This window comes from Copadichromis virginalis, linkage group LG13 (genome assembly GCF_057382275.1).
Source record: "Copadichromis virginalis isolate Kocher_CV1m ecotype Utaka linkage group LG13, C_Virginalis_male_GT1.1, whole genome shotgun sequence".
Lineage (NCBI taxonomy): Eukaryota > Metazoa > Chordata > Actinopteri > Cichliformes > Cichlidae > Copadichromis > Copadichromis virginalis.
Genome location: NC_140630.1, coordinates 6,055,890 through 6,200,068, shown reverse-complemented (window position 1 = coordinate 6,200,068; position 144,179 = coordinate 6,055,890). Strand labels below are relative to the sequence as shown.

At 40.2% G+C, this 144,179-nt stretch overlaps 1 protein-coding gene across 1 annotated transcript; it reads right to left on the bottom strand.

Annotated features, from left to right (window-relative positions):
• Positions 1-50,396: 50,396 nt before the first annotated feature.
• LOC146695131 (uncharacterized) lies at positions 50,397-137,526 on the bottom strand. Its single transcript, XM_085477041.1, has 5 exons — positions 136,449-137,526; positions 76,472-76,576; positions 69,057-69,193; positions 62,400-62,524; positions 50,397-59,907 (listed from the first exon to the last, which is right to left on the bottom strand). Exons 1-5 carry the CDS (start codon positions 136,557-136,559, stop codon positions 55,619-55,621), a joined length of 4,767 nt encoding a protein of 1,588 aa, XP_085333167.1. The 5' UTR covers positions 136,560-137,526; the 3' UTR covers positions 50,397-55,618.
• Positions 137,527-144,179: the final 6,653 nt, after the last annotated feature.

Genomic DNA, 144,179 nt, shown 5'->3' with positions numbered 1-144,179 from the left:
ATCATTCCCAACTGATTCCAATTTGTTATAGTACCACTAACAGCTGGTTGTGGAATATTTGAGAGCATGGAAATTTCACGATTGGACTTGTTGCACTTGTTGTGGCATCCTATCATTGCACCATGATGGAATTCATTGATCTCCTGACTTGTTCTTTCACAAATGTATGCATGTCTAGGTGCTTGGTTTTATATTCTACTGAGAACCAGCATATTCATTTATGTCCTTCATAAATGTGCCTTCCTATGTGTTTTTGGCCTATATATTTTGACTTATTTGAGCTACCCTATTAAGTCCCAGGCTTTCCATTGATCTCTCATGTGTTTGGGTGCCATCTTTTCGCTCCAAAGAAGAAGGAAATCACACAAAAAAAAACATTCAATGGGAAGATTCCTTTTTCCTCGGTTCTCAGGAGCATATACCTGTGGCCATCAAAGTGATTGGAACATCTAAATTCAATGATTTTGATGGGTGATGGGTAAGTAACTTTGAGACAATCACAATCAGTGATTATAATCAGTGCAAATACTCATTTTTCCTGGTTTTTGTGACTAAATCTATCAACAAAATGTAGAGAAACATCTATGTGTTTATGTCCAAAATATTTTTGCACTATGTTGAGCAGATTATAACTGAAGTTGAACTAAGGATATGCTGTATAATATTAACCTGTACCACAAGATCAATGTAACCTTTATTTAACCAAGCCCGTCATTAAGAGCACATTTTCATTCACATGGCAGCCTGACAAAAGGTAAAGCCTACTTGGAAAAAAGCAGGTAGCTAAAAAGAAATATCAGAAGTTAAAAGAACAGCAGCATATTAGTTGGTGAAATTCTGCCCCTGGCGATGAAAGTTTCAGTTATGTTTTGTAATTAGTCTCCACAAAATTTATCTTTAATGTAGCAAAATCTCCATGCAACCTTGAAAACAGAGTGAAAGAAGGTGTAGGCAGAGGGTTTAGGATTGGTTTGGTTTGGATTGGATGCTGGTAGAAAAACTGAGTTTCCTTAAAAGGTTCCTGTTCTCAAGGGAAAGTTTCTGCAGCGTTCTACTGTTCAGTCTACAGAGGTCAGTACAGCAAAGCTTTAACTCCATAGAAGACATGGTGCTCTTTAATCTGAGAGAGGAGTGGGTGTTTTTGGTCTTGCCCTTGACTCCCTTGTCATTGCAGGGCTGTCAAACTGATCAGTCGTGTAACTGGAATTAAGTCAGTCACGGCTTAAGTCCAGAGTCTCAGTCCTGCTCCTGCGTCACTTATAGAGAGGCCTGGGCATTGATCCGTGATCAGGTTCTGCTCATCAGCTGTTTTGTTGCTGGCAGGGCAGGCAGCAGCAGAGCGGCAGCTCATTTAATTAATGCGGATTTGATTGGTCACGCTGCTGCCGCTGCAGACTCACAGCTACCTGCTGCCCCGCTGCAACCGAAAAAACCTTCAGCCGTGTCACAACACTGCAACAAAGAGATTTAAGGATTTCTTATGTAATTAACTTGGACCTCTCTCAGCGAGGCCATCACAGAGCTCGTCGTGCGGCTGGCAGCAGAGTTTTGTCATCTTCCCTGTGGTCTAAAAAGAAAAAATACCTTCGTCTTGTCATTTTTGACAGCTGCTTCAGTTTTAGGCAGTTGAACATTAATTGCCATCTGACACCTTTTAAAAGAGACACAGACAAGATGATGTTCAGTATGGCTGACTTTCTGCCCATCAAGCTGTCTGCTCTCATTTGGTACTGGCCTGTATAGTCATTTGCTCAGGCACCAGAGAGTTTTGACTTGCATTAATACAGCTTGATAGAAAAGTTAATAAAAAATTGAACAGGAGAATGGAAAAGAGGGAAACAGAGAAAGAACTTAATGATATCTAACAATCTGTTTAGGTTTTTTTCCACTTCTCATAAATCTGCTTAATAAACTCTTCTAAGTGTTTGGTTTGTCATCATAAGTTCTCAGCAGCTGCTCATTTCCCTCTGTGCTGACTGCTCTTTCTTTCTATAGGTCACCATGTTTTTCTAATAGTCATAAATATTTATTAGCATCTGCTGATGCAAACATTCTGTAATTTTTCCTCGTGTATAAAGTATTACGTGCGTAGATGAGTCTACAGTTTATTTCTGTGAATGTGTGTATGTGTCGGTGAGCCCACGCCATATTGCATGTTTGATTTTGCTATCTGCTGGCACCAGCTGTGAAACTATTGGGGATTTAAATATTTAACATCTCGAGATATCATTTTCACAAGCTTCCATCCACCACTTCTGTCTGTCTGTATACGTGACTGCTGTGCCTCAGTCTCATACATTCGAGTGTGCACACTTTAGCGCATTTTTTGCAACAATCTGCAGGTTTTGTTTTTGTTTACGTGTTCACGAACATAGTGTGTCGATACGTGGGAGTAATTAACATATTTGTGTGCTGTTTCACTTGCAGAGATGCTATACTATTCTAAAACAGATTGTTCTATTCTAAAAAAACAAACCCATAATTTCATTGTTGTGTACAATGACAATAAAGGCCTATTCTAGTCTGTACCAATCTCTGGCATAACCCAGACTTTTCAGCACCTGTATGTGAACATATGAAGGACATTTGTGTGTTTTACATGTGATACTGCATGAGAAAGCGCTACTCTTGAAATCACATCATTGTTCATCATCATGTGCTTTTTCTCCTGTTGATGCTTGAGCATTAAACAATAAGCAGCAACCTTTGGTGTAAAAAAACAGAACAAAAGCAGAGTTGCCAAAATTTGCAGATCCCTAAATGGCCGCTTGAGGCAGTTATACATTATTAAGGAAGAGGCTACTTTGAATGAAAGGTGCACTGATTTGAATCGCGGAACTGGACATACTGACAGTGTTCTTGGTGTTGCTGCCGTTCTGGGGATTATGTGCACACCAGTGTGTGACACCAAAGGAGGTGCGCTGTCTTCCTTAAATGAATTATTAAATGATTCTGCTTAGAAAGTCTAAATATTTGTAACACATCAATAAGACGATGCTCCTGCAGATGAACTTCATCGCAACTATCTCCTGAAGGTGGCAGTCCTCATTTGACTCTGGAGCCTGAGCTGAGTGGACATTCATCCACTGCCTTGGACTACTGCTTTGTTCAGTTGAAGTATAACATCTATGAGTATTTTTTTTTTCAAAATTTCTTTTTGCACTTGGAAAAACACAGACTGACTCCTGATATCAAACACTGACATGTGGCCCTTGGAAAGGTGCCTACACTTACCAAAAGTTGAATAATCAAACAATCCATTTGTGTAAGTCCCTGCAGGGACAGGAGAGAGTTTTGTTGTACTTTTACTTCCTAGAGTGAATTTATTAGAACTCAGAAGGCAGTCCTGGAACAGATGGGCTGCTTCTCTGAGGACTATTGCTGCTGATACCAGAGCATAAAACTCGGGGCTGCCGACTGCCCTTTTGCCAACAAGTGACGGACACAGAAGCATGGTGGCTGCAACTGGGGGAGATGGAGAACACCAGCTATTGTGGGAGGTCATCAAAGGAAAGTGTATGGAAAGATCACCACCATAGACTGGGTGAAATCACACCAGCTGGTGACTTTGAAGATGGAGGATACTGGACGACTACCGCGCCGTGCATGGGGGGAGGGGAGGGACAACTCTGCGGTGACTCAGGGAGTTAAGGGAACACAGCCGGTACCATCACCATGGAGGCGGTCCCTCTCCTGTTCTGAAGCTTGCCCTGCCCTTTCTACTGTGTCTCCTCTGGCAGTTACTAGGGCCACACCCAGCCCTCCATGGGGCTCTCTGGCATGAGGACAGGAATGTTTCTGTAAAGTACAAACCACCAGGGTACAAATAAGCAATCCATGCAAAAGGTACTGAGCCAGTCACAAGCTCTTGAATCCCTAAAGGTACAACACAGCTTTATTTTACTTGACATTTGGCAGAAGTGCTGTAGAGAGTGATGAAAACTGAACAAGTTGTCAGTTGGACACCTTGGTAAGGCCCGATGGTAATAAGTATGAACAGGAATGTGGCTCATCTGTCCACTGGTATTCAGGCCATGAACATGACCACTAGGAAACACCTAGTGGTCTAAGATGATTGTTGTTAATTAAGTGTTAATTTAAGATTTCATGTTATTCATATAAACTTAACCAACAACAATTTTAAAAAAAAAGTCAGTAAACTTGAGTCATGAAGAAAGGAAGCAAAGGCAGAGAGAGGTGAATATTACTGAGAATACATCAGACTGCCACCTGCACATGCATACATCTATAAACATATACATATTTATTGTCTTTTCTGGCCCTTCTGTTATTGCAGCAGGGATGTCTCTGTCTGTCTTTATTTCTCTCTCACTGAATATTTCTTTTCCTCCTTTCGATCTCTCTCCTCAACCATGAGATTACCTGAAGGGACAGCAAGCTATCAGTATAACACACACACACACACACACACACACAGACAGAGAAATGCTCACTTCAGTGAAAACACACACACGCACATTCACAAGGAAGAATGCACAAGAATGTCCTCCCAAATGAGCGCATGTACAAGGGTGAAGATTGGAGGCACACACATGCAGAGGCAGGCAGTTGTAACAGTCAGCAGGGACAGTTAGTTGAATAGCACTCATTTAGATGGAATGGCCATTTCACACTGTGTGTGTGTGTGTGTGTGTGTGTGTGTGTGTGTGTGTGTGTGTGTGTGTGTGTGCGTGTGTGTGTGTGTGTGCACCGTGCAGGGCTTTGGGAATAAGACACTATTACCTGAGAGAGTCTATGAGAAACTCTGTAAATATTGACAGAGAGCAAGAGAGAGAGAGAAAGAGAGAGATGAGCCAGCGATATGAACCCTGAGGGGGTTGTGGATTGATAATTTGATGGTTTCACTGGGAGAGAAGATTGGATCGAGAGGAGAGAGAGAGGGGTGAAGATTGGAGGAGGAGGAGAGGAAGAGGTGGGATTTGAACCCTCACTGTTGCCATGGCAGCATTTGGCTGTTAGACGAGTGCAAAGCTCAAAAGAATTTGTGCAGACAACACTGGAGCGAGTTGCATGTCGTTGCCGTCAGCGCCGCTGCACAAAAACAGAATCTCCGGGAGATAAAGGCCTTCAACAGAGAAAATAATTAACTTTTCTTAATTTAAAATTAGCAATTGTTATGAGTCAGCTGCTAGGAGCGGTGCTACGGCAGGACTTTAGGGCTTTCGTGTTTATGTGTCCCATTGAAAAGAAGAATTAAATGTTCCCAGAGGAAAAGGCAGAAAATTAAGTTTCAGTCCCACAAGGGAGTTTCGCCAAACGAACATAAGATCACCGGTGTTAAAAAGAGACAGTAATTATTATCAAGCCTTAACTATCTGGAAATATCAATAGAATCAACTCACTAATTAAATGCTTATGTTACAATTAAAGTTTTGGCAAATCTGTTCATAACTGATAATTCATTAAACACTGTTCACCTCAGTTACTGTATCAAACTTATCTGTGGCTAATTTATCAGTGACTTTTTAATACAGCCAATCCTTGATTTGGGTTGTTATTGTAAGCATGCTTTCTACTCACCTGCTTTAAAAATTATAAGAAAATCATACAGATTGGATTGAGACTACAATGACTAGGCAGCGCAAAAGACTAGAAAACATGACACATTAATCTGCACTGATAGCAGTGGATGGACGATATACGTGAAAGGGCTGCCAGTTAAACCTGAAGCATATTAATAATCTACACTAGATGTCACACCTAGAAAATGAAGACTACAAAATAGGACACGCATATCTCAGCCTCAGCTTCTCTATGACAGATAATGAATATAAACCACAATGTGATGTAGGTCTCCAGATATGACCTTCTGACAGCATGACGCAGAACAAGATAGCGCACCACTTGGAGGTTTCATCAAGTCACTTGTTCATTTTTTCTAGTAATGTCACACATTGAAGTTGTGTTTCTGCCCCTATAATTAAAGTCAGCATTTCAAAAGTAAAATCTGAAAGGATGTGCATAGCATATTCAATACTAGTATTGTGAGTATTTTAGGAGGTGGGAGCTTGAATCTGGAAAAGGGTGGACCTGCTGAGAGAGTTTTCATGGTCCTGGTTCTTATTTAACTCTTGTTTGTTGATGTATTTCCTTCATTTTCTTATCTCTGATTTTCTCCGTTTTGTCTGTTTGTCTTGTTATCTGCTTTTTTGTTTAGTGTGTTCGTGATTCTCTTAATCGCCCTCAACAGTTTCCCTTGTGTTTGTTTCTTCTTTTTGCATTTGGATCCTGTCTACAGCATAATGCTGTTGGCATGAGTCACATTTCAAAAGCAACCTTCCCATGAGTGCTGAAATATTTGTATTTATAATGCATATGGGAAACTATAAATATGAATGTCAGTTTCATTTCACAGTTTTCATGTTTACATTTTTGTCTTAGTACAAAATCTCACCATCAACCTACGATAAGCGATATCTTCATTCATTTTATTATGGGCTTTCTTTCATAATTTGAAAAGCCTTATATTTAGTATTTACGCTACACTCTAATGCACTTGAACTTGAGTGAATAAATAATGTTACAAGATGAAAATCTGGCCTGATCTTATGTAAAGGTTCATCGTGAGCTTGATAAATGAAGTGCACAAGGTTCGTAAAACAGGGTGGTTCTCACTGCCTTGTGATTAGATGGAGGTGGAGATGACTATTGATTTTACTGAGCACATGTGACATCAGTGTTTAGATCAGCCTTTCATTGATCCCATGTGGGATGAATAATTTCCAATAAATCTGACAGTGAAACAGTTGTTCATCTTTCTCATTCATTTTTGATTTTAGATGTGCATGTGTAATCTATCTAACGATGTTAGAAGGTTTGGCAATAAATAAGACACTTGAGTTTTACAAGCCCATGAGACCAACTAAAGCTTTTAAAAACATTTAACCCGGAGATGCTGTGTTTAACACTGATAATGACGTGCACAGTATATTTTATGGTTTCCTTAAAGAACCGTGAACTTTCACTCTCTTTGAGAAGTCAATACTTGATGAACAGCAAGTGAAACGCATCTGTTGTGTTCCGATTTTCAGTTTAAATCTCATCAGCTGTTGTTTTAACAATTTACTCCTCAGTGCTTTTTCCCACCTACCAGTCATCAGCCTGGTCTGGATCTCGTTTCACTTCGGCAGCTTCTCTACTAATGAGCTGCTGCTGTGATTGTCAGCCATAGGAGAGGCTGAAAGTTACTGGAAGTTTGAGCTGAGTGGTCAATTTCAGGCGGGTCGACACTGACACTGCAAGAAAATCTGAGATGTTTACCCGAGAACTTTCTTTTTTCTTCTTTTTAATGTCAGAAACTCTTACAGTTTTATGATGAGTCAGCTTTTCACTGACGTACTAAAATCAGCAAAATTGAGCATTAAACAATAAGCAGCAACCTTTGGTGTAAAAAAACAGAACAAAAGCAGATTGCCTGAATTTTAACACTGAAGTTTTAACAGATGGTTATTTTCTGTGACGGAATTATTTTTCCTTTTTACAGTTAATTAATGATTTAATGTTTGAATATCAAAAAACTCAGTTATTTCATATATTTCTTTGCCTGTTTGTGTGGTGCAGTTATAATCATTGAGTCAACTTAAACTGCTGTAACTTTTTTTGCTGTTATGTCGTTGATCACCTAGGCAAAGGTGGCATTTTGAACTTTGCCTTTTTTATGACAAAGATATTTCACCTATTTCATTCTCTCTTCTGCTCAACTGAAATAAATGTGTAACAAATGACAAATTTATTTCAGTTGAATTGCTTTGTGTACAGTCATAACACTTTCTATTGCTGCTGTCATACCTCCTCTGGTAGAGTGTGACTGTATATAATTAAACACTTTTCAGGTGCATAATTTGAATATTTAATCCAAAAACCCATCTTACTTACATATTATTTTCTTGACCAAACAGCAAATTGGCAGTGTTCAGGTCAGAAGTGCAATCTTACAGTTTTAGACAGAAAACCTACTGGGCACTCAAATTCAGCATTGGGTCAACAGTGAAACAGTGAAACAGTGGTAAAAACAGTGCAAGAACAGAACAGATGCAGAACAAATACTGCATGTGTATTTTACCTATATGAAACTGCTGACCATGCTTGAAATGTCACTGAAATGCGTAGCATTTTGCACCCTGTATACCTCCCAATTAGTTTGCAGATTTTGGCTAACCTCAGCAGTGCTAGCAGCCTTGGCTTCGTACATGCTAACAGCCACACTCTGGTTGAGAACTTGATGACACATTTAGTTCAGTTGCGTGATTATACTCCACTGTATTCTGACAAAGCCAAAACTTGATGTTTTTAATCAGAATCAGAATCAGAATCCTTTATTTATCCCCAAGGAACAATTAAGATACAACAGAGCAGCATGACGTAGAAGATAATGACAGGGTATAAACAGGCAATAAGAGTGAGATAATAAATACACAGAATATACAGTATATACACAGTTTTAAAATTACACAGTTTTAAAATTAAAGTGACTGAAGTACTGCAGAGTAGTGCTGGTTAGCATGGTTGTTATCAGTTCACAGTTCACATACTGTCAGTGCTTCATCGATTAGTGGCCAGTGGTGTGGTAACATATTTCAACTGCTAACTGCTATTGTAAATGAATAACAAATAATAAACATACATATGTCTGGTAATCATTAGAAATGGCCGCAGTGTTTTAATGTCTAATCGATTTGTATAGTTAACACCTTCAGTCATCTGAGAGAGAACATTTCGTAGAAATGAACTAACTGTCTTTTGGTCTCATGTACCGCCTTACGGCTCAGATTTGGCTCAGCTCAGCATTATCCTCTTCCCCACAATGAAATTCAAGTTGAAGGATCTTTGATGTGACTTAGAAGAAAAGATCCAGTGATGCACTGGCAAAACTGACAGCTGTACTGAAAGTGGTCCAGTGCTCCTTGAGGAGGAAACCTTGAAGGGGAAATTGGGTAACAAGATTAGCAATCCAAGTAGTGACAAGTACACCTCCCTCTCCTGGGGTACTGCCTATATCTATTTTGAGGGACATTGAGGCATTCCCAAGCTAACTTAGAGACAAAATCTCTCCAACACGAGTCCTCCAGCCAGTAGGACACCGCAGTTCCAAAAAACATCTTAGTTAAATGGCTCCTTTCAAAGAGTAGCAGAATCCGCTATACTTTGAGCTCCACCCGACTAACTAAACTCATCACCCTGTCTATAGGGAAGATTCCTATCCCCTTACATTAATCAATTTCCACTGATTGTTTTGATCACAGAACTTTTGTTACTGCAGAATTACAAATTCTCAAAATCCCCGAATTTCAAAAAGCTGGAATGAACCCATATATGTTTGCATTTTTTACTCAGCCAGTGCTTATCAAAACAGTCAAACCAATAATCAAAAATAATTAAAAAAGAAAGAAAGTGTACTTTATTGGTCCCCGTGGGGAAAATCCCTCTCTGCATTTAACCCATTCACTCAGTGAAGCAGTGGGCAGCCATTGGGCGCCCGGGGAGCAGTGTGTAGGGACGGTACCTTGCTCAGGGGTACCTCAGGGTAGCTGTTCAGGGGAATCGAACCCCTGACCTTCCAATCATGGGGCCACCACTCTACCTACTGAGCTATCCCTGCCCTAATTATTGCACTGTTGCATTGTTTGTTATATTTAAATAAATTATGAGCATTCTTCTTTCACCACTACAAGTACAGTATTGATGTATCTTTTGTTCCAGTCATGCTGGAGGGACCCAGATGCTTTCAGTCCGTGTGATCCTGACTGTGTCCTTCCTGTCAAAGCTGAAATAAAACCCACACTCTAATTTTTTTTCCCCCATCCCACAGGCCCACTTAGCATTCTGGTTTTAGTTGCTTGGCTCTATCTTGATTCACAGTAGGCATATCTTGGTGGACAGACACACATAAAACACACACACGCACAAAGGCAGGAATGAAAGGCATCTCAGTGGAAGTGTGATGGAATCAATGCTGTTGATTTGTCATTTGGTTGGTACACTGCAGGCGGCTGCCAAACAGCCACTGATACGGTTGCCATGGAAAGAGGACTGGTTTGGTGCATGCGAGGCAGAAATCTGATTTGCTGCTATTCTGGGTCTGGTTCATTTTTCTGTTAGATATTCACTCTGCAAATTTGAGCACATGCAAAGAACGGATAACGCCTGCTATCATTCACTTTCTCCACTTCACAGCATAACAAACTTATCATTTTCTGTGGTTTTACAGTGTAGCTGACAGGAAGAGATGGTAAGATATGTGCTCCAGCTCAAGTTTTGATAAGTGAAAAAATCAAAGCTCATTCACTGTCAGTCCATCAGCGTTAGGCTGTATTTACCTTTGAGATATCTATATTTTAGTGTATGCCGACCTTCATATCACTAAAGAAGTTAGAAAAAAAAAGTCTCATCTTTCCTTGACTTGCCTTTTCTGCTTTATTTACTTTTCATTTTTCAGAATAGTTTTTGACAGGCTTCCAAAGTGAACTTGTTGCTTTTAGCTTTCAGCTTTTGCAGCAGGACATTTTGTTTTTCTTGTCAAGAAAAGTGAGATTTGTGTGAGTCGTGTAGCTTAAAACAAAACTTGTCAAGTGGCAGCATTATACTCCGTACTATGCTGGCAACTACCACTGCAGGAATCTACACCCCAGTCCGTTTCTTTGGAGGAATTTTGTTTTCCCACCCAAATGATGTTGTGAAAAATGACAAGTTAAAATTTGACAGTTTCCATGACATCATGCTCATGCTGGCAACTTGTATTTTTCTGTGTAGATGAAAAGCATGCATCCATAGAAATGACATCTGATTTAAACTGCTAATGACACGTGCAGATTGCAGTTAGTCAGCCATGACTGCAGTGAAACATAACTGACTGTATGAATCAGTCTCCTCTGCCACACTCCTTACAGCTGTATACAGTATGCAGCAATGGTGTCAACTGCATATAGATAATATGTTTGTTTTCCACATCATATGCATATAAATAGCAGCAATATGCAAAGCTCAAAAGGCTCAAAACAGTTTAAGGGTTTCCAAAGCATAAATGTTAAACAGTGTTTAGCTTCATCTCATCTAGTATGAGGATTTTTTTAATGAGAATCTGCTAACATATAAAATGTGTTTAAATCCATTTATTCATTGTATAAGATCAAGTAATCATTATTATCATCACTGTTTAATGAACATTTATTTACAGATGCATTACAGAACATATTCCAATGACCCTCAATAACAAAAATGATCGAATAAAAAGTTTGTATGAACCACAGTGTACACGTGAAATACACGTACTGTATATGTAACGTCAGCAACATATCTTTTTTATATATTATATAATATAAAAATAATGTCACTGTTCATTTTGAGATAAACGAATAGTCATAATATACATAATTTGTAAGGAATTAAGATTCCCAAAAGGTATAGAAATGTTGATAATCCAGATAATTTGTGTAGAGGATGTCAGGGTACAGACATACATACACTGTCATCATTATAATAACAGTCTGTAGCATTTTAGAAAAGACAAATTAGATGTTAGATTCTTAAAAAAACCTATCTGCTTTGATGACAGCTTTACACACTCTTCAGTGTCTCAGCCAGCTTCAGGAGGTCGACATCCAGAGCTTTTCCAAAAGTCTTGAAGGCGTTCCCACATGCTGAGCACTTCTTGGCTGCATTTTGTGTACATGACAGTCCCACTCAGCCCAAACTATCTCAGTTGGGTTTACATAGAGGTGATTGCAGAGGCCACATTATCAGAGGCAGCACTTCATCAGCGTGATTCTTGGTCAAACCTCTCCTATAGAGCCTTGATGTGTGTTTGGGGCCATTGTTCATTCAACAAAAAGAAGAAAAAAGCCTTGATTAAGTGCAGATCAGATGATAACCTTGAATTCTGGATAAATCTCCAACAGTGTAAGAGCAAAGCCCTGCACAAACCACCACAGCTCCCCATATCCTTTTAAATTTACTTTAAAGTTAACAAAGGTGACAAAAGTACAGATACTAGCATTAAAAAAATACTCCAGTGAAAGTTGAATTACCAATTTAACATATTTTCTCAAGTAAAAGTGGAAAACGTATAATGTATGCATTAATAGATGGGAATGTAGCAATGTAACCTGTTTGTCTTGCACTAAACTCCAAGTATTTTCATACAATCTTACATAACATAGTCTAACTTAACTTGTCTTGCGGCATGTTTCACATTATGAGAAAATATTATGTCACATGTAAAAGGCTCAATATCTGATTCAAAAACATGAGCACTCATGTAAGCTTTAAATTTGCAGTTTATCAAATACCGCTGAGCAGTCCTTACCTTTAAATATAACCTCTCTTCTTCCTCTCCTCTCCTGTCTTTCTTATCTTTTTTCATCTCTGAGTAAAGTTACCTCTCTTTCTTTCTTCTGCCTGTATAACACAGCAGCTGGACGTTTAGCTAGTCACACACTGTGCGACAAACTGTAAACACAGACAGTTTGTGTGTTTGCTGAAGTTTGTTGAGTTGGTAGAAACATTGCATTTGAAACTGCCTGCCACTTAAAAAAATATTACTCCCTTTATGCTCGCTCTGCTTTTGTAGGGTTAGCTGGCTGCTGAAGTTCCGCAACTTATGGACATTTGCAGTCATTCCTGTGTTGTGTTAAAAAAAAAACCAAAACATAAACCCCTGATTGTGGCACACGGTTTTGCATCTTTAATTTATTTTCATGTGATTAATACACAAATAGGATTGGCTTTCATATTCAATGTTTTATGATTCATGCAAACTGGGAATATTTGTTGGTCCATTAGGAGCTAGGATAGCAGGAAGTAATCTAAAGCATGAGCAACCATGTTTTTGACATTGTTCCCTGGTGAAAGTAAACATCTACACGATGGTCTTCAAGGTTGCACATAGGCTCTACACTGGTCCAAGTCACAGCCATGGCAATCTCTGGATTCAAACATTTTCCTCCAGCAGTTTATATTGAGATGCTGCTGCTACTTGAACTCTACAAAGCACTGATGTGGATTCTAATCTGAGGTGCTATTAATTGTTACCTCCTGAGGCAGGTCCCTCTAATGAGCTTATTTTTGGCAACAAAGAAAACTCTTGGTCTTCCTTTGGGATCCTCACAAAGGTCAGTTTCATCTCAACGTTATGTGGTTTTTTACCTCTGCGTATGAAGAAATCTTTCAGTGTTTTTATTAAACTTAATTTCTTCAAGTAATGGCAGATTTTTTTCTATATATCTGAGTGATGCTTTGCTATTTAATCCACAAAACCGATGGTCTCAAACACCATCAAATGGTTACCTTGAAGATGGGGAAACAGGTTTCAGAGTTGGATGTCTCGAGACCGGTCGAGGTCTCAAGACCACTTTTACGTGGTCTTGGTCTTGTAAATGGTAAATGGCCTGCATTTGTATAGCGCTTTTCTAGTCCATAGGACCCCAAAGCGCTTTACACTACATTCAGTCATTCACCCATTCACACACACATTCACACACTGGCGATAGCAAGCTACATTGTAGCCACAGCTGCCCTGGGGCGCGCTGACAGAGGCGAGGCTGCCGGACACAGGCGCCACCGGGCCCTCTGACCACCACCAGTAGGCAAACACGGGGTTAGTATCTTGCCCAAGGATATTTGGCATGCAGCCAGGATGCAGCCTGGGATCGAACCACCGACCTTCTGATTAGTGGCTGACCTGCTCTGCCACCTGAGCTACAGCCACCCAGTCTTGGTCTTGTCTTGGTCTCGGATCTCTTGGTCTTGTCTTGGTCTTGCTGTCTCGGTCTTGCCATCTCAGATCGACATAGTCGTCGGGAGAATTGGAGACAACAGTATCCATGACACACAACGTAGCGTTCGATAATGTGTCATGTGCAAAAGCATCAGCTCTAAGAGCTGTGCTTACAGAGTGCTTTGTAGTGAATCAGAAGAGTCGACTCCCATTGAGCGGGAGCCGGCTCCTCACTTAATTTCCTTTCGCTGCTCAGCTCTCTCACAGTGCTTCAGCTATGCTCCAATCCTTCCATATTGTGGCCAATCACATGCAAGGATATAGGATAATATCATTATGTGAAAAACAGAGAGGGTGAGAGACGCGACAGTCAAGTGGAGCGTGCATCTCTCCTCTCAGTAAGTGAGTGAGACAGTAGACAGCGGTGAGGAGGGCTGTGCGAGTGCATCGCAAAAACACATAAATATGCCTGACACCCGTAAACGAAGCAGCATCTGGCTGCAGTTTAAAGACTTTTTTTGTCTCGGTCTCGGTCTTGGTCTTGACTCGGTCTGTCTTGGTCTTGGTCTTGTCTTGGTCTCGATACCCTCTGGTCTTGGTATTGTCTTGGTCTTGGTTTAGGCAGTCTTGACGACAAGTCTAACAGGTCTGCAACCTTGCATGCATCACAGCAATTTTGGTTCATCAAGCAAAAAATGTCACAGTCCTGGGTCGGTGATTCAGTGTTTTGTGTTATTAAGAATCTTTGATTTCATCATGGTTTATCACTACTACTCTTTTTGGTTAATGGTTCTGTATGTCTAGCTCTCTAGCTCTTCTTTGTTTTGTGATTTCTAGTTCTCGGGTTTTGTTCCTGTGCACCTCATATTTAGTGTAGGTTGAGTTCTGTCTTCATGTTTATTTTCCTGTTCCCTTGTCAGTCGCGTCTCATGTCGCAGATTGTCACTCCTGTCCCTGTGCTCCGTGTTTGCTCTGTTCAGTGTCAAGTCTGTGCCTGTCATGTGTTTCCTGATAGTTTCCTGATAGCAGACACACTGTCCTGTGTGCAGTTTGCTTCCTTGTTTCGTTAGGTGTGATTTGTCCCAGCTGTGTTACCACCTGTTCCCCATCCTCTCATTGTCCTGCTTGTATATTTTAGTCCTGTGTTTCTCTCCGTTAGTTGCATTGTACCCTCACGGTGATGTGTTTCTTCCCTCCGTGTTCCGAGTTAATTCCTAATTCTCAGTTCCTGGTTTAGTTTCTTGTGTTTTCTTGTTTCTAGTTTTGTTTTTGTATTTGTAGTAAGTTATTTTCAGAAAAACAAAGCTCTTGTATCTATGTATAGAAAAAAAATCACATTAAAGAGAAATTAACAGAACCTAATAAATTTGAAAATGAAGTGGTAGTACAGCTATTTAACTGCAAAATTAGATATTACGTCCATTTGCGACTACATGAGTTTATTTATTTATTTTATTTTGAGTTGTGCTGCAGTCAGTCAGAGTTGTTCCGCAAGAGTTTGGAGACAGGTTGTCTCCCACCCGGCCAAGCATAATGTGCCTGAAACATGCTACCCAGATGTTAAGGGTCCTGCGTGCTCAGCCTCTGACTGAATATTTGGATTCTACAGATATATTTGCAAAAATAAAATCAATCGAATCCCTAATTTTTTTTTCCTTAACATGACGTTGTTATGCTTTTTTTTTTTTTTTTTTTTTTTTTTTTACCCTTATGAAACTTAGCCATAAGATATTCGTTACAGAATAAGATTGACGAACTGTGCGCTCTGAACAACCACAGACTATACCGTGAGTGCAGCTTGTTTATCTTCACGGAGACGTGGCTAACCGAGCTAACGCCGCAGGCTAACGTAGACCTATGCGGTTTCACATCCGTGAGAGCCGATAGGGACACGCAGGCCAGCGGAAAAAGCAGAGGTGGGGGACTCATTGTCTACGTCAACAACAGATACTGTAACCCTGGACACGTCTCCGTTAAAGTTTCGGTATGCCGTCCGGACCTGGAGCTGCTAGCTGTTAGCTTGCGGCCATATTATCTACCTCGGGAGTTCAGTCATGTGATCTGTGTGTGTGTTTACATCCCTCCGAGGGCCGACGCAACAGCTGCCTGTGAGAAAATACACACAGTCACAGCAAGACTTCAGACACAAAACCCCGAGGCTTTCATTATTATATCTGGAGACTTTAATCATGCCACACTGGATTCTACTCTGGCTGCTTTTCACCAGTTTGTGAATTGTCCCACAAGGAGCAACAGGACAATTGACCTACTGTATGCTAATGTGAGAGATGCATACAGAGCCACCCCCCTCCCCCCACTAGGGAAGTCAGACCACAACCTGGTTTACCTACAGCCACAATACACACCCCTCGTCCAAAGGCAGCCTGTCACAACGCGCTCCATCCGGAGATGGACCCCAGAAAAGGAGGATGCTCTGAGAGACTGCTATGACACCACAGACTGGGATGTGCTCCTGAGCCCACATGGTGAGGACATAGAGGGGGCGACACACTGTCTTACAGACTACCTCAACTTTTGTGTGGACACAGTCGCCCCTGCTAAGACGGTACGGTGTTATCCTAATAACAAACCGTGGGTAACACAGGAAGTCAAAGCTGTCCTCAACATGAAGAAGAAGGCTTTGAGGAGCAAAGTGAAGGAGGAGATGAAAGCAGCACAGCGGGAGGTGAAACGCTGCCTGAGGGAAGCAAAGGACACCTACAGGAGGAAGGTGGAGCAGAAGTTGGAGAGGAACAATATGAGGGAGGTCTGGAATGGTGTGAAAACCATCACAGGCCACAACACCAAGAAAAGCACAGTGGGGGGGACTGTGGAGAAGGCAAACGAACTCAACAACTTCTTCAACAGGTTTGACCAGCCCACAACCCCCCCACCCTCACCCTCACCTTCACTACAGAGTCCTCCCCCCACTCTCCTGCCTCCCTCGCTTCCCCCCCTTCCTGACACCATGACACCCCCCTCCTCCAATCCCTCTCTCAGCAGCAAGACATCTCCCCCCCTCCCCTCCTCCCAAACATCTCCCAGTGTCACAGTGGATCAGGTCAGGAGGCAACTGAGGAAGCTTCGCCCCAGAAAGGCAGCAGGCCCAGACAAGGTGTGTCCTAGGATGCTAAAGGCGTGTGCTGCTGAACTTGGGGAGCCGCTACAACGAGTCTTCAACCTCAGTCTGCGACTGGGGAGAGTGCCCGCCATCCTGTACCTCCTACACAGAGCCCACTCACACCTGGATGGGGGAAAAGGCACAGTCAGGATACTGTTTCTTGACTTTTCCAGTGCCTTTAATACCATCCGGCCCTGTATGCTTCAGGAAAAACTGAACAGGATGGAGGTGGACCCCTGCCTGGTGGCTTGGATCTCCGACTACCTCACCGACAGACCACAGTACGTCAGGCTGAAGGACATCACGTCTGACACTGTGGTCAGCAGCACAGGAGCACCACAGGGAACTGTGCTGTCCCCTCTTCTCTTCACCCTGTACACCTCTGACTTCTGCTACAACTCTGAATTATGCCATATTCAGAAGTTTGCAGATGACACGGCCATCATGGGGTGTATCTGGGATGATCAGGAAGAGGAGTACAGAAGTCTGGTGAGGAACTTTGTCGCATGGAGTCACACAAACCACCTACAACTCAACACCTCAAAGACTAAGGAACTGGTTGTGGACTTCGGGAGGTCCAGAGAAGGTCCACTGCCGGTTCAGATAGAGGGGGAGGAGGTGGAGGTGGTCAACAAGTACAAGTACCTCGGGCTGTGGGTGGACAATAAACTGGACTGGTCATGCAACACAGAGCACCTGTATAAAAAAGCCCAAAGCCGACTGTACTTCCTCAGGAGGCTGAGGTCTTTTAACATCTGCAGGAAGCTCCTGAGGATGTTTTACCAGTCGGTGGTTGCTGGAGTACTTTTCTATGCTGTGGTGTGCTGGGGGAGCAGCACAGCAAAGAAGGACTCATCCAGGCTGGAGAAACTGATCAGGAGGGCTAGCTCTGTGGTCGGCATGAAGCTGGACACTCTGGTGACAGTGGCAGAGAAAAGGACATTAAAGAAACTGATGGACATTATGAACAATGCTGGGCATCCTCTGCACACGGCCATAAACAATCAGAAGAGTCTGTTCAGTGACAGGTTGCTTCTCCCCAAGACAAGAACTAACAGACTTAAAAACTCCTTTGTCCCACACGCCATCAGACTGTTTAACTCCTCTCTGGAGGGGAGAGGGAGGGGAAACAGGAGGACAAAGGAGGGGGGAACAACTAAGCTGTAGTGCCTCTTCACCTCACTGTACAATACCTTGTGCAATACTTTTTGTAAATAGTCAACAGTGCAATAGACTCAATACTTGAAATGTGCAATTCACTTGTATTTTTATTTTTTATTCCTATTTATTCTATTTATCCCCTTTGTATATTTTATTTATATTTGTCTCTGTATTTATATATGTGTGTGTGTGTGTGTGTGTGTGTGTGTGTGTGTGTGTGTGTATGTATATATATATATATATATATATATATATATATAACAATTCTGTAACTGTAACTTCGGTCGTTGCTGTGCTTTTTGGAAGTCGAATTTCCCAGAGGAACCCACCCGAGGGATTAATAAAGTTCTATCTTATCTTATCTTATCTTATATTGTCAGTAGTGAAAGTGGTAATCAAAGAGTGGGTACTCTGATGGAATCTTAAATATGCAATATTTTTTTTCTTTTTTCTTTGTTTATTCTATTCTACATAATTTCATTTGTGTGATTTCTGTGAAATAGCTTGTTTTATTTTTCACAAGATCAGTGTGTTATCTGTTTAGTCTGTGGAAAGACCTTTTTTTTTTTTTTCCACAGAAGATATCTGGAAAATGTTTAATTTACTTGTACTTGTGGAAAGATGTTTTCCCAAGAGACATCTAGAATGATGAGGTTTCATTTATCATTCTAGATGTCATCTCCTAGCATGTCATAGTGAGAGATGCCTAGAGTATCGTAATGAAATGACCTGACTAATAATACACACCATCGAAGTGGCCTGTGCTTCAGTTTTGATGTTGAAATTCTAATAATTTACTCACATCCACACTAATTAGTTAGTTGCATTGGAGTGCATCGCATCTGTACAGTTATGGGTGCAGCTTGTGTTTGCTGATACCTTTCTTCACTCTCCTACCAAAAATAATAATTTTTGCTTCCAAAAACCCAACAAAGTGGCACAGAAAACACTTAAGGTTCAAATTTTTACTCGTTACCTGAAGGTGTTAATTCATTTGTTACCTGTAGGTTAACAATTTAACACCAAACAACTTTCACCAGACCGGTGAGCATTAACCAGGCATTAACAACCACATCTCCATATGGCTAATTAGCAGGAACAACTCAAGTGTTGTTCCTGCTAATTAGCATAACATTACATACACATATTACCAAAGCTATTTTCAATCTATATGTACACCTATGCTTTACAGCAACACAAAATGTACTCTTGAATTAAAGAAAAGGCTTACATCAATGATGAAATGATCCTTTCCTTTCTCCCCATGTGGCTGGGACATAATCCGCATCTTTTGCCTGTGTTTTCATGGCTGAAAACATCGTGCCCACCATGACTCAAGACTCATACCAAAAAAAAATTTTATTAGCAGGATTCTGTTTGCAACATAACAACTTTAAACTGTCTCACTTGCAAAAATGTATATGATTATTTACAGTGTTTTGGTACTAGTCAATCAAGCAAATGGTTAATGATTTAAAAAAAAAGATCTATTTTAGAAAGTAGTGGCAGTCTTAAAACCAGTCACTGGTTTTCTGGTATCACTGCAGTATTTTCATTCCTATTGCAAACCCAGTCCAAAGGAAACCAAAACAAAAGAACAATTTTCACATCTATTACATTAGACAGTGGAATGTCTAAACAGCAAATAAAGCTAAATTCAAGAAGGCAAGCACACTAAGCGAAAATGTGGAACAAAACAGAAGAAAGCTGAGGGAGCTTAAACAACTCTGACAAAGGAAGAAAAAGAAGACTAAATACACACTCCAGAGAGGGGTAATTGGCCACAGGTGAACTCAATCAAGGCAATAATGAGGGCAGGAAAAAAGGAAAAAATGACTCAAAAAGCCACATTAGGAACTAACCTTCAAAATATAACAGGAAATAAACTAAAAAAGGGGCAATAAATGAACTCATGCTGGCAAACAGAAAGACACATGACAGGGGGAGCAAAGCATGAGACAGAAAAAACAATAATCAGAAGGAAAAAAGAATTTGTTTTTCAACACAAACACAATTTCAACACAATAAATTCACTCATCCATTAAATTCATTACACCACTACTGTGTGTGTGTGTGTGTGTGTGTGTGTGTGTGTGTGCAATACTTCTCCTGTCAAAAGGTTCTTTTGATCAGTGCATGTCCAGACCACTGAGGAGAAGTTCGCCCAGTTGTTGAAAACAATACTCTGATGGAAATTCACAAAATAGCATGTCAAACTAACTGCATGGGATTCGTGATTTTAAAAAAAAATTCTTCTTTCCTTTTTTTAAAACTAATCTCTTTTTTTAACATAAAAATTATTATATTAGGAGGAAAAGAACTAGAAGAAAAAAATACATGCATTTTATTAAGCTTCTAACTTTTAGTTAACGTGTGTGTGTGTGTGTGTGTGTGTGTGTGTGTGTGTGTGTGTGTGTGTGTGTGTGTGTGTCTACACTTTAATATCATGGAGCACAAAATCTGTCAGAACCTTTGGTAATTATCTTTTACATTACATATAAGCAGTTTGCATATTAACCAAACACATAAGGTCAAGTTGATTAAACCGTCTTACTAAATACTAAATAAGGAATAGATACTAAAGAAGGAATAAAAGAATTTCATAGCTCATTAGAGATTGATTTCTTCTGGCTTATACTCGAACCCTTTGTCATTTCTGAGCAGAAATACATTAGTATGGGTTAAAGACATGGAGGGCCTGCCACAGAGCCAGCCGATATGTGACAGCTTTAAAAATATATCTGCGCAACAATTAGCAATACTTAAACTTCTCTGTACTGTCGTCATGACAACACTGTGACAATGTCGGTCAGGGTTCAAGCAGTTACAAAACAACAGAATGCGATTGCAGAGAAAATAGACTAGAAGAGGAGGAGTTACAGAATGAGAGAGGAGGCAAAACAGATGGGGCTGAGGAAGAGAAGTCATCAGATTTGTTAAGAGTTAATTTTTCGCCTTGAGTCTTAATTCACTGCACAATTACAGGAATTTGTGTTGCGGACATTTTAAGAGCTAAATAACATGAGAAACTGGAAACAATGAGGAACAAAAAGTGTAACTGATAGTAATATGAATAAATACTTCAGAGAAATTATATATCTTTTTTTCTTTTATCACTCTGTTCTGATTTAAATCTCACTGATGACAACATACAGATCGTACAGTTACATCGTTACCTTCGTTCTCTGAGTGAGAGACTATCTCTTCACTCCGTTACATATTCCATATGTATGGGGTATAAACCCCCCCCCCCCCCCCCCCCGCCCCGGTCGTGGTGTGTGGATACTTCTTTAAGACACTCTGACTAGCCTGGCCACCAGAGATGGGCAGTAATCTGATTACTTTTTTCAAGTAACGAGTAAAGTAAGGGATTACTATTGCAAAATCGGTAATTAGATTACCGTTACTTTCCCGTAGGAACGCTGCGTTACTGCGTTACTAAAACCATGATTTTTTTGCCAGAATGTCTCATGACAGTGGCGTAAGCGAGTGCGCCGTTGGTGACAACAGCTGTGTGCAGATCAACAATGGATCATATATCGATTGTGGGAGAGAGTATGAGCGTGCAGCATTTAAAGTGTGGAAGTACTGACCTTATTTTGAGTTTGATTCCATAAAAAGTGACAAAAACATTAGCGTCCGTTGTGCGTGGGAAGAAAACTTTTTACAACGAAAAAAAACCCTAAACTTCCAAGCAAGCACCGAGTGCGCAACGACGTAATGAGAAATTCACAGAGAAACTCGCGGATTCTTCAACTGACCGCAGCACACCTGCACCAGGGTAAACCTCCGCCTACCCAGTCCTGCTTTACAGGTGAAAATAGAGCAACAGGACCGCTGAGTCTTTGACTTTATTTATTTTCTGCTGTGTTTTACTTGCATCTATTTGAAAGAATGAGTGTAAACACAAAAAATATTTTATTTTATGTGCTGGAATGTGCAGAAAATAAGTTTAAATGTTAAACTAATTTATTCAAGTCAGAGAATGTTGCATATAATTAAATTTTTGCTTGGTGCATAAAGTTAAGATTAAAACTGATAAAACAAGTTAAAAAAAAGAGACTTTTCCATTTGATTACATTTTGTATGATGGATTATGCAGAAAAAGTAGAATTGGGCTGAAAGATCTGTGCTTTATCACCTCTTCAGGTTTTAAATCGTGTTTTTTTTTTTTTTTTTTTCTTTTAAATGACATCAGAAACAGCAGTATGCGACATTACGTGATGGCAGAGCTTCAGTTCATCCTTTGTCATTTTTTTTTTTTTTTTTTTTTTTTTTTTAATAAATAGGACAGGGGGAATGAATGAGAGAAAGAGGGGGAGAGAAAAAAAGAAAACCAAAGGGGAGAAGAGACGGTGAGAAGGGGGGGGAAGAGAGAGAAAAAAAAAAAATAAAAAAAAAAAAACTCCTGGGTCACCTGTATGGAGAAAAAAAAACAAACAAACAAACAAAAAAAACAAACAGAGGAGACAGCAAACAACAAAGAGCAACATAATAATAGAGAAAACAAAGCACCATCACAATAAACTAGCTAGTCATAGATATCAATAGTTACTAAATAATAAACGATATTGTGCAGCACGCAAGATAGACAGCGCACAGTGTGCTTTGAGGCAGCAGCCAAGAAAGCTTTAGTCCGCGTCTGTGAATACCGATGTGTGCATACCTGTGTGGATCAGCATGCTTGCATTCCAAAGGTTTCTCCATGTAATGATCTGCTAGGGAGTGTGGGGGGGCCACAGCCCCGTCCTCCAGGGTGTGAAGCGGGTATGGAGGAGATCAAAACTCCAGACATCCAGAGGCCCCCAGAACATAAGAGACCATGGAAGACCAACAGAGGGGCAGCCGCGCCACTGTTCCAGTAAGAGCTGAGGAGAGTCCCAGATGAGGGCTCGCCCAGCAGCCGCGGAGCAGAAGTCAGGGGGAGTTGCAGTGACGCGCCCGTGAGCTCCGCCGGCCCCCAGCTGTGCCTGAGTGACCGAGCCCCAGGCCGAGAGGCCGGGGGCACCCCACCTCCAAAGGGGCCCGAGCGAGCCCCAGGCCCCAGGCCCCGACAAGCGGCCGCCAAGGAGTGAGCCGGTGTGTACCCGGACGCCCACCCCCAGACACAAAGAACCACCAACACACCGACACCTGAGGGAGTCCGCCACCGGCATCGTGTTTTTAAAAAGTAACTAAGTAACTAAGTAATTAATTACTTTTGAAAATAAGTAATCAGTAAAGTAATGGGATTACTTTTTTGGGGAAGTAATCAGTAATTAGTTACTGATTACTTTCCTCAAGTAACTTGACCAACACTGGCCACGCCCCACAGCTTACGTATGAAACAGCTGTGCAGACGTGAAACCGGTTATAGTTTAATCCGAACAGTCTCTCATTCAGAAAACCAAGGTTACAATGTGACTGTATGTTCTGTATTATATTGAGACTATCCCTCACCTCCACTCCATTACATATTCCATATGTATGGGGTAACTCTTTAAGACACCCCGCGAGGAGACAGTACAACCGAAATCCCAAGTGTACCAATGAACTCTTTACAAATATACATATATATACATGCCACCCCGATCAAGGCCTCGCCAGATGCAAAGGCTGAGCCGAAGGGCAGAGACATCAGTCTGCCAGATGCAAGACTGGCCTGAGCGAGTCCCACAAGATGCAAGGACCGCAACTGAGCGGCCGCTGATGGTCAGTTCACAAGTCTTTAGGCTGACCACGAAACAATGCCTACCGCTGATGGGCATCCAACATCCGCTCCCCAAAAGAAGGGCTGACTGCCACGTTCAAGCAGTAAAACCACGTAAAGGTGGTAGCTGAGGACCATGAAACAACAGCTGGTCCATCATCCAAAACGGCTGGGTACGTGTGACGTACAGCGCTACCCTGGCCTGCAAGCTCTTAGACACTGGGAGCAACCCCTGGTCGAGCCTTTTAGCCCAGGCCCTACTTCTTCAAGCTAACACCACCCAGTTTTCGCTGGCCTCGGCAATCCCTCCTCCCAACCCAACGGCCCCAATTCCTTCTCCCGTGTCCGCTAACCTTCGCCAACAAATCATTGGCGGTAAATACACAGATTTAGCCGAGCTCATTCCTCCTCTCACGCAGCCTGCTCTTCCCAAGCTGATTGATAGCCATGACGGCGTCGTCATCATTCACGGTATGGCCCCTTCTAGGGTGAAAGAGCTCACTGCACTTGAGTTTGCTTTTGCTTTCTTGTTGGACAGAGACGTTCTCTTCTCCGCGTTTCCATCCCGAAGACAAGAGTTCAACTCCTACCTGTCGATCGTACTCTATCTCGCATTACGATTCGGCGGCACTGGCTTCTATCAGTACCACATCCAGTTTGCTTCTCAGGCAGCTTCTCGCAGTTTAATCAAGATGCCTTCTGGGGCAGTCTCGATCAGGAACTCTACTGTTGCGTCTTTGCCGCTCGTTCTTCTCTCTCCTGCAAGTCATGCGGTGCTCCATCGCATCCTGCTTCCGCCTGCATCATCCCAGCCCAAAACGACTCTCAGCTCTCACGCCATCTTTCCATTCTTACCCGCTCACCCCCGGCTCCAGTACCAGAAATTCCCGATCCCACGACTTCCACTCCCTCAATGCCTTTGCCACAAGGTTCGGACAAGTGGGACAGGCCCACCATGCACCTAGGAGGCTGCTCCATCTGCAATAACTTTAACAACTGTAGCTGTTCTATGTCTCATTGTCGCTATCTCCACTCTTGCTCCTTTTGCGGTGCCGGCCATTCCCGCCCCGCATCGCGGAACCCAGCAGCATCTCCAAGTAGCGATAATAAATAGTCTTGCAGCAAGCACATCGTCCACCTACTGGACCGCTGGGAACGCGTTCCGTTCGTTCCATAGTAACTTCAATCTTTCCTTCCCGTCATTCGACATCGGAATCGTTCCAGCATCAAACCTTACACCTTCCGGTTTCCATGTATCAAATTCCCACGATAAAGACATACCTCAGCGGCATCAACTTCTTCGCCAAACTGCTCACCGAATCCGGCCACCCTGCACACATTTCTCGCATTCGTCCCAATCTCTTCTCTGGCCATTCCTTCTGCATCAGTGCCACAACTCCTGCCTCCCGCAAGGAATCCCCGACGACATAACCAAGCTCCTCGGCCGATGGTCATCACAAGCCTACCAGTTATACATTCACATAACTGGGGGATGCCTTCTTTGGGGACCTGCCTGGCCCGGGAGCCGTTGCCAGTCCCCTTCAAGGCCTTCCCCAAACCGCAGCACCAACTCGTACTTCCTCATTCCTCCCTCTCGCTCATCGTTTCCGAGGATGTGGTCCCAGCTAGTGAAATGGCATGGTAATGCCACACTCCACACAATTTTGGGATGAAGAGGCCGCCATACTCCAGCTCAAAAAAAAGGGTCAACTGTTAGCCACTCGAGCATTGGAGCTTCTTATTGCCTTATAAGTGAGAGAGGAGCTAGGGGATAGGCAGCGCGGAGGCTGTGGAGACAGGCTCCCACAAGCGGACACCACTGCCATACACACACCGTCATGCAGTACCACACATAGGTACCAGACAGTCAATCACACACACATACTCAAGTGGAGATCAAATGATCACCAGTTTCACGTCTGCACAGCTGTTTTATAGATAAGCAGTGGGGCGTGGCCGGGCAAGCCAGAGTGTTTTAAAGAAGTAGAGTTACCCCGTATATGGAATATGTAACGGAGTGGAGAGATAGTCTCGATATGATAGAGAACCATAAACTTCTCTGGTAAGTTACAGAGCATTATACACACTTCCTGAGGCCTTAAAAGGGCACAGTGAGCATATGCTGGGGTAATATAAGGTTGTGCACACAATGTAAAGCAAAGTGATATTGTGCAATTACTACCTCAATAGCAAAGAACAGCAGGGGAGCACTGCTGCAGGGGGGTGGACACAATAACACGAATATCATTCAGTCTATAATGTGCGATACAACAAAACAACAGCTGTGCAGCAAATGCTAATCCTACAGGCCTAATGGGGAGGTTTGGATGAGATAGTGTGCAGAGGTGAGAGTGACTCACATATAGTTACTCATGGAGATGGGTATGCTGTTGAAATAATGGTTTTGTAACAGAGAAAAAGAGATGTTAAAATTAGTTTGGGAGAGTCTTCTATGATAGATATATGCGAGTTGTACTGAATATCATAAACTCTAGATTGTAAAGCCCCCTTGAGACATATTTCAAACTTGCGATAATAGGCCAAAGCTTGAAATGACTCAAATGACTTTGATAAGGAGTCTTTCATCAACAGCCTTCAAAATTTCTTTTTGACTTATTCTGATTATTTATGACTTTTAAGGTTCTAAGTTAGGTTTAGATTCCCAAACTTCTTAGGTTTAGGAAAAGATGAGAGGCTGGATTAAAACAATAAACCACACAGAAGCATCTTTTACATTTCAAGTGATGAAAACCTGTCCATTTAATATGTGTAATATGTTTGGCTAACTTAAAAGGAACTAACAGTAGTAAACACTCTTTACTGACAATGAAGTTTAGTTTGATGAAAAGGCACTTTTTAAAAGGCAAGGTATATTATAGGTGCACAGGTAATCTGAGATGAATTAAGATTTTATGTTTTTAATATTAATGTCATGTAATTTAGAAATACTTGTGTGTTCATTTGTTTTTAATTGAAACTCATTTTTACAAGCCAAAGCAAAAGTTGTTTAGACACTAAAAGCAATTTGCAATGACATGGCAACAAAAGAGCATACAGAGTGATGATCCAGAACCTCCAGCAGCTATGGGCTTTTTTTAAGTCTCAAGGATGTTGCTGTCATGTTTTTACTGTGATGTGACTCATTAGACTGCTGAATAGGTGGATGAACACACAAAAAGCTGTTCTAACATTCAGTATTTGAGTCAAAAACTCAAAAGGATTCCTTTAAAAAAGGAATACAAGAAAAATGTTTCCATTTGAATGTGTTGTTGTTTTTAAAGGTGTTCAGCACATTTATTTTGTATACAAATGTAATTACTCTGTATTGCCAGATTTATAGGTTGTATAAAAAAATCTAAATGTTAAGCTGTTTCAATAAGTCTTCTTGCAGTCCAAAAATTTTTACAACTTCTCAGGCAGAACAGCCACCTCACCTGAGTCATCACTGCATCCGTTTTATTCATTTTATTCATTGAGTTGTCGTACAGTGTGTTCATGCATGAGTGCCACTTCTTTACCTTGCAGCCCAGCAGAAGGTAATTTGTGGGAGTGTCTGCTTATGGCTGAAGGAATTCTTCCCAAGGCGGTCAAGGTGAGAGGAAAGCAGTGTTTGATAAAAAGTAGGTGCTGGATATAAAGAACTGTTTTCTGTGATTTCTCTAACTATTTTTATGCATACATATACATATTCATGAATTTAAAAAAAAAATTCTCAATACTTGAAAAACTTCAAAGTACATTTCTTGAAAGATTTATCAACTCTTACCAAGTCTTCAGTCAGAAAAGCAGAAATTTAACATCTCTTGGGGCAAAAATTATTGGATTATTATGTGTTTTTGCTGAAAATAACATAGAGTTGTATTATTTTGTACTTTGCATGGGTGGACTGGTAGGTGGGTAAAGGACCGACATCCTACTGACAATCAGATTAAAGAAAAAAAAATTAAATTCATGTCCTTCATTTTGCATAACACAGTTAACATTGAGCATGTGAGGCTGTGAGCCAGTTGTATGGGAGGTACGAGTCCAGATCCTGTGGAGGTGTGCCGAGCTCTGCAGAGGAAGCCGAGCGGTTTGAGAAGGGTGACAGAAAAGAACAGTACATTCCCAAAGCGCTCCTCACTATAGTTCCTACACTCAAAGCAACACAATGTTTCCTTCACTCTTCAATTGGCTCCCATTACCAACCTCCTGACAATGAAAACACTGGCTGTCTGCTACAATAAATCATCCTCTGTTTGTGTTATGGGATGCCTGTGCTTGTGAGAGCTAAATTCAGAAATATACTGCAGACACACTAACACATACACACAAACAGAGAGAATCAGCACAAGTTGGACTTCAGTAAAAATTCAATGAAAATACAACCACAGTGGAGTAACGGCAGATCCTTACTTGAGAATGTTAGGGTGAAAATTACTGAAAGTTGCATTAACATTAACTGATTTCAGAACTATACACTGAGGAACTCTTGTTTTTTTTTTTTTACAGTTCACAGCAGTCATTAAAGTCTTTAAGATTCTTGGAAAGCAGGCGATTACAGATCTTCTATACTGTACTTATTAAAAAGCCAAATCATTCTCAGACTCTGGCCTGTGGTTACCTGATGCATTCTGAAAAATGTCATGACTGTTTCTTTCTATATAGACCATTTACCTGCATGCATCCAAAGCTTGCTCAAACATTATTGGTCACTGGAGCTGGGACTGAATGTGTACAACAAATGAAATCCCAAAAAGCTCCCAGCACTGAAATCTTGTCCCTTGCCTACAGACAGTTCAAATTCAGTATATCCATTTGCAGATATGTATTTGGAAAGATTAAAGTGAATAACTTTTAATAATCTTTAGTTGAGTTAATAATGGAAATGTTTCCACAGCAAAGAAAACTGTTCTATTTCAAGCTGAAGTAATCTTGTTTGAACCAGCTTGTTAACCGAAACGTTTTGGGATTTTCTTAATAATTTTTTGGGGCAAACAGAGTAACTTTAACTCCCTATTGGAGATTTTTTTTGCACACTTGGATGTAAGTTTGTTCTCTACAAACTCAGGATGAAAACATCTGACTCTATAGGTCCTATGTACTCATCTTCAGTGTGATCTTTACTGTGTCTGTTTGGTGATGCACAGGTAGTGAACAGTGGTTTATCGCAGTGTGTTTGTTGAAAAGGGCTGCTTGCTGCTGCTGCTGGTAAACGAGGTTTCTGAGAGCACTGAGGCTGAACCATACTGTGCCTTAAAATTTAAACTGAGCTGAAAGTGGCTGAAAACTTCTACAGAGCTGCAGTGGTTTGCTAAGAGAGTCTTCGTTTTTTTAAGAAAAAAAACCCCATAACCATCATTTAAGTTTGGTTAAAGATATACAGTATTTTAATATCCTTAGAGGTTGAATTTCCACAGACATCAGGTAGATACTGTACTTCCCATCATTTGACCTCCTGTCGCCCTTTTCTCAGTAAACTGACACTGTCCTTGTCACTGAAGGTGTGTGACAGAGTTTGTGTATGTACCTAAAGTGGCCGACAGCCTTTGTCCCTCAGCACTCAGACTTCCTGATTGCTGCTATTTGGTCAGCCATGGCACTCGCTCACTGCAATTTAAAAGATGCGAGAGGTTGGGTGTGTATGTGTGTGTGTGAGCGAGTGAGTGAGGAGAAGCGGGAGAGAGAAGAAGAGGAGGAGTGAATGGAAAGAGAAGAGTATGGCAATTTGGAGTAAGCACAAGTGTGTGTCTCCAAATGTGTTTGTGCGTTGTGTGTGCAGACAGTTCAAGCAGCAATTTGGAGTAAGCAAGTGTGTGTGCACATGGTATGTGTGTGTCTGTGTGTGACTGTGTGTGTCGACAGCTCCAGCAGCTTTTCTAGTGGCTACTTTGATGTCTGACCCACTTTGGCTGTTGCTGAGTATAAAGCTATTTATTTAGTTTCGAGTGTGTGTGTCTGTGTGTATCTCTGTAGTGTGTGTGTGTGTGTGTGTGTGTGTGTGTGTGTGTGTGTGTGTGTGTGTGTGTGTGTGTGTGTGTGTAAAGCTATTTATCTGGCAGTGGACTGGGAGAGTTTTGCTGTGTGTGCGTTTGGACCGTCAGCATCTGCTGGTGGAGACAGCAGAACATCTCAAACCCGTCTGCTTCGCCTCCCTCTTCTCCTTTTCTGTTTCCTTTCTCCATTTTCAGTATTTTCTTCTTTCTTCAGCTCCCCTGCCTGTGCTGCTGTTTTTCCTCCTACTCCTCCTTCTCCTCTTCACTTAGTGTAATGTGTTCTCCTCTTCATGCCTCGTAGTACCCTGTTCTTCCATCTTCCTCGTGCCATTAACTCTCTGTGATATAGTGGTTAGTTGCGGTTCTCAGTTTTGATTGGTCGAATCGCGTTAGAAGCTATTACAAAGCACCAGATAAATCTTTTTTTTTCTCCCCCTTCCAGACTTGAAAATGAACGCTGCTGTCTAGAGTTGTGTAAAAGTGCCGTCATTGGAAGGGAAAACCAGAGCTTACAGTACCTTAATAATAATACTATTAAAAATCTATGTAAATGCTATTAAAAATGACAAATCTCACCAGCTTTCTACTCTCTCTTTAATGAGCAGTTTTATTTATTCGCCAATTTCTTAATAATAACCACAGCACAGTCTCTGTGATGAGGGTGTGAGGATATCAAGTACCCCCACAGATCTACTAACATCTTATTATTAAAATAGTTTGAATTTCATGTTACTATAATCCTGGCACACCTTGACCACAAAAGCTAGCATTTTCTAATGAATGTGTACATTTTTATTAATAACTTATTGTTTTTATTAATATTTTTAGTTTAAAAAATATTTCAGTAAATCAGTCAAGAGGAAATGTTGGGGCCTGTTTTCCATGCAAATGAATCTACACTACAGGTCCAAGCTGCAGTATCATGCATAATTCAAGTGTGTGGATATAAATGAGATGTCATTGTTGTGAAATTGAAATGATACAGTCCTTTTGTAAGGTGTTATAAGTGCATAAATGTTATACAAATTGGTCCTTTTAGCTTGTTCGTAGGTAGTTGCTAGGCGACATGATGCCATCATAATTTGTGATATAAAAGACTATTCAGGGTCGTAAGATGTACCTGTGTGCCGATTTTGAATGCTCATCTGTTCGAGGACAGTACAAATTTGTACATTTATGGAAGCGGGGTGATGGGACTGAATTAGAATAACCAGTATTACTAAATACATACTGCATATTAGTTAACTCAAAATTACTCCTTCCTCACAAAAAAGCGACTGCTTCCAGCTATAACTGCGCAGCTGTAATGCTACACTTACATCTGCTGCAGAGAGTGCTTGGATACCATTTCTACATTACACCCAAACAGCTTTTTTCTATACAAAAATATTGGAAAATATCAGCCAACAAACACATTTACAGTATACTGAGAGAAAGGCCAATATGGGCTTATAAATGTAATGATGAAAGAATTGGTGTCACAAAACTATATCAGTGTAACATCTGTGGGTTGAATCATTTCATTTTAGGTTCTGATATCTTCATGGGATTTATAGACAATAAGAAAAGACTTTTTTTTTCGAAAGTTCATGTGAACTTGATTTTTGTCTGATAAAGACGATAAACGGTGAAGCAGATAAGCACACTGTTGTTTTTAAAATGCAATCATTAATTTAATATTTTAGGAAACCTGCTTGAATAAAACGAGTAAACCTTTTTGTGTATTTCATCTGTACTGAAAATCTGTTAATGAAGGTTTACAACAAATGGTGATAATACCACTAACTTGTTTTGACATGTGACAAAGTAATCTCACTAAAGTCTGATTCTGTTTTCCTTTTTTTGTTAATATCATACAACCCTCATTGGTAGATGGAGTTTGCACTGTTTTCAATGGCTCGCTTTGACATTATATGCTGACATTTACATTCCTCTCTTTTCGTTATGTGTATTTTCTGCAACAATGCTGCTCTGTGGCTATTTTTGTACTGCGGTTTTTAGAAATCATTTGTCAGCGCAGCCAGTGCTATGACGTCTTTTTTTTTCTTTCTGTGGATAATCTGTCGACCACAGGAGTGCCCTTTTTTCCCTTTGTATGTGGTATTTCAGGGCATGCTGACTCTTCGGTGCTTTTTAAGATATAAACTCGACCTCCAAATACAGCTTAGACATTTGGACATGCATCATGTAATACTATAGCAATGTGCCGTGCATATCGATTAATTGTTCTGGTTTTGTTTTGAATGACCTTTACAGTTTTCAAAAGCCCAAGAATGACTCTTTTGTTTGTTCTGTTCCAACATCCGTCATTATCACAAAGATAGTCAGATTACACTGCTTTTTACCTTTGAAAAGCAGCAAGTTGTCACAGAGTAGATATAATGTCTGAAAAATGATTTCCATTAAATGAATTATTAAAATATAGATTGATTTATTTGCATTGATCTCCTAATTATTGTTATTTTATTTAACACATTTAGGACCATAGGTTTTTTTTAGTTTAGCTTTTTGGGTAATGCGACAATTTTTGGAATTTTCCCCTGGTACACCACCACAGCAGACTCTAAATAAGAAAATCAAATATGTGACTGCATTTACTTCAAAAGGCTTTGGCATAAGTATTGGAAATTATGTTCAGAAATTACAAACATTTTTACACAATTTAAGCTAATAAAAGATCTTGAGTGTTGCATTTGATATTTTTACTTGAACTCTCTGGTCCAAAAAGATGCTAATGCAGTGGAAGGAAGCTATCATTAGACTGGAAACCAAAAAGAAACCTGTCAGAGCAATAGGAAAAACTTAAGTGGCCAAATAATCTTCTGCATTCTTTAAAATAATTAATACACTAGCCAGTTCACTAACACTGAATGGCCAGAAAGACCAAAAGTGGATGAAGTCTTTGTAGAATTATTTCCTTGCTTAAGAAAAATCCCATCATAATACTAGCTCAAGTAGAGAAGACTCTCAAGGGGGCAGGCATATCATGCCTCATGCCTTGAGGTAAACAGTGTTTACCTCAAGACACTTTATACTTGATATTGTACTTTATATCAGCAAACACTTGGCGACAGTGGGAAGGAAAAACTCCCTTTTAATAGGAAGAAATCTCCAGCAGAACCAGTCTTGGGGAGGAATGACTGTCTGCAGTGACCAGTTGGGGGTGAAGGGCCACGTTTGACATTCGTAGTCCTTTCTGAAGTAACTTTGAGCACGTAAAACACCCTCAGATGAAGTTAGACTCCTAAATCCTTGGATGAGGAAGGGGAAGAGGAAGACTGACTGCATGGAGTCATATGAGTTTAACCTTTGATTTAAAATGAAAACTTCCCTGACAGTAGAAACCTTGGCATGCGATGGGATTTGAGTCAGGTCACTGGAGTTGAAGGTAAATACACACTTTGATCCACCAGCTCAGCCTCCACACTCTGACTTTGCACTTTGCAATTTCACTCTTAGACCTCTGACTGTATGTGCCGCTGCCTAACATATTTTTCCCATTTTTCATGCATTTAGTCATTTCTCACCATACCACATTTCTTCAGCTCTGTCTGTCACCCTTGTTTTATTAGACAACACATGAAATAGTATTATCTGTATGTATACACTGGCAAAATTTAGAAACCCACCACTCCTTTTATTTAGCATGATCTTCAAAGTAAAGACGCATTACGCCATAGGAACACTGCGCCCAATCAAATTTTAGATTCCAGCTTTGTCATATATAACACTGTAGCCTTTTTATTACACTGGTGATAAGACTATTTTATACAAGCAATAAAAGAGCAATAAACTGCTTGACAGCTTTCTTTACTCTGATGTTAAATCAGCTAACAGGATTTTTAAAAGGCAGAGACTTCTCTTCTGAAATCACTCGGGCCTCTCGTGGTTTATTCTTTAATTTTCTGCTCCTCCAGTCTCCTCTCAACTCGATCCCTTTCTTCTTCCTCCTACATCTCCCTCTTGCTCTCCTCCTCCTCAGCTCTGTGTTTTGATGTAATTGAGGAGGAGGTGGTGTGCAGTTCTCCCCCACAGCCAAGGGTCCAGTGAGCAGAAACGTCTAATCAGTGATGTCAACAGCCGACACTTTACAGCACTGCAATAGATGCTAGAAAAAAGACTGACTTTGTGGACTCGTAATGATTGTCTGAGCTCCTGACAACCAGATCACATTCATTTCAGCAAGGCTACAACAGACAGGAACTGTAAAGACACTTCTCTATACTAACCCCAATGCTAATGCAGGCATACTCTCGCTTTTCCCCTTTAATGTGACGAGGCTTGAAGTGATGAAAGCCCAAGAGGCTGAGGTGGAGATGTGAAGCCTCACACCAAGCTGGCTGTTATTTCTTTAACAAAACAGGCTGTAACACAGAAATGCTCAATAAACGGACCTCGCTCCCTGTCCTCTTCTCCTTCCATCGAGCAGTTTAGCTCCCGTCAGGGTTTGAAGGCTGATCTTCTTTTGGCACATTAACATTTAAATTAACATTCATGCGGTCACAGGTGTTCGTTTATTGGGTATTTAAAAATGGCTTCAGCTCAGCCAATCAGAGCCTAGGACAAGAAGTATCCATTTTATAAGTCATCATTAACATCGGCGAGCGGCACAGATGTCATACTCGCTGATGTTTCTGGGGAGCACTATCTGCGTTCACAAGTCTATTTCTGACTTTCTGGGATCTCGTCTCAATTATTTTTTTACACTTAAAGGCGGGCAGGACTGAAATCACCTCCCTATCTTTTCTTTATTATTGAAGGGGGAAGAAAAAACCTGATGAATAAACAGCACTTAAATGAGAGACAGAGCCCTGCACTGTCATCTGTAGAGCTTCAGCTCAGATGTCACACTTAAGTCACTGTGGATTACGTCTTTAAAAGGAGCCTCTGTGTGCATTTCTGTGTGCACATTTTCAATATATACGCAAGGCTCTTACTGAATTGTACTTCAGCCTTTACTCTATTAAGTGATTTTCTGAAAAAATACATACACTTAAATGGCTGTATGGTTATTTTGTGTTCAGCTCTGAATGCACACATTAGTTGAGAAGCTATTTGTTAAGATTTGTTCACATGTTATGGGGTGTATACAGTGGGGCAAAAAAGTATTTAGTCAGCCACCGATTGTGCAAGTTCCCCCACCTAAAATGATGACAGAGGTCAGTAATTTGCACCAGAGGTACACTTCAACTGTGAGAGACAGAATGTGAAAAAAAAAATCCATGAATCCACATGGTAGGATTTGTAAAGAATTTATTCGTAAATCAGGGTGGAAAATAAGTATTTGGTCAATAACAAAAATACAACTCAATACTTTGTAACATAACCTTTGTTGGCAATAACAGAGGTCAGACGTTTACTATAGGTCTTTACCAGGTTTGCACACACAGTAGCTGGTATTTTGGCCCATTCCTCCATGCAGATCTTCTCAAGAGCAGTGATGTTTTGGGGCTGTCGCCGAGCAACACGGACTTTCAACTCCCGCCACAGATTTTCTATGGGGTTGAGGTCTGGAGACTGGCTAGGCCACTCCAGGACTTTCAAATGCTTCTTACGGAGCCACTCCTTTGTTGCCCGGGCGGTGTGTTTTGGATCATTGTCATGTTGGAAGACCCAGCCTCGTTTCATCTTCAAAGTTCTCACTGATGGAAGGAGGTTTTGGCTCAAAATCTCACGATACATGGCCCCATTCATTCTGTCCTTAACACGGATCAGTCGTCCTGTCCCCTTGGCAGAAAAACAGCCCCATAGCATGATGTTTCCACCCCCATGCTTCACAGTAGGTATGGTGTTCTTGGGATGCAACTCAGTATTCTTCTTCCTCCAAACACGACGAGTTGAGTTTATACCAAAAAGTTCTACTTTGGTTTCATCTGACCACATGACATTCTCCCAATCCTCTGCTGTATCATCCATGTGCTCTCTGGCAAACTTCAGACGGGCCTGGACATGCACTGGCTTCAGCAGCGGAACACGTCTGGCACTGCGGGATTTGATTCCCTGCCGTTGTAGTGTGTTACTGATGGTGACCTTTGTTACTTTGGTCCCAGCTCTCTGCAGGTCATTCACCAGGTCCCCCCGTGTGGTTCTGGGATCTTTGCTCACCGTTCTCATGATCATTTTGACCCCACGGGATGAGATCTTGCGTGGAGCCCCAGATCGAGGGAGATTATCAGTGGTCTTGTATGTCTTCCATTTTCTGATGATTGCTCCCACAGTTGATTTTTTCACACCAAGCTGCTTGCCTATTGTAGATTCACTCTTCCCAGTCTGGTGCAGGTCTACAATACTTTTCCTGGTGTCCTTCGAAAGCTCTTTGGTCTTGGCCATGGCGGAGTTTGGAGTCTGACTGTTTGAGGCTGTGGACAGGTGTCTTTTATACAGATGATGAGTTCAAACAGGTGCCATTCATACAGGTAACGAGTGGGGGACAGAAAAGCTTCTTACAGAAGACGTTACAGGTCTGTGAGAGCCAGAGATTTTCCTTGTTTGAGGTGACCAAATACTTATTTTCCACCCTAATTTACGAATAAATTCTTTACAAATCCTACCATGTGGATTCATGGATTTTTTTTTTCACATTCTGTCTCTCACAGTTGAAGTGTACCTCTGGTGCAAATTACTGACCTCTGTCATCATTTTAAGTGGGGGAACTTGCACAATCGGTGGCTGACTAAATACTTTTTTGCCCCACTGTATGCTGGTGAGAAGGTCAAGTGTAAAAGAGCATTTCAGAGTATGAAAGCTAAAATCTAACACCTGATAAGAGAAAAAAGAGACAGTATAAAAGTACATTGACATTTTGGGGGTCTTTCATGATGGCAAGATGTTAAGATGACGAGGGCTGCAACTATCAATTATCTGTTATTCTGTTTATTTTACTTAAAAAGAAAAAGAAAACCACAGATAAGAGCTGATATTATATTTAAAAAAGCAGCAAACTGTCACAGTGTGTGACCAGTTTTTGGAAGACCTATTATTCACATCTTCAGCTCTATGTTTTTATTCTTGGTCTATATTAGAGTAACTTTGTGAGATTCACAATTCAAATTAATTTTTATTTGTCTTATATCGGCCAAAGATGGAACCCCACAGTCAAAGGAGCTTGCAAAGAAAAGCGTCTGGACTTCTTTAAGTTGCTTGAAGACGTTTCACCTCTCATCCGAGAAGCTTCTTCAGTTCTAAGGTCAAATGGTGGAGAGTCCCAGATATAAACCTAGTGGGAGTAACCCCCCATAGAGGGACAAAAGGACCCCCTGATGATCCTCTAATCGCCTGAGCCAAGGTGTGAAACTGGGTGTGGGTCCCAATCAGGCAGAGCTTCGGGTGTGTTCATTGTGAAACCTGGCCCCACCTTATCATGCGAATTCCTGAGGTCAGATGGCCCAGGATGTGAGTGGGCGTTAAGGCGTCTGGGAAGGGATCTCAAAACTGGATTGTAGATGGCAGAGAGTTGGTGTCGTAAACCCCCGCCTCTGTACGACACCAACTCTCTGCCATCTATAATCCAGTTTTGACACTATATAATCAGGGGGTCCTTTTGTCCCTCTATGGGGGGTTACTCCCACTAGGTTTATATCTGGGACTCTCCACTATTTGACCTTAGAACTGAAGAAGCTTCTCGGATGAGAGGTGAAACGTCTTCAAGCAACTTAAAGAAGTCCAGACGCTTTTCTTTGCAAGCTCCTTTGACTACGATGACCTGGATGACTGAGAACCTTCACAGACATGGAACCCCACAGTTCATCCACTGTCTGAAGCAAGCGGTTTTAGCTCCCCTCCCTTTAAGCAGTCTTACTTTAGATTGGCTGCCCCTTGTAAACAGAAGGTTTAAGCAACAAGTGGGTGGGGCTTCTTGCTTAATTTATTTATTTTTTTGTACTTTTCCTATGTCCCAGTTTTCCAATTTTGGAATGTTTTCTTGCTATTTTCACTCACTTGTTAGTTTTATTTAAACATATTACCCACTGGAATGTTTCCCAACCAACGTGCTGCAGCACACAGGTGTGCCGTGGAAGATTATCTGGTTCCACCTCTAAGCGATCGCCATGAGTAACGGGCAGAACAATTACATTCTCTTCCAGTAGAGGGCAGTACAACTTGCTCCAATTAAATGGGTTTGCCAACTGCCAGTAAAACAGAACAAGATGAAGAAGAAATTACATAATAGTCATACTGTGAGACAACGCAGCAAGTAATAGCAATAGGTAAATAATGGAAAAGAGTCTGACCTGGGTCCTGATGAAAATTCCGACCTAGATGAAGGCCCTAGCATGAGTAGTGGTCAGAAGAAAGCAAAAAAGGTATACTGGGGCCAAACTGAGCCAATTCCACTATACCTGATGCACGGGGAAAAATTATCAATATGCTTTTTGTGATGTTTTTGTTTGGTGGTGTGCTGTGTTTTTTTTCTAATGTGAAAATCTCCAAAAGGTTCGGAAACACGGACCTACTGTAACAGGGAACACCAGAAGCCCCCTGGTTACAGTAGGATGAAATGTCCCGTTGATAACAGTGATCGTGCATCTTGAAAAATTCAGTTTATTCAGGCCATTTAATTGTGGTATAAAGGAGTGTCCAAGCTCAGCTATATGGCAATGAGTTGGGAGTTAAACTCATCTCACTATTATCATATTCCAGTCTATTATGTCATGGCAGATCTTGCTCCATTAACCACTATCTGTGCTTCTAACAGCCTGTACACTATGCCTTATGTACAGTTAATTTATACGAGGAATCTGTTCAACTATTGATTCAGTCAGGTAAATGTATGGCACTCAGTAAGCAAACCATATTTGTAGTTGTTGTTTTTTTTAAGTACATTTATCTGTAGTTTTAACCTCAGCTACTTTGTTTTGTTTTCTATTTCACTGAGCAATTTTTTTCTTTGCTATTTGTTCTGTTTATTGTTTTAAGTGCTGTAACACAGAAGTGGTAGAAAAAAGTACATCTTAAACTGTTATCTTACATCTTACTCTATTTTATTTCTCAAGCTCCCACACAACAAATAAAAAAATAAAACTTAATGAAAAACTAAACCAAGGCCTAGGCTGTTACAAGCAAAGAAATCCCATAAAAGCATGTAGTTATAGTAAAAATGTGCAAGTTTTGCAGCTCCCTGGTAGATTCTACAAACTAAGTTTTATGACAGCAAAATCACTGCCAGCACTTAAGAGGAACAACTGAGAGACTTTGACTGCAAGATGAAAGGGGAGGTTTTAAAACATATCATAAAGTACTCAAGACAAATCCGACCTGTCCACCTACCTGTAATGTAATTTGAGAGACTGACAGTCAGCACATTAATGTCACACCAGCTGAAGGACTGAAGGTCTATGCTCAACCGCCAAAGAACCACAGTAAAGCTCTCACATGAGGCCCATTCATCCACTCTGCTGCTGAACCATAATCACTTCGCTGCTCCGCGGCTGGCCGGTGTGATCGCCACCTGTGCTGACAGCGCTGGCAACGGGAACAGCAACCGCAGCCAGGAAGTGCATCAGCATTTCACCACCACACCGCGATTAGAGCACACACTCTGTACTTCATTTCATGGCATAAGAGTCTGTGAGATTTCTGTTCCACAGCTGTGAGAAAGCAGTAAAAACAATAAAGTGTGAGTTTTGCAGGTAAAATGTGAGAACTGACTGTTGTTGGCATTATGCTGCTCTAAATAATTTCCTGCTGATTTTTTTAAAACTGTTTTGACATTTACATTAATACGAAAGTCTAATTCTCCTTTTATTGAAAAAGTAAAGACCCCAAGTTATTCTTAAACTACACAATATTGCTTTAAATCATCAGACTGATCCTTCAGGAGATTTTGAACGTATAGCTTTTAAGGTCTGCTATAGAACTACCATACATTAATAAATACATAGGTAAACACGATGGATTCCCATCTTACATCACTTCATGTTGAGAATTATCACTGGTAGCATGATCGAGGCATGATCGAGACATTTGACTATGACCGAGAGACCAGGAAGCAGTCTTTGCGGAGGAAGATTTCAGAGTCAACAAGCCAGAAGGACAATTTTCTTCAGCATTGTGCTCCATCTGTCCACAGGGTAAGAGTGTCAACACTATCATCTAACATAACTGTAACATCGTGATGCCTCTGAGGGAAAACACTGGTTGCAAAAATCTCAGATGTGACACGCCAGCAGTTGGGTGATCCATCACAACACTGCACAAGTTTTTTTGGAGCTACAAGTATCACTGCCCACTCGTCCTCTTCACCAGATTCACCCTCATGAATGAAATCCAGGTGTCTTTCACACAGCTTTGTGTGAAAGCTGTGTGAAATATATATATACATATATATATATATATATATATATATATATATATATATATATATATATATATATATATATATATATATATTATTATTATTATTTTTTTTTTTTTTAAGAAACAGACGGGCTGTTTGTGTTCTGATAGTGAAGAATTTGGGAAAAGGAAATTGCTGCATCAACACACAGAGTCATTAAGTAACCATTTTGTTTTAGCTCATGGTTTAGCCAAATGCTGCCAATAGGTTCTCTTCTTTTGGAGTTCACTGCATCTTGTTCCTTATTTTCTGTCATATAAACATAACATAACATGAAATTCAGTTGTGGACATTTATATTAACAATTTTTTAGCATTTTGGCCAAAAAGCTCAGACTCAGAAAGCTCGAATTCTATGTGGTCATTTACTCCATGCACAGAATAACACAAAAAATGTTGTTCCGAGGCAAAAATCTGCCCAAACCCAAACAACCTTTTAAAATGAACATATGTTCAAAGAAAAAAATAGTCTATTGGCGTAATATTACCAGCATACAACAAGCATACCCAAGCATATAAATTGCTGACTGGGCTGAGTTATTAATAAATGATGTAACTGGTTAAGTTTATTTGCCTTTTTAGCATGAAAATTGGTTACATTTCAGTCTGTTTCTGGAAGCCAAGTGAGGGGCAGCCAGTCAGAAGGAAGCAGGCACATATATGGGGAGACTGGCCTTAAAGGACAGGAGATAAAGTGGCTTGTTTCAGACAGAAGATGAATCGAAGGCCTGCATGAAACCCCAAGATGAAAGAAATATGGATTATTTTGAACACTGGTATGTGCAAAGCTTTAGACCAGAAAATAAACATAATAGGCCTTTTAATGTCAAATCAGGCAGTGATTCATAAGTTATTAACTTTGTGGGTTTTCTGAGAGGGTTTTATGGCGGGGGTAAAAACACTTCGCACTTGTGCATTCGGGAAGGTTCCCCTGCAAAAAAAGTCATCCTTGAAGCGTTTTTCTCTCTTAAAAGTGAAACATGAAATAGCATCAAAGGCAAACACAAATCCCATAGTTGCCTAGTTTCTCTGCCAGTCACATAATCAAACAGCTTCTACTGTCTGGTTCTTGCAGCCGACGAACATTTTGCAGCCCTTCAGACATTTTTCCTTTTGTCTTTTTTTAAGCTCCTCGTTATGACACTCAGTGACAGCAGTAATTCTTGGTTGCTCGACAGATCATTTGGTCCCCAGTTTGTTTCGCTTCGCTAGTAAAAATATTGAGAGATGTTTCCGACGTTTTTTGATGGCATTGAGGAATTTATTTTCACTTTTTTTTTTCTCTAGCAGCAAAATGCATTACCTCCCCCAGTCAGAAACTACTGAACATTAACCTGATCTTCCCATTAACTTTAAGGGCTGGCTAAATCTAAACGACACACCATAAAGAGACTTGAAGAACATCGTGAGCCTAGCACCATTAAGGCTACTAATGACCCATAATGCAGTGTCACACTGGTGCTCTCTACATCCGAAAAAACTATATCTGAATAGATTAGTGTCTCGTCCTCACTTAGAATATGACCATAAATGCAATTTTCAAAAATAAATGTAGCTGCACGTTTGGGTCAGTACTAAATGAGAAATCCAAACTGCCCTTCAGTCTTTAATTTTATCCCCAAATGTTTTCATTAAAGGAAATAGATCGTTTAACTGAAAAAAAAAACAAAAAAAAAACAAGTCAATCCAGCTTCTTTGGTCGATCATGGCAAAATCAAGATTCTGCTAATGATTTCTCTTTTTTTCGGAGAGCAGTTTAAATCCATTGCACTCTCAGACAGGCTGGATTTGACTCTGTGCCACACGTTGTGTAACTGGGTTTTAGGCTTCTTATGGAGAAGAAAACAGGTGTTTGATGAAGCTTTAAAACAGTTGGTTATTGAGCACAGGAGCTGCTCAAGGTTGTTCCGCCATCCTCCGTTGTAATTTCTGCACAATTGGTTGTGTTTATCAGGCTGAGTCTGTAAAGTTGTTTAAGCTCACAGACAATGCCGCTGTTGTTGGGCTGATTGCAGATAATGAATCACTTTGCATAGCTAGCACTGAAGCACAGTGGAGAGGTTTTCAATCCGAAATAACCTTTTGTTTCGCCTGAACAGGAGCAACACTGAGAAAGAAACTCCAGGCGAGAAATGAGATGCAATCAGTCATCCTAAATGAGCAGAAAAGTGGAAAGGCTAGAAAAACTTTTTAAGTTCCTCAGCGCTAAAATACTGTCAGCTTTGAAACTGGAGAGCAATGTTGACAGCGTGGTGAGAAAGACCCATCAGAGATTCCACTGACTCAGACGACTACAAGATGTTTGATGAGTTTCTGGCAGCCATGACCCATTTCTGCAGTAACAGGAGTGATCAAAAATGTTAGAACAAATGTTATTGCTTTCTGTTGCTTCCCTGTGGTTTGGGGCTTTCTGAGTCTTGACTTCCTGTGAGAGGAAACATTCACCCATCCTGCTTAGCCATTACCAACCATCCCAGTGTGTGTCGGTGCACCACACACAGGCAGAGTAATGCCTTGAGGATCCCACTGTTGTTCTGCTTCCTTGAAGTTAATGTAGTAATGCCACAATGGTATAAGCCTTCGTTACAAACAGAAGTCATTTAAGGACATATTTTCTTGGTAAACATTAGGAGTAAAATTAATTCAAATAGTCTCTGTCAGAATTGAAGAAATTAACACAGTGAAGCATAAAAATCGCCAAAGCTACAGATAAAATGTTTAAGACCCACCAGAGGAAGGATTACATGCTCCTTCACTGGCTGAGGTAAGTCTCTAAAACCCTTAAGATAATGTCTAAAAGTAATTTTCATCGAGGACATATTTTATAACCCCAGCAAATCAGAACCTGCAGAGCAGCTCGAAGAGATACTTCTCAGATAAATGTAGCCGTAAAAGACAAAGTAAAATAACTTCCCACTTTCTTTAAAAAAGGAGAAATTGTATTTACCACCCACAGCTCCAGCCGAGGATGCTAATAAGCTTAAAGTCCTAAACAGAACGGATGGGGAGTCTCATGTTCCTCGGAGTCATAGAGCCTTTCAGCCCAGCAAAGATAAATACATACATTAAAAAAAGCGCAAGCCACCTTTCAGTCTTGAGGTTTTTCTCTAAATTTATCCTCCGAGTGATATTTCACCATCATCAAGAGCGCCAAATCCATCTCTATAAAAATGAAAATTGCTCTTTATATGTCTGTGTTTAAATTTTTCACATGTATTAGATTATACAATGCAGCAGACAGAGAGCAGCATTCAGTGCTCATAACTAAATTCTGTGTATTATTATTCTGCCGAGTTTCTATAAGCTATGAGCTGGGGTATATTATGCTGTACCCTTGTTATGGTGCTCTATTGACAGAATTTGATATGTATTTATTATTTTCCAGTATAATAAAATCCCATCTGCTTCAATAGCTAATATAGCTAACAGTTTCTGTGAACAGCAGCACTCTGTTTGAAAATGTTATCAATCCACTAAATGGTTTTTATCAGTCCCATATTGTGAGTTGGAACCCTCCTCTGCCTACTAGAAGGTTCTTATCACATCTTATCACATTCTGTGGGGTCATTTTGCCTTTCTGAACAGATGAATGGTAGAAATGAATGGTGTGTTCTCAGTTTAAAATAAAAGAAGCCGTATCTGGATGCTGGAGGGCTGGAAGTTTTTCAGTCCGCTCAACTTCTTTTTCCTGCCGCTCCCTTTAGCGGTCATCAAAGCAGATTATCTGACTCCATCTCACCCTATTCCTATCATTCTCCTCTGTCACACCATCCCTGTGTTTGTCCTCCATCACTAAATCTATCCGATCTTCCTCTTTTCCTCCTGCCTAGCAGCTCCATATTCAACATCCTTTGTTTAATATCCACCATCCCTCCTCTGCACATCCAAACTGTCTCAGCCGTGCCTCTCTAACTTGGTCTCCAAACTGCTCAACCCGAGCTGTCTGATTTATTTGTTTCTAATCATGTCCATCCTAGCCACTTCCACTGAGAAATCTTAACATCTTCATCTACTGCCACCTCCAGTTCTGCGTCCTGTCTTTTGTAAGTGCCACTGTCTCCAAACTACATATCAAAGCAGGTCTCACTGCTATCTTCTAAGCCTTCCCTTTCACTCCTTGTGTCAACCTTGACACTCGTCTCCACCCACTCTACCCTACCGACACTTTCTTCTTCACCTCTCTTGTGCACTTATCATTACTTTAGATGGTTGACCCAGGGTATTTAAGCTCATCTTCTTTAAGTACCACTACTCCTTTCACAAGATATTTGATTAGGTGAGGCATCAAAAGTTAGTGGTAACTAACTTTGTTAGTTTTGGTAAAAAGATCATCTCTTCACTTAAAACACATACATTTCTGAATTTCAAAGCACATTTTATAGAGGCACATTTGCCAGCTTATGGTAGTCATAGTCCAGTGGACACATCAGAGAGCAACATGAGGTTCAGTATCTTGTCCAAGGATACTTGGCCATACTTGGCTAGGCATTCATACTGGAGATTGGAGCAGCTAGAGATTGAATCACCAACCTTCCCATTAGGAGATGACCTGCTCTACCTCCTGAGTTAAAACCACCCTGGGTGGGGTACAGTAACACCATGGAAAAGTGGTTGGAGATGCAGTGCAAATAAAATTATTGTACCATGTTCAATGAGTCCTTGCCTTCAACATTTAAAGGCTGAACCATGAGATAATTGCTAAAATTTCTTTTCTGTTTTTTTTTTGAAAATGGAGTGTTTACTGAACCTCCTGACAAATTTAAGAAAAAAAAGAATTAAATATTAATTTGTCTTATGTGTGCTACATTAGGCATCCTTTTTTTGCAATTTATTTCTTAAAAATGTAAAAATCTACATGATACACTTGGCGTGAAAGGATTAAAATGATTGATTCAAAGACAGGGATCCAGATTTGTGACCACTTGCAGTTGGTTGTGATGTTCAATGCCACTTTGGTGAATCAAGATGAGAGTAAACCAGCAGTAAAAGAGAGTCTGTCTGCTACCAGTCTAATTCGACTGCCACTGTTTTGATGCCTCCCACCAGGCAACCTGTGCATTCGCCTTGTAATCTAAAGTAGTCGCCCAGAGATTGAAGCTGTTGCACACAATTTAGTGACCACCGCGACTTCTAGCAACTGGTCTCCAACACCAAAATAATTCAGTGCAGCGACCAAACAATCACTCATTTTTCCCAGTTGCAAAGAGGTTGCTCTCCTATTTTTACTTTGACTGAGTCTGAACACATTTACTGCTCATATTTTACATGCACTTCTTAACATGATCTCTAGAAGTTTTTACATCGCCTGTGTGTCTCTCCGTTTGTGGCTGATTAAATTGCATAATAACAGCCTGCTACTAATAACAACTGATCAGTGCCATAATATCTGAATCAGATGCGAGCTTCAGGGTCGTAGCTATGTAAATTTTCATCTGACACATTCCATGTCACATGTGGATGATGTAGCCTCAAGCAGAGATGAATTTCAGACTACAGCCGTCTGCTAGGCTCACTTTTTCTGACGTCACACTTCCAGATTGTTTTCAAGCTCGTAGTCATTAGTATCAGCCAGCAATTTATGAGACTTGGCTCAGCTCCCTCTGGAGCATCAAAAGGCTTTATACGTCTTCTATGTGAAATATGTAGACCTCTGACCTGTCAACAGATTTTAAAGTGTTGTTCCCTTACACTCGTGTGCTGAGCTGTTAGTTGATATATATACAGACAAAACATGTGCGTAGGGGCCCGTGACTGCCAAAGGCCCTGTTGCGCAAACATATTTTTCCCTTCTGCAAATATAAATTGATACATTTGGTAATTATAGGCCTCAGTACTGTCGCAGTGCATAACAATCAACTCTCTGCCCTCCGAACATAAGATTCTTCTGTGTGCTTTTCCAGCACTGCCCAGTTGGCTCAGTTGGTTAGAGCTCATCTTTACCAACATCAGACAACGTTTTGCATCAGAAATGGAAACAGACCTGCTTATATGCGTAACTGTAGCAGCTTTTTGATGTAAAACACATTAGCAATCGTAAAGACATTTTACACAAAATGGACCAAACACATCCAATATATGTCATCCAGTCCTTTCTTTTTTAAATTTTTTTGAACCTTTGATCTGTTTTTTAATGTCTGGACTTGAGAAATTTTTGTTGAAATCAAGAGAAATCAAATGACAATTAAGACATGATGGCATTTCCAATTTTGTGAAAAAGGCTTTTTTCCTGTTTCAATATCACAATGCGTCTTGTGCCACATGTCAGGTAAAGAAAAGGTTTGGCCTTCTCAACCCTTTAACCCCATCCAAGAATTTTACAATGACCTGTATCGCCGCCTGTAAACCCGCTCTTATCGCCAAAATGCAATTGACCTTATAGATACTCTCGTTGCTGAACAGAGGCAAATCCCTGCAGCCAGGTTTCAAAATCTGGCAGGACTGAAAACAGAGAGTGGAGGCTGCAGCAAATAATAAATTGCTTTTTGTAGCTGTTAATGAGACTTGTGCAGTTCTCAGCTGGTGATTTGGCCCACTCCTTTTAAACAAAATCCTTCACCAGGCTTGATGGGTGCCCTTTTATTAGCTGTGAGTTTCAGCTTGTTTCATTCAGGATCTATCAGATTAATATCATGCGTCATAGCAAGGCAATTCATAACAATTAGTCTTTGTTTTTCATCCATGTATGCAGGGAACATGACCAACAACTGAGGCAGACTCTATAACGCTGGGCTGATAGTTTTCCGATTTCCTTGTGTCCTGAGCCAACTGCTCCAGAGACACCAGATAACACAGCTGAGCCTCCTCTGTGTTTCACAGTAGGGGTGCTGTTTTTCTTCTCTGACAGATTCTCTTTTTATCATTGCATGAACACAGGACTTATGAAACTTGAAGTGACAAAAAACACTAATTTTGTTTCATCTGTTCCAGTGACATCCTCCCAGAAGCCTTGTCAACATGCATTTTAGCAAACTCCAGTTGGGTTTTTTATGTTTTTCTTTTAAATGTGAGGGTTTTCTTCCACAGAGCCCACTTTCCCTCAGAAAGCCACATACTGTGCAACCTTGAAGACTTTTAATTCACCACTCAAACCCTGCTTTAATCAGTCTGGTGGGTCAGTGTCTTGTAGCCTTTACCACAAGCATGCTTGTCAATTATTTTCCTTTCCTCAGTCAGCAACTGTCTTTAATTTATCTTGTTAGGATAAAGCAGTATGACAATGAATGTTTTTCCCTATTTAAAAAGCACTTTTTGCCATTGAAGATAAGTGCAATAATACTTAAGGACAATTGGAATTATTAAGATTTTTCTTCAAGATCTCACTTATAGTAAATAGCAGCCAGTTGCTGCTAATCAAATACATTTGATTCATCAATCATCAGCAAGTGTGGCCACCTCTGCAAAAGCAGAAGTTTGGTGAGTTTGCTGGTCTGGAGCATTCAGGTATGTGTTAACACATCTCATAATCTTCCCAGGAGTTGATGTGTCAGCAAATTCACCCCAAGGTCAGACTGTGGTTGGAGAAATAGCAAAAAACCCAAGCGCTACATGTCAGACTCTACAGGCCTCAGTTAGCATGTTAAATGTTAGAATTCATGACAGAATGAATAAGTATGGACAGTTTTGAAGGCTCTTCTCTACCAAAAAACAATATGGAAGAATGGGTCTGAACAAGCCACTTTTTCTGGAAGAATATTCTTTGAAAATATGAGACCAAAGTAGAATCATGATTCTGGCTGGTAATGGTTGAAAAACTGTAAATAATATTAATAATAATAATTTTTGTAGAGAACAAACAAATTCAGTTATGAAAATATTAATACATTACTGATTTGTGCATGAAATGTTTATATGCATGGTTTATGCATTAAGTTGTGCAGTGGTCCAATCAAAGCTCAGACCTCAACCTGACTAAAATGCAGTAGCAGGACTTTGAGATTGAGGTTTGCTGGCATTATTTAATTAAAAGTAATCTACTGAAACTAGCACTGTAAAGAAGGGTGGGCCAGAACTCTGTTCTCTGTCAACGTACGTACTAAAAAAATCTCAACTATGGGCGTAAATATTGTAGTAGAAAGATGGCGAAGCCAAACACCAAAACAAGTGTCATTGGAAAGTGATTGCACATTAAAGTCACTCCGACACAATGTTTTAATTATTTATTTATTTATTTATTTTAGCAAAGACGGGAAGCACTATCTAACCACATGCTCTCAAAGTTTTTACAGCTCCGCGGGCTTTTCTCTTTTACTCAAGTAGGTTGAAGTTACATGAACATGATAAACTGATGGTTTGCCCAAACATCTGGCTTTTTTTTTTTAAAGTGATTCATTGGAGTGACTTTTGTGCACAAACTGACATTATTTCTTTTTTGAACATGCTGCGTCCTATGTTTTGGTGGTATTGTTGGTTGAAGTTAGCTCATGGCACATATGATATAAGTCCTCTGGAGTTCTTCCTATGAAGGTGCCAAGGAAGACCTAATAATATGCTAACTACCCAGTTAGGTACATTGAGTACTTGTTGATCTTATTAGATAAAGTTTGCTTATTTTGAACAATGACAGAACATTTAACCAAAGACATGAAGATGACTTTGCAAGTGCAAGTAAGTAGAATTAGCAGTTAACATCACTAGTTTTGAAGTATTCTCAAAGTAGGCTACTTGTAAATTAATTATTTTGCACACAAAGAGAGTGTCCTGCATAGTTCCAAAGGTATTGCATTTCAAAGTAGGCCTAAGCATGCTAAAAGATAATGGAAATCATTAAAAGTTTTTATCAAGTTAAAATTATTAGTTGCACCTCACCTTAACAAAAAGGCTCAAATATGTTTTAGTTTGAATTTGTTTCACTAGGAATTGCTTGAAACTGATGGTAAGGGTTGCTGACACCAGTGGTAGAAGGGTGGGTCATCCATACACCTGACAAACGTTTAACAAATATACTCTGTGTTAATGCCTTCTATGGATATATTATTATACAATGACGCAAGTGTTTGTGTTTTTTAGCAAGCACTGTCTTATAGTTCTTTTTTTGGTTTAGTTGTGATTAGCTTGTGTTAGACTACACAAAAGGAAATATCTGCAGCTTGTTTTTCATCATCAGTGTTCTTCACGCTTGATAGAACGATAGTTTGCCCAATAATCAGCAAGTTATGTTTTTGAAAGTGCCTGCCCTTTTTCAAACTGTTTCCAAGCAGGATTTCTGTGACCAGCCATCTGGTGTGTCAGACACAAAGAAGGAAGCATTTGGTTACATTTGTACATGTCCCAAAATTGCGTACACACAACATTATAAATGAATGAATCTGAATTTAACTGGGTAAAACTGGCAATTTACTGTGTTCCTGGTAAAAACATTTTTACATATAAATCTCTTACATATAAATATTTCTACAGGACGCGAGCGGCTTTCTAGCTTTGAGTGCTTCTGCTACAGAATTTATTTTTGTCAGAAAATATGCATTTTTCAACATATTTTGTTTCTAATTGAGCCTGAAGACAGTGAAAACAGCAGTTTCTGTTCAACCTACTCTCCATGCTCCCTGTGCACAATGAGCCACTGCTGAGGTTTTCTTAACACATTGTTGAGTAGTTTCTGTGGTTGGAGCAAAGGAAGTGGACCATAATGTAGTGCCGCTGATGCACCGCGAAGTCTATTAACTCATTCACCATAAAGTGCCTGCCTGACTCGAGACATCCATCAACCCTTTCTGCCAAGTGCGGGGAGAAAAGTCAAATCACGGAGGCTGTAAGAAGCTGACTTCAGGGCCGAAAGATCACATGCACTCTTTGTGAAACTAATTCCATATGGTTGAGTTTTAATGTCAGAAGTTTCTTTGTTGGTTTTTAAAGGTCACTGAAGCAAATTACTGAGAACCGTTGATTCAGTAATGAGGTGAACTTGAATCGTCACACTCGCTGCATTTGTTACTTCCATACCCTAAACACGCTCACACACAGATGGAAACACTGTATGCATGTACACACTAACATAGCCCAAGGTGTTGAACATGTTGAATTTTGCTGCTATTTTAGTCATTGAACATGATGGTCGCAGCTGTCGGTGGGCCCTCTGGACACATGCACACACAGCCACACATGCATAAGGTCTCAATCCCAAAGCAAGCACGGATCATCTGAGGGAAATCTATGAATTCCCAGGCATGCTTTTGCCCCTAGTTTGCGATCCAAGTTTGAAAAATTATTAAAATATTTTCAAAATGAGCGCTGTACTCTTTTTGTCTTCATTTTCTTTATTGTTTCACAGGCAGGGGGAATTACAGGGATGTGGTGGTAAAAGGTATCGATTCACAGTTTCATGGACTGGGCTTATGAAAGCAAGTCAAAGGAAGAGAAAAACAGTGACAACAAGACACTCTGATATCAAGTCCACTGATTTATTTCCATTTTCAGAGTAATTCGTTTTTCTCAATGGATTTACTAGATCTATTATATTAGCAGGGTAATATCATTGAATATGAGTTTGCAGAAATGAGATTACACAAACAAATCAGCTAAATATTAGTTTATCAGATCTCAAGACAAAACAGGATAAAATGCTTTCTGAAGAAACTGAAATAATGCCTTTCGAACCCATTAATTGATGACCGGACCTTTAAAAGAACATACAGTGTGCACAACAGCTCAACAAGAGGACATAGTAGGTGGGCGTGGGGGTTTGTTTACTAGCTAAAATAGCATCAGAGTACATGATACAAAAACTGTGCCTCATTCAACTGAGGGTTCTCTACAAAAATACATCTAATAACAGCTTTTTTTTCTTCTTTTCTAATGTACACAGTTTATCACAATAATACAGAAAACCTATGTTCATAGCGAACATATGGTTTCATACCCCGTGTGGTGCACGGCTACAAGGAGAGGACACCTTGCTGTGTCATCACATTAGCTATAATTCTCATGTTTTCTTGCACACACTGCTGCAAGAAGAGGAATAAGTTTTGAGGTTTGCTACTGTTCGTAAGCTGCATGTATGTCACCGCAGGCACCTATAGTGTCACTGCAGAGACATGTCTAACCTACCAAAGGTGAGGAGGCAGCATTTACTTAATGATGAGCTCTGGGAAAAACAGCAGAGCAGGCAAGGCAGGCAAAGACTGTTCCTATTAAGCTGTGTGTGTGCGCGCGTGTGTGTGTGTAGGTGTGTGTGTGTGTGTGTATGTGTGTGTCTGCGTGCGTTCAAGTTTCTGGGATCAATAAGACCAATATATTTTACAGAGCATGCCTTAAGATTTTAGTGAGAATAAGGATGCCAATCTGCCCACAAAAACTGATTCCTGTTGTTGAATTTTAATGCATATTTTTATTTGTTTTTATTTTGTCATAGACGCCTGCACCAGAATAATCCATATTCGCTGAGATGAATAGGTGCTGCCAGTGATGCCCCACAGCAATCGCAGCCAGATGTTCAGCTTCAGAGGAGCGAGAGAAAAACAATGTGTAAGTAGGTGTGGGCGTTTCTCCGCTCTTCCTTCCTCGTTACTCCTGCCATTCACGCCTCTGAAAGTCTGAGTGTCATGCAGTCGGGAGCGGCTCTCCGGATTTACGAAGAAGCGGCGCATTTTGTTATCTGAGACAAATTTCTCCTGCACTTCAGCCGAGATCATTTAAATGCGATAGATTTAAACAAAGAATAAGGGTAGAGCTACGCCTTTTCCGTATGTACTGTGTCGTATCCCTCTGCTTTAAAGGAAAAATCCACCCTGAGGCGTTGTTCAGATAGAAAAAGAAAGAACACTTTGAACATCCTGCGTTTGAGTGAAATGATGTGACTGCGCTTGGGTTATTTTGTCACACACCACAGAGTGGAAAATCACCTGTCAAAGTGCAACAAGCAACCAGTGAGTGACAACAGAGGGGTGAGAGTGTTAATTTAAAAAAATGGTTATTTTTTCATTACCTGTCAGTCAAATCCTCACATCTTTCTACGTTTCATCGCGGCTCTGTCTCATGGGGAAAACCCCTGTTGGAGTCAACTGTGTCCTGCGGCGTGCTAAATCACTCATTGTGTGCGTTTAGGCCTAAATGGGTGAGTCACTAAATGCAAAGTTAACCACCTCTTCGGGATGTTTGTAGTTCAGCTGCAGTGGAGTGAGACGGGAGAAAATCAACAGTCTAAAACGTCAAGCGTAAAGGTCAGACGCTGGAGCCAGTTCATCAGAAACAAAGAGCAAAGGCTTATTTCTGAACTTAACATTTTGTTCTGACGTTCAGCCGTCACAGCCTAAAGACACACTGCAGTACAGACTCACAATTTATGTTATACCATAGACGATAGTATATAAAAGATGGACGTGGTTTCGTGGTCTAAAAGGGGAAACGTTGGATTTTCTTAAAGCAGGTAGTATATGGTAAAACAACCCTAATCCTCACCTGATTTATGACCTCTGATTATTTTATTATCTCAATAGCTAGTTTCAAGCCTTACTGAATACAACATGTCGTTCGTTTAGTAACTTATGGTTGCATTTAGAGTCAAACAGTTCATAAACCAGGGTATGTTTTAAGGCCAGAGGTGGGCAATTTAACTTTCCAAGGGGCCACAAGAGACGTTGGGTCTGCTGGAGGGGTGCACCAATAGGCTTGTAAAGACTTAAATGAATATTGAAAAGAATTGAGTTCAACTTATTGGTGCAGCTTTCCACTGTGTCTCGTGTGGTCCCATGGGAAAATGCATAGCCCACTCCTGATTTAGCCAGTGCCAGAATATAAATAATAAAGTGTGACAAGGGGTATTTTACAACCATGCATGCATAGGACACAGAGAAATGGAGCTATAGTTGCAAAGTGCAGAAATATCTGTCTTTGATGGCGTGTTGTGGAAAACAGGAAAGTAATTTTTCCTACGTGCAGAAGTGGATTAATGAACTCGCTGCACAGAATTACAGTCGGGGTCACAGAGAGAGCGCAGAATGTGCTCAACACATTTCCATTTGTTTTGCGATTTTTGAGTGAGATCATGCTTTCAGTTACAAAATTGTAGGATTTAATGTAGCTGAGGGAGCGCACAGTTGCTACCTTATAATAGATATACAAAGTGCTGCCATGTGAGCATGTATTTCTTAGTATGAAGTCTTGGCAATGGCCAAAAACGCTTCAGTCAAGGTTTTAAGATTTTACAAAGCATTATGTGAAATCATTGTGGGTTTGTTCATCTATTATTTACAATCAATGGCTTTTGCTGTAATGGCAGCATTAGCAGTCCTATATTGATTCAGAAAATAGAAAATAATCATTAACATTTTACTGTAAGTTGTGTTCGTGTTATCCACTGATTTTCCAGCTATTCACACCTCCCCCTTTTTTAAAATTTAGTACTGTAAGTTATAGGGTAATACAACGTAAAACAAAGACTATATTTTTGATACATTTATAAATTTACTTATAAACAAATAAATAAATTTAATCACTTTATTGCTATGTAGGATTTAGGACATGGCTTTTCTGTAATTTCAGATGTCAATGTAAACTCTAGACAAATTCATCTGCAAGGTTGCTCTTAAGTGTTTCTTGTGTTTCTTTCCCACACGACTGGGTCAAACTTGTCTGATGCTTGGTTCCGAGATACCTGTTGTTAAGCTTTGATTGGTGTACATACAGACTGCTCTGCGACCTGCAGTTATCCCTAACACTCATCTCTAAATACAGGGAAACCAACATCTTTCTCTGCTGCTTTAAAATCTCATTGAGCCAAGGTTTTCAAAGGGCGACCCACAGGCCAGTGGCAGTCCTTGGTGACATTAGGTAACAACAAGTCAATTCTAGGTAATAACAAATCAGCTTAGAATTACCATCAGGAAATCTGCTCATCCTTGAGCAAACGCAGATGTGTTTGCTGCATCATGTGCTGGCTCCCTAAATTGGCACTTTTAAAACCTCTCTCAAAGAAGGTTTTTTTTTCTCTTTGCACTTCCTGAAAATCATTATTCATCTGTTTTATTGCTGTACTGGACAGTAAAATGAAAACATAATTTTGAAAGATAGGAGAAAGAAAGACAATTTTGTTACACAGAGTCTCTTAAGAGACCTTTTTTTTGGCTCATGCTGCATTCACATCGTGTTGGACCCTGAAAATTTCCTGTTATTCTGACTAGATAGTGTTCACATTATCTCGGCCTACTTATGCTTTCACGCCCTGAACATATTATCTGTCTATTACTATGCCAGTCTTGTAGTATTCTACCATTTTAGCATATATTAACTCTGCTGGACCCACAATGGGCAAATTTACTGTTAAAGCAGACTAAAGAGATATCATCTTTTTTAATTCCATACATTTTCTTCCTTGTCTTACTCTGATTCCTACATTACCCACAGTGCCGAGTGACTGCAGATGGTGCACTTCAAGGTTTGGGTATGTTATGCTAGCATTGGATCCTTTAGCTCCAAGCCTACAGCTTTAGGCAGCGATGAGGAATGGGCTACATGTGCCTGCTGCTAAGCTCAGTTCTTTCCAAACTCCACACCCCCAGATTTTATTCAGTTTCAAACTTTAGTCCCAGCCAGTTGACTCAAGGGCAACTCCACAAGACCTGTAAACAGTCTTTGATGTGTAGAATTTGTGGAGTTCTCCTTTAATTTTGCGCTTTATTTAGCTCCAAGTTAAAGAGGATTTGCTGCCATTAGTTCTATACAAATATCTGAGATTCTGTCTAGAATATCTACGATTTTTCAAGTTTGTTTCATTATGGTGTGGATGTGTTTTTCCTGTCTGTTAAATGGTGGATGCTTATACAGTACTAAACAGGGTCCTTTGAACAGTGAATCACACAGAGCTACTCCAGTATAGTTTAAGAATAAAAACATGTAGGTTTAAACTAAGTGAATGTGGCAACAGACTCATATTTTGTTAGTGAAATCTAACCAGAAAATACCCTTTCGTATTTGTTAAACGATGAAGCTTTCTAATTATGCAAAACAGCAAAGTAGCAAAAAATTGCGTGTTTAATGTTTTTAGAACTTTGGGTTTCTTTTGAACCCATTCTGGGAAAAACAACTTCCTGTTGTCCTGTGCAAATCTTGAATGCCATCAGCTCTTGATGGCCAGCGACCCGGAACATACAAATTAATTTAAAGAAAAATTCCCGCACATCTACGATGACAGACTGAAGAAATCTGAGCATGCGAGGGTGAATTCATCCTTTAAAGTCACAACATTTTCTAACGTGCCTCATGAGCAAATCGCCAGCTTAAAATGCAAAACAGCAGCTCTGACTGATTTCTGCTGAGGGAAACGAGCCCAGCTGTGTATCCCTACCACGATCCCGCTGGCTGCACACCTGAGGCTCATTTCAAGTGGGATTGCAGTTGATGAAGATAATTAGCCATCTTTATTGTTTTTCAGATGTGTGAATCAGTGCTTGAGTGTTTGGACGCGGTGATGAAGTTTTCCAGAGGATTTGACTTTAAGAAGGATCAGTTTTGTGTTTTTACTCAAGAGTTCCTGAAATTCCTCACATTTCAGCTACAGTAAAAGTATGCAAGCGATGACACCCAAAGCTGTTTGCACCCACCTGACAAGTAATTTTTTGTATCACAAATGTGAACATGTACCACTCTCAATTCTTTCTTTTTGTTCCTCTTTTTCAGAACAATAACTGCAAGGGCAAAACTGCTGGATGTGGAGTGGGGTACAGAGATGGGTGGTGGCTCTGCACAGGGTGAAATGCTGCTGCTAAGGGATATGGACCAGGGGCATCCAGGAGAGGGATGGGAGAAGATGCATAGAAAGTGGGAGTAAGAGCGGGAGGAGGAGGTAGTGGTGGTGGAGGTGGTGGTGGAGGGATGGGAGATAAATGTGGGGAGAAAGAGGGAATAAGATGAGGGTAGGAAGGAACAGGGAGGTGTGGTGCGGGTGGGAGGAGGGAAAGGTGATGTTGGATGATGGTGTGATGGAAGGAGATAGAGGAAGAGGAGGATGATGAAAAGGATGGCTGGAGCAGGAGAGGAGGATGGAGGTGGATGCACGATGGAGGGAGGCGATGAGGAAAGCGGGGCATCTTCTCTGGGAAGAGAGGTTCAAAATCTATCTCCCTCTCCTTACTTCTTTCCTCCCTTTCCTTCTCCTTCCTCCTCACCCATTCCTTCTCCCACTCTTCGTGCCTCTCCTTCAACTTTTTCCTCTCCATCTGTTTCTCCTCCTCCTTCTTTCTCTCCTTCTCCACACCGCTTTCATCCTCCATCTGCTCCCTCACGGGTGCAACTTCTTCATTCACAGCATTAGCACAGTGATTACAATCAGTGACATGATTACCGTTAAAATCGTCACACTGACCACCGTCAATATCATCGGCTCCACCTCCAACACTTTGCTGAATCCCTACGCCGCTTTTGTAATCAATCACTGAATCAGAGAGGCTGTTTTTGTGTCGAATGTGGCACTGAGATATGGCTTTCTCCTCCTCGCTGTGGTCACTTTTGTTATTTTTCTGGCTGTAATCGCAGTTATGACTAAATGCGTCATTGGCTTTGGAGTCATTAGACTCTATTTCATTCACTGTGTTTTTACATTGACAGTGGTCAGTGTGTCTGTTATTAGTGCTACAGGCAAAATAATCTTCAGAAAGGCCATCCACAGGTGTGTCTGCAGTTTTCTCACTGGCTTTTTTAGCCACGTGACCATGACAAAGACTTTTGTCTTTCTCAAAAGTAGCACTAGAGATGGCAGAACTGTCACGCTTATTTTGCATGGTGCCCTTTCCATCATCCTGACTGTGGTCATTGGGTTTGTTATTGGTATGACAGTCACTAAAAGGTTTCTCCGGTGAACACTTCACCTTTTCCTCGCCTCCAGAGGGACCGACGTTAAACTGGCTGTAGTCATTAGCGTCTGCATTGCTGAATTTGCTGTCATCAGAGCTGCAGTAGTTATCGAGTTTGTCAGCGGTGTTACCCTCCCTGGTATTTGAACACAGAGAGTGTTTTGTCCTGCAGAGCAAATGGCAGTCAACAGTTTTGTCCTCTGAAGTGTTGCAGGTGTCCTTGCTATTGAGTTCAAGCGCCTCGTTACCATCCTGAATGCAACAGGCCTCGCCCTCGTTTAAATCCGAAGTCATATCAGTGCAAGCTCCGTCTTGCCTTAAAACACTAGCGACTCTCCTCGCCTGTCTCCTTCCCCTTTTCCGTTTCTTCCTCGGCGTTGCCCCAGCCTCCGGCGATCCGCTCTTCCTCTTGCTGGCTGTTGCTGCTCTCTTCGACATCCCTTCCTCTGAAAGCGCATCGGCAGGGAGGGTCATGTCTACACAGGCCGGCCTCAGTCTGGGCTCTGTTTCTGTCTGTTGGGCAGAGCAGCATGTGGTCGGGCTTGACACAAGATTGCTGTGTCCTGCAGGTATTGTTTGTCTTTGACTGCACGCTGTTTCTCTAAAAGGAGCAGGGACAAGGCTAATCGTTGGTTTGCATGCTGTTTCTCTGTGAGGTTTAGGAACAAGACAAATTTCTGCCTGGCTTGCAGTGTCACAACAGGAAAAAGGAAGACAGCTAATCGCTGGGTTACATGCGTTTTCTTCAGCTTTCGGAGCAGCGCTTATCTCTCCCTTACTCAGATTCCTTTGCTCCTCATCTCCCTGTCTGTCCTCCTTCCCTGCTTGTGTATTTTTGTGTATCACCCCCATCTCTCTGTCATTCTGAGCAGGGTCGGGTGTAATTGCAGGACAGCATGGCATCTCTATAACAGACCCTGGGACGAGGCTAATCACTGAGTTACATGCTGCATCCCTGCAGAGGAGCTTTCTGAGCCCCTGGCCCCACCCGGAGGCTGATTGCTGAGATTGATGCTGGCTGGCCTCCCTTTTCACCTGCAGACACAGCTGGTTACACCGATTACACCGATTCACAGGAAGATTACTTAATAGCTCCCCTCTCTTCTCGTCATTTCTACCTGCCCTCTCTTGCTCTGTCTGATCTCGTCTTATCCTTCTCTCTTCTCCCCTCATCCTCTTTTTTATCCCTCCCACCAGCCGATGTGCTGCAAGATTACTTAATAGCTCTTTTTCTCTCTTCTCCTCTTTTACGGTGCCCTCTCTTTGCAGCCTGTCTTCTCCTTTTCCTTCAAACATCTGATTCACACAAAGACTGCTTATTATCCTTTTTCCCCTTTCTGACTCTTTTCTGTCTGTTTCCTCTCCTCTTTTCTTTCTCCCCCTTTTTCTCATTCCTCTCCTTACCCCACCCCTCCTCTTCCTCCTCCTCCTCCCTGATTTTTGAAGGCCTAGCGTCGGAGCATGGTGGCCTTCTGCAGAAATGGGAACAAATTTTAAAGCGCTTTCATCATGGCAGCTGGAGCGATCCGGAACTGCGTCGCTACCGCTACAATGGGCTACAAGTTCCATAGGATTTCCTGCCTGTCCTCCTTCATCCTCTTCTTCCCTTTCATCTATCTTCACCTCCTTTCCTCCCTTCATATCCTTCTGCCTCTGTTGGCAGTCAGGTTGTTTGATCACAGATGGCTTTATTCTCTCACCCCCTTCCTCCAGCCCTCCTTTCTTTTTTTCACCCCCTTCCTTGGCCCTGTTATGCGCTCTGAAGTCATAAAGTAGAGGATTGACACTGTAGGAAATGGAGGGCGAAGTTTTGGTGTAGCTGACCATCTCCGTTGGCCACAGAAGAACCCTGCTACCATCTCGGCTCAGGACACGACAAAACGGCTCTTTGGGACGACTTGGAGGCAAAGAAGCCGACTCTTTTGATGGAGCGGAGTTTGACTGGGGAGATTGGGGATTGGGGAGAGGAGTTTGCTTGGGCTGTGCTTGAGCTGACGTGGTTTCAACACATGAAATAGATTTTTTAGGCTCATTTGTTGTAGGACAAGCCAGATCTTTTACTTCTTGGGGTTGGGTTAAATCTGTCTGATTTTCCACAGCATCATGGATTTCAACTTTGCTGCTTCCGCATTCTGAATCTGTGCTTACACTTTCAGAAATATGTCCTGAAATGCCACTGTTTAAATAAAAATGAGCTCTAGTCCCACTTTCACTGCTGACTTGGGCTCCAGTCCCATCGTCCTTACATAAGGAGAGCTGGGCTCCATTCCCATTGATAATTGAGTCCTCTACTCTGATCACATTGCGATTACATAAAGAAACCTGGGCTCCAGTCCCAGAGAGTCCCACAGTTCTTTTCTCAGTAGACATAATGGCTCCAGCCTCAACGGGTCGAGTTTCAGTTTTACTCTCCTCACTGCACTGGTTTCCAGTATTCCAGTGATTTACACCAACAGCAACCATGTCTGCGGATGATTTGAGCTGCTGATCGGTGACTTTCTCCCCCAGATTTGTTTTCCTGTCATGCACTGCCGCACCTTCTTGCTTCCCTGACAAGCCAGAGCCCTGCCCTGCTTGGATAAATACGGCAGCTGATTGGTGTAAGAGGACACAGCTCCTTTTGGGGAGCGAGAAAGAGACAGGGCGGACTCTGCTCAGGATAGACTGGACGTCAGAGGCTCTGCATACTTCCCTGCTGCTGTTGATGCTGACATTGGTGGTATTAGTAATGGAGGGGGTGGTGGAGTTCTTGCTGATGCTGGTCACTGTGGTTTTGTTGAAAATGGAGCCATTATGGGTGGCGCCAGAGGCTGTTGTTGGGATGTTATTGGGAGTAATGGGATGGCTTAAATAATCATGAGCCCAAGGGATCTTGTTAAAGTGGCTGTTTTCTGTAGAGCTGTTGGTATCACTGTTTGTCAGGGTGGTGCTGATGCTGGGTGTAATGGTTGGCAGTTGACTGTAATCCAGATGGGTCTTGTCAAGCACGCAGGAGTCAGAAGCAGCAGTAGTTGTGGTGCTGTTGGCGTCTGTTTGCTCATAGGTCCACTGTGTTTTGCTCAGGAGTGCGGTTTCCAGAGGAAGGAAGGGCTGTATCCGGGGGATCTGAGACTCTAGATGGAGAGGGGAACAGAAAGGATTATAGCAGCTGACACTGGTTACATTTACATGTAGAACATAACAGGATTATGTGTCGAACCTAACTATAAAGAAAAGAGTAGGAAGGGATACAAAATACCCTTCCTACAAAGAATACCATTCATTTTTAAGGCTTCCTATACAGTAATCTCCTTAGGCTTTTTTGAGCATTTTGGTACCGCACCATTACTCTTTTGTTGCTTTCAGCACGTCTAAATATGATTTATGGATGTAGGATGGACTTAGGAAAAAATAAGCGCAGATTTGAATGTGTCTCACTTAGAAATGGCAAAAAATAAGACTTGTGTAATATGTGTAATATCCATCTTTTTACAGCCATTATGGGGCTCACCGTGCTGTCAGACATTCGTCTGTCTATATGTCAGTTTGGTGAGAGATTTAGAGAAATTGTTTGTTGAGTGAAGGTTTTAAGATGAATCATAACTTTAAAAGTGATCTATAATATGCTACATCAGAAACCTTGTTTGTAAACTGTTTGAATTTTAGAAGGGGAATTATGAGTCTTCCTACTCTAAAAGTGAAATGCATTTAGGACTTCAACTCCACTTAAATTCAACCCTTCTTGAACTTTTGCACTGATTTCAAATTTAAAATGAGAAGAGGAAACATATTGAACGCGTTGCTGTTGCTTACTTTTGATCTTATTGAGTTATTCTCACAGCATTTCTATTGAGACATTCACATACACTGTGAATGTGTTGGACAAAATACTGTAATCTCAAGTACAGTATAATAAAATAATAATAACTTATCTCAAGTGCAGTTTTCTCCCTCTTAACTAAAGGAGAAGTAAAGTAAAAAGTAGTAAAAACTCTATAATAGTAAGCAACTTGACCCAGAAGCATCCTTTAGTTATGCTGCTATAGGGAGGTTGCTGGGGATTTCCCATGATGCACTGACTACTTCTTCTCCAGGCCCTGCTACCACAGCATGTCATTAACTCTTGTATTTTTCTTTCCCAGAGTTTGACTGATGTTTTTGTTGTTCATGGACTCTCTATGAGGAGCTACAATCTTTTCTGTCTTCTATATTCTCATGGCTGCACCTCCTCTCTCTCTACTTCTTCCTGTTACAAAGAAATTCCTTCACTGGGACTCTCCACCATTTGACCTTAGAACTGAAGAAGCTTCTCGGATGAGAGGTGAAACGTCTTCAAGTAACTTAAAGAAGTCCAGACGCTTTTCTTTGCAAGCTCCTTTGACTCCTTCTCCCCACCTTCACCAAATGCTTGTTCATATCATCTGGGATCATCTGATCATTTATAATTTGAGTTTTTACCTAACAAAACAAGCCGCCTTGAGACAAGTATTCTTGGTGCTATATCAGTAAAACCGGTGCTATACATGAAACTAAATTCAGTTGGAAAAATATTTTTGAACAAGATACGAAATCTTAAGTTGCGATAGTTATATACCTTCCACCTGTGTTGCTTCCCGTTTCTTTCATTATTCTGTTCTGCTACAGTGTTTCCTCTATCTCAGGTCCACCAGGTAGACTAATTAAGGATTACCCTGCCCCTGCTTATAGGAGGCTGGGAGAAGGGTCTCACTGTCTCCCAGACCAAGTAGCTCTCCAGAATCCCTGCTTCTTTGCTTATTTTCTGGTTCAGGACTCATTGTTTGGCTTGCCCGGACTCTTTATATACTTTTTGTTTCTTTTTTTGCCAAACTTCTAGACATTTACTTCCCATTTTTTCCTGGTAAACTGAAGTTCAGGTATTGTTCTACTGGGAACAGCAACTTTGTAATATGTTAAGGTGAGCATTTTTGTTTTTCATCGTAACTATGATAGTCAAGCCACTTCCTTGCAGAGGACAGTAAAAGCAGAGATATAAGCGCTAAGTAAATGCCACCATTTATGCTCAAGCTCCTTAACGCACAACTAAAATACCCCAGTGTCCGCCAGAGCAAAATATAAACTGTAAAATGCTCATATGATATGATTTATTCTGGAGTCTTAAGCCATTCCATTCGCACAAAGGTCAGCACTGCTGAGATGGGTTGGAGTTGGTCAACAGCAAGAAATTGTGTGTCAAGGTTCATCAATGTTGAACACAGGGCAAAATGTCTGTGTTGATTTATTACAGCAACTCCAGTGATAGCTTAATTTTCCCTAATATTCACTGCAACTACAGAGACCCTAAAGCATCATTTTATTCAGTGTCTAACCAACCAGATTAGGTGCTTGTTATGTTGTACTCCACTCCTCCTCAAACCACACCCTCTCATATGTGTGCATTTCAGGTCTTATACATTGGAAAAGAAGTGAAAGCTCTGACATCAGAGTCTGCTGTCAACAGAGATATTTCAGCGATTCTGCAGCAGACCACACGCTATTGAATCCCTCAATATCAAGAGTGATATCCTCATCACCCAAACCAAACACATACTCATAAAGTATTTAAGAAGCCTAGTACATGCCTTTTTAAGTGGATAAAAGCTCTTACTTGTTCCCAGTGTGGTGTTGCTTGGATGGATATTGCTGCCGTTCTGCACAATCTCTGGTCTGGACTGATCGGCTGAGTCGACAGCCACGGTGGTGGACCGGAACATGGGACCAGAACCGGGAGCACTAAGGAGAGGAGGATACAAAGACCAAAGCGTTAAAAGACCGCGAGAACAGGACGCAGCAATAGATCAGAGAATGAAATAAACAGAATAAATTAAAAGAAGAGAAGAGAGAAGAGTACAAAGGAAAAAAGGGAGAAGGGAAAGAAAATGGGAAACGTAGACAAAAAGATGAAGGTAATGAGAGAAAAATGACAAAAGAAAAGATAAGGAAATCAGAAAGAGGGAGATCAAAAGAGATGGAGAGGAAAAGGTTAGAAGAAAGAAAATGCAAGGAAAAGAAAATGAGGAGACAAGAAGAATCAAATGATGAATAAGAAGAGATGTGAGGAGAAAATGAAGTGGAAACAAAGAGGAGAGGAAGCAAGGAGATAGGAGGGAAAGATTTAAAAAATAAAGGCAAAGAGGACAATAGAAATATAGATGGGAAACTGAAAGGAAAAAAATGAAGAGTGGAGGAAACAAGAAGATGAGCATTGAGGAGAGCAAGAGGAGAGTAGAGCTGAAATCCAGCTGAAAATCAATTTGGCCACGCTTCTCTTCTCTCTCCTTTTGTGCCAGGAGCCAAACTGCATTGTTGCAAATCTGAAAATGGCTATGACAGCCGATACTGATACATGTACCCACTCTCCTACCTCCCTCGCTTCCCCCCCTTCCTGACACCATGACACCCCCCTCCTCCAATCCCTCTCTCAGCAGCAAGACATCTCCCCCCCTCCCCTCTGCCCAAACATCTCCCAGTGTCACAGTGGATCAGGTCAGGAGACAACTGAGGAAGCTTCGCCCCAGAAAGGCAGCAGGCCCAGACAAGGTGTGTCCTAGGATGCTAAAGGCGTGTGCTGCTGAACTTGGGGAGCCGCTACAACGAGTCTTCAACCTCAGTCTGCGACTGGGGAGAGTGCCCGCCCTATGGAAGACATCCTGCATCGTCCCGGTCCCCAAAAAGAACCGGCCCAATGAGCTGAATGACTTCCGACCGGTGGCACTGACGTCACATCTTATGAAGACTCTAGAGCGGCTCTTCCTCAACCTCCTCCGACCACAGGTACAACATGCCCAGGACCCACTACAGTTTGCATACAAGGCGGGTGTCGGAGTGGAGGATGCCATCCTGTACCTCCTACACAGAGCCCACTCACACCTGGATGGGGGAAAAGGCACGGTCAGGATCCTGTTTCTTGACTTTTCCAGTGCCTTTAATACCATCCGGCCCTGTATGCTTCAAGAAAAACTGAACAGGATGGAGGTGGACCCCTGCCTGGTGGCTTGGATCTCCGACTACCTCACCGACAGACCACAGTACGTCAGGCTGAAGGACATCACGTCTGACACTGTGGTCAGCAGCACAGGAGCACCACAGGGAACTGTGCTGTCCCCTCTTCTCTTCACCCTGTACACCTCTGACTTCTGCTACAACTCTGAATTATGCCATATTCAGAAGTTTGCAGATGACACGGCCATCATGGGGTGTATCTGGGATGATCAGGAAGAGGAGTACAGAAGTCTGGTGAGGAACTTTGTCGCATGGAGTCACACAAACCACCTGCAACTCAACACCTCAAAGACTAAGGAACTGGTTGTGGACTTCGGGAGGTCTAGAGCAGGTCCACTGCCGGTTCAGATAGAGGGGGAGGAGGTGGAGGTGGTCAACAAGTACAAGTACCTCGGGCTGTGGGTGGACAATAAACTGGACTGGTCATGCAACACAGAGCACCTGTATAAAAAAGCCCAAAGCCGACTGTACTTCCTCAGGAGGCTGAGGTCTTTTAACATCTGCAGGAAGCTCCTGAGGATGTTTTACCAGTCGGTGGTTGCTGGAGTACTTTTCTATGCTGTGGTGTGCTGGGGGAGCAGCACAGCAAAGAAGGACTCATCCAGGCTGGAGAAACTGATCAGGAGGGCTAGCTCTGTGGTCGGCATGAAGCTGGACACTCTGGTGACAGTGGCAGAGAAAAGGACATTAAAGAAACTGATGGACATTATGAACAATGCTGGGCATCCTCTGCACACGGCCATTAACAACCAGAAGAGTCTGTTCAGTGACAGGTTGCTTCTCCCAAAGACAAGAACTAACAGACTTAAAAACTCCTTTGTCCCACACGCCATCAGACTGTTTAACTCCTCTCTGGAGGGGAGAGGGAGGGGAAACAGGAGGACAAAGGAGGGGGGAACAACTAAGCTGTAGTGCCTCTGCACCTCACTGTACAATACCTTTGTTAATAGTCAACGGTGCAATAGACTCAATACTTGAAATGTGCAATTCACTTGTATTTTTATTTTTATTCCTATTTATTATATTTATCCCCTTCGTATATTTTATTTATATTGTCTCTGTATTTATATATATGTGTGTGTGTATAACTCTGTAACTTCTGTCGGTGCTGTGCTTTTTTGGAAATCGAATTTCCCAGAGGAACCCACCCGAGGGATTAATAAAGTTCTATCTAATCTAATCTAATCTAATCTAATCTAATGTACAGTGAGTGGGTTCAGCCGTGCAGCGTGATTGGTCAGAAACACTTCATAGCCACTCTGAAAATACCCGTTAAGCACAACAAAATGCATTTTATTGCATTGTGACCAACGAGATTCTCAGTGATCTCTCTTTTCTTCTTTACTTGCAAGGCTGAGAGACAAACATAGGTCAGTCCAGGAACATGCATGCATGGAGTCAAAAGTTGGATGTTAGATCATGTCTTCAGAGAGTATTTTAAGGCAGAGATCAATGTTCGCTTTACGTGGGCATGCTCGGGTTGGGACTTGCAGCTTTGAGCTCAAATTGTGGATTCGTGTGCAATCGTATACATTTTGAGAAATCAATTTTTTGTGCTTGGTAGCTCGCCAGATGAACCTTTCTCATCACACGCTTTGAGCAAGAAGCAGCCAAATCTGCATCATCTGTTTTTGGACCTCTCTGTTTGTTTATCATTATTCTTACAGGATTTTTTTAAAGACAAACAGCACGTGAGCACAACAACTGTTTGGCAGCCCACTTGAGAGTCCCAGATGTCGGAGCCTCCCACTGGCACATGAACAAACAGACTGATATGTAGATTTTTCAGCAACATTAACACGCAGCTGTAAAGCAGCTCTGACAGACATAAACATGGCGGGGTGTTCCTCGTAATGGATAAGCCAGCTCACGCAAGTTCATCATTTCTACCGTCTGATGATCGTAACTCACTGCAGCTACATGAAAAGGACAGGGCTGATTTAGTAAAAGTCATTCCTGTTCAGTCGGGCGTGAGAAAGTACCCACCTCCAATATTTTGTGAGCTTCTGTTGTGATAATTGTGGTAATTTTGAGGCATATTTTCCACTCATTTTGCATCCTATCTGCTGTTTTCAACCCCTTTCTAGTAACTGTAGATATTTGTGTTAATTTTGTGCAGTCGGAAATTATATTTCAAATTAAAGCCTTAATTTGTTGGTCAACTATTTTTTCAATATTTTGATTACAGGCTTGTGTGGGGCAAACATTAGGTTATTTTTAACCACTCTGACAACTATACTGTAAACATATTGGAACAAACATAGTAACTGAACATGCATAATATTTTACGTAACACCCATAATTTGCTTCTGCAAACCCAGAACTTATCCAACACACCCACTCTGGATGTTACAATAGTACTGGACAAATGCAGCTACAAAGACACTATAGAAATAAGTACAGTGAAATTTTCCTAAATGGGTACTGCACATCTGTAAAATACTTCAAGTTAATTTAAATATAATCAGTTACACCAACTTAAAAAGGTCGAAAATTTCTGAGACATTAAAATGATTGAACTAGGATTTTCTAAAGTATAAGTTTTGATACAGTTTTATTCAATTATGTTAGTATTTGTCACCATGCTCTTCACTCTGAAGCCACCCATGGGTATAACTACTACAACTACTGTTTAGGTCCTTAAGTTTTGTGGCGTACTGTATTTGGGTCTCACGTGGTTACTTAAACACATAATTTTAATCAGATGAGGGTATACATACTAACAAGCGCAGCTATATAAAGTACTCTACAAGTTCTTGAAATATCAAAAGTTTGAATGTGTTCTCACGAGGGTCACCACATGGGCTACACAGGAAACAGGGAATGTCTTTGGACGTGAACACATGAGCAGCAGCGAGGCCAGTACGAGCGCTTTGGTGTTTGTGGATTTTAAATTGTTTTCTTGAATGAAAAAGATGTGCTCGGAGGTTAGACAAGTTTCAAAATGCAGCAGGTCAGGTTGCTGTTTGATTAGTGACATTATTATCCTGTAATAATTCACACTTTGCATATTGTTTACACAGAGTACTAAAGTAAACCAGTGGAGCTATCAAACTGAGACACAGTGTGAGGCTCTTAAATACAAGGCCATCATTAATTCACATTTGAACTTTGAATGTGTCAAGTTCACTCTGCTACCACATGACTGTACCGCACAGTGCAGCTCAAATCACATCATCAAGTTTGCAGATGACACAACAGCGGTGGGTCTCATCACTAACAATGATGAGTCTGAATACAGAGAGGAGGTACAACACCTGGTGGACTGGTGCCAGAGCAACAACCTGTCTGTTCAGGAGACTAAAGAGATGGTTGTTAACTTCAGGAAGACACCCCACTGCACATCAATGGATCTGCTGTTGAGTTGGTCAACAACGGGAAGTTCCTGGGTGTGCACATATCAGATGACCTCTCCTGGAACCTGAACACCACCACCATCACTGAAGAAAGCCCAACAACATCTTCACTTTCTCAGAGGCTGAACAAGGCCAGTCTCCCTCCTCACGTCCTCACATCTTTTTACCGGGGAACCATTAAGAGCGTTCTCATTCCTCACTATCCAGTACGGGAACTGCACTTTCGCTGAAAAGAAGTCTCTGATAGTGAGAACAGCAGAGAGGATCATTGGAGGCCCTCTCCCAATCATTTCCTAGCTCATCATCAAACACATCATCCGATGTGCAATCAGCATAGTGAATGACACTTTCCACCCCTCACATGCACTGTCCTCCCTTCTTCCATCTGGCAGACGGTTTCACAGCATCAAAACCATAACGGCCAGACACTGCAAGAGCTTCTTCCCCCAAGCAGTCAACTACCACCAAAGGGCCGATAAACATAAACACTTTTACAAACAAACACTTTGACAAACATAAAGATCTCTACAAACATTTTTACAGTACTCACCAGAAGACTCAATAATAACAACACAAACTTTCACATCTACATTATGCTACACTTGCACATTTTACATCTTTCACATGTCTTCGTCTTGTCTTGTCCACAATATCCTGACCATAACTTGAACATAGTATTCAATACCAACATCTCACTTTACTGTAATTACACATGATCACTTTGTATTGTCTTTTGTCCGTGTTTATTATACATAGATATAGTTAGTATTAGTACCTTTTCATCTTTTTCATTTTACTTAAATATAGTGAGTTATTAATTTTTTGTCATTTCTAGTTTTATATCCCCTGTAGATATATTTTGATACCCTTATAAATGCACCATGGGGGGCTTGGGGTGAAATGGCATTTCGATAGATACACTCTATACTATATATATTGTTGTATTGACAATAAAGATCTTGAATCTTGAATCTTTTCCCGCCATCTATTCTGGAATGAGCATTGTCACAGTTTTAAGTCCTGTGTGATGATGAAGCAGAAGACAAACTAAGTGTGGACAGATTATTAATAATATTAGTCTGATAATGTGATTTATTTAGCTTAAAAGATAGAATAAGTTTGAGATTAACCTCATGCAGGACAAATGTACTTATTTATGAGCAATTTTCCAAACTTCTTATAAACATAATGGAAAAAAAATTGTATTTGATAACATTTAATATTACAATAATGGATTACACAGAACTGGGCAATAAATGTCATTACACTAGATGTCTTTCTGAAAGTGCTGTAACTACGTTTAAGGAAGTACGTCCTTCACTGTTATCTTCTTTAGTGCCATGTAGCAGGACAAAGCAGAGCAGCTACCTTAACTCTACTCCCACAGAATGCAATACAATGCTGCAAAACACCTTGAGGTGACTGTTGTTGTGAATTAAATTCAGTAACAACTGAATTTCATTTTTAGCTTATTCAGTAGTCCATCTAGTTTTTTTCCTCTAAATCTGCTGCTTGGTGCTGGTGGAAATGGTACTCCTGAGAGCTGGAAAGTGAACCAAAACTATCAATCTTCTTGGTCATAAAACAAAAAAAACAAAATAGATTTTTTTTATTCATGCTCTGTGGGGCTGAAGAGAAAGGCAAGAGAAAGGCAGATGTGGACATTGTACTCTTTTCATCCCATTGAAAAACTACAGCTTGAAGTCCTAAAAAAGACTTTAAAAGATAAAGAAAAACACAATGTTTAACAGTTTCACTGATTTTTGGAAAACATATTTTTTTACCAAATCGATTTTGAAACATATTCCATAAAATATAAATGGAGCAACTGATACAATTGAGCTTTTTACACATAAAATATAATAAATGGGTTGAAAGGAAAGAAAGAACTTATGGATGCTACTAACCACTCTCCCGTCCTCCTGTCTTCATGCTGATTGAGTCTCCTCAGCACTCTCTCCTCTCTCTTCTCCTCCCTGCGCCTCCTCTGCCTCCTGCAGGCCAGTGCTCTGTAAAACTCCCTCTGTTTCAGCTCCTTCAGTCGCTGCAGGACAAGCAGAGTGATTAACAGAAGCAGATGCGGTCGTATCAGGGCTGCATTAAAAAGGAGATGTAAGAGGTCAAATGGATAATGCATTAAAAAGATGAATTTAAATGTTTAATTTGTGAGGTAAGTGGGTGGAGTTATCAGTCTTGTGTATTTGCTCTGTCTGTAAGCGTGTGTGTGTGCATTGTTTGTGCATGTGTGTCTATATGCACCGTCTAAGTCAGCCAGTGTCAGCTTTAGTAGAGTCCAGACCAGCTTAATTCACTTATTGAGCTCTGTCTGCAAGCTGTCTGCTGACCGGAGATACTGATACAGTGTGCGAGTGTCATTTGTGCCCGTGTGTGTGTGTGCCTATGTGTGTGTCACAAATAATAATAATGATAATAATATACCTGTGGGTTCACATCTCAAATAGACAGATGACAAGAGACAGACAGCGAGGCGGGCGGAGACACCAGCAAATAGATAAGCAGACATAAATAGACAGACAGATAAAACATGGAGGCAGGCAGGGAGACAGACGGACAAACAGAGGCACAAAGAGACAGGCTGGAAGACAGACACTGTGGGGTTTGTTAAAGTTTGTTATGTAGCCTGTGATTTTTCATGGAAGGTGTACATACAGTGTGAAGGGTGGACAGAATGACAGGAAGCCTCACGGTAGACCATAACAACGCGACAAACTAGGACTGAATCAACACCGTTAGCACACCGTCAACCGTTAAACTGTGAAACATGTAGACTGGTTTACAGCATATCAATATAAATACGAACATTTAAAAAAAAACAACCCAACACGTGATAGTTTCCTGCAATACCGATGATGTTGCCTATTAACCTGAGGTGGAATGAAGGCTATGTCTCTTTTGTGCAAACTGAGCCCAAATGCTCTTTTTTTGCTAACATTTGAGTGATTATAGCATCATATTTTTTAGCACTGATTTAGGCCACATTCATTCATAACACACACATTTACTGCTTACTTTTGAACCTATTTTTAACAACCTTTCACACACTTACAGGGAAATTCAGGGGATTCAAGGGAAATTTGGGGTTATGTATCGTGCCCAAGGACACTTTGACACTTTGTGGAATAGAGCCAGTGTCCTTCCAGATGGTCAAGCTGCACAAACTCCTAAGATACATTCATTCAGGTGAGCCCTACATACCAAATCATATCATAGAATGGAGACTACAATAATAGAGCCCTTGAAAAAGTATTTGCCCTCTTTCTGATTTTTTTCTTGCATATTTGTCACACATGTTTCAGATCATCAAAACAGTCAATATCATATACAGATAATTCACATGATTAACTGATTATCCACATTTTCTAAGAAACTAACTTACATTTCATCAGCCACACCATGCTCAGATTAATGTTAGACCTTTTGAATAAATAACTCACTTAAATATAACCTGTCTGACAAAATGAAGTATACTATCAGATCAAAAAGCAACACATCATGCTGTGATGTAAAGAAACAGATGAGAAACAAAGCCATCCATCGGTCTGGAAAAACATTATAGAGCATTTTATAAGGCTTTGGGACTCCAGTGAACCACGATGAGAGCCATTATCCACAAATGGAGTAAACAGTGGGACAGTGGAACAGTGGTGAACCGAGTTGCTGGCCGACCAAAATTACTCTAAGAGCGCATCAACAACTCACCCAGGAGGTCACAAAGGAATCTAAAGAAAACATCCAAAGAGCTGCAGGCCTCAGTTGTCTCAGTCATGAGTTCATGAGTCAACAATAAGAAAGAGAGTGGGCAAGAATGGCATCCATGAGTTCCAAGGCAAAAAACTCTTTTGGGAAAATATTTAGTGGACTGAAAAGACAAAAGTCGAATCTTTTGGAAGGTTTGAGACCCGTTACATCTGGTGTAAAACTAACACAGCGTTTTAGGTCATACAAACAGTCAAACATGGCGGAGGTAGTGTAATGGTCTGGGGCTGCTTTGCTTCTTCGGGACCTGGCGACTTGCTGTAATTGATGCAATCACAAATTCTGATGTCTAACCATCAGTTTCAGAGTCATTACCAGTTGCTGCAAACATTTGATTACAGTTCTTGCAGGCAAGGGTGGCACAACAATTTATTAAGTTTAGAGGGCAGTTACTTTTTCACACAGGCACTTTTAGATACCGTTTTTTTTTCTCTGAATAAATGAACTGATCATTTAAAAACTGCGTTATGTATTTACTTGTGTTTAATATCAAAATGTGTTAGACTAACATGTTCAGATCATCAAAGAAAGATACAAAAATAAGAGATTAAGAATCACAGCATTATACATGCTCTACAACTATCTAGGAACATGAAAGTCGTGCATTGCGAACAGTAGAACCTCTTGGAGTCTTAGGATGATGCATGATGACATTTTTCATCCAAATTTCATGTTGTCACATTTAGCTGAATACAGTTTGAGTGATAAACAAAAATAAGCTATTTCCAAAAACAGAAACATGATATTAACAGATTTTCTGGTATTTCCCCTGTTTGTTTTCAGTAATTAATTTGCCCTGTGGTACACAGCAAGATAATGAAATCAGAGGAATTTCCATGTACTTTACATTGTGTCAGCTGGGATACTGAAGCGTCATTACTCAGATGTGAAGCTATCAACCAATGCATAGTGTTTATAAAACAAACACCTCCCTCCACTCCTAGCATCATGTAGCAAATTCCTTTTTAAAAATATATATTAGTCTTACTGCTGTATTAGCAGCATTTTTAAATTAGACATCTCCTTTGTGTGAATCTTTTTTGTGAATATTTCTAAAGGGAGCCCTGGTTCAAGGGATCCTTATGCTTAGTATTCATCTACAATCCAAGGTTGCATTTATTTCCTCCCATGCTGATATTGTTATGTAGTGGAAATGATGCTGACCAGGTGAACTGTAGATAAATCACTGCTGGCAATAGCAAACAGGGAATAACAACTTACCCCAAACATAATGTAATCAATTGGAGTGTTTCACTACACTACACCATATAGAACATGAACAATAGATTTGAAATTAAAGATCCACATCGAACAGTACAGTTTGTATACAAAGGGCTACTGTATCTAGAAAGTTCATCAGCTGTAAAGCATTGGCCGAAAGTCGGTAGTTTCACCTCGAGGATTATTGTTTCCTTTAAGATTCACAGTGCTGGAGTGCAGAGCACACACAAAAAATGATGTGTCACCTTTCTGCTACTGACAGGTCTCACTGTTTAATTTATATATTTTATAAGATAAAAAAAAATATGTCTCTGTAAGCAGCATATATAGGATAAACTGTGGATGGTTGTTTTTCTCAGTCTGGCTCGTTTCATCTGTCACAGCAGCACATCAAGCGCTGGTGACGTAGCCCCTCTGCAAACCATTTCATTTCTAAAAGAAAATGGGACCGTGACTGACCGTGAACCAAAAGATGGGCAGCTTAGCCGAGTGTGTGCAGGCTAGAGAATATTAGTGCTGGAAAATCCATTTCCTGCAAGTTTTGCAGTCTCGAACAATATGCCCTAAATGCTCCGCATCCTCAAGTAAACCTAATAACTCTGACACACAGCTAACTGTGAAAAATATTATGCCTCTTTCATCACTTGCAAGTGAACAAATGGTAATTGCAGCAAATACATTCCTCCCAGCACCTATAATTTTGTAAACACCCAAACAGCTGCAAGTTCTCAGAGTTGCCTTCCTCCACATCTCTCTTTTTTACATCCAACTGAAGAGAGAAAAATAATGAGAGAAGAATGTTGCAGCAATGCGACAATTTCACATATTTAGTTCAGGTAATCAGGCTGCATTATTGATAATCTTTGTGTTTTTATTTAATTAGGAGAATTTGTACTGTTGATTTTTAACCTAAAATGACCCTGTTTGCCTATTATTGGCTTTATAGATTTCATTTAATCTTTATGTCTTACTCTATAGAGGTATAGACTTCGGAATATCTTCATGAGGAATGTCTATGCATGCTGGTTAGTCAACCACAAGATTAAAACCACTGACTAGAGGATAATAACATCGATCACCTCATTACAATGCAATGTCCTGCTGGGAAATCTTGGGAAATAATAGGACTGAAAGCTATATTCTCTTGGGTGAAAGTCCAGCATCTGACTTACGCCATTGCACCTTCCTCCTCTGGACTTTGCTTCTTATCACAATTTACTAACTTGAAACCTGACACTTCAATGTGTAGATTTATGAGTAACCAACACACGTGGAGCTCTTTGGCATTGATTCTCCAAGCCTTTGAACTCTGCTACAGTAACGAACACCATTTTTCCAAATGAAATTTCCTCATTTGGTGTTTTGTTGATGATGGAAAACACATTAGTCTAATGTCTTCCTTAAGTCTTCAATGCAATTCTAGTGACTGTTTCTAGGATACGATTCACATCATTTTCAAACTTATCAAATATGTGACCTCGTACCCTATCGATATGATTACTGTCATCCTAGAAGACACTAGAAGAAATGTATCATCATATGATGAACGTGATCACTCAGAACATCTTTGTATTGATTTGTGTTGACCTTTTCCTCTAAGAAGACCCAAACCATATCGCCCCACCATCAACTATCTGTACATATAAAGTAAAACTGATGACTGCTTTTGCCCAATAAAATAACTTGTATATATTAAACATTGATTATTTCAGTGTTTACTCTTACTTTTTTATATTATTTTCTTTCTCTCTTTCTCAAGTGCAAATGGCCCGTGGATGATATGTATAAAATCCAATATAACATTATACAATTTTGGAGGGGCATAATACTGATATACAGTGGGCTGTGTCATCAGATAAAACCGCCATGCATTATGTGAAAAAAATCAATCGTTAATGGATTTTAAAAAAAGAGGAGAAGAATATTTGTTTTTGGCGAATCTTGTAAGTTGAATATCTGACTGGTTGTGATACTTAATCACATTGATACGAAAATCATTTTTAAAAAATCTAATGCTGCCATAAAACAGTTGTACTTATTGATTTGTAACATCAGCCACAATAGTCTAACACACACGAGCTGTGTAACTGTTAAAGGGGCAACAGTTTTAAACAAACTATCTAAATTTCTGCTTCAGATCTCTTGGTATATATATATAAAGTATATAAATTCAAGAACTGTAACAAGGACCTAATATAAACTCATTTTAAACTTTATTAGGTACACCTGTTCAACTTCTTGATAATGAAAATATCTAATGAGCCAATCACATGGCAGCCACTGAGCAATTCAGGACAGGGGATGAAATGTGATTTAAGTGACATTAAGTGTAGGCGGTCGGAGTATTTCAACAATGGCTGATCCACTGGATTTTCACACACAACCAGCTTTAGGGATTACAGAAAACAGACCAGATAGAGAAACTCTACAGTGAGCGGCAGTTGTCTCGGTGGAAACACCTTGCTGATGTCAGAAGTCAGAGGAAAATAGCCAGACAGCATTTACCTGAGAGAGGCAACAGCAACTCGAATAACCAGTTACAAGCAAGATATGCAGAAGAGCATCTCTGAATACACGACAACCTTGATACTGATGGCTTTCAGCAAGAGAAGACCACAACAGGTGCCACTGATGTGGGCTAAACAAAGGTAACTGAGGCTACAGTTCACACAGGCTCACCAAAATTGGTCAGTAGAAGACTGGGAAATGCTGCTTCATAGGAGGAGTCTGGATTTATGTTGCAACATCTGGATGGTAGGGTAAAAACTTGGCATAACCAGCATGAAAACCTAAAGCCATCCTGCCTTTTATCAGTAGTCCATGCTGGTGATGGTGTAATGGTTTGTGGGATACTTGCTGCACGTACCTCCCTTTGAGCCTCTTAGCACCAACTGAGCATCGTTTGAACTCTACAGCCTGCCTGAATGTTGTTGCTGACACTGTCCGTTCCTTCAAGATCATAGTGTGCCCATCTTTTCCAACAAGATGCAATGCACCATGTCACAAAGCTTAAGTAATCTCACACTGGTTTCTTGAACAGCACAATGAGTTCACTGTATTTCAGTGGCCTCCAGAGTAATGGGACCTCAGTCCAATAGTGCACCTTTGGGATGTGGTGGAACGGGAGATTCTCATTATTATCATACAGTCACAAATCTGCAGCAACTGTATTACGCAATAATGAAAACGTGGACTAAAATATCTTAGCGATGTTTCCAGCACCTTTGTGAATCTATGTCATTAAACTTTAAAGTAGTTCTGAAAGCTAGAAGTGTGTGCCTAATAAAGTGTCTGTTGTGTGTAATGTTGTTGAATACGAATATATTTAAAAAGTAGATCAAAACGTATATTTCAACACACATAAAGTTGTTCAAACTTCTGGTTTCTTCTCTTGAGTGTGTGCTTTCCCTCTCGCTCTCTACCACAGAGAGCTAATTACTGTAAACTCAGCTTTTTTATTTTTGTTTTTGCTTTTTTTTTTTAGCACCACTTGGTCAAAAGATGCTTCGATACATTTTCTCTGCTCATCACAGAGGAAAGAAAAACCCGGGCTTTATGGTTTGATGTTCTGCTTGCTTGTCTTGTTTGCCTATATGTTCTACTGCTGTGCGGTGTGTGGGCCAGACCATCAGGTCAGCTGCAGACGCTTTGGCCCAGTGTTTCACCCATAAAACTAAACCTTTGGGGGCCCTTGTTCCATATGCATCTTTGCTTCGTGCCACTCAACATTCCCACCAGCGTACTGTTCACTAATCCACTCACACATTCTCGGTACTGATGAAACTGACTTCCAGAGCTCACGGTCGTCTTTGTGTTGGTATTTTTATGTTAATTTCATGTTTTTTGTTAAAATAAATTAGTATTTACTGGCCTGCACCCTGTGTCTCTGTCTCTTGTCATGGCTTCTGAGCTGAGGTCTTGGCAATTTGCATATATTAAGAACATTATTATCCATATTAATCACATTATAATAGTGGGTTACCAAACAACGGGCTTTGCCTAGTGCTACTCTGTCACCATGTCCACTCCGAGTAAAAAAAAAAAAAAGAAGCTAATCCTGTCATAATGTAACTGTCAATTCTTCCATGAAATGAATCAGAAGTGCTGCAATTTTTAGTCATAGTGGTCATGAGGATGGATACGGTTCTGTGTTAGTGGGATTTTGTAGACCACAGCGAGTGTGCCGTGTGTCTGAAATCAGACTCGAGTGCTTGTTGTGGCACTGGGATGTAATAAATCCATGACCTTGGTCTGGAAGGTTTAAGGTGTTCTGTGGCAGGATAAACCAGACCTCTTGGTGCCTTGTTAAGGTGGCATGACTCACCTGCCTGTGGTGATGGTCGTAGGAGTTGATGTGGTTGTCAAACTGTTGGTGTCTCAGATACTGCTTATCGCAGAGCTCACAGTAAAACCTCGAGTCCCCCTCCTCCTACCGAGAGACAAAGGTGAGAAGGAAATCAGACAAGGAGAAAGGAGTGAAGTCTTAATATGAAAATATCATTTCTTATATTGTGTCTGTGTGGTGACCTTGGGAGTTATTGCTCCATTAACAAGACATATGGCTCTTTATTCTCAGTTTATGATGATTTTTTATTAGAAAAATATTCATTTTTTAAATGGTACTTTTTGAAGCATGAAGCATATTATTTTCTTTATTTCATGTGCAAAAGGATTCTGGTTAGTGCAAAGGGAGTACAGTGTGAAAAAAAGGAGGAAAAACAAAGATGAAGCTGTATCACACAAAGTTTCTTTCCAGATTAATTTTCAGCAAACTATCACAGTTTTATCTCTTTAAAAGTTTGGCTATAGCTTCCTCCTATACACACTTTTCCCTTTGGACTTTTGAAAATGAAAGATTTTAAGAACAGACTTAAATCATTCTTTTTAATAAAGCTTGTAATTAGGGCCAAATCAAACTCAGACTTTCTGTGATACACAGACCATTTCTTTCCCACCCTCCTCTATTATAGGCGTTTGTACACCATCTCTGCATGTCATAAAACTGTGTCTTCTCTGTCCCAGGCCAGTGTGTGTTCTGTTTCCCTGTGCCTTTTTTTTTTCTTCTCACCCCCGAGCTGGTCAGGACAGATGTTTGCCCTGCTTGTTCTGCAGAGGTTTTGTTCTGTTAAAAGGGAGTTTTCCTCTCCCTCTGTGTAGTACTTGGTCACTGGGAGCCATCTAATTGAAAACCTACTGGGTTTCCATACTGGTTGTCTGTTTTTCTGTGCTGGCCCTGTAACAGGCTGGTGACCTGTACAGGGTGTACCCTGTCTCTCGCCCTATCATAGCTGGGATACACTCCAGCAGCCCATGACCCTGAATTGGATAATCAGAATAGAATGGATGGATGAAGTGAAATGAACTAACTGAATGCATTGACTGGATATTGAAACCTTGACTCTTCAGTATGTCCTTTGACATCATGGTATCTTGAACCCTGGCAGGAAGGTGAGGGTGAAAGACGAAGGACCCCCCAGGTTTATACAGTAGCAGCCTGTCACTGACAAGAGTAGAAACCCTACCTACCCTATCATACCTTGCTTTATCATCTATTTTAGACGGGACCATAAGTTTCTAAATGAATATCATGGTATAATGCACAAGACTTGCAACCAGTGACTGAGACTGTAAACTCTTCTTAAACTGTTACTCAAGTCATAGTCTGAGTGAAAAGTGAAGTCATATTCTCAAGGTCTTCTTTACAATTGGACTTCTTTTGTGCAACAAGAGAAGTCACCCGAGTGCTGGTCATTAGAGATAATGCAGATCAGAGATCTTTTCGATTTGTCTATGTGTGCTGACCGTAATGAATTTTAGGTAATGGTTTTTCTGTGTAAACACTCTGCTTATTACAGAATAAGAAAAAAGATTTGTAAACCCTCTAATATATATTTTCTACATATCTCCAACAAACATGAACTAAACTTCACCAGATCTGCACACAAGTCCTCAAAGGCGATAAAGAGAACCCAATTAAACAAATGAAATGAAAATATCATTACTGGTGATTGTATTTTTCTGGGCTAGATGACATTTTAAAATACGTAACACTATTCGGCTCACAAGGCATGCAGCTTTTAAAAAATGTAGAGTTTGTTAAATTAGATTGAAAATAGTCATTCTCACAATATCCCAACAGAAATTACAAACAATACTTATACTAAAGCACTGTAAAGTATTAACTAGCTAATATGTTTTTTGTATTCAAATCATCTGATCAAGATGTTAAATACAATGCATAAATGTATGTGAAGGCCCTGAAGGTGTTTTGAGAGAAATAGCTGATTACAAAGACGTAGATTGTTATGCAAAACCAAACAAACTAACAAAGCCTCAGAGTTACACAGAATGTTTTTATTTTCATCTTATTGCACAGGATAAAAAATAAATATATAAACTTTAAGGACCTTCGGGCTACATGATTTAACTGTGGAAAAGCCCAGTTTGCATGATGAACACTTTTAGTGTTGATACCCTTAAGGAATTTGACTTCTGCCAAGTGGAATTTAAAATACAGATGTTTTTCATATTGCCATTTTCACATAAAGAGGACCAGTGATGCTCATTTTCATATCCTTTATGTAATCTTCAGGTCTGCTACAGTAGCTTTGATTCTCATTGTTCAAAATCAAGGAGTATTTTGATGTTATTATCTGCACTGATGCAGCCACTTTTAGTTTATGCCCTGTCTGTAGCAAGGTATTTTAGCATCCTTTCCTTTTCCTTTAAGCCAGCCTTGCCCCTTATTAGCACAAGGATTGAATGTGCCTACAGCCAGGGCTGTGTGCTTCAGAGGAGCATATAAGGGATATCCCATCTGTCTGATGTCTTACAGGTCCAAGCTTACAAAAAATGAGCATTTAGCGCAGTCTGAAACCTTTTCGCTCACAGGGATCAAATGCACATACAGTGACTTCAAAATGTGGCAATGTTTAATATGAGCATTCCCAATTCTAACAGTAAATAGTTAACAGAAAATAATAAAATAATAATAAAAGCACTTTAGCTGTGCATTTTGTAAAGTGTAAATGTCTCTTATGACCATGTCTAAAGCAGATTTACCTCATATACTCTTTCCTTATCGAAGAAAAAAGAAGAGAAGACAGAAACAAAACTGCATTAAGCCGCCTGCTGATTAAATTATTAGTCATAGACTCGAAAAATCAGTTCACAGCCATTTAGATTATGTAAAGAAAAATAAAATCTGACTTATCAGATAAAGATGGAAAAGTACATTTCAAAGTGTGTTTGCATATTTATAAATCATGATTTTGAAAGTTGGCCATAGGAAGCAAGATGAAAACAAAATGTGTTTGTGGAAAATCCCTCTGTGTTGGCTGGAGTGGTAAATTACAGCCATAACCAGTATCGGTTGTAAAATGCGTTTATGGGGATGTGTATTCATCATACTCAAGCTTTTAATTTGTTACCTGTCATATTGTGTGTGCGTGAGTGTTTGTGTGTGTGTGTCTGTGTGTGTTCATTGTTGAGTTTGTCATTTGGAGTGATGCTGTCTCTATTGCTTCCGATGGCTAATGGGCCCTTCAATCACAATTATTGATCAGCAATCTGAGTGTCTGAGTGAACACACACACACACGAGCTGATACACACCCAAATATACACGCACAAAAAAAACACACACAGTTTTGCAAACCCATATGTGATAATTTCTCTTTATACAGAACATACAGAAGTGTGTCTAAAGCCCACGTGCTTTCACAAATGCAATGCAAGATTTTAACACGCACGCACACACGCAGACACACACATTCTCCATTAATGGAAGATTGATTTATCTTTTAAAGCAGGGAAAACTCAATCTGTGACACGACCTTCAGTGGAGGTCTGGGTACTCGGCTGTGTGTGTGTGTGCGTCACAGATTGCATAAGTTGGAAAATTCCAACTTTTTGTCTCTAAAAATCGAGAAGCTTCCTGAGCACTGTGAGCATTGTGAAGAGGTCTGTGGGAGAGGAGGGGCCAGAGACAGAAAGACAAAGACAGAAAATGTGATAGAGGACAGACAGAGACAAACAGAAAGCCTGTGACAAAAGCAGAGGGGAAACGCAGACAACCTCCCTTAATCCCTCAACGTCCCAGAACGGCTGCCATCCTCTGCCATTACCGCAGGGATCTCCTCCTTTACTCAGCATTAGCTCATCAGAGAAGTGATTACCGTAGCTACCATAATTCCATTAACTAACGAATTTATGTTGCATTATTCTATTACACAACGAAACATTACATTTGCATTATTTAATCAAAGACGGCATAGGTTTGCATTATGTCATTAAAGATGTCGTTGGGTTGCATTAAGCCCGCTGAGGATGGGTTTCCATGTCCATTACACATGACTTGCTGGATAGTTTGGAAATTGCTGCTCAGTAAACTCAAATTAAAACACATTACAGTTTAGAAGCTTTTGGTGCACTGCTGTGCAACAAAATAAAGATGTTTTCTTGCTGTTCTTTGAAAATCGCATTCCTTTTTTAAAATTTTATTTTATTTTGTTTTTTTACTTCAGTTGTGGGAGAGCTTTGTGGAAGAGTTTGGGAAATTGTCTGACCTGTAGAGTGAATTAATTTTTTAAAACCCTTTGGACAAACTCAGATGCACAGTTGTGAGGAGAAAAAGTAACCTCCCAAATCCACACTACATCTTACAAGCACAGTTTTCAGTGTGAAAAACAATTTCTGAATAGCTGCTTAGTCAGACCACATGTATTTAAAAAAAAAAAAAAAAAACTCAGCTAACTGAAGTAGAGGTGAGTCACGACATATCAGTCAATCTCCAAAAGCTGGTAAACAACTGCATTTAAAAATACTGGCTGCTGCATTCCCTGCTTTAATTTCCAGTTTATTTCAGTGCTCAGGTGTTTGGTTCATGAGAGAATGAGCATAACATCTCACTGTTCTGCTTTGTGACCTAAGTGGGTGATTGGTAATTCATCCAACTGTGTCTGTTCAAGCATTACTCAAACATTATTCAGTTGCAGATGAGTTTGAAGAGACTTAAGTAAAAGTAGCTGCAGTAACATTGTCTTGGCTGTTTGACTCTCTATGTCTTTACACACCACTGTGCATTTAAATATTACTTATTATTAATCTCTGACTCTCTTCCATAACATGTTTTTTGTCCTGTCTTTCTCCCATTATCCCCAAACCGTGGCGAACGATGATGTCCCTCCATGAGGCTAGTGCCTTGCTGTTAAAAGGGAGTTTTTCTTTCCGACTGTCACCAAGTGCTTGCTCATAAAGGGTCATCTGATTGTTGGGGTTGACTGCATTATTGTAGGGTCTTTACCTTACAAAATAAAGCGCCTTGAGTCAACTGTTGTTGTGATTTGATGCCATATGAATACAACTGAGCTGAAACTGAATTGAATAAATCTGTTTTCCCTTCATGAGACACCAGGAAAAAAAAGAAAAGAAAAAACAGGGAATTCACTTTCAATCACTTTCACCAAATTTACTAAATCATATAACTAAATAGCATATTTCCATACTTCTGTGTGGAGCTTACATGCTCTCCCTGTGCTTGCAGGGGTTCTCTCTGGTTGCTCTCACATTTTAATACATGCATATTTGGTTAATTGGTGATTAGTTCACTCGGAATTGGTCACAGGTGTGAATGTGAGCATGAATGGTTGTCTGTCTCCCGTGCTGGCTCTACGATAGACTGGCAACCTGTCTTGTGTACTGGACCCTATCCTAGTGTAGAAGCCTGAATTGGATATGCAGTTAAAAAGATGGATGGAAACGCAAAAGCAACTCTGATGGACCTTCATCTTATCAACATGCCAATATGAACCTATTGGCTAGTCTGTTGACTTGATTTTCTGGGTACAACTCCCAGTTTTTATGGATTCTGGTCTAGCCACAATAATACAGAACATGCATTATATCTATACCCAATGATGAATGTCCAATTCTTTCATTTCTAATTCTTTAAAATGGAAATTGATGCTTTCAAGATTGTATTTTGGTACTTGCGTGCAGCCAAAGCATGTTCAAACATGATTGCTCACGAGAAATAACAAAAAAAACTAGAAGACTTCTGGTACTGAAGATCTTGTCCCTTGGTTACAAATTCTACATATTTATATGATGATATCTGATTATATAGACATTAACAAGAAGTCAATAGGTAAATTATAAATAAGATACAACCGTTAGATACAGAGCAACATGAGCATCCTCTTGATTTCATGATTCTGGACACTTGACTAATGTTGAAAGGTTGGAATGAAGCTATTAGAAGAAAAGATAACTTTCTCCATAGACCTACAGACAGCTGGTATACATTTGTCTGAATTTGAGTTTCCTTTTTCATATTATGAAACCAAAACAGGGCTCATATCTGCTTGCAGATGCAGAATTGTCTGTTATGTCTTGTTACTGTAATTGTCAACATCTGATTAGACCTGAGTGTTTCATCTTGACTCCTCTGCTTTTTTTTACATTTCAAGTTGAAGAAAATATATGAAAGAAATAGAATATAAAGCATCAAATAGTCCACATTTTGCCCCGCTCAACTCAATATCTTGAAATGTTTTACTTTTGGTGAAACAAAGCTGTCGGCTGTAACTAATTTGATTTTCGATGTCTTGTAACTGGCTTGATAAGTCTGATGTGTGAAGTGAAGCCCCTCTGCAGCTTTTTTCCTGCCTCGCATGCTCACTGAGCTGCTCCTGTAAATGACTTTCTTACTGACAGATTTCTCTTCCTCTGTCTCCCTCAGGGTTATGTTCTTTCTCCAAGCTTGTACTTTCTTAACACTAATGACAAACCACAGTCAGGATGTAGATAGACTCTTTTATCAGGTTTAAGGGAATAAAAAGGAGAATATTGATCATTTTATGCTGCCCATGGTGTGGCTTAATCATCACTTTAATGCACTAAAAATTAGGGACAAGGTCAAAACATTTTTCAAAAAAAAAAAAAAAAGGAGAAAGAAATGAAAGAAAGATGAATTATTGAATATTTTCTGTCAGTGTATGAAGAAAAAGACGAGATCTGTAGGAAATGCTGCGGCATTTGTTCACCTTTATACTGACTGAGCTCTTTAAATGTTCTTTCACTGCTTATAATGAATACCGGCTGATGTGACAACTAGGTGATAAGTAGCCTGGAAGGTTAGCAGCATTCAATAAGAAAAACTGAGTCAACCTTTTAAAGAGCATGCAGCAAGGAAAGATGAAGTCACTGCTCACTACTAGTAAGGCCTCTGTGTAATATCTCAGAGTGCCAAAAGTCAATAAAATATGTAATATAAGTAAATATGAGGTTACTTTATTACCACCGACCAAAGAATGCCACATTTTTTATTGATCATCTTTTCAAAGGGCCACATGGAGCTATTGACTCGTGCGCTGTTATTTTGTGTCTTTATATTAAACGCAGTTATAATTTTCTTTGCATTTGATCCGTTTTATTCATGTGTGGTTTTGGCAGGTTTTTTTCATCATTACATCCCTTCTGGAAAAATAAAGGCTTGCAATAAAAAAGGAAAATCAAATTCAGTTAAATGGTACTGTTCTCGTGTGTGTGTCAAGTGTGTGTAGTCGGAATAAGTATGTTCTAATTGCAAGAAGAAGGAAACATGGTTCACCATTTTATCAAATGTACCAGTCTCCAAGAAGGACCTATTATATTATATTATATTATATTATATTATATTGTATTATATTATCTGTAGGTTCTGGTCTTCTAGAGGGGAAATAAGCATTTATTAATTTGTTGTGAGAACATCCAGGCCTTCACATTATGGCAGACCAGCTCTATTACATTTTAGAAACTAACAGACTCAGTTTTAGAGCTACAGAAATGTATTTTGCCTTCAGTGGATAAATATAAAAACCCTTCCAATTTAAGGCTAAATATGAGAGTTTCAGTCCCTTTATTTCCTCCATGAGTCTTCAATTGATGAGTGCTTTGTAAGGTCTGGTAGTCCAGCGAATATTGTCCCTTGTTCATTTACTGGAGATTGGAAATGGTTCAAGAACAGAATGACCCGTCCTGCCAGAAGATGTACAGACAAGCTCATGTACATATAACTGAAAACTGAATTGGTTGCTCTTTGAAAATAACAGTGTTTGTTTAAGGGAGGTAAGCTGATTTAGAAAGAAAGAAAGTAAACATAGTATTTGCAGTAAAGGTCTTTTTATAGCCTTGATGCTATTCTATATGAATTAAAGGCAACCTATTTGGATCAGGTCCAGGTATGTATTTCTTTTGTTGGACAGAGCAGCTTTGCATGCCCTCCAAGTCATCCAAGTCTTTTTAGCTCCACCCTCCCTCAAAGCCAACTTCCTTCCAAACAGCTCTGCTCTGTATGATATCATGCAAAACCAAGAATAAAATTCTATATATAAATAAAATGCATATGCTCATCTCATTATTTGAAACTATGGCCACCTTTAACATAAACGTCCACCATTATAAGTATGTAATATATAAGAAAAGTAAAAAAACAAACAAACAAACAGTTGTTTAAAAGAAAGCTCTCCTGATATTGGGACTGATAAAAATGCCAGTGTTGTGTTTGAATCTTTGTTTACCCCAATAATCAAACCAGCAAAACGACTTTCAGATTCATTCTTTCGAGTATGTGATTCATTAGAGATTCAACAGTTATTTCTCTACTAATAACAGAAATGTGTACAGATTCTTGTCATACATAGTTTTAATCGCAGATGTCAGTAATGCCTTTGAAAAAAAATGAATATTAAAAATCAAACTTAGATTTGCAAGCATGGAAAAAGACATTCAAGGAAAGGAGGCAATGCAAAGAACACTTGTCTGCATATAGCACTTTGCAAGAGTCTTGAGTCTTCTTTATGGTTTACTAGGAAAATGGGAAAATGCTGCAGCATTATACTGAAACATAGGAATACAGCATATACTATCACCACAGCCTGAACCCTTTTAGGCAACTTCATTGTAATTTTTTAAGCAGACTTCGGGAATACTTCTCCAGGCTTCTTGAAGGACATTCTTCTTTGGATGTAGAAGGACTGGACTGAAAGTAAAACACTGAAAAACCTTCAGAAAGTCCAGAGAACTATTCATAAGTCTCAAGAAATCTTTAAAAAGTCTGCATCTTAAGAGGCAAAATACAATGAAATGAGGGATGTAGCTCAAGACTTTTGCATTATTATTATCATGACTATTATTATTATTAATCATGGTAATAATTTTATATTACTATAGGTAACTTGTTTTACTTTCAGTATCCACTGATGTGAATTTATGTCAGAAGAGCTGCACAGAAATGTTTGGCTGTATTTCAAGCTTTGCTCTGGGGAGCACACTCCTGCTCACTCAGCTGTTGGAGCTGCTGCATTTCAGTTAGCCAAAACAACTTCTTGTTTTGTACATGCAGGGGACCTGCGGGATTACTACACATTTTATAACATGTTGTCAGAGTCAAAGTATGCTGGTAGAGTCAGAGTTTCTGCACTGAGGGACTGCAACAAAGAGAGGCTGCTGCCTAAAAGCACCACCAGTAGCTGGGACTATAAAGGCCGAGCTGTCCCCAGCCGACTGGATGCATCTGTGCTTAACCTCATCGCGCTGCAGTAAGGTCTTCTCTGGACTCTGTCTTTTTATGCCATTGCTGACAACAGCACTGAAAGAATGTGTGTGGAGTATAAAGAGGCTCAAAATTTTCCTGGGTGCCAAACTGAAGGAAACTATCACTGCTGGACAGCAAGAACTATTACTTGGATTTAAAAAATGACTTCTTGAGTATTTCTGCAGTGATTTAAACAAGGTGTGCATCAGTCATGGTTTTTCAGTTTTGATCATGCTTAGCCTCGGGCGATTCTCTGTGATCCCTTTTCATTGCTGTCAGTTTAACTTCCTCCCTTTCTCCCCAATTTCCTCCACCACCTGTTCTTGATCAGTTAATCGCTCTCCCCAGCGTACACACTCCCCTGTTTCCCTCGCCAGATTGTCTTGTCACTGTCCAGTCAAGCTTCCAAGTGGATATTCCTTGAGCTAGATTTGACTCCTTGTGTTTTTCTTTCCCAGTATTTATCCCATGTGGGGTTTTTTCCCCTATTTTAAATTTTTCTTGCATGTTTTTCATAGTGTGACCCTGCTCACGTGTGACCTTTCACCAGAATCATCTGCCTTACTGACTGGGAACCCATGTATGACCATTGGTGCTTTTGATTTGATATTTTGCATTGTTTCGTGTTTTTGGTTTGTTTGTTTGCTTCCCTCATTGAATTGATACATCATCAGATGGTCATCATCATCTTTGGTGTCATTACATCACACAGTAAGTTCAACTACAGTCAGTCAAAGAAGACACTGATACACTGAGATAAAATAATAAAGTAACCACCTGATCATTGCAACACCCACAACTTGATGTCTATTTTTTACGATTGCAAACTTTTAGAAGCAGTGAAACTGGATCCAAGTTATTCTATAGGTTGCATGAATAAATTATTATAAATTATTATTATTAGTATTATTATTATTATGTTTGTTTGTTGCATTATCAGAAATGCATTATATTATTTGGTGTTTATGGCTAAGACAGGCTAGTATAAGGATATCTTACTCGGTTTACTTGGTTATTACAAATGTGGTTATTATTGTGTTGGTGGGACAGGACGCTTTCTGCAGTTAGACATTAAAGGTTGCAGCCAAGTAAATGTACTTTGGTTTGAGTGTTTGCTTCATTCATACTGGCAGCCAAGTAGAAAAACATTTGTCAGCTTCGTGGTTGAAATAACAACTAGTAGATTTAGAGAATATCAGATGGCTACAAGTTCTCCTGCGTGAAGATGTGCCAAAAAATAAGTGCCAAAATGGCTCCAAAGCCACCATTGCTGGCAGTTTACTAGAAGTAAAATCCAAGAGTACAACTAATTACAAGAGGCATACACAGTATGACCTGGTCTGTTTATTTATACATGCTTTAAATTAGAAGCCCATTATCTTTAGGCTTCTGTATATTTGGAATGATTATGGGTCTAGAAATAGGTATAAGCCACATGAGAATAATGTGTGAATGCTTGTCCTTGAGTATATTTTTGTCATTGTGTGTCAAAATAATGTGAACATTGTGAAATATGGTACAGTACACGCAGGATCTCTGAAGTGGAGAGTTCCAGTTTGTAGAGAATGCTGAAGTGGTAATTAAGGACTCATGCAACCAGCACAGACTGACATTCATCTAATTAGAACAAAGACACTGTGACACTGGAAGGTATTTTTGTAAAACATGCACACCTGGTGGCCCGAAGTGATACTGAAATGTTTTGATCCAACCTAATGTCTCTCACAGAAAAGTGACAAATTGTTCTTACCTCCAAGTTATCACATATTGATATTTGGGCTACGTCCACACGTACACGGGTATTTTTGAATACGGAGATTTTCCGTTTTCATTTAAAAAAATAATCCCGTCCACACGTAAACGCAGAAATGAAGGAAAACGCTGCTAGGAACATGCCAAAGCAACAGGTGGCGATATATTCCTAACCGTGTAGAAATGTTGGCCAATCAGAAGTCTAGAAGCCTCGGTGGGAAATAGTAAACAAAGCTGGGGCATAGAAGCAGAACCGAGTCGTATGTGTGGAGGGACAGTAACTGTGTGTGTATATGTAAGAAAGAGAGAGTAAAATTAACAGTAACAGTATTGTAGAAATTAATTTCACCGAAACAATAACGTGGCGCACAGTGTGACGTCAAAAAAGGCGCACACCTCTGACGCTGCGTTTTCTCCGTTTTTTCTCGTCCACATGCAAATGCAAAAACGGAGTTTACGAAAATATCCACCCTGGCCGGCGATTTTAGAAATCTCCGTTTTCGTGTGGACGAAAGGTGCAAACCCATAGAAAAATCTGCGTTTTCAAAAATACCCGGGTACGTGTGGACGTAGCCTTGGTCAGAACTCATTTCCACTTAGAGGTTAGCCACTTACCATCAACTTTTTTCATCTTCTTGTGTTGTAAACTAGACTTCAATGTGCTTGCTGGTGTTTTCACAGAACCATTTAACAAAGGAGGAGAAACCTCTTTGCAAATGGAAGAAATTTGCTCTTTATCATGTGGTTCAAGTTGTTGAAGAGTGTGTGTGTGTGTGTGTGTGTGTGTGTGTGTGTGTGTGTGTGTGTGTATGTATATATATATATATATATATATATATATATATATATATATATATATATTAGGGGTGCAACGATACACAAAATTCACGGTTCGGTTCGGTTCGATACTTTGGTGTCACGGTTCGATATTTTTTCGATACAAAAAAAATGTTCATGCCTTTTTAATTTTTCATTTATTAAAATTATAAATTTATATTTTAACTCAAAAGTACAGTTTTTAAATTTAACCCTAACCCTTGTGCGTGTTTTTTATTTTGACAGCGAATTCGCACCTGCGGACCACTTATGTGCAGCCCTGGTTATTTAGCTCGTCATATTGCAGCCACAGAAATTATTTTGTCCATGAAACCATAAAGCTGCACTTTCTTTTTGCCTTATAGTCTGATTTGTCATAACTTCTCCGTTTTGTGGTAAGCTTTTCTTTGGCTGTCACTTCTTCACCCTGACCTGTCTTATTTGGCTCAGCAGAACTAAAATATATATATATCCTGCTGCTTTTACACACGCACTCACATAAGCTCAGCGATTCTCTGCACAATCAACCTCTCACATGTTTAAGCTTGCTGCGGGAGATTTCACTTGTCATGTTTGCATAGTAAGCTAACGATTAATAAGACGATGTCAGAGGAATTGGTGCGCAAATTATCATCACTCACAGATCAGTGCTGTCGCTCTCTATACACAGTTCGCACGATTGCAAAGTGAAAGCAAAAAAACAAGCGCAAATTCAAACGCGATTTCAATATGTCATATATTGACAGTGGCTCACAGATGCCAATGACATAATTACCTAGCTACATTTCTGAAAGAATGCAAAAGCATTGACATATATTTTTCCTTCCTACAATAGCCCGACGGGCAGGGCAGAGATAGATTTTGGTAGCCCGACTGAAAAAAATCGCTAGCTCCAGGACGTCGGGCTAGCGATATTGCAAGCCCTGTATCTGATTGAGGAATCACTCATCTTTGGAAAAGAGAGTTTATTACAGAGAAATGTCTCTTTCCAAAATAAAAGCTATACTATCCGCTTCTTCTGGGCTATATTCTCAGCAGCATAAGGAGAATCATGTGCTAACAGCTGTCTAAATGACTCGGCTAAAGTTAGTAGCATGCTTGTTGTTTTGGTCTTTGCACTAGGATGATGTCGGTGTAAATGTGCAGTCATATTCGTTGTGTTCCCACTAGTGCTTTCAGGTTAATCTCGTTGAAATGACCTTAACGCCACAACACGGCAAATCTCCGTTAACGAGCTACCGCCGATCGCCCCGTGTGTGGGGCTAGACAGCCAACACGTTAACGAGCTAACTGCGCTAACACACTAGCTCCCACCCATGTAATTGAGCATTGCATGGCACATCCAACATACTGTTTTACTTTAGTCCATGACTCGCTTACCTTCAGGGTCATACGTCACATGAAAACCAAAATAATTCCAAACGCCAGATCTGAATGAGGGTGGGGGAGGTCCATGTGTCTTGCTAGCTTGCCCTGCGCTCTTCCCTCTGACTATGCTGTCTGTGTTGAGCGCTCAGTGGATCTGCGCTCGACAGTGCAGCCTAGGCGGAGTAGTCGAACGAAGATTCACTGAGCGCTCAACACAGACAGCATCGTCGGAAGGAAAGTTGATAAAATAAATTACAAATGTTGTATTGTTCGATACATATGCGTACCGAACCGAAAGCACTGTATCGAACGGTTCAATATCGATACGAATATCGTTGCACCCCTAATATATATATATATATATATATATATATATATATATATATATATATATATATACACATATATATATATATAAACACCCAGCACGCCCCTGCGGGCGGTTTATCCTTCAAGCTCGGGTCCTCTACCAGAGGCCTGGGAGCTTGAGGGTCCTGCGCAGTATCTTAGCTGTTCCCAGGACTGCGCTCTTCTGGACAGAGATCTCCGATGTTGTTCCCGGGATCTGCTGGAGCCACTCGCCTAGCTTGGGAGTCACCGCACCTAGTGCTCCGATTACCACGGGAACCACCATTACCTTCACCCTCCACATCCTCTCGAGCTCTTCTCTGAGCCCTTGGTATTTCTCCAGCTTCTCGTGTTCCTTCTTCCTGACATTGCTGTCATTCGGAACCGCTACATCGATCACTACGGCCGTCTTCTTCTGTTTGTCTACCACCACTATGTCCGGTTGGTTAGCCACCACCATTTTGTCCGTCTGTATCTGGAAGTCCCACAGGATCTTAGCTCGGTCATTCTCCACCACCCTTGGGGGCATCTCCCATTTTGACCTCGGGACTTCCAGGTTATACTCGGCACAGATGTTCCTGTACACTATGCCGGCCACTTGGTTATGGCGTTCCATGTATGCCTTGCCTGCTAGCATCTTGCACCCTGCTGTTATGTGCTGGATTGTCTCTGGGGCATCTTTACACAGCCTGCACCTGGGGTCTTGCCTGGTGTGATAGACCCCAGCCTCTATGGATCTTGTGCTCAGAGCTTGTTCTTGTGCTGCCATGATTAGTGCCTCTGTGCTGTCTTTCAGTCCAGCTTTGTCCAGCCACTGGTAGGATTTCTGGATATCAGCCACCTCCTCTATCTGCCGGTGGTACATACCGTGCAGGGGCCTGTCCTTCCATGATGGTTCCTCGTTTCCCTCCTCTTTCTTGGGTTTCTGCTGCCTGAGGTATTCACTGAGCACTCGGTCAGTTGGGGCCATCTTCCCAATGTATTCTTGGATGTTCCTTGTCTCATCCTGGACTGTGGTGCTGACACTCACCAGTCCCCGGCCCCCTTCCTTCCGCTTAGCGTACAGCCTCAGGGTGCTGGACTTGGGGTGAAACCCTCCATGCATGGTAAGGAGCTTTCTTGTCTTTATGTCAGTGGCTTCTATCTCCTCCTTTGGCCAGCCTATTACCCCAGCAGGGTACCTGATCACGGGCAGCGCGTACGTGTTGATGGCCCGGATCTTGTTCTTACCATTCAGCTGACTCCTCAGGACTTGCCTGACCCTCTGCAGGTACTTGGTGGTTGCAGCCTTTCTAGTGGCCTCTTCATGGTTCCCATTTGCCTGCGGGATCCCCAGGTACTTGTAACTGTCCTCTATGTCTGCAATGTTGCCTTCTGGTAGTTTAATCCCCTCAGTTCTGACTACCTTCCCTCTCTTTGATACCATCCGACTACACTTCTCCAGTCCGAACGACATTCCAATGTCATTGCTGTATAGCCTGGTAGTGTGGATCAGTGAATCGATGTCTCGTTCACTCTTGGCATACAGCTTGATGTCATCCATGTACAGGAGGTGGCTGACAACTGCTCCGTTCCGTAGTCGGTATCCGTAGCCAGTCTTGTTAATGATCTCACTGAGGGGGTTCAGGTCTATGCAGAACAGCAATGGGGACAGAGCATCTCCTTGGTAGATCCCGCACTTGATGGTGACTTGTGCTATGGGCTTGGAGTCGGCCTCTAGTGTTGTACGCCTTAGGGTCCCATTGATCTTGTACAATTCTAGGCATTCCAGTATCCAGCTGTGGGGCATTGAGTCATAGGCCTTCTTGTAATCAATCCAGGCAGTGCACAGGTTGGTCAGTCTGGTCTTGCAGTCTCGGCTGATTGTTCTGTCTACCAGTAGCTGGTGTTTTGCGCCTCTGGTATTCTTGCCAATTCCTTTCTGTGTCCCACTCATGTATTGACCCATGTGCCTGTTCATCTTAGCCGATATGATGCCTGACAGGAGCTTCCATGTAGTACTGAGGCAGGTTATTGGTCGGTAGTTGGAGGGGACCGGTCCCTTCTTGGGGTCCTTGGGGATCAGGACCGTCCGGCCTTCAGTTAGCCATTCCGGGTGTCTCTCGTTAACTAGCAGCTGGTTCATTTGTGCTGCCAGACGCTCGTGGAGTGCAGTCAGCTTCTTCAGCCAGTAGGCGTGAACCATGTCGGGCCCTGGTGCTGTCCAACTCTTCATACTGGAGACCTTTTCTTGGATATCTGCCACTGTGATGGTTACTGGACCCTGTTCAGGGAGGTCGCTGTGGTCTGCCCTCAGATCCTCTAGCCACTGAGCATTGCCGTTATGGGTTGCATCCTTCTCCCATATGCTCTTCCAGTATTGCTCCATCTCCAGCCTTGGTGGTGCTGTTCTCTTATTGTTCCCTTGCCACTGAGAGTACACCTTTGCTGGTTCTGTGGAGAACAGCTGGTTTATTCTCCTGCCTTCTATCTCTCTGGTGTACCTCCTCAAGCGGCTGGCCAAGGCTGTGAGTCTTTGCTTGGCAGTTTCCAAGGCCTCAGGTATGGACAGCTTGCTGTATTTCTTAGGCACCTTATTTGTCGCACCTTTCTGCAACTCCGTTAGTTGGCTAACCTCCCTCCGTGCTACTTTGATCTTGCCCTCTAGCCTCCTTCTCCATGGAGGGTACTGCCCCTTGTCGCTGTTCAACTTGTGGCCAAGCATCTCACTGATCACTGCTGCCGTATTGTAGATCAGTTTGTTAGTGTCGGTAATCGTGGTTGTAGGTATTGCCCGTAGTGCTGCATTAACATCATCTAGCAGACCTTCTGAGGGTATTTCACGTAATCTTGGTAACCGGCTACGGGGGATCCAGGTATATATATATATATATATATATATATATATATATATATATATATCCAAATCCCTTTCGCTAAACGTAACCAAGTAGACAAAGTGCCTAAACACAACCAAACCAAATCTATGATTCTGTCCCCACTTAGTGTCATGTCATCTATGAGTACAAACTGTGTCCATAGGTGGGAATAAGATTGCAGATGCAAGTGGGGCAATTAGCTTCCTGGGCTCCCCTCAGTGATTTGCATGAACCACTGCTTTCCTGCATTGTAGTGTGGCATCTAACTAGGATGCCTCCTGGACGTTTTCCATGGGAGGTGTTTTAGAGAATAACCAATTGGGAGAGGACCCCGGGGCAGGCCCAGGACATGCTGGAAAGATTATGTCTCTCAGGTGACTTGGGAAGGCTTCATTATCCTCCCGTATGAGCCGAAGGAGGTTTCTGGCGAGAGGGTGCTCTGGGCATCTCTGTTTAGTCTGCTGCCCCTGCAACCCAGACCCTGATAAATGGGAGAAAATGAATGAATATATGGATGGATGGATCAAAGTAAAATAAGTGGGAAAATAGTGGTCCCAAAAGGGATATGAATCCCCTTCTTCTCAAATCGAGAGATTATGCCAACGACATCATTATGCAAATTTGACTCATCTGGCAAAATGGTATTCAGGAGCCTTACCGTGTATGTTACCTGGTGAGAAAGCTTCTCTCCAAGTATTAGCATGTGAAAAGTTGGGACTTAAAACACGTTTTGGGTCTTTTCCATCAAATGGGGGGAAAAAAACAAACACAGAAATACACAAACAAGCAGTATTAAGAGCCAGGGTGCTTCACGACTTTATAGAGCCTTAAACTGACAACAACTTCTTTAGACCCTCAGCACATAAGGAGTTTTAACCTCAGAAGCGATGTCGTGCTAAAGATGTCAAACATATGGACGTGCCTCTGGCTTCATGTCCACAACAGATTTTATGCACTTTTTATAAGTTGTGTTGCATAAACAGGGTGAGGATGTGTAACATTTGGAATGGGGATGTGCTGCAAACACATTTAAATTGATGTTCCTGGCTACTTTAGACAATAGCACCCCCAAAGAGCAGCTTATATACTGTGGATGATAAATACTGCATCCTACTCTGTGCTCGAACATCCCAGCAGGGGATTAAAACCTGAACAGGCTATCCTTACAATGGTTTTGCAAATCAGCTGTTTTTTCAACTTTGCAGACTTTGAAATGTTTTTGTACATTTATTGAACTGTTGTCCCCTGGTTGACTCACACTGTTTTGTCCCTGCAGTACCTTGTTAATTGCAACAAATTAACCCAATTATCTTAATGGGACATTACCTCATTATAGAACTATGATTGACCTCAGTTGGAACCAGGTAATTGCGGAAACATCAACAGGTCTCTGGGATAATGTGTGGCAGCCATTAATGCACGACAGAAATATTCCACAAAGATTTAATTTGATATTTTAGAGGTTTTAATATTTCTGGATGATACAGAGACAGAGATATCTGATATATGGTCTCTGTAAAAGACTGAATTTGATTTATTTTTGTTATTTTTTTATTTCATCACAGATTTAAAAACAAAACCCAGCCTGAAGACACTATTACTTCTATAAAGTCAAATTTCGTATACATTATTTTCCCATATGGAAAAGAAATAGAAAAAACGTATAAAAGACTTGCATAAGATTTGGCTTACTTCATATAGTGAATCATGTAAGGCTTATATGATTTACTCATGAAAGTGGCCACTTTCTCATTACTTTCATATATTGTTTTAGTAAGTATCCAAAACATACAAGTTTCATTTATATAATTTTTCAAGGGATCTTATATCTGTTTTCACTCTTGTATGCTTTTCATATAAGTTTCGCACAAGACAGATACAAACTTTATAAGATTTATATATATCTTTTCCATATGGGTTGTGAGACCTAAATGTCAATGACAGTATCAATACTTTTATGAAAGACTACATCTACATTATGGTGCAAGTAGCATTTTTATGTTACTCATATTTCACCTTTTTAACAGTAAAATTCAGTTTGTCTTATAAAATAAATAATTCTATAGATCTGTATTATATTTCTTTAATAATATTTCAATGAAACTTAAAATACATCATTTAGATTATTATATTATTATAAAACAAATCTACAAGGTTCAGAATAAATGGTAGCTAACTTATAAGCGTTAACATGAATAAACATCTGTTTCATTCTGTTATTGTCAGTGGTCCAAAATATTTTTGAATTCTTAACAGACATTTCATTAAATAAATAATATTTTACTTATCACAATAAGGATACTGTAAAACAAAAAGTGATTCATACTCAGCTTCTCTTAAGTGACATAACTTACATACCTGCTGCCCTCCTTTATATTTGTAAATCTGCCAAATTTAAGAGAAAAAAGCAGGCGTCCTGTTTGCTGCTGGTGCAACTAAAGCTCTTTGACCATTTGATAAATTTGCAGAACTTTTTGGGCCATAGTTATGCTTGATCTAAATATAGATTGGCAATTTTCTTCGTGCCCATCTTAGATGATAAATTATATATTTATACAGATATATATTAGTTCCTTAACAACTGCACTGGAGCTCCAGAGCCCACAAAAATTGTTTGATTTACTAATTTAATATGGAGTAATTTAATATGAAAACACAAAACAAGAGTGTAATCATTCATCATTTGATATTTTCAATCTATTGATCCAGAAATCTATCCCATAACTCTATCACAGCTCAGGCAGCAATTATTAATAATTTAGCCACCTACATGTTTACCACAAGGAAACAAGAGGTTCACTTGATTGCATCTCTAAACCTTTTCTTTCATAGAAATTACACACTTAAAGAAAATCCTTTGTGCCTGAAAATGGCTTCAATGTATCTCTACACCCCCTTAAATATGTGCAGATCTATGCATCTATGAATATGCAAATTGTTCTTTGCTTCGGTCTCCACCGTCCCTCCACCAAGAGCATACCTGCTCACCTCCGACTCTGCAGAAACCATTTGAAAGTATGCAGTGGGAAGTTATATAATTGGAGCACTTTAATAGTTCGTGCTCAAACTGAAAAACAATACTGAACAATAACAAGAAGAGTTGTTGTGGGTTGTCTTCATGGGAATTTTATGTATCAGTCTTTATGGTAGAAGTGGAGTGATAATTACTAAAATGAGCCTTAACAAACAGATCAAAATGTTCTGCCAGTGTTATATTAGCTGAACCTTGACTCCTGAAGCCTGCTTTGAATAGACAGCCATACCCTGGAGTTGTTTGAAATTATTCCATAGGTTTGTTATTTATAAACAGATGTCTGAATCTTTGTTTTTGAGGCTGCAATTCGTCCACTGCACTCGCTTTGTAGTAAAGGAGTGGTCAGTGGCCCCAAGTCTGCCTACCCAGCACAACCTATAAGTGCTTGGTCATAGAGCTGAAGATACCACCAGTATTATTTATCTGGTAGACCTTTCTTGCAGATCCTGCTTGAGTCTACTGTTTTTAATTGTAAATATTTGACCAACAGAACACAACTACCCATTACCTTTTTGGTATTTTAGCTTTCAAAACAGTTGAAAAAATGTTCTTTTATAAATTGTATCAGATTTATTTTCTCATTAATTGAAGGTTATCATGGTACCTCATGGTACACTTTAATGTGGGAATCAGTCTAAACTATAAAGAAATCATATAGCTGAATTATCAAAAAAAAAACTTGACTATTTGCCACACAGACACAGAGTGAGACATCAGTTTCTGTTCTTTAGATGCCTAACAAATGGTATGTTAATTCCTCAGCAAGCTTTGTCCACCTTTTTAGTTAGCAGTTCTTTTTTGTTATAAAATATTTGTTAAAAATGTCCTAAATTGCAAGTTTGTTCACTATATGTCTTTCAGAGGTGCTTAATTAATATTTGTTCTTCAATGCTGTAACACGTAGAGGCTGTGCTGCACATGCAAAAATTACTCTGCACAGCAGCCTGCAGCTTAACATGTAGTTGAGGAAAATGTTTCTAAGATAAATTTGGTATTGGATGAGTGTTTACCCTTTAATAAAAATAACGATATTTTGTTTTCTTTAGGGACCTACAGAGAAAATTACGTGTTTTTGATGATTCAGCAAAACCTGATATTGTGGTCAGGGATAATTCCTGCAAGAATATCTTTACATAGCAACTAGTCAGGTTTAGGGGATGATTGTGTTTTATTAAACAATAAAACACAATCTTCTGTGCTAATTTAGTAAATTTGCTTGTGAGATTTCTGGCTAGGATCTCCGTGAAACATCCTCTCTCCTTGGCTGGTCAGCTGTGCAGCCATGACTAGATTCACAATTTTTAGCAGCCAATTTGATTTCCTGCCTGCCAAATTACTTTTTGGATCACAGAAGTCGGATCAAACGCAGGTGGGCTACCTTCCAGAGTGGCTAGTAGACCTGACAGACTTAAAGCCAAAGTCATAATGCACACAAACACCCACTTTCATGTGCACAGCCTGCCACCCACACACACAGAGATACACACACTCAGAAACTCTCTCTGTGTCTTGATGGCGAATATTTCATGGCTCATTTGTCTGAGTGTCTGAACAACAGAAAGCAAGAGAGACAGAGAGATAAAAACTAATGATAGAGACATGAAGAGAGAGGATGAATAATAGAAAGAAAAGATGAGAGGGAGTGCGAATAGAGAAGATGAGACAGTAGAGGGAGAATGGGTGTTGAAGTAATGATGCAGGAATAACATCCTCCTTATTGTCTCAGTGTATCTATGTGTCTCCTATTTTAGTCTTATTCTGTCTCTTCCCCTTGCCTCTCCATATCTCCGTCTTTCTTTGGCGGTCTCTCATCTTTCAAGTCATTTCATCATCAGCCATGCGGCAGAGACAAGGCCGAGTCAAAAATCACTCAGAGACATTTTTTTTCTTCAGATTTTCACTTGAACCAAGACCGCAAAGGACCTCTTTGTGGTTTACATCAATGGATAACTTACTAAACATGCCTACTGAAGATGATCCATGACACAAACACATAACAACCAAACAGAGATTAAACAATCAGAAGCAGCCAGAAAATGACCACAAAGAGATACAAAATCACTACAAAAAGATAGGAAATATCGGCACATAGAGAAAGGAAATTACCATAAGAAGAAAAAAAAATGATAATATAACACGGTAAAATGGCAATGCAGACACTTAAAAAAAACCAAATACATAAAATAACAACCAAATCACTCAAGAAGTGAAATATGAGCACAAAGAGATTCTAAATGACTACAAAGACAACCAAAATTGACAAAACATTGTCTTAAAAAAGAAGCAGAATTGCCATAATTGTCCATGAAATGGTGCAAAATGACCAAGGAAGGCATGCATTTACAACAGAGCAACACAATATGACAAAAGAAAATGGTCAAATGAACAGCAACACTATATAAAATTACATCAAATAAACACAATGTGTTGCAAAGCATGACCAAAAAACAAAATGCCAATCAATAGACAAAAAGTAACTAAAAGGATGTGCTACTGACAAAATGGAAATGGAATGGCCACAAAGAAATGATCATCATTACAAACAGAAAAATGGGTGTGCATTATCCATAATTAGACACAAATTACCCTAATGAGATGCTAAATTGCAATACACTTAAATCCTAGCAAAGTAGCAAAAAAATGGACACAAAGAAACTGAAAATGATTATGCAGACAGTCCTAATCTCCAAAAACAGACACAAAATGACTGCAAAGAGATGTAAAGTGACAAACTAGATGCAAGCTGCAAAATTTCTACAAAGAAACCTCAAATGTCTACAGACTATAATGACTGAAAGGAGAAGCAAAAGTGCTTTAAAGGGATTCAAAATTACCACAAAGAATGCAAAAGCATGACAAATGGCCTACCACGAAACCTTAAAGTGACAGTAAATTGCAGCAAATTTGACAAAAAAAAGACATATAAAGCAGCCATAAAGTTACATCACAAAAAGATAAGATTAAAAAAAAACCAAAAAAAAAAACAATTGCAAAGATACAATGCAGCAACTGAAAGAAATGCAAGTGAGTCCAAAATATGCCAAGGGAGATACAAAATGTCAATAAAGTGCCTTCAGAGAAAGCCAAAATACCAAAGAAATACAAAACAACTATTTAACTATTGTGGCAACAAAAAGAAGAAAATTTATGTTGAAGTATTTTTTTTTATGTCTGCAAATAGAAACCAAAAGAAGGCAGTGAGGTGGCTATATAGCCTTAAAATGACTCAAACATGAAACAACCACAGGAATAGTTCATTGGCCAAAAGCAGTCCAGAACCAAAAAGAGAAACAAAATGAATGCATAACCATAAAATGAAATGAGAAACAACTACAGAAATAAGTCACAAAAAGAGAACTGAGACTCAAAATGACCACAATCAGAATTTAAAAAACAGACACAGAATGGACCCAATGAAAAAAGCCACAAATAAATATTAAATAGCTACAAAGAGAAAGACAATGACAATAAACTATAAAAAAAAATAGAAACATAATTCAAAAGTACGGAGCAATGTAAAAGAGTGTCCCTTTTTTTCAGGGTATTTATCGGTGGGGGGGGGGGGGGGGGGGTATGGTTTTTATCATTAACCCTGTTTCCCTGGGTCTGTTCCCGTGTATTATGAATAAATCTTCCTTCTTTTGATACCGGTACTGGTTTTATTTTGTTGGAGATTATGTACCAGAATTTCAGGAGCAGGACCACGCCTCCAAACACGCTCCTTCCGGTTGTCGTCTATATAGGTTCCCCCAGTTCTGCAAGCTCTTCATTCTCGTTTACGTTCCCCACCCTCCCTCTGCCAGGACCTGCCGGGCCCGGGCGCCGTTGCCAGTCCCCTTCGAGGCCTTCCCCAAACTGCAGCTCAATTCATGTCCAAGCATTCACCTTTACCTACTAAAACACTGTCAAACCTAAAATGAGGATGTGGGCCCAGCTAGTGAATTGTATTTATCTGCAACACCTTAAAGGCCGGTCCGTGAAAATATTGTCGGACATAAACCGGTCCGTGGCGCAAAAAAGGTTGGGGACTGCTGTTTTAGTTGACCTATCCGCTTGTCTTGTGTTCACATTTGATCTTCACAACTGTTTCAAGAAATCAATTCCACTCTCAAATATAACACAGCAAAATGCACATAGGTTTCCCCCTTGCAGGCACCTTTCTCTCACAGCTAATTTAAAATGAGTGGATTCATATGTTGCAGACATTGGCTCTACATCTCCAGGGAGGTTCTTAGGCTACACGTTACTTTACTCTAACTTTAATGCTAGTCTTAATTAACACCCCGCAGGCATCACCGGCTTCTCTTTTCTTACATGGACTGAAGCGATCAAAATATGTGTGTCTTTGTCCTGTTACGCCTGTTTTGAATTGCTTAATTCCAAAACACAGAGCTACAGTGAGGCTCAGAGGAACAGGAAATCAGTTGCTTGTCTGAGGAGCTAGTTCCTTTAATAGGAGTTTGACATCCTCGAATCATGACTTCTTTCTTCTCAGCTTCTCCCTCTGACCCACCCCTTTCCTCCTCATCCTCCACCTCCTTGTTCTCCTCCTCCTCCTCCTTTTCTTCCTCCCCTCCACCGCCTCATTACGTGCTGCTTTAATTAGCCTGTCTGATATTGCAACCGGACTTCAGAGAAGCGGCAAGAGATGAAGATAGAGAGATAGAGACAGGGACGGAGGAAGGAATAAGTAAAGAGGGTTTTTGAAGTCGACAGTGTACTTTGTGGGTTAATTACACAGCTTTTCCCTCCCACTTCTCTTTCACTTTTTACTGTTGTCAAATGATAAGTGCATGTAGGGATGTTGGACTAAAACTGACAACAAGCATACGTTTGACACACTCCCAAACCATCTGCTGAAGTCCTCAGAATTAAACATAATTCAGTTGTTAATAGTTTAAACAAATTTAGACATTTGGAATTTGTTTCTCTTTTATATTACCTCATTAAAACTAGTGGACTGACTAGAGGCTGTAGTTAAAAAAAATGCACTAAAATGCAAGTAACACAAGCATAAAAGCAGTATAAAAGTAGATCAACAGAAACATTGCACTTCTTACACCCTTGTCCCAAACTGTAAGCCACGCCCATTAAAAATGTTCCTGTCCAAGGACAGCTGGGAAACATAAAACCACAGAGGGTATGTAAGAGATGGACATTGCTACTGAGGAGTTAGATTTTGAAGTCTTATTGCTGGGTTTTCAGAGCCCGATGTGACCATATTTGGTCAAGACGGTGGAGCGCTAAGTTATCAGCTAATGCTTGCAGGCTTAGCAAGATGCATGGGTAAGCTACAGGGCTAAATGCACAGACATGCATGCACTCATTACCTTTTTAAGTTTCACAGCTGTGTCTTTCTGTGGGCAGAACTAGTCACTTTTAATTGTGTTCCCTTATTGTTTTGTAATTTATTGCTAGGTGTCAAACACTTGGGGGTCTGGCTAGAAAAGCACAAACTTCTGGGACAGTCAGCACCACACTGCAAGAGATATTATTTCGCAGGTAAATCCATTAAAATGCTAACAACTTCACAAACATAACAAGAGGCCCTTTTTGGACTGACTTAGAATTATGAGCTAAATGATTAATTGGTTAATGGAGAAATGAACCAGCAGGTTAGACAATAACTTAAGTTGCTGCAGGTCTGATAAAAAACAAACCTGTTTTTAAAATAGCTTATATCTGCGACTGGTGACTTTGGTTTGAGAGTTATTTGTTTCAGCCTTTAGAAACCATATGGGTTCAACTCCTTTGTGTATGTGTTGTTGTTGTTCCTCAGCGTGCTCCCACGCAGGACAGATATTGGCCAGATTACCAAGCTGTGCTTCATGCCAGCTACTTTTTAATGGCGATTTTGCTCTCAGTGTGAACTCCTATTCGGGAAAGCAACTTTGTTCCATAAAAGTAATAGTTCCTTTAATGCTCAGCTGCCTGAATCGGATAAGGTATGTTTTTTTATGATATGTCTGCAAAAGTTTCGCTTTCTTTTCGTCCTGCAGTCCTTCATGCTTGTATGAGAAGTAAGAGATGAAACAGATTTACTGCCAACTCTGTTTCAACACAATCGCAAAGATAGATTTGGATTTCTTGGCTGCTTAGCCATTCTTTTATTTTCTCTTTCTCTATTATCTAATAACCATTATCATACTAACATGCCTGCAGTTTAGTATTTATTAAAGTTTTCTTTCTTTACTAACTAGTTTTGTCCACTACCTCTGTGCAGATCAGCTAAAAGGACATTATATCAAGTACAGATTCTAGTACTTTTAGGATTTTATTTCTTTAAACGAATGCCTAGTTGATCACCTTTTCAACAAGTTTTTCTTGTTTTTCAGCTTTTCTACAAGCTGTAAAGAGTTCTTTAAAGGAAGAAAAAACCAAGACTAAGAGTCCTGATTCCCAGCTTTAAAATTGAGGTAACAGATTTTTTTTCATTAAATATTAAACATTCACACTGAAAAAATTTACAATTTAAAGAAAAAAAATTCTTATAGTGTTTTTATAAATTATTATAAAAAATTATTTAGTGTTTGACGGTAGCAACAGATCTCAAAAAGACCATGTTTACCACTAAAAGTCTTGGAACTGAGGAGAACGGTTGGTGGACTTTTGGGAAAGAAAACATTCCCATCCTTGTCTGATAGAAGATTCTTCCTGCTCATCAGTCCTGGGTCTGTGTTGTTTTTTGCATTGTTTGTCTCATGGTGCTCCAAATGTTTTCAGTTGGTGAAATGTCTGGTCTGTATGACAGGCCACTCTAATACTACGACGTCATGCTGTACTATGAATAGCTACAGTATATGGTTTAGCATTGTCATGCTGAAATCTGCAAGGCTTTCCCTCAAAACATATGACTCGGAGCATATGTTGGTCTAAAACCTGGGTACACATTTAAATGTTCAGGCTGCCAATTCCATAGGCACTAACGCACCCCCATACCATCAGAGATGCAGGCTTTTGATGAGTGCTGATAATAAGCCAGATGGTCGCTGTCTTCTTTACTCCGAGGGATGCAATGTACATGTTTTCCCCAAAAAATGTCAAATTTCAATTCGTCTCACCACTGAACAGTTTTTCACTTTGTCTCAGTCCATTTTAAATGAGCTTTGGCTCAGAGAGGACATCAGTGTTCTGGATCATGGTTACATGTTGCTTCGTCTTTGCATCATAGAGCTTTAACCTGTATTTATGGATGGCACAGTGAACTGCGTTCACACACAGTGACTTCTGGAAGTGTTCCTGACCCCATGCAGTGATTTCCATGACAGAATTGTGTCTGTTTTTAATGCAGTGCTGCTTGAGAGCATGAAGATCACTGGCATCCGAGATTGAGTCTCGGCCTTCTCCATTGCACACAGATTTCTCCACATTTTTGGAATTTGTTGATTGTTACCACAATTTTTTTTTCTTCAAAAATGTTGAACCTGTGCTCATATTTACTTCAGAGAAACACTGCCTCTCTAAGCTACCCTTTTTATATCCAGTCATGTTACTGACCTCCTCTAACTGTATCCAGCCTTTAGTTTTCAGCCAAATTCAGAATACGCTGATATATTTCATGAAATATCTTCTCAGTTTAAATAACTGATCTGTTTTCTGTGTTCTGTTGTAAATATAAAATATGGGTTTTTATGAGATTTCTAAATCTTATTTACATTTTATTCAACATGTCAGTTTAAAAACATAGTTATATTTAAATTGTATGTAAAAGAAAACATAAAAAATATTTTATCTTGTATTAGTTGGGCTACAAAGCCGCAAAACCAATGAAATGCATCCGCTGTTGAAATTATTTGTCAATATTTCGTGTTGTTATCTGACAAAGTTGGGTGTTTTCACTTGAGAGTCTGATTTTAAAACGAATGGTCAAAATTGAAGCCTGAAAAGTCAAGATGTCCTGACTTTTATTCCCCAGAATGAAAGATCAGGTTGACTTGGCAGCTTGAACCTGATAGCATCTTTTGTTGAATCCTTCCTGCTGAGGGATACAAAACTCTTTCATATTGCCCTCCACTATTTATAACACAGACTTTGTGTTTTAAAAAAAAGTTTTAAGGTAAGGTTATTTGGACAGAGCACTTCATATAAAATGGCAAACAAAGTGCTTTCTTAATGCATTGAGGATCTTCAAAGATAAGCAGCATAAATACATCACTGTACTAATTAGAAGAGTTGAAAATGAAAATAAAAGAAAAGCATGCAAAACAGATAACACAAGTTTAAATCAGAGTTAATAGAATATGTAAAAGTGGCATCTTAAATAAGTAAAAACACTGGGTCTATATCTTAGTTTTAAAAATGACAAAAGTTGGGGAAAATCTAAGCTTCAAGGGGAGCTGATGTTTGGGTTGAACTCAGAATGCCATTATCTAACCAACCCCCGAGGAGCCGAAAGAACAACTAGACTTGTGCTCAGCAGAAATAAATCTGATGTATTTTTGGCCTGGACCACTGAGAGCCTTATAGATAATAAGTAAGGCTTTAAATTCAGTTATATATTCACGCTAACAAGAGGCCAGTGCAAGTGTCTAAAAACTGAAGTAATAGTGTTTCCCCTCTTGGTGTTTATTGAGACTATCCTTCCCCCGAAAATGACCTCATAGGTGATCGTACAAGCTGTTGTTCCTGCAGTTATGTTTTAAAGTTAACCAGCTTCCAGCAGCCTTATGAATAAACACAAGTAAAACATATATTTGTTTTGTCACCTTTAGTGGAACTCACTACCAGAGATGGGCAGTAACGCGTTACTTGTAACGCGTTACTGTAATCTGATTACTTTTTTCAAGTAACGAGTAAAGTAAGGGATTACTATTGCAAAATCGGTAATTAGATTACCGTTACTTTCCCGTAGGAACGCTGCGTTACTGCGTTACTAAAACCGTGATTTTTTTTGCGAGAATGTCTCATGACAGTGACGTAAGCAAGTGCGACGTTGGTGACAGCAGCTGTGTGCAGATCAACAATGGATAATATATCGAGTGCGGGAGAGAGTATGAGCGTGCAGCGTTTAAAGTGTGGAAGTACTGACCTTACTTTGAGTTTGATTCCATAAAAAGTGACAAAAACATTAGCGTCCATCGTGCGTGGGAAGAAAACTTCTTTTTACAGCGAAAAAAACCCCTAAACTTCCGAGCAAGCACCGAGTAGCTACGACGTGATGGGAAACTCACAGAGACACTCGCGCGGATTCTTCAACTGACCGCAGCACACCTACACCAGGGTAACCCTCCGCCTACCCTGCTCCTGCTTTACAGGTGAAAATAGAGCAAAAGGACCGCTGAGTCTTTGACTTTATTTATTTTCTGCTGTGTTTTACTTGCATCTGTTTGAAAGAGTGAGTGAAAACACAAAAAATATTTTATTTTATGTGCTGGAATGTGTAGAAAATAGGTTTAAATGTTAAACTAATTTATTCAAGTCAGAGAATGTTGCATATAATTAAATGTTTTGCTTGATGCATAAAGTTAAAAGATTAAAACTGATAAAACAAGTTAAAAAAAGAGACTTTTCCATTTGATTACATTTTGTATGATGGATTATGTAGAAAAAGTAGAATTGGGCTGAAAGATCTATCACTTTATCACCTCTTCAGGTTGTAAATCGTGTTTTTAAAAAGTAACTAAGTAACTAAGTAACTAAGTAATTAATTACTTTTGAAAATAAGTAATCAGTAAAGTAACGGGATTACTTTTTGGGGGGAGTAATCAGTAATTAGTTACTGATTACTTTTTTCAAGTAACTTGACCAACACTGCTCACTACCCTGGTAACCTCTGAAAAATTACGCTTTGTAGCATTTGCTTCACATAAAAAGGGTAAATCGTGTTTGTGTAGGAACAGTAGGAACCAGCAGCCACTATAACTGTTAGTTGCAGGGCTGAAGTAGTTTTGTAGAAGCGGCGTGTTTAATGAGATGTCCACTTTTCCTACTCGGGAAGCCAAAGAAGAGTGTGTTACTGTTGTCCATCCTGCAAGAGCTCAAAGTACAAATGAGGTTTTCTAAATCTTCCTTAGACACCATGTTTCTCCTTTTAGCTAATTTAAGATGCCAGGATAAAGCCTGAGTCATAACTTGGAAGTGGACAGTGAAATTTAGATCTTCATCAATGATTACACCGAGATTCTCGCCTTGGGTTTTAGTTTTTAGTGCTCTTTACGCTGTGTGAGTGTAAGTCTTCCTTCTTTATTGCCAAAAGAATTACTGCACTCTTACCTTTATCTGGTTGAGGAAAGTTTTGTTACAAATCCAAGCTGAGATAAAACTTGGCATTACAAAGGGGTTTTTTTCAGGCTGAAACCGCAGAAGAGGTTTTTAAAACAGCTTTCCCAGGTTGACTAACATTACCTGTGACTTGCTGCCTGTCTGATGCTCTGTTGCATGTAACACCAATGCAATATCTCAGTTTTGTTGTGTTAAAGTCTGATTTCAGTGAAAAGTAACGGAACGTTTCCTTCACTCTGAAGTTTTAGTATTAAGAGTAAATTAAAGGGTTACACTGTTTGTTGAGTGTAGACCCTCCAAATCTGTGACACTGGGATGAAAAATGAGACGGGCATATTGACATTAATATTACATCACTTTCAAGAGTGTTTGCCATGTTGTTTCATGAACATGACAACCCACATTCTCGCCAAACAGCCTAATCCTATGAATAAACATTGTTCAAATTAGACACGACATGCACTCCCTCCCTCACCGATGCCATATATTGTCCTCATCACTAGGGCTTCAACGCAGGGCTCATCTCTCACAATTATGGCAGTTATTTCATATTAGACTGAGACTCTATTACTCATGGTGGATTAAAGAAAGAGCCAATTGTGTTTTGTTTTTAATCGAGAGGCCGAGCATCACCTTTCCATCCCCTAAATAAATGAGAAGCGAGTCCGCTCCGAAATGAGCCGGTGGGCCTGCTGCACACCCACCATCTCCACTTTACAGTCAATATTAAAGGCTTTCATCCAAGAGACTGTAGAAATATCTTGAAATGGAGAACAAAATTTGATTTATGATGTAGATTAAAATGTATTTGAGTGGCAGCTTCAACAGGGAGCATTGTCTTTTAAAGCGCAGGAAAACCAGTGCGTGTACTGTTCACTTGTGAGTAAATGTAATTGTGTGCATGCCTGTGTGTGTGAGATTGTGAGAGTGTGCGATGTAGCAGGGAGGTATTTGCAGCCAGAGGGCCAGATGGAGACAAATGGATGATCTTTCAAGACAACAGCTCTCCAATTAACACAGAGGCACACTCACAAATCACACTCACACAAGCCACATCCACACACTCATACAAAGAAAACAGGCACACAAAGCTGCATCAGCTATACTAGACACTTTCACACTCACACACACACACACACACACACACACACACACACACACACACACTCACACACACACATATATATACATGCTTATTTAACACTTAAGAGACTTTAAGATGTATAGAGTCACAAGGGGTCTCATCGGGTCACATGCTACCTGAATAGTTATAGCACCTTTCCTAAGTTTGGAGGCGTGTGCAGAGCACTAGATCATCCTGCAGTAAGTCATGCACACATGCATATGTAAGTGCAGCAGCTAAATTAAGTGAAAGTGGAGGAAGTGTATCAAGATATGTATTAATCATCCAAGTTCAGTGCAACTTTAGTTCATGTCAGATTATAATAATGTTGTCATTGACTTTTACATAACTCATAACTGAGATCTGAGTCTTATTAGGCAGTGGGTGAAGGATCAGTCAGCGAAAACTTTTGGCAAGTGCCAAATTGGTCAGATAACTGCATTTCCAAAATAACAAGGCTTGTGAGGAGCTCTGCATTAGTTCAGCATGTAGAGTTCGTAGAGAAGCAGTCTGAGGAGAGGCAAAATAACAGACTGCTGAATGGGCAGGTACTTTTACTGCGCTTGTTTAGTTGAGTGTGGGCAAAAGTGCACCTGTTTTAGGTTTAGGTGAGAGGCTTGAAAGGATTCATTATAACAGACACAGTTAAGGTTATTGACTCAAAGTACATAGTTTGAAATGGAGAAACAAACATCAGTCTCCCATATTAAAGGCAAGTGTTTTATAGACCCATCCATCCAGCCGACCGCCTGTCTATTCAGACTTTGCAGCTCTGTAACTGCATCACAGCACTGCCTTCTGTGCTCTTGTCACAAATATTTGCAAGGTACTAAAGCACCTTTAGAGGTCTTGTAGAAGCTATGCTTTGGCAGCAAAAGGTCAACAGCATATTAGTCAAGTAGTCATAATGTGTTGGATCATCTGAATAGAACCACATGCCTTAGCTGTCATTATTCATCATCTATTATTGTGCTTCAGCCTCAACACGATCTGACCTTAATTATTTGTAGACTAAACGACCAGCCTAAATGCAACTAAGTACTTGAGCACAGTTTAAAGGACAAACTTAAACACTGTTGATTCAAATGCGGTCTGTCTATTTAAGAGCCATTTGAAATAATCATTCACATTCTTTAGTAACCAAATCATATTTTAAATGCAGCTTAAATGTTTGACATTTTGCTCAACAGTGTACAAGTCAAGTGGCTTTATTGTCATTCCAACCATGTGCAGTGGTATAGTACACAGTTCCTCCAAGGCCATGGTGCTACATATGACATATAACAGACAATCAACACAGGACGACATAAAGTGCAATGTGCAGACACATAAACAGATTTTCCATCTTGTTAGAATGGACCTAATAGTTAAATTTCAGACATTATTGCACACAGAAAGTTAAGTACATTTTGAAAATATTCATATCATGAACTTGATTTCTAAAACTGATAAAATAACAGCCTGAGATGTATTTTTTATGCCTCAGTGTTTCTACATTTGGCCCGCCTACATTTATGACATAGACATGTTATTCAAATAAATCAGCAAGACTGGAGAGTTACAGTCTAACAAATAAATCTGTAAGCTTAAGAAACTATATTGTATGTAATTGTTCCAGTTCAAAAACTTTACATTTTGTGTTAATTCAAAGAAAATGTCCTATTTTTTTTTTAGACCCACACTGAAAAATAGGAAATTTTCTGTTTCTAATTTTCTGTTTTTGATGCTGTGTCTATTATTCTGGCATTATATGGCAGGGCAAGGTTTTTATTAAATGGCTGCAAGCATTACTGTGACTGAAACCTCTGGACTTTCAGTTTTGACTTTTATGATATAGTTAAAATTTTACATTTATGTCTTATTTAATTTAAATTTTCACATTTTGCAGAGCCATGCAGTTGGCAAAATTAGAAACTTTGATGGGCTGGTTGTAGCCCCCAGGCAGTATATTTAACACCCCTGATCTTGTTGACCTACCCTGCACATTTATTTTTAAAAATTTGTTTCAAAGCACCCAGTAGATTGATCCAAATGTTCTGCTTTTTATTTTGCAGGCGAAATATACTTAAATAGACATTTTCAGAAGCTGCAAAGTTGTATTGTTTAGATGTGTGACAACCCTCCTATGTCTCCAAGTCTGTGGGAAGTCCCCACATGCTAGTGACAAATAGATACCTATTGATCTTCTGTCTGATCTTTCTAAAGGGAATATAATTCATTCAAAATTCACACAGAGCATATTTTGATAAAACAAAATCACTGCATATACGCTATAAAGACTGTGATTCATAAGAGATGGAGTTGACGTAAAGACAGACCTGCACACACTCCACATTTAGTCATTCAAACACCTTAATGTTCCACCATATGGCGCCCAAACATCTGTGCCGTGCTGCAGTATATCTCTGACTTGCAGCACTGTAATCTGAGCAATAAAGCGTTGATGAACTGCCCAACATGCCAGGATTCTGCCGCGGTGTTATGGATTTCCTGGAACCTGCAGTGTGACCAGGAATAATGATTTTGGATCCCGGCTTCATGCGTGGGATCTGGACAGGTTAGTGCTGCTTGTACTTACACGGCCCTGTCTTTAACCCCCAGCAACCCTTCCCCCTGCAACCCCAGCTCGCCGCTTCCTCCCGTGCATCTGTTTTCCGCCTCTCTGGGCCAGCAGAGCAGACGTCCGCTTGAGCCGGCTGAGCAAAGATAGCGTGACCAGGAGGAGGCTTAGTTTCACTTACTACCCCTGCCCTTTCCCCGCACATTTAATAAAGTGACTTTTTGTTGAACCTGAACTTTCCCTCATTGCATTCTGGGAGCTGCGTTTACCTCCAGTGAGGCAAATACACACTTATGTAGACATGTGCGTATGGACACACACACACACACACACACACATTCTCAGGGCAGATACAGCAATCAGCCTACGACTCTGTATCAGACTCAGACACACATCCCAAAGGCTTAGTTAGGATTAGACCACACAAACACACACACACACACACACACACACACACACACTGCAGATATTCACTCACATCCACACACACACAAACAGATGCTCGATTTAGACACACATCCTCTGTCATACTGTCTCTCTCTTTCACACACACACAAACACACAAACACGCTGTTTCTCATTATCATGCATAGTGGTAGTGGCTACATTGATTTCCACTCTGTCTTAAACTTAGCCCACACAAAAACGTGTGTGTGTGTGTGTGTGTGTGTGTGTGTGTGTGTGTGTGTGTGTGTGTGTGTGTGTGTGTGTGTGTGTGTGTGTGTGTGTGTGGTCAGCTTGGCAGAGCTTCTCCAGGCTGAGTGAAGATTATGGCTCAGAGATTTTTCACTTCTCCTCCTTTTTCATCCCTCCCTCCCTTCTCTTTCCCTCTATTATACCCCCCACATACACACTCTTACTCCCTCTCCCTGTCTCTTTATTGCTGTTCACTCCATCAATCTCTGTCTTTCCTTGAAAAAAAGAAAAAAACGAAAAGTGCCGTTAAGGAATTTCTAAGAGGCAACTAGAGGGAATGGAAGGAAGAGAGAGAAATAAAAAGACAGAAGGAGATGAATTGATAAGAGAGGCGAGGGAGGAGCACAAAGAGAGAACAGATAGGAGGAGGGATGGAGGGAGACAGGGGGAGGATAGAGGGAAAATGCAAGTGGGTAAATGACAAAGAAAGATGCCTAGGAAGATGAGAAAAGGTAGGGTTTCAGCCAAATTCTGAAGTTATTTTGCAAATAGGGAAGCTGTGACAAAATCCACTGAAAGGGATTGATGGATGAAGCAGAGGGAAAAACACTCTATCGTCTCATCTCGCTGTGGTGCTTCTAATATCTGACGTCCAGCTTCTCAGACGTCAGATAATGCGGCTGGAAGCTTGAGTCGCTCCCTTCCAGTCAGAGGGGCTGTTCACATGAGATCTCTCAGGCATTATAGCTATATTATGGGATGTCTTAACCACTGGCGTTGCTCCACTCTAATTAACTACCTCACAGCGTATATCTGGCTCCTCACACATTTAGTTAATGGTTTGCAGCAAAGCATGAGCGATCCAATACCACAATTAGAAAGGTTTACTAACTATCTAGCATGAGATACCTGCAACATAATTACTTAAAGCTTAAATCCACAATAGCGAGACCCCTGTTTTTTTTTTTTCCATCACAGATTTAGGTAATGAATTTCAGAGTGGAATAAATGCAGTTAATCCAATAAATCACTCTCAGCTGAGCCTCAGGCTGTATAATTCAAGCATTTGAGCAGTGAATAATAAATGCTATACAGTATGGTGCAATTTTGCATTTACATACAACTTGGGCCAGGCAGTAAATCAGCTGTATTTCTTGCATTAGATTGGGCTGAGTCAACAAGAAAGAGCCCCTCATTTAATTTTTGTGCATTTGACCCCTATAGATGAATATCACTCAGCTCTACAGCTTTGCTACAGTTTTTCAGCCTCTTTTATCCAGTTGTTTTGGTGCGATGGCACTTTTCACTTTGTCGGTCAATCTTGTTACGCTCTTTAATCTGGGTTCAGAAGCACCAAAAGACAAAATCAGACAAAATTAGTGACTGAAAGGTCAACATATAGTAATTAAAAGGTCAAATTATTCTCACAAGAGAAGAAAAAAGAGGCTACATGTAGGAAATGTATCAGTTAAATATATATAAATATATATAATAAACTTCCAGCGTGACTGCTTGTCTAAGTAAACCCTTCTTTGATGTATATTTTGCTCTTATTCCTACCGTAACTCACATTATGAACAATATAATCAGTAAGACCTGAAACTAACTCACCATAAAAAGTTGATAGAATGCAGGTTAAAGGCACTTCTTTTCAAACGTGACAAATGTGTCCATCTTTTTTATACAGTCTGTGGTGTAAACTGGTAATCAATTCCTAACATTGTCAACTACTTTCAAAGCCAGAAATTTTGCACCAATTAAGTGAGTCAGTTCAACATAAAACTCTTCCAAATTAAATGTGATTAGAACTGAATTTGCTTGTTGTTGTCTTCTTCTGTTTTATGTATTAATTTCTGTCTTCCCTTGTTCTCACTTCTTGTTTTGCTTTGGTAATGCCTTTCCTTCCGTGTCTGCAGTGTTTTTGCTTCATTAGCTTCCTCTCCTTTGTGACCACCTACCTGTTCCTCATTAGTTTCACCTGTCTTCAGTTGTTTTCACCTGTGTCCAATCAGCCCTTTGTGTACTCGCTTGACAGTTTGTTTTTTTGCTCTAGGTTCACCTGGCTTTTTTTTCACCTATACCCCATTTTTGTTCTGTTTTTCTCTGCGTGTGTTTTTTTAATCAGTAAAGTCTACTTTGTTTTTATCCAACCCTCTCTCTAGGAGATCCAAAAACATAAGAAAATGTTAAATTTAGGTATTTAAATATGATGATCACCAGTTTGATCGTGCTATATCTAAAACACGGTTTTCATGCTTCTGAAAAGGAAAAAAGTGAACATAGCCGTGGGCTTGTGAAGTGTTTTTGTTAGCTACAGAAAAGCTGACATTTTGGAGGAATGGAAGTGGAGATGGAAGTGTTTTTTGGGGGCGGGGGGTTGTCCATTGCATACAGCAGTCTATAACAGACTGATTTCATAATGAGGATTTAAAGGATTTTGTTTACAGTTTTTGGATAAAAGGTTGAAAAGATGTGTCCATGTTTAATAGGAACATTTTCATGTTGATTTTTTTCACAATTCATATTCTCTGGGGTGTAAATGAAAATATCTATATTTTCTTAAACTGCAACTTGTGTGCAGGTATTTCCCTACAAACAGTTTTAATGCTCATTAATTAAAATGCTGTTTGTCTGACACAAACATACATTTTGAAAAAGACATTTCGTAGTTGTGTATTAGGGGGAGTTAATGCTCTAATTCTGTCTTGGCTAACGACAGCCAGTTGCTTTCAGAGTCACAGTAATAGCTGGAGATGGAGAGATGCATTGGACAGATGGAAATGTTTGCTGTTGGTTAGTTACAGTTTGTAATTTGACTAAAATCACAAACTGTTCATGAAATGTGTTAATTAGTAAGCTTGAGGTGTGTTCTTTAGGTTATTGTTGGTTATGAGTTCGAATAAAGGATTCTAACTGAACCTGTTATAAATTCTGGGAATGAGAAATAGGATGACAAAGGGAAAGGGCAGATGATTATTCAGGTTTTCACACAGAGTTGGTGAGAAACAGATCAACTAAAAGGACTGATGTAAACCCAGCAAAGTGCCGTTGGACCGTTTCATCACTTTCCTGACTGGATTTTTTTCATCATGTAAAACGTAGGCATTCACTGGAGAAGTGGAGGAAAAAAGAAAACATGTATTTGTTCATTTCTACTCAGGAATTGTGAACAGAAAACAAAGTACCAAAGGAAAAAAGGTTATCAGCTCTCTAAGTCCAAAGCAAAGGACCTTGGCAGAGGTGAAACGAAATAATCTAACTACAAAGAAACAGAAAAACGGTGCATCACTTCACACAAGGAAGCCAGAGTGTTACCCACTGCAGAAGCTATTTACAACAACCACATTTAACAATAATAATGATTGTTAATAAACTTTAAAATATATTTATACGGATAATAAGTACCCAAGCAGGAAAGCAAACAGAAACAATTATCAGCGATGTCTGGCATATGAAATGACCTGTTTTGTTCGACTTGACGCTCTAAATCAAATGTATGTATGGTTTTAAGTATGTGTTACATCAGCACATTTTCACTGCACATTCTTCCTTTATAGAAACCTTTGTGATGATACAAAGCTACTCAAATATAGGACCCTTAAATCTAACTTTAAGGTGTGAATGGTAACAATGTAGGATCAAGTGAATGAGGCTCCAGTTTCACAGGCTTAGAGACTGACCTGCAACCCACTAGCAACCACCGGCTGCGAGTTGTAAGTATTGATTGATGGTTGATGGCAGTTGCTGGGAAAGTCACTAATAAAGAAAGTGAATACGCCTCTCCTCCAGCAACCATCTGTTGCTAGGGAAAAAGATGTATTCTCCTGCTGTGTGGTAATAACCTACTCGTGATCGCTTTGGGCACCAGCATAGTGCCGTGTTCATAGTTTTAAAAATTGTCAGGCTTGTCAACAAATGCTGTCAAAAGTTGCAGCTTGTGAAAAACAATTGTTATTTTAAGGGCAAACTTCTCCATATAGAGCAATCTTTCAAGTTTTAATAGTACTCAACTAGTAGTCAACGAGTATTCTCAGTCAAATAAGAAAAACTACAGGCAACCGTGGCAATCAGCTTACAACCAAAGCAATCACTAGTAGGTTTATGGTACAAGCAATTTTACCTAGCAACGGCAAGCAACTTCCAGCAAACACCACCAACCAATCAGAAAAGGTACATTTTTGGTGTTTTTATTACATCCAATCTGGCAAACAACTCTTGAGTAATGAGTAATGTGTACGAGATGCTGTTTTCATTATAGTTGCCATCTACAATCTTGATAGGATTACCTTAACTTATAGTATAGCCACAGTAGCTTTATCTGCTCTAAGCTTCAGTTTTCAGGGAGTTTTATTACATACCAAACAGCCTCTAACATGTATTTGTGAGAGGCGCTTATTTGTTTATGCATCAGCTCTCCCATGCTGCTTACTTGTTCTTTCATATGTTCTGCTCTGTATGTCTTTACCCCCTAAATGTGGAAATTATATGTTGTCAGTATAGCGGCGTTGAACTGACAAATGCAAAGTACAACCTTGCTGCGTCCTGCCTCAATCCCTCTTGTCTCTTGTCTGCACCAGCCATAACTAATTTTTTCCCTTCTCAGCTAATCCCTGTGCATCTTTTTTTTTAACTTGTTCACCTTCTATCACTCATTTCCCTGCCTCTATATCTTCCTCCATCGTCTCACTTTTGCCCTCATCCCTCCGTTTCTCTCTCTTTCTTCTGTCTTCTCATCCGTCTCCCGCCTCACCACTTCCCTCCTCTACTCCCATTTCTCTGCCGTCTTCATATCTATCTCGCTCTCTGTCAGGGGTAGAGGAGGCAGAGTATCATTTAGAGAAGATAGCTTTGGCAGACATGCTGATGCACTCGTGCACAAATACACACACTCACACACATACGCAAGTTAGCTCGGCTATCCATTGTCGTGTTTTGGTGTGCAGCTGCTAAACTAGATGTTATAAAGTGCAACTGGTGCTCTGTTTGGGGAGAGCTTGAGAGTTAGAAAGAATTGAGAAAGGATGAGGAGAAAGAGGGAAGGAAGTAGGAGAGGACGGGGGAACGGTGGATAGAAAGAGAGAGATGAGGCGGGGGAGATGGAAACAAGAATGAAACACAGGAAAAAGCGAGGCGGGGGAAAAGCAATCCTGTTGGCGCTGATAGATTTCTGGGAGAACAATGTTATCTCTGTCTCCCTCTCCACACACACACACACACACACACACACACACTCAAATGTGCACATCTTGTAATAGAGAGAGCTAACAAATCTTTGTGGAGAAGTACATGTATCCGCAGCCTTTATTTTACAACCAAGAAACACTCCAAAGGCGGCGCGACAGACTTACAAAGAACTCGAACCGGCCCGAAATAGAAACACAGTGGAACTCGTTGCCGCATACAAATCTGTGTTGCGTGCACGTGTGTGTGTGTGTGTGTGTGTATGTGTGTGTGTCTGTCTGTGTGTTTCTGCATGAGTGAGTGTGCGTGCTGGCTATGGATTCGCAATGTTGGTTTATTTACATTCCACGCTGCATGGGGGCGCGTGGTGAGGAAAGAGGTAAACCGAGGGAAGCCGGAAATAGCGGCGTTAGAAAATCTGAGACAGGTGAGATTCAAGCTGCGGCGAAAGAGTGGCAAAGAGGAAATGTTTGAGAGATATCTGATTCATTGAGATGATCATCTTGTGGTTGGAGTCACCTTTAACCGCAGTGACTTGGAGGTTAAAAGGAATTGGAAATCTATCTTTTGAACAGCAAATGCTAATCCTCTGTGGGTTTGAGTGTCTGGAGCTGACAGAGCAGCTTTGATTCACAGCAGTTACGGAACAGAAACTTCTCAGACTATTTCTGCAATATAACGGACTTCTTCACAGTTCATCTGCAAGTTTTAGAAGTGAAAGATTTTCAGTTCATTAGAACTTTTAATTACGCTGTCCTCTTGCTGAGACCTAAAATTTGGCTTGGGTATTTGGAAAAGCACGGGTTTGAGGATTGGAGGGTTGTGCTGGGCCACATACAGGAGCTGATCTCCAGTGGAAACCCGTGAAGCTCCAAGCACACTGTCTGTTTTTGTTCTGATGTTTTTGTGCTGATGTTCATGCCACATGTTGTGACCGTGTGTAACTTTACATTGTCTGCAGGGCAGAAGGGAACACATTTTGGAAATTGACTTGTTGCAGTGGTGGCGTCCTGTTACAGTACCACACTGGAGTTCAGTGAGCTCTATGGAATTAACTATTTTTTCATGAGATGATTAATTTTATACACCTGTGGCAACAAGACCTAAAACACCTGAACTCAAAGACAAAGAGGTGTGGTTTAACACTTTTGTCCATATAGTCGCAGGTTTGTCAGAGATACTTAGTGACTCTTTTTTTTTGTGATATTTATTTTTCCTCTTGCTGATTTAATAAAATTCTCATTCCCTTTTATTTACCTTTATTTTAGGCAACAAAATATACTGTTAAAGTTTGCATTTTGGGTTACAGTATGAGCCTTTGCAACACTAACCTGGCACGTTGACGAATGTCTACTCTGGAGTGACCAACCTGTCTCACTGATGTCATAACCTGATACATCAGACTCTGTCACTAAAGGACATGTTGTGCATAAACGAGTCACGCCATCAGCTGTGACAAAACATTCTTAATTGATGGCTCGAATGAGAACAGCCTGGCTGAACACACAGACTGTTTACCTGTCTGCAATCTAAGTCAGTCCCAGTGTGACTGAACTATGCAGGTCAGATAGAAACTAAACTGTACATGTTCATGTGCAGATATCTGTTCATAGAGATTAGTGATTATATGCCACTATTTAAAGTGTTATAAGCTTGTTCTGATAAGTGTTGTCAGGTAAACAATAACTGCCATCATCGTCCAGTAACGACTGATTACTAATCCTTTTTTATGATCATTTTCATAATACATATGTGTTCTTTTTTGTGGATTTTTTTTAACAAAAAGGTATTATAGAGTTTCATTTATGCATTATAAAATCTAACTGTAAATCAATTCTTAATTATGACAGTATCTGACCATTTTGGCATTTCATCTGGCACAGTTGTAGACAGACACAACACAGACCATGTGTAATCTATTTACACTCTGTGCTGAGGCGTGCTATGTCCTATAGCATTGCATTTTGTGCAACATAATAACTTGACTTCAGCTCTCGCCAAAACCTAGAGCACCCGAGGAGTCATATGCAGGTCGAGTGAAGAGGAAGCTCTAAATTGTTCATTAAATGTGTTTGTTCATGCACTGAGACAGCAATGAGAAAGGTGAACTAAAAAGTCAAACTGGCCTGAGAAACAAACACAGTCGCACTCAATTCCTAGTTGCATACAAATGTGCAGAAGCTTTCAGCACCTGTTTATCTGAACTCCCCTCTACAAGGAGATTAATGGGTAACTGTAACCTCCAAGCAATTATTAGCTTGGGGATTTTGTCAGTTAAAATTCAGGTTAGAGTTAAGCACAAGTGGCCATTGTCATATACCTTTAGATTACCTGTTAACTGTAATTTCAGGGGTATTTATTCCATATTTCTGAAAGATTCATGTCCACCTGTGCCAGAAAAACCACTGTCCCACACACAAAAAACATAAGTAGAAATGCTCTTGAAGCAATATAGCGAAGGAGCAACAAAGCCAGCTGAGATTTCGAGGGTTCAGCTTTCATTGCTACGGTCGACCACGAGGCAGTGAACCAGAAGGCAGGAAATGGAGACGCTTTTCCACAGTGCAGCACCACCAATCATGTGGCATTTTACACTTGTCACAGACGGTCACAAAGTGGCGGCTGGTGTGTGAAACATTTGCCGAGTTCAGCTTGCGAGTGTGTACACAGCGTGTGGAAGTGCAAAGCGAATGTGCTGCGTCGTGTTTTTTTTTTTAATAAATGTGCCCTTTTGTCTGTGCGAAACTGTCAGAATTAGATTAGTTTTCCACAGCAAGCATGGCCTTTACACATATACAAACACACTCGAAGATACACATAGACAACTGGGCGCTCATTCACACACACCAAGAAGACAAAGAAGGACACACACAGACACACACGGACATTCAGGGATAGACTCTGTGTGTGAGGCCAATTCATTTTGCCACAAGTGGTCCCAGATTGGATCTGGTCAGAGTCCCATTACGCCTCACCTTGTCTGACCTTAAGCTGCCCGACCCCACCCCCCCAACACGCACACACACACTTACAACACACACACACGTATACGCACAGGCAAATGCACCCTCACGCACGCAGGTAGCATCACAAAGACACAGGTCAGGTCATCAGTGCAGACACACACAGACAGACATACCGAGAGTGTTATTGATTGTAACATTATCTAGATGGGATCATTCCTATTGATTTAGAAAGACGGGTCATTCTGATCAATGCTATCTGCTCATCTGCAGTGTCATTAGAGCAGACCCTGAGTGCCAAAATATCTGGCTATCTTCTTTTCCTCTTAGAAAAGAAGAAGAAATTACTTGTTTGATCTCAGGTATCAACAGCTGCCGATGCTGCTGACGTGCCCCAGAGCAAGGGCATCTATATGTCATCTGGGTTTATCTGTGTTTACACCCTCTGCTCTGCTACAAAGGAGCTGTACTGGACATTAGCTAACAGCTAGTAAACAGAGATAACAAGAGGAGTGGTTCATAGCACAGCTTCTGTTCTTAATGGACACTTAGAAACCTTCAACGAGTATTTTTGAAATACTCTCGTTTATGCTCGGGACTGAAAACGAAATGGAAAGGAGTAGTAGTAGTGTCCTCGCTCAAGGACGGTAGACAGGAAAAATATTATTTATACCTGGTAAATATCCTTTCTGTGCTTAGTGAAGAAAATCAGTCAATATCAGTCCTTATGCCTTCACTGAAATATGTTTTCATATATTAAAAAATATATCCTAAATACCATGTTCCATTTATTCAGACTGAGAATAATATCAAAATAATCCTTAATTATTTCAATCAGGCACCGGATGCAGCCCTTCAGTTCCTCCTCAATATAAAAGTTTACATTATCTGCAGGGCAGAAGGGGGAAATTATTATGTAGCTCCTCCCACTGTACACCAGCTTTCTTGTCATTGGCTGATCTTCACAAACAGAAGGACAGAACAACTGGTAGAAGGACCTCTGTGCTCAAAGCCAGTGCTGAGTGCAAGAGATATCTCCCCTCTATGACATCATCCAAAAAGACAAAAACAAAAAAACTGCAGAAAACAGTGTTTCATCCACATTATTACATTTGCAGCTTTAATATCATGATCAGTGGAAGTCCACTCGGTCCTTTTGTTGCTCATATTTCTGAGCTATCTTTAAGCATCATAAAGACCAGAAGGATTAGCACTGGCGGTAGATGTGGGCAGCAGAATGGCAGATGTCCCTAATGGCAACCTCCATGGTTCAAGCCCCACATCCTAATGCTGGCAGCACTAATGTTTGCAGACTGTCAGCAGAATTTTAAGTACTTAGGTTAGTATGCTTTCTGTTTCCAAAAGCCTTAAAAATGTTAAGCTGTGTTGGTTTTCTCATGTCTGAGCTACTTGTTTAGTTGCTTGTGAATAACACAAAAGAAGCCAGAAGTGATGATTAACAGCCAGAAATGCGGCCCATATAGTGACCTATATTCAGTGGTGATAACACCAATTATTGGCCATGGAAAGCATCTCAAGCACATCAACATGGCCCACTAAAAGGACATCTTCCATTTCATTATCTTGTAGTGTTTCACTGGAATACAAATAAATATACATTTTCGTGAGATTAGCAAAATCAGGGGAATCACGTGTTTTAAACTCAGATGCTTTGAATGATCTTTTGGAAGGCCAGCAGCACTTAACAGACAATATCGGGATGTCTTAATTGGATGAAAGCAAAAGTAATTATGCAAAAAGCAGATGATGACCAGATAGGAAAAAATAATCAGAGGCCACACAGTATCATTGCTTTCTTCAGTCTTTGTTTGCTTCAGTGCTTCCTACTTATTATCTTAAATGTGTTTATACCAAACGTAAAAACAGTTTCAAAAAGTTGTTAAATACAGATCATCAAATAGAGAATCTTATTACACGAAAGAAACCGCTTATCCCAAAGCACACTCCAAATAGTCTCACCATTATTAGTTTCCACAACATAAAACCACACAGCTCGTACAGTGTTTGCCTGGAAAATGGTGGAGAATTAAAATGTAATCTGATTACATGTGTTCACAAAATTTTGTTGTCCACTACTACATGTAGGGAGAGTTTAAAAGAGCTGTGTTTCTGTGTGTGTTAGTCGACTCTCTGACAGACATATTTTTGTGGAGAGATGTTTTTGACAGGAGACTTCTGGAGAGGACATGATTGATATTGAGTCTCTGGCTGGGTCACGGTGACATGTGCTGTTGGTGCTGCTTTACCACATGTTTGTCAGAAAACTGGGATGATGGCTGAGGAAAAGTGTTTTTCCTCATCTATAGAAAACTCGAAGCAAATTTCCTGGAAATGGTGAAGTCTGCAAACCCTATTTGGTTTGTTTTTAAAACTTTGGATCAAAAAGAACATTTTCCATCACAGCTTGCATTCAGGGCTAAAGTTTAAATTTAGATTTTGACATATCTCAGCTGGAGTCTTCCACTGTGGCTTCCCTGGGGCAGTTATGACCAGATGTGCCCCTTTTGCCATATTTTTGCACCGCTGCTTCGCAAACTGGGCCCCAGCAGTTTCACTGAGGAGGTCAGTCCTTACATTAACCCACCTCTCCAGTGACAAATCATCCACTTAAATTTGAAACTGCATTTACATTTTTAATCCCAAAGCTTATCAGGTCTTATTACATTCACTTAAAAAATACTGTAAAAGTCAAACTTATACTATCAACGAATAACTTTGATGTTTTTGTACACTCCATAGTCTCTTCCCATCTAACCTGTTATAGCTCCCAATTTTTCCTATTCTCTATGTTTTGCTATGTTCTCTATATATAAATGTACACTTAAGAGCCACTTTATTAGGTACACATTGCTTGAGTAAAGCAAATTTAAACAGTTTGAGATGATCTAAACGTTGTGACACTGAGTATTCTCCTGCTTGAAGCAGCCATCAGAAGGTGGTCAGCAAAAATACTGAGGTAGGCTGGGAATTGAAATGATTCTCAGTTGGTGTTAAGGGGCAAAATGTGCCGAGAAAATATCCCTCACACCATTACACCACCAGCAGCAGCTTGAACTGTTGATACGAGGCTGGATGGGTCCATGCTTTCATGCTGTTTATGCCAAATCCTGAAAAACCAAAACTCATTAGACCAGGCAACATTCTTCCACTCTTATCTTGTCCACTTTTGGAGAGCCCGTGTGAACTGTAGCCTCTTCTGCATACTTCAGCTCAAATGAGTGGTTATTTGAGTTTCTGTTGCTTTCCTATCAGCTTGAAGCAATGTGGTTATTCTTCTCTCACCTCTGATATCAACAAGGCATTTTCACCCAGAGGACTGCTTTTCACTGGATATTTTCTCTTTTTCCCACCATTCTCTGTAAACCCTAGAGATAGTTGTTTGGAAAATTCCCATCAGATCAGCAGTTTCTGAAATACGCAGACTGTCCCGTCTGGCACCAACAACTGTGCCACACTCAGAGTTGCTTAAATCACCTTTCTTCCCCATTCCAATGCTTAATTTGAATTTCTGTAGGTCATCGTGACAAAAAGGCCATTGAGTGCATGTTTTAGTTTTGTGGCATGACTTCAGGGTATGGTTCACAATGATGGTTGCAATCAAATCTGCATGTTTGTACACATGTATTAATAAATGCATGTATGTTTGAATGTGCATTTTTTATGTGAAGAAGATTTAAGAAGGAAGGAAATTCAAAGGAAATCTGAATATTTGATCATAAATAAATGTAGAAATCATTAGATACAAATTTGACGACCATGAAAGGTAATAAGCTTCACACCAGTTTAAACTCCAAAGCAAAATCCTACCTAAATAATCCTACTTAAGTAATTGTCTAAAAGCTTAAACATCCAAATATGCTTAAGACAGCAAAGCACAAGTATTCCTTATGCAGATTCCTATTCACTACGTGATTAAATCATAGTATTGATTCATGAATGTGCACATCTCTTTGATGTTATAGCTGGAGATCATTTTACTTTGGTGGGTGTTATATATACTAAAAAAAAAGCATAATTTATTAGGACATTTATATTTTAAAATGGTAAATATGTGAACTGGGGTTGATGCCACCAAATAACCCCCACCCCCTGGGCGCATTTAGTGACACATTAACACACACATGCGCTTCTGTAACGATAAATACTTAAAGTCAGTAATTAAATGTTAAAAGATCTTCTAAAATGCTTTAAATGTTTCATTCACTCATGTATTTGCAGTTTCAGTGGTACAACCAGACATCACTGCAGTGATTTCCACTTGATTATCAGTTTTTACTAACTTAGCCCGGCATCACTCCCTGACCTCCAGGTGTCTTTAGTCTGAAACGTTCCCTTGAGTATCGACAAAAATGTTTCAGGATTTATCTCATCTTCCTGCGGCTGCGAGGACACGAGGTTCACACAATGACAGGAGTGAATACCCTCTCTGTTCACGCACACAGTCTCGCTCTATCTCTCTCCCCATCTCATACACACACATTGTAGAGTCGCCTCCAGTCAAGCGTGTCTTATTGGCCTTCTGTTTGACTTCCTACTCGGCTCGGTGTGTGCGTGAGTCTGTGTGGCGGTGTGAGCGATCCAGATGGAGATGGGTTTATAATCACGGGACAGTTGTTGTTTTTATTATTATTTTATCGTTGTTTTTACTGCTCACTAAACTAAGGGAGAAGAGCGCAGAGGAGAGGAGAGGAGGCGGAGAACTGAATGCAGGAAAGGATGAATAGAAAGCAGGATTTTAAAAAAAGCAAAGGAAATAAAATGAGAGAAAAGGAGAATAAACAGGAAAAGATGATGAGAGGAGGAAGGGATATGGAGGAGAGATTGCAGGAGAAGTGATGGAAGAAGGAGAATCTGAAGGAGAAGAGGGTAGGGAAATAAAGGATGGCAGAGAAGAAAGGAAAACAAGGAGTGTAAAGGTAACAATGGGAGAGGCAGAGAGGAAGCAGGTGAAAGAGAGAAAAGGCAGATAAGAGAAGCGGCATATTATGATGAAAGGTGAGCAGAGAGGAGAAACAGATCAGTTGAAAGCAAGGTTGGAAATGCTTCATCGGAGAGGAGAGGAACAGGTAGAACAAGCTTAAACATGGGTAAATATAAGGAGTAAAAAGATGAGCAGAAGGCAAATTTGCAAAGATTGGGTTTAAACAAGAGAACAAAAAGTGCTGAGGAGTGAGAAAAGAAAAAGGAGTAAAAGAAGAACAAAATGAGGGAGAAGTGGGTGGAGATTGATGTAGTGGAGAAATGAAAAGCAGAGTTGAGGAGGAAATGAGAAAAAAGGGTGTAAGATTAGTACATAAGTATAAATGACGGAGGGAGGACACAGATAAGAGGGTGACAAAACCCAAAAAGCCCTGTTAAAACCAAGAGAAAAGTAAAGTGAAAGAGAAGAGAGCAAGCAAAGTGCAGAGACATGCAGGAAAAACAAGAGAGAGCAGAGAAGCATCAAAGGTGAGGGCAGAAGTAGCTGAGGAAAAACCAGCCGCCAGGTTACAAACAAGGGAGGGAAAAAAGAGAGAATGTGGAAGAGCAAAGGATGAGTCCAAGTTAAGAAGAGGAGGAAGAAATGGTAGCATAAATAGTACATTCCTATCCCATTCAACTAAAGTGGTGCTTGAATCTAAAGGTGTACTCACACTAGGGTTGGTTGCCTCGTACCCAAACACGACTATCGCCACTCCCTCACTGGCCCTCACAGACACTGTAATTAATGTTCCAGGCTCGAATTTGCTTCAGTGGTCACTCCCTATATTTTACTTTATCCCTTTTCTCCCAGTTTCCATATCTTCATTACTCTCTATCTCACATAGAGGGATGCTTGTTGTTAAGGTTCATGATTTTATGGATTTTGTGCCTTAATTGGGGCCATTTTTGGACCTGTGTGTGATTTATAGATCTACTATTTAATCAACACACCAATTTTCAGCTGAGCTTCATGAATGCAGCTGAGGGAGTCGCCCAGGTCCACCCTAACTATGCCCCCGCTTCTCTTATTTATTCTGATTGGTTGCTGAACACTGGTTGTGTGAATATAATCCTGGAGAAGGTGGAGAATGGTGGAGAGCAACTTGCCTCCTCCCTAATTTTCTTCAAAAACATCTTTATCCTTTGGTTGTTTTTACAGCTTTGTTTATTAAGTATACGTTGAGTTGGGAGTTACCAGCACGTCCCGAGACAAGCCAAAGCCATAGCATGGCTGGTTTGTTGTTTCCTTCCTCGTTGGTTAGTTTAACCCAGGGTTCCCATCTCTTTCTATTTCCATTTGTTCTTTGTAAGTATTATACATCATTAAAAGCTTGTTGAAGAACAGCAGCATTGTTGTATCTGGTACGTTTTGTTTCTTTCAGCCATGAATTTCGGAGCTGTAACACAAACTAACTGGACTTTGGGGTTCAAACGTGCTTGGACACAATACAGATCACCAAGCATGAGTACATCTTTATCTTTGTCTTCATACGACATACCGTCACTGGAATGTTTTGGGGGGCAACCCAAAGAAGAAACTCTTTCTGGAGTAGCACCAATAGCTGAGTTTATTAGCGGAATTTCCAATTTACCAGTAAGTCCTATGAATTTGTTTACTTCCACGCCTCTGCCTGCCTTCAAATAAACAACTTGCCCTTGGAGAGTCCACACCTCTGGGACTTGGTCACTTTTTTACTGAAGTTTCTGTAAAAATTTTAATTTGTGCACATGATATGCAGGCAAAATGTTAAAAATCAACAAGGAGTCCTACAGCAATGAGTACTGTTAAGGTGGCTACTTGCAGTTTTAGGGCATGTGCATATTTTGAAGAATGACTGAAGGATTTATGCATGAGTTCAGAGGAAAAGTGTTTTTGAAACAAGGGGAGAAAATGAGAGGAAACATGAAGAAAGGGAGAGAAAAAACAACACGAGTGAAGACAAAAAAATATGAGTGTGCAAATGTTTTTTTCAGACTAGGGGAACGGACTGAAAGATGAGAAGAGACAAGCGAAAGAAGTGAAAAGCAGGACGTGCAAACTTCTCATAGCAACCAAACATTACCTCATTTCAGCGTTTCTTTCTTACTTTTCTCCATCTGCTTTCATTTCCTCTGTCACTTTATCTCTCTCTCTCCGTCCCTCCCACGACATTTGCAGGGTTCATCCAAGTCGCGTTGACGCCCACTCACCTCCAACATGCTACCTCAGTTTCCATGGTAATCGAGTAACGGCCATGCTACATAAATATATACTTTAACATTCAGCACTCCAGAACTCATTAAGAACATCTTCGGATGAAAAATTAATCTCTCAGGGTGTTTTTCTTCTTAAAGGGCCACATCGGCTAAATTAAAAGCACTGACAGCACAAAAACCTGTAAGGTCAATGGAAAGGAATGTGACCGGGTCAAGTCATGCAGAATGAACTCGCCGTCTTCCGCAGAAGCATTTAATGAAGGCGGAGAATAAAGTTCAGCAATACAGGTTGACACGTGAAGCAATCCTCTTCTCTGAAATTCACCCTGATAACAGTTATGTGAAAATAAGCCTTTCACGTGTAATTAATATATCACAAACATCGCAGACGGCAGATCAAGCTCTACAGGCCCCCCGCTGATTATTCCTACACATTATGTTCCTCATGCTACATGAGCTTTGCCAGGCACCTCTTTTGAGGAAGCCACTCTAATGCCGACATTTCACGTAAATCGTGAAGTGTTGGCAAATTATTATTTCCACTTTTGTGTTTTACAAACCTAGCCTTGAGTGTCCAAACCACAAACAAGCAAGTGCATGCTCTTCAAGAAAATCAGAAAGCCCTTTGAGGTACATTCAATTTTAACCCAAGTACCACAAAACAAGTAACTCCAACCTCTTAGGCTGGCAACACAGAGAAATGAAACAGTGCATGCTGCTCCTTCTAAATCACAGCTACCACTAATGACAAATTGGCAGCCTTTCTGAGCCAGCTGCTGCAGTAAGCTGGAGTGTGGTTGGGGCACAGGAAAAGGGCACCGGTCAAATCAGGGATGGTGGAAGGCAGAAGTGTGAAGCACTTAAGAATTGGAGGGTGGGATAAGGTTCAAAAGTAGACACCAATCAGGTGCGTGGGTCTACACATGGTAATCGGTATACAACAAAGTTAAACCAAAACCAAGGGGAAGGAGTGCAGCAACCCTGGGCTACAAAACACATCTATACTACTTCTCTTCTCTTCAAACTGAAACTTGAAACTGAACCGATCCTTTTCATCTATGACCTGTTTCAAGTCATCTGAATTTTGCTTTGAGCCGGAGTGACCATACCCTAGCACACATTTTGATATTAAAAAACTGTCGATTGAGCTTCTTTTCTCTACACCTAGTGCTAATAAAAAAACAAAAAGTAAAATGCAAATTAGAAGTTGTGTTGTGAAAAACTCTGAAGTGTCATCTTACTGGACTTTCTAGCAAGATTGTATACAAGAATTGCTTTATACTATCCCTTTGCTGACGAGAACTAAATAAAAGCAATTATTCTTGGCTGAGAACAATAAGAGACATGAAAATTAATCCATGATGGGGGAGGCTCAAACTAGTGACATTAGGGGGTGTAGGTGATGGCTGTGACAGTACAGGCAACAATAAGAGCAGCAGTGTGTTTAAATTAAACGGGTAACAGCTGGTAATAGTCATCTGGGTAGATGGGAGGACTTTGGGTGGCAACCACTTTGTAGTCCAGTATAATGGTACAAATGCACGCAAGGATAAATGTATAGTAGTGTTTGCAGAATCTGAGATCTATAATAATCAATAAATAGAAATATGATCCACAACTAGCAGCTATCAGAGAGACCCCCTCTCCAGACCCACATCTCTTCCACTACCTCTAAAATCTTAGTGGATTTCTCCAGATGTTTCCCTTTGTCTTTCTACAAAGCATGCTCCTGCAGATTGTGCTCTTCATTCATTCATAGTTCAGTGGGAACCTACTTTAATTACAGTGTGCGGATGGAACAACACCATATATGCATGAATCTCTGCAGTTGGCTACATGTAGAGAGGCTCCAGCTTTATTTGAAGGGAAGGATTTAATGGGGATGAGATTAGATTCACCAACATTTCATAGAACATTTCAAAGTTTGTGGACTTTGCAAATCATGTCTTTCCAAAGTTGATCTGTCACAGAGTGTCTTGGATTGTAAGCTAAAACATATTAAAACCAAAAGATGGAAAACTAACAACAAAATGTTTTAAGAAAATAGAAGAAAATAGAAACTTCTTTCACTTTTTTGTGTTTTTTCTATGTGCACTACCATCAAAGTTGGATCATCTTTATACAATAAGGATGCTGCAATCACAGGTGTTGCTGCTTCTTAAGAGATGCACATTTACGCACCCCAAGCATGGATTTCCACTTTGTGTGAAACGCTGCATTTTATTTTTAGCAGGAGGAAGACAACTTGCTCTGCAACAGTGCACTTGTTGTGCTTTAGTACATTGTGTAATCAGAATCAGAATCAGAATACTTTATTGATCCCTGGGGGAAATTATTTTTTTGTTACAGTGCTCCATTATAAACCAACATTAACAAGACAGACAATACGCTAACTAAGAATAACTACCCTTTAGTGGTTTTTCATTGCAAAACACTCACCTGTTTTTACTTAATCAAAAAATTTACAGCATGTAATTCTTGGCAAAACTGTAAACTCAAAATTTCACTCCTACTTTACACACACCTGATCAATAAAAGCCACTATATTAAATAATTGCTTATTTCTCTCTTGAGAAACTAGTGGTTCAAAGCTGCATTTTTATCAATTTTTCATTTTTTCCAACTTGTGTCTTTTTAATAAGACAAATTCCTTTAGTTAATTCAATGTCGTAATCAGAAGATGTAATTCAAAATTGAGAAATGCAAGGTCTGCGTCTTTTTTTTAGCACCTGTGAAGCCTGCATTGACTGAGTCTGCTTTTGCTTCTGAAATACCAGCCACGTGTCTGAGAAATTATATTCATACAGACTGCAATCTCACAATGTGAAATGTTCTGTTAAATGGTGAAATTTGCTTATTTAAATTTCTGCACAGCCTATCGCTCATACACCGTTCAGATCAAATGAGTGTGTGCATGTAAACACGAAGGTGTATGAAAACCATATCACATGTCAGCACTTGGGAAATCTTCAGTTGGAATGATTTCAATCAAAATGAAAAAACTGCGCACATGGAAACCGCTGGCAGCGATGCAGTTCATACATGTGATGCATCATTCATTCATTCAAAAAGAATCTAATTGTTGCCTCTGAACATAATCCAGCCCAAATGTGAAAAGAATTTAGTTACACGGGAATGCAATTTCAAGACGACAGACTGCATCTAAGGCAAAACAAAAAAGCTGGCATGTAAATTTTAACAGAAGCAGACAGAAACAAAGTTTCATCCTGAGAGGAGTTGAAATAATTATTAGATACTTTAGCTGAGCGGGAATCAGCTTGGAAACTTCTTGATGTCCCACATGCACAAAAAAGCAGCAACTTGTTGGTTCAGGCAAGTAGTCAGTAGTGCACACACATACTCGTACATACACTGCACTGTCACATAAACCCACTCATGCATGTAGAGCAAAAATACGTTCTCTCTCTCACACACACACACACACACACACACACACACACACACACACACACACTTGCACTCTATCTCTCCCTTTGGAGCAGATGGCTCCACAGTCATAGCTGATGTTTCACACATCAATGAAGCACACCATGTACTCACAACTACCGAATACACAAACTCACTCCATCACACACACTCATGCCATGCAAGTCACAACAGCTGAACGCACTCACACAGATCATGCTTGCACACGCAGACACATGTAACCCTTTGAAACCCAGATGAACTTGGAACGGTTAAACACACACATGCACGGACGCAGTCACACACACACACTCACACACGCACAAATCATGCACGCAGCGTCCTCCTCTGTGATAATTTATGGAGCGTGGAGCCACGTTGTTGGAGAATTAGCTCAAATCTTATAGCGCGCACACACAAAACACACAGGTTTAAAGCGTTAACAGCTGAGAGGCAGTGGGTTATGGCGTAGTATTGTCCTGGGTGTTGTTAGGCCTGATGTGAAATAGCCGATAGCACCAAATGAGTATACTGCTCAATAACCCAGCGGCTCAAGGACATTATTGCTTTTATAAGATAGTCTGCAGCACCTGTGGTTTTAACTGAAAACACTCGGCACTAAATGCAGACTTCTGATGAAGAAAATAAAACAGTCCAGAGTTAAGGAGCTATGCTGCTGGAGCTCCGGGGCAAAACGCTGTCACATCCTCAGCGGCAACTTCGGACAAAACAAATAAACAAAGACTCAAAAGGAAGTTCATGTCAACCTTTTTGCCAAGTGGGGTGCAGAAAAGAAGCGTTACTTAACTTCCGGGAATCAATGTTTCTATAGCAACATAACGCCGGCCTCACTGATATTGGGAAAGGTGTGAAAAATTCCCCGACAGCTGGGCAATCATAAATTAATGTCACCGTGGTGTCGTTGTCATGCCAGCAAAAGCACACATTTAAAACACAAGCAGACACACGCGTGATGAAGGACAGAAAATCGATATGCATGTACACCTGTTGAATGATTTCAAATGTTGCTTTAGGACCTTCATGGACAGCATGAATAGTAACAGAGCGAAACACAGGCGGCAGGCCCAAATATCTTTGGCACCTTAAAGCAATTAAGGTACAGAAAAACATTTGATTCAAGGTGTTAGAGTGATTTGTTTTCCTTTGAAGAGGAGCGAAGTGGGTGATATCAGCATGCAGTGTGAGATGTGTTTTCTCTCTGCAGCAGGGAAACGCTCACCTGTCGGACACAAAGGTGTCAAACATCTGAGGAAATAAGACTAAAATGCTGTTTATTATAAGCATTACACAAGGTCTGAATTTTGCATAATAGTTTCAGGTGTTTCTTACATGATAGATGCCTGTAATCAAGGTACTTTTATGCAATAAAGTTAGATGCCTGATATGCCTATGATCATTTTTTAGGGCTTTGGAACATTTTACCACAGTTTCAAAATATTTTTAAATACTCGTTTGACTTGAGAAAATAATCTCACCAAAAGGTCAAATGTGATTAAAAGCTCCAGATGGACCTCATAGTGAGATTGTTTTCATAGCGGCTGTTTCCATGCGCAGCATTGAACTTTGAACCTCAATTTTGAGCCAGCATGGGCACGATGTCCTGAAAGAGGTTGGAAAAAATTAAATTAAAGTCTTGCATTTTCATGACATCTGAGAAAGTCCATCTGCTGGCGATAATGATTGAAAAAACAGGAAGAGAGGGATGCTGCTATAGCTCACCTTGTTCAGCAGGCGACCCATGTTCCACCTTGCCGTATGGTGTCCTGAATTTGAGTGCTCTTTAAACCATTTCAGACATGTTGATCCTTTGGAGTCTTTCTCTCTCTACTGTCCTCATGAATAAAAGCTTAACATGCCCAAAAAATAATAAAACATTTCAAAAAGAAGTTGCTGATCGGGGTGGATAAAAATGCATGCTGGTAATGTAGCATGGATAAAATAAAAACATGGTATAGTCAGCCTGGAGGTACAGAGCTAGGCTAGCTGTTTCGCTCCTAAGCTATGCTAACATGCTAATATATGCTAATATTTACTGGACAGATCCTCTCATCTCAACCTTTATCCAAAATGTTACTCGCTAGCCAGTTCTCAAGAAAGAGGTGTGGCAAGGCAAAAGAAGGAAGCCATTGTAGGGCTGGATTCAAACTTTTTTTAAACAATGGGAGATAAGTCTTGATCTGTACTCTCATTCAAGATGTATGCTCCTACATCTCTGTAGCTCTCTGGCAACGCAAGGAGATACACTATGTAAATTAAACCTATACAGAAGCTACGGAAACACACTCGCATGTTGCCATGGTGTCTTTGTAGTTGCCCAGTGGCAATAACACTAGCATGCTGCTTAGTTGAAAAGTTGGCTTGAACAGAAATAAAAACAACCACAGAGTTTAACATTAAGAGGAAGAAGCACAAAAAAACATCAAAGATCAAAAAACCCTCTGAGAAGCACTCACATCTCTACAAAACATTCTTTATGGCCTCCATCTTCTCTTTAAGCTGACGGATCAACAACTGCACAAACATAAAGTAGACAACATCGCTGCTTGTTTGATATATTTCTGACACTTCTCTCTGGTGACAGTACACAGCTACAACATCTATATGTGGGTTTACAAAGGTCTGTGTTGCACCTAAAGACTACCAATGCACTACCACGCCATGCCCATTTTTCCCCACCAGACGTGAGGACACCTACTCTACTGGGCATTTTAGCAGATGCTAATATGTGTCTGTCTGCCTGTGGACAGATGTCTTCACCACAGTAGCAACTCAGCCATGCAAAATGCACTCTTAAAACTTTACAGGTGTGTAGCTGTCATCAGATTGTGTCCAAAGATGGGTGATAACTGGATAACTGTACTGTAATGTAATGTAATTGATATGACCAACACTGAGAAAAGGTTATGTTGAGTAATTCAAACTGTTTAAGGTAACTTTTTGATCATGCTTTACAAAAAAAAATGCTAAAAATATTGTTTGCTAAACGAGGAGTCAAGTTGAGTCATTTGAGTTGAAGGAAAGTCATCCATCCTACTGATCCCAACACTATTTTGGCGTCAGACTCTGCTGCCTATTTCTGCCCATGTCTCTCTCATGCAATTCTTTTGTGCTGGCGCAAACATATCGCTCTCATTTTCTGTGCACAGGCCATGTTATTTGAATTTTTAAAACCTCATCATTTCATGCAATTTCATCAGACCTGGCTGTGCTAAAGAACTTGAGGATAAAATTAGCTTGGGTATATGAGGATCCAAGGTGACTGGTGATAGTCATGTGTGGCTGTTTGCCAATTAAAACTCTTGATATAGCTTTCTATTCCTGGATTACGTGACGAACAGAGTTGAATACGTGCCTCTGAAATGCCACCGTTTGCTTGTGTGGGTAATTAAAGAACATTTTATTTATGGTACTCTGTTAGCAGTGGAAAGTTTACCTTATGTTTTCTTAGTTGGATATCATTTAACAAGTCTGAAAGCTCTAACTTGTTGAAGGTGCTATAACAGCTTCATTAGTTTGTCATCTATTTAATGAAGCACAATAATTAATGTGTTAGAAGTAAGTGATCATCTTTTTTTCTTTGCTTTTTATGACAGTCTTTAATGAGAAATGTGGCTTCAGTGATGAAGTTAGTTAGAAAAGAGTTGGAAATAGGCCCTGTCAAGAAGATAACTTAACAATATATATATAAGAATATATATATATAAATAAATATATGAACTTCATTTCAACATGATTAAACATTAAAACCGCTGACAGCTGAAGTGAATAAAATTGATCATCTCATTACAACACAATCTTCTCCTGGGAAACCCTTAGTCCTGACATTCATGTGGCACATACCACCCAGCTAAGCATTTTTTCAGACTAGGCATGCCCCCCCATCTCCCCACTGTGAACAGATATTACAGTGTATGTTCAACTGTAGTACATTTCATCCTTTGTCCTGTTCTATCCAAATATTCAACACATTTCACCAAAAATGCACAGCTCAAACAGAACTCCTGCATTACTGATTAAGAGATAGTATGACAACTGAAGTGAAAGTTAGTTTCTTTAATAGTTAGTGGACTGAAAGAAGTACACCAATATAGAACCAAAAGTTAGGAAAATAACATTCAAAGGAAACAGAATATATTTCTCCATCACATGACTTATGCCACTTCGATAACCTGCACAGTATCTGTTTATTTTTAAGATAGATATATCCAGATTTCAAACTGCTTCTCAGTACAGTGTAGTAATATTTTTAAAATAAACATCCTATTTCTATAAACTGTGCTGCCAGACTATGGGTTTAGAGCCCAGAGTTTTTGTCTGCATGGAGGATCCAAATGAAAAAAAACAGCAGACAAACTTTGATGTCAATCTGTTTGAGACTTAATTTGAAGTTCCTAAAAATTGGTCTATTTAGCATGAGCCAGAAATAAAACCCAAACCTAACCCTAACCTTAGATGGATCACCAGAGACCCCCTGGACGTAAAGAGGTTAATAGGGAAGGTTCTGGGTCTGTGAAGGTTCTCAGTCATCCAGGTTAATAGGGACTAAAGTCACAGCAGCTATTTTTTAATGAGTAGTAAGAGGTTAAGCAAAGGTTAGTTGCTTAATTCGTTTAATGTATTATTTGTCTTTTACTCTACTATATATTGTAAGATAAAGACACTACAATATTAGAAGAGAAACCATAAAACTATGACGAGCCCTTATGGGCAACAACTTAGAAATAGTGAGGAGGAAGAACTCACTTTCAAACAGGAAGAGCCCAGGCGCAGGGAGGAGCGGCTGCAATAGCGCAAATGATTGGATTATGAGGGGAAACTGGAGATAAAGACAGCACGGAGAGACCACAAACAACAAACTAAACGTCATGTTTGCTGGATGATCTTTTTGTTGGATTTCACCGAACATCAACAGTGAGTCAAGGTTCAGACGATACTTAATTAACAACAACACATACGCAGCATTTAACAGAGATAACATTTCTCTCTTCCTTTGTTCTGTTCCTCTGTTTCCTGGCCAATTTCCTGGATGAGCCTATCCAGTGAACCCACAGAGATCCAGCAAGCCAATGAACAAGTATTCTTAAGAGTAATACTATATTGCAGTCATTGATTTTCCACTTTCACTCACTATTCAGACCTAAAAAACAACATTAGTATCTCCTAACCATGACCATAATTATCCTTGAAGTCAGTCAAGTGTTTATTATCGTCACCGTATCATCAAAAATCCCCTTACTTTGAAAACCTGTGATCTTTTTCTAGCCTAACCAAACCTCAGTCACAGCAGGGTGAAATCACAAGACACAGTCGCAGTTTTTTTAGGACACTAAGAAATAACTTGTCGAGTTCTTAAGAAACACTGACAGATTCAGCAAGCAGAAATCCCCAAAAGATAAACACGCAGGCTTTGTTTTTCCTGTTGTTTTTTCCTCACTCTGTTTTTAGGAAATTTGGAAGATATAGCATTGCTGATAAAAGTGTTTGATAAGAAATCACTTCTTTATATCACTCTAGTTAATATAGAGCGTAAACACACACAAAAAAAGGGTGGTTGGGGGGGTGTTTGGAGGCGATGGTACAAAAATTTAATTAAGGGCTTTAATATTAATGCTTCATTACATGCTGGTGCAGTGTGCATGGACTTAAATCCACTTTAATTTTAACAACTTGGGCTGTGCATTGTTGCTTTTTTATTAAAAACACAATAACACAATCCACAGTGCTTTGGCTCCACAGCGCTCCACCGCTGCTGTGGGCTCTGTTGTGCTCTCTAGTTAATTGCACGCTAAGTCAAATGCATTGTTGATTTTCTGTTGTCCAGCCGGGCTCTCCTGAAGACTTATAACCCTATCATTTCACCATGACAAGCCATCGTCATTTATGATCAATGGCTGTTATTAAAAGTATTGACACAGGTGAAATATGATCTAACAGTCCTATCACATGATAGAGATGGAGTAGAGATTTAAAATGACTTCTTTATCAGCAGAACGCTGGCTTTTAATTGATTTGTAATGGCCAATGCACAGCTCCCATCAGCGCTTTTGCTGATAGAACATAAAATCAGCCATGTTTTGCCATGCCAGGGTTAAGCGTGAAACTTTTGATTGATTTAAAATGACAGACTAATTTTATTTCTTCTAAACCTTGCAGCAAGTGTTTTATGCCTAATGAGCTTACTGTAGTTCTGCCCTTACACAACCTCTTGACGTCTCATGTGATGTGTCTCTTTGAAGCCTGTTGGAATCTTTGGTGCATCTCTACAAGGACTCTCAGTAATTATGTTTGCCTGCAACAGTCAGTACGAATGAAGTACAAGGTTTAGTCTGAGTTAAGAGAACCAAAAAAAAAGTCAAGACCCGTGTGACTCATCTGGTCGGGTCGAAGCATCCCACACAGTTTCATGACACCACAGTCGTTCTGAATAACTAATTTTCATTCAGGTTTTAATAAAATGCAGCGAGGGGGTTTTAATTTGTCTCTAAATGTTATCTGACTTTATTTTTAGATTCTCCCCACTTCATTAACATAAGGAGGCTTGTGATAAGAAGATAAAGGTGAAATTTACACTACAAGATGTGCAGAAAACTGCGTGAAAATGATCCAAGTGCATGTGTTTGAAACAGAGTGCTGTTGTAAAAGCGCTGAAGTGGCGTGTCAAACTAAGGATAAATGCAAATGTAAAGAGAGAACACCTACCTGACTTTTTAACTGAACTCAATCAGTAAACACTTGAAAGGTTAAAAGGGAAAAAAAAATCTAATCCTGGGCATGTTTAAGCACGGACTCTGAGCCAGAGAAGCTCTTAGTGCAACAGACGGGGACCCGCACCAGCCTCCCCACCCCCATCTGGATCTTTCTGCCTCCAATACCGAGTCAATTAACCTAATGGAAGTGGCAATTAATTAACTCTACAAACACTATGATTAAGGAGCTGACAATCAAGTGAGTGGGAGTGGTTTAACTAATGATAATTTAGAGGTAATGATTTCCTGGACGTGTTTGTTGCAGGAAAGTTAAAACACTAATAGCTACACATCTGAACTCTGGATTAAACTGGATTTATGCCAATTAAATGTAGACAGAATCTAACTAACCTCCCGCCACCAAAAAGCCTCGAGTTCAAATACCAGAAAGACTCCAATAGTCTGGACGTCAAACACAGTTACACTTATGTGACCTTTTTCCCTTCTTTTCTGCAAACTCTGCATCTATAAAAGAAGTAACTGTTTGGTCTTACCGTGTTTCTTTGGCCATTGGTTCCTATTGGTCCTCTGAACACCCCCTTGATGCTCCTCAGCTGTCCGTCACGCAGGTGGGTGGAACTGATCACAATGTAGTAGCACGCCATTGGATATACTTCTCTTTCATGCAGTTAAATATCTATCTATAACTCTCTTGATCTATCTGGACTTTGCCAAAAAACCCTTGAAAACTCCTTCTTCTCCTTCTTCTGATGTTGTACTACTCAACTCTCTCCTCACTTCATCTCCCCTCCTAGGTTTTATCAAGAAGAGGAGGGACAGAGGAAATAAAAAAAAGAAAGGATGAGCGCAGTTTCCCTTCCCTCTGCTGCTCTGATTTATTCTCTCTCTTCTCTAAGTTTTTGCCAGTGACTCTTTAACTCTGCGTTCTCCTGCTCATTTCCCCTCAGCTTCTGTCTCTTCTTAAATATTTCACCCTCTGCTCCCCTTTCTTTCCACTCTTATCCTCCTGTCCTTCTCTAAATGTTTTTTTAATTCTTCTCCCTTTCTTTTCTAAATTTGCCTTCCGCTAGATGCCCCTGTCTCCTCTTAAATATTTCTCTTTAAGTCTCCTTCTCTCCAGATGTTTTGCTCAGATCTTTCATTAATCAATCTTTCCCTGTCATTGACTCCCTCTCTCGCTCGCTCTCTCTCTCTCTTTTTCTCGCTGAGTCTAAATTTCTTCCCGAAATCTCAGCCGCTTATTGATCAGTCTTGCAGTTCCTTTAACTATCTCCCGTCCGTTCTCCTCACTCCACAATCTCTCTAGCCCCTTTTGTTTTCCCTCCCTCTTTGTCTCTGTATCTCTGTAAGTGGCTGGGAGGGATACTTTTTCCCCCTCCTGTTACTATCTCAGCATCTCCTCTGTCTCTGTCTTTGCCCCTCTTTTTGCTCTCTGCCTCCTTGTTAGTGTGGAGAAGAAGTACTCAGTCTTCTCCTCCCTCTCTTTCTCTTTCTGTCAGAGCAAGCGTGCAGCTTCCTCTCAGATGCTCCTCTCCTCTGCTGCGCTGCATGTGTTCACTCTCCTCCCTCCCTCTATCTCCCTCTCTCCGCTGATCTCTTGCTCTGTGGCCAGCAGAGTGGTTTGCTCCTCAGTTACCCGCGGTTACCATCTGCCCTTTTAACACATGGAGTGCTGACGCTTGCTCTCTACTCCCTCCCTCCCCATTTCTCTCCCTCCCTCCCTCCCTCCCTCCCCCTCTCTCTCTCTCTCTCTCTCTCTCTCTCTCTCTCTCTCTCTCTGCCTCTCCTTTTGCTGTCTTTCTTCTCTCTTTAATCATCTCCTTCTCTCCCTCCTTCTCACGCTCTCTCAAGCCAAAGGAGACAAGCTCCACCTACTGGTAAGCAGGAAATGCACAGACAGGAAAGACGGAGAAATAGAGCTTAAAGGAAAGTGAAACAAATGAATGTGTTATTTCTTTAACCCATAATGCCTTTGAATTAACTGGATGGATTAAAACTTGATAGTAAAACTGAACCATGTAGTGATTTAGTGTCTTTCTTAACATGCATGTCAGAGCAAAATCATCTTCCCATGGCGAATTTTAATCATTATGAAAAAAAGAAAACCTACACAATTAAGTTCCCAAATGATGTGCAGAAATTCAAGTATAAAGAATCTGTAGATGTCACAGGTGTCGCCACGTTTATGTTGGAGGCTGGGGTGGATGGCTGGGTTTAGAAAACACAGCCAGAACTAATAACTGCTTCACAAACCACAATCTTTCTCTGCAGCCCCTAGGACACCTCTATATAGGAAGCTCAACAGATATGGATTATTTGATTTGTCACTTTATTTGTGTGTGCACACACTTGCTGTTTTTTTTTCAAGTTATAGTCGGATCACAGGACCAAGCCCCTGCCTAAACGGTTATAGAGCCACAATTTTAACTTAGGTGGATGAGACATAAAACATAAAACAAGTTTGATTAAAGCTTTTTGACAATGACCCAAAAAAGATGTAAAATTATTCCTTATCCCCAGATTATATTCCACTATAAGGAAAGTTGGACACAGTTTAATTAAGAGTTTAGTTCAAACATGACTTAACTCTCTACATCATTCAACCAAAGCGCTTGAACAACCACCTCGCTATTTGACATTATGAATACAGTTAGCCAAGAAAAAGTACATTTACCAAAGTCTTTTATACAGTAATGAGCAGATATATCGTTTGTCCATGTAACAGTATATTTGGTTTGTATTTTCCCAGATTGATTGCCATTTTTCGCCCTAAACAGTTAGTTAAATAATTTGTTAAACAGTTAATTCCCATTAATACAGATATTTATAGCAGAAAGCTAATTTTTCCATTAATGACAACTTAAGAGGGGTTAATTAAGGCTTAAATTTATAAAAAATAAATAAATAAATGAAAGGTACATCATGTTGAGTGGGCATTCACAAGAGACAAGGAGTGATGTGTCTGCCAGAGACATTGGTATGTCAGTTACATCTGATGACATGTAGCAATGCCAAAAGTGAAATAACCATTAAATCAGCAGATAACAAATTATCATGTCAGCTTTGAGGCTGACAATTTAAGCAACTCCCATCTTGGATACAACTTTTGTTTTTTCAATAGGAAGAGGGCCATGTGACACATCAAACTTATTGGTAATGTCACAAGAAAAACAATGGTGTGCTTGCTTTCAATGTAACTTTATTCTTTCATGAGTTATTTACAAGTTTCTGACCACTTATAAAATGTGTTCAATGTGCTGCCCATTGTGTTGGATTGTCAATGCAACCCTCTTCTCCCACTCTTCACACACTGATAGCAACACCGCAGGAGAAATGCCAGCACAGCCATCCAGTATCCGTAGTTTCAGGTGCTGCACATCTCGTATCTTCACACCATATACTAATGTGCCACAAACAGGACTTTAATATCACCAACCATTCCCATTTTATTACGGTGTATCCATATAAATGGCCCACCCTGTATATATGTGTGTATGTTTATATATATATGGTATAAACCAGGATAAATTTTAAAATCTTACTTCTTACATACAAGTGTATCCATAAATCTGCTCCTTCATATTTGTGTGACCTGCTCCATATCACCACTGTTTCCCTCCCTCTCAGATCATCATCTGCTATTCGTCTTACCGTTCTGTCCTCATGCCTTATTACTATGGGGAACAGAGCTTTCAGTCACTCTGCTCCCCGGCTCTGAAACTCTCTTCCTCCAACCATAAGAAATATTGACTCCCTTTCCGTATTTAAGTCACAGCTCAAAACACATCTGTTTAAACTGGTTTATTCACTTTAGTGCTGATTTTATCTGTTGTCAAGCTCTGTTTTGTAATTTTAACTTATTTTTTGTATTTTATGACTACTGTTCCTTTTATTAATTTTGTTCTTTCTAAGGTGACCATGGGTTTCTGAAAGGCGCCCTCAAATAAAATGCATTATTATTATTATTATTATTATTATACTTCAGCTCCTCCCCTTTGTGAGTGTGGACGCTTCATCTCTTTGCTCTTGAATGCTTTGCTTCTTATATTGATTTTTATTGATTTTTATGCTGATTTTTTCCCTTTTTTCCGTGTGAGCTTACCTGCGATAACTTCTGGACACTTGTAGATCATTAGGACTAGAGTGTTCTTAACAGAAACAGCAACATTTTATGGTTACCTTGTCCTCAGCGCTTCGTGTGTCTGTGGCCTAGACACAGCTGAAGCCTGATTACAGCGTCTGGGCACCGAGCAGCCTCAATAGCCTGGAAAGGTGCTAACCGCTAGGCTAACTAGCAACAAGATGCCTTCCCTCTCCACAGATGACTACCACAGCCTCCTGCAGAAGATTGCAGTACTGGAGACAAAAATTCATCGCTTAGAAGTAAACGTGGAGGTAAATGGACTGTGTGGAAATGAAACAACCTTGCCTTTGATTCAAAACAATGGCGATGAGCAAGCTAGTACACAGCTAAGGAGCACAGATAACATGACCAAGAAAGTAGACTCTGTGCATTATTATAAATCCTCAAGTGATAATCCCCCCTTAGACTGTCTTGGTGCAAAACCAAGACATAAATCATGTCTCCTGGAAGGGGGAGGACGTATCACAGGCAGGGCACAGCGAGCTGAAATCTCTGAAACCGACTGGCCTTCACTTCCTACGAGACAGAGAAGCTCTTCTACCCCTGTATACGGGAGGAAACAGGACTGGACAACCGTGAATAGGAAGGTTAACAACAAACCTCCAAAACAACTGAATGTGAAACTGCAGAACAGATTTGCTCCACTATCAAAGGACCCTGGATCTATATCGGACAACCATCCATCTAAAAGCAGCGAAATAAGGTCTGAAAATCTGTTAAAAAGTGAAAGGCCACAGGGAAAGCTAAAGGCTAGGCCTGAAACTCTGATTGTGGGTGACTCTGCCGTAAAGGATGTACAAAGGATGTGCGGTAAGAACACTAAAGTCCTCTGCTTTCCTAACGATATGGTCAACAACCTGAAGGAGAGAATTCTTCAAATTGCAGATGAATATCCAACTGTGACAAACATTGTTCTGCATACAGGGTCAAACGATGTGTCCAAACAACAGTCGGAGGTTCTGAAACGGGACTTTACTGGATTATTAAATACTGTAAACTCTCTGAATGCAGCTGTATTCATCAGTGGACCAAATGGATTTAATTTTAACAAGTCAGGGGTGAAACTGTTCACCTCCAACTTGTTTTATTTCATACGTCATCCATCCGTGCTTGGTGCCAAGGCTGAGATAAACGAGGAGTTATCTCATAAAGAGGAACAAACAGAACTCCAAGAACAGACAAAGCCCAGCAGAAACCTTGAAGAGGAGCTCCATTTGCCTCCACCCGGGAAGAGCCTCAGAAAGGAGAGACATCCATGGCATCTGAGGAAGAGCCTCAGAAAGGAGAGACATCTAAGGCAAGAAGAGGGGTCCCTATTTGCCTCCAACTCTCTCAACAACACCAACGACCAGGACAAGGGACCACGACCTTCCCCAGTCCCCCAAACCCCTGACAGGCCATCACCCTCCTCCCCCTCCCTTTCTCCCTCCTCCCCACACCTGAAATTCACTGAGGTGATGATGGAGCGGGTCAATGCTGGGCTCAGATCTACCCCCCGTCCCAATCCCTTTTTGTCCCCCATAAACCCCCCACCAGAGCGGCCAAAGGTTCGCCATCGAGCCCCACCCTCAACAGAGCAATCGAAGTCACATTGCCCAGCCTCGCCCCCCTTAGTTCCTCTTCATGCCCTGTCTCCGCAGTCTGATGCGTGATGTGTGAAGGGTCCGGGCTGTGAGGATTATGGCAGTGATAGACTTTAAAGTTCTGATGCTGGCCTATAAAGCTCTGAATGGTTTAGGACCAAAATACATCAATGACCTCCTGACCCAGTATGAACCTTCCAGATCCCTCAGGTCATCTGGATCCGGTCTTTTATCAGTTCCCAGAGTCAGAACCAGACACGGAGAAGCTGCATTCAGCTTTTATGCTCCTTATATCTGGAACAAACTCCCAGAAAGCCTCAGATCAGCTGAAACACTCAGTTTATTTAAATCCAGGTTGAAGACTCACCTGTTCTCAGCTGCATTTGAATAAAGCACCAAATCCACACTTTAAGCTTAAATTTCAAAACTTACATTTAACTACTGATTTTATCTACTGTTCTGATTTTATCTGTTTTGATTTTATATACTGTTTTGTTTGTTTGTTTGTTTGTTTGTTAATTAGTTAGTTAGTTTATTTGCTTGTTTTAATCAATTTTAAATCATGCTTTTTATTTGTTCTTGTTTCTAATGTCTCTGTAAAGCACTTTGAATCACCTTGTTGTTGAATTGTGCTATACAAATAAACTTGCCTTGCCTTATTATTATTATATTAGTTAGCTAACTATGCAGTCAGAGCCTAGAATCTCCACTATTAACTAGTCAGTTACAAAGTGAGTTGTTTTATATGTGAACTGAAGTAAAGGTGGAGGTAATTTCTAGTACTTCTGAATCTGTTTTCCATTAGCCGGAATTAGCCTCCTATTAAATATGACAGATGCTGGCTATAGATCAGTCTTAAATCTAACAGAGTAACATGTGTTATAGCTACTAGCCATAGACTGTATATAAGACACTAGAGGTTCCACCCACAGGCGGAACCTCTAGTGTCTTTGACATTATCGACTAATAATCGATAAAACATTAATCATTGTTTAGGTTCAGTAAAGCACACAAGATTGTATGGGTTTGTACTGAAGTGGCTCTGCTAAGTTAAGCCCCAAAGGGAAAACCTCATTCAGTCAGTCAACAACAGCATAGCTTGAAGCCATTTCTTTCCTCACACTTTGATTTTATAGCAGTATTTAAAATTGTAATACTTCTGTTTATAAAGCTGGCAGTCAGTTTTGTAAAATATAAAAGGGTAGTTTAAAATGATCTAAGGTGTCAAAACCCAATATGCAGCTGCAAAGACCAGCTGCATATTGCATTTGCAAAGACCATCCACCATACAGTACATCAAACATGGTCAGAGTTGGTTACTGAAGACGTGTAGTGAAGCCTTAAGCTGTGTTTTTCACACATCATGAATATGTGGTGTTTCTCACTGTAAAACCAAGGACACTGCACTGGACTTTTATCTTCCTGACGAGTTATATAGTTTACAAAATTAACTCAACATTTTATTCTTAAAACTAGTTGAGCCCATACCTAACAGCAAATGGCTTCTTCTGAGGTCATAGAGCAAAGGACTTCCGATCTACCAGTACTGGTTTTCCAACCATTCTATATCTTCGATATCTTCCCCTGTTGGTCATTATAACAAATGCAACAAGTCCCTACCACAGCGGTTTAACCTTTTATACCTGGAAACTACATCCATTTTTTTTTCATTTACAGTCTAAAGCATAGACAAAAAGCAGATATAGTTGGTTTTAGCAGTAAAACACAACTTTTCCTTTGGGTAGAAATTCTCAATTTTATGGTTTTGGTTTTCAATTTGTAAGTATTATCTGAGTGTGTGCAGACAAGTCAGCATTTTCCATGCAAACTATGGGTAATGGCAGCAATCTTCTCGAGGGGACTTTTGGTGCTGCATCCTCTTCAAGACTAATTTCAACTAGCAACAGCCAGCAACCTCGAGCAACTACTCCCCCACAGGTTGGGGGATGTCCAATTTTCCCTGGCGCCCATAGGTTGCCAGGGGTTAGCTGAGCAGTCTCTAGGACTGTGTGATTAATATTAAGCTGGTTGATATGTTGCCATAATGGATGTACTCCATACTGGGGAGACATTACATTTTCTGATGGTCTTTGATCACATTCTCATTGTATCAGATGTCAAGGGCTTGGACCAGATAAAAGGAATTTAGTTGCTGTACAGCTAATGTAAAATATGAACAGGTGGAACCGAGATTTAAGGTGAGACTTTAAAAAATAAAAAGGAATTGAAACTTTCAGTCAGTTGTGTTTTAGAGGCCAGTGGAAGATTTGGTGCCTCTTCTTCGTGCCAACAAAAAAAAAGCTGGGCAGACAGGCGAGACAGAGCTGAGTCACACAGTGCCTCACAAAAAATCAAGATGATAAGAAATAAAGGCATGTAAAACAGTCTTCATATCCCTGAAGTATTTTATTCTCAAGCCGTCCAGATATCCTGCTGTTTAGCTCAGAAGCTAAAATGGGTCAGTGTCTTATTCATAATAAATGATGAAGTTTTATTTTATTGTTAGTTAGAGAGACTACAGTAATCTCTGATCTACA

What these genes read in the sequence shown, in the direction of transcription:
- LOC146695131 (XM_085477041.1), bottom strand. Translation starts at nt 136,559, where the DNA reads ATGGCGTGCTACTACATTGTGATCAGTTCCACCCACCTGCGTGACGGA. An exon ending in GACAGGAGGACGGGAGAGTG is followed by an intron (nt 62,525 to 69,056) that starts GTTAGTAGCATC and finishes TCCTCTCCTTAG; the next exon opens with TGCTCCCGGTTCTGGTCCCA. An exon ending in CAACACCACACTGGGAACAA is followed by an intron (nt 59,908 to 62,399) that starts GTAAGAGCTTTT and finishes CTCTCCATCTAG; the next exon opens with AGTCTCAGATCCCCCGGATA.